General features: G+C 50.5%; 6 protein-coding genes and 1 long non-coding RNA gene across 23 annotated transcripts; 4 read left to right on the forward strand and 3 right to left on the reverse strand.

The window, feature by feature from the left end:
- The first annotated feature begins 1,440 nt into the window (after nucleotides 1-1,440).
- LOC130142049 (uncharacterized) lies at nucleotides 1,441-5,696 on the forward strand. Its single transcript, XR_008819277.1, has 4 exons — nucleotides 1,441-3,037; nucleotides 4,067-4,183; nucleotides 4,490-4,642; nucleotides 5,403-5,696. It is a non-coding gene; the product is annotated as an uncharacterized LOC130142049 (long non-coding RNA).
- Nucleotides 5,697-9,463: 3,767 nt separating this feature from the next.
- Nucleotides 9,464-10,536, reverse strand: LOC130142165 (mitochondrial import receptor subunit TOM5 homolog). Its single transcript, XM_056323641.1, has 2 exons — nucleotides 10,351-10,536; nucleotides 9,464-9,982 (listed from the first exon to the last, which is right to left on the reverse strand). Exons 1-2 carry the CDS (start codon nucleotides 10,469-10,471, stop codon nucleotides 9,948-9,950), a joined length of 156 nt encoding a protein of 51 aa, XP_056179616.1. The 5' UTR covers nucleotides 10,472-10,536; the 3' UTR covers nucleotides 9,464-9,947.
- A 232-nt stretch (nucleotides 10,537-10,768) lies between these two features.
- On the forward strand, nucleotides 10,769-70,816 carry LOC130141956 (FERM and PDZ domain-containing protein 1-like). 16 transcript variants are annotated; one of them, XM_056323262.1, is made up of 19 exons: nucleotides 10,770-11,275; nucleotides 45,153-45,256; nucleotides 45,656-45,766; nucleotides 46,179-46,335; nucleotides 47,600-47,704; nucleotides 48,498-48,655; nucleotides 50,625-50,727; nucleotides 51,060-51,105; nucleotides 53,248-53,355; nucleotides 57,412-57,507; nucleotides 59,938-60,063; nucleotides 61,196-61,315; nucleotides 61,608-61,744; nucleotides 62,988-63,114; nucleotides 63,512-63,607; nucleotides 64,874-65,056; nucleotides 65,488-65,635; nucleotides 66,302-67,108; nucleotides 68,495-70,816. In XM_056323262.1, exons 5-19 carry the CDS (start codon nucleotides 47,604-47,606, stop codon nucleotides 70,558-70,560), a joined length of 4,422 nt encoding a protein of 1,473 aa, XP_056179237.1. In that variant the 5' UTR covers nucleotides 10,770-11,275; nucleotides 45,153-45,256; nucleotides 45,656-45,766; nucleotides 46,179-46,335; nucleotides 47,600-47,603; the 3' UTR covers nucleotides 70,561-70,816. The 16 variants fall into 16 exon arrangements, with proteins under 16 accessions (XP_056179245.1, XP_056179237.1, XP_056179236.1 ...); XM_056323261.1 differs by lacking the exon at nucleotides 45,656-45,766; XM_056323265.1 differs by lacking the exons at nucleotides 45,153-45,256; nucleotides 45,656-45,766 and having other exon boundaries at nucleotides 47,523-47,704.
- A 1,660-nt stretch (nucleotides 70,817-72,476) lies between these two features.
- LOC130141957 (tRNA methyltransferase 10 homolog B-like) lies at nucleotides 72,477-77,612 on the reverse strand. The gene is made up of 8 exons (XM_056323277.1): nucleotides 77,431-77,612; nucleotides 77,242-77,350; nucleotides 77,022-77,146; nucleotides 75,592-75,744; nucleotides 74,925-75,003; nucleotides 74,010-74,077; nucleotides 73,568-73,691; nucleotides 72,477-72,976 (listed from the first exon to the last, which is right to left on the reverse strand). Exons 1-8 carry the CDS (start codon nucleotides 77,587-77,589, stop codon nucleotides 72,870-72,872), a joined length of 924 nt encoding a protein of 307 aa, XP_056179252.1. The 5' UTR covers nucleotides 77,590-77,612; the 3' UTR covers nucleotides 72,477-72,869.
- A 9,936-nt stretch (nucleotides 77,613-87,548) lies between these two features.
- On the forward strand, nucleotides 87,549-102,955 carry LOC130142052 (DDB1- and CUL4-associated factor 10-like). Of its 2 annotated transcripts, none has more exons than XM_056323472.1 (7): nucleotides 87,549-87,878; nucleotides 91,543-91,656; nucleotides 96,613-96,810; nucleotides 97,242-97,444; nucleotides 98,239-98,349; nucleotides 99,590-99,735; nucleotides 101,418-102,955. In XM_056323472.1, exons 1-7 carry the CDS (start codon nucleotides 87,586-87,588, stop codon nucleotides 101,760-101,762), a joined length of 1,410 nt encoding a protein of 469 aa, XP_056179447.1. In that variant the 5' UTR covers nucleotides 87,549-87,585; the 3' UTR covers nucleotides 101,763-102,955. The 2 variants fall into 2 exon arrangements, with proteins under 2 accessions (XP_056179447.1, XP_056179446.1); XM_056323471.1 differs by having other exon boundaries at nucleotides 87,550-87,878; nucleotides 101,394-102,955.
- Nucleotides 102,956-107,867: 4,912 nt separating this feature from the next.
- Nucleotides 107,868-114,083, reverse strand: LOC130142080 (mitochondrial nicotinamide adenine dinucleotide transporter SLC25A51-like). The gene is given in 4 exon segments (XM_056323526.1): nucleotides 107,868-110,320; nucleotides 110,322-110,519; nucleotides 113,415-113,593; nucleotides 113,955-114,083. Coding segments are annotated over 2 exon segments (888 nt in total). The 5' UTR covers nucleotides 110,481-110,519; nucleotides 113,415-113,593; nucleotides 113,955-114,083; the 3' UTR covers nucleotides 107,868-109,591.
- Nucleotides 114,084-116,249: 2,166 nt separating this feature from the next.
- Nucleotides 116,250-136,136, forward strand: LOC130142082 (F-box only protein 10-like). Its single transcript, XM_056323527.1, has 10 exons — nucleotides 116,250-116,970; nucleotides 120,646-121,494; nucleotides 123,677-123,826; nucleotides 124,754-124,890; nucleotides 128,844-128,914; nucleotides 129,508-129,660; nucleotides 130,958-131,233; nucleotides 131,465-131,775; nucleotides 134,334-134,515; nucleotides 135,796-136,136. Exons 1-10 carry the CDS (start codon nucleotides 116,386-116,388, stop codon nucleotides 135,959-135,961), a joined length of 2,880 nt encoding a protein of 959 aa, XP_056179502.1. The 5' UTR covers nucleotides 116,250-116,385; the 3' UTR covers nucleotides 135,962-136,136.
- The last annotated feature ends 2,287 nt before the right edge of the window (nucleotides 136,137-138,423 follow it).

The following is a 138,423-nucleotide window of genomic DNA, read 5'->3' on the forward strand; positions in this document are numbered from 1 at the left end:
GTATTTCTTCAATGCAATTGCTCTTTCTATGGGATCCAAAGCAGTTTATGCTGCATTTGATATGCAAACACCTGAATCAAACATACTTTAATCATCTTTTCCTCTGATAACACTAACACCTTCCCCTTCCCCTGGCGAATGAGGGTGAGAGAAATCAGCGATGCCAGTGCCAGCGTGCTCAGTGTGATACCTCATTGGTACTATATAGTGGAGTTGTCACCAGAATCCTGTTTTACCAAAGCAGGGATGTGTGGACAGGTGTGTGAGCCAGGCAGTGAAAGAACAAGCGCGTGCTTCAAGTTACCATCAGTCTGAAAGTTGCTGATGTCAGGTGCAATTTCCCAGCCTCTACCCCCCTGTCACACTCCTTTCTTCAGTGCAGCCCTTGTGAGGTTTGCTTGCCAACCTCTTACCTGCTCTTCTTTTTCTGCAGTGTTAAATTGCATCTTCTTTCATGTTCCTTTTCCCTGTGCCTGTCTCCCTCTGACAACGGGAGATCATGGAGCGCGAACAAAGCAGAGATTGCTTTATGCGCTTGGAGTGTGGGACTGCAGCATGGATGGAGGAACATCTGGTTGTTCCAGGAGATGGTTACCATGAGACACTCTGTCCCCATGTCTGAAGACAGCAAGGGGTAGGTTCACTGTGTGACTGACTGGACAGGGAGAACCTTTATGTGCATGCATGGGATATAAACTTCAGAGAAGATAGTAGAAAGACCTTTAGACCAAAGATAGGGTCTGGGGGAACAGAACAGCTGAAAATATGAGCTGCAACTAAGCAACCATGAAACGGTGGGAATGGCGTGGCAGAGACTGTCTTCTTTCCGTGCTTGCATTCAGATAATCCAGTTGATGACCCTCGGTCTGTAAGTCAGCAGAGGATCCTCAGTACTGGCTGCTCTCCAGCCAAGGTAATGTAAGAGCAATGGCACTGATACAGAAAGTGGTCTAATAAGGCAGGGGAAGTAAAAACCATGTTACTTTCCAGCTCAAACAGAATGGCAGGGAACTCGACAGATGGAAAATAAGCCAAGCCCAGAACTGCTATTGCCATATTTGGAAAAAAAATAAAAATAATAAAAAAAAAAAGATGTTGCAAACAATGGGGAACATTTAGATACGGTGAGTGTCAGATTCCTTCCTGGTAACGGACTCAATGACTGTGGGAGCAACACAGTTCAGAGGATCAAAGGGCTATACAGAGAAGTAGGTCAGGGTGAGGGTTGTGGGACAAAGTTTTCTTACCTAGAAATGTTGAAATGTTTTAGGGTGTGAAAACATGCCCTTGAACATTATCTTTGCAAAGAACAGGTTTTTAGGTGGATTTGTCGTATCATTTTTGCATTATTGCTGTTGTTTTACCCCAGTGAGCAGCTAAGCCCCATGCAGCCCCTTTCTCACTCCCCCACAGTGGGATGGGGGGGGAGAGAATCAGAAGGGTAAAAGTGGGAAAGCTCATGGGGTGAGGTAAAGACAGTTTCAAGGTAAAGCAAGAGCTGCACACAAGCAAAACAACATAAGGAATTAATTTACCGCTTCCCATTGGCAGGGAGGTGTTAAGGCATCTCCAGAAAAGCAGGGCTCCATCTCATGTAACACCATCACTCTGAACATCCCCCCCTTCCTCCTGCTTCCCCCAGTGTCACCTGCTGAGCGTGATGCCATCGGGCAGGGGATACCCCTCGGGTCAGTTGGGGTCAGCAGCTGTTCCAGCTGTGTCCCCCTGCCCAGGTCCTTGTGCCCCCAGCCTGCTTGCTGGCCTTGATGCTGCTGTGCAAGCCCTGCTCAGGAGCAGCTACAACGTTGGAGAGCTACCAAGCACCTTTTTCATCAAAAAGCCAAAACATAGCACCATCCCACCTTCTACAAAGAAAATTCACTCTCTCCCAGCCAAAACTATAGTTCTGTAGTACAGCAGCATTAACTTGTGTGGTTTTGCCCTTCATAACGGCATGGTGCATATGGCACCAAGAAAAAAAAAAATTACAAATTTCTCTCCTATAAAACTGGAAGTAGGTCATCTTCTCTGAGGGTCAGCAAGGTAAAAGCAAGCACATGTTGCTGATTCTTGTCCAATTTTTCGTCCCCCAGTATCCCCAAACCCTTCTCTGCAGGGGTCTTCTCAGCCCCTTCATCCCCCCAGTATTGATACTGAGGGATGCCCTCTCCCAGGTGCAGGACCTTGCACCTGGCCTTGTTGAACCTCATGAGGTTCATATAGGCCTGTCAAGATCTGTCTGGGATCTTGACTTCACACCTGGAAGTTGCCACCAGTGCTACTCCCTTACACAACACTCCAAACATGAGCTTGATGCCATGCTGATTCTTTGCTCGGGTTGTGTTTTTCAAATGTCCTCGTCCACCAGCTCAGTGGTCTTATGCAAAGGCGTGTGGCGCTGGGGTTAGAGTAATGGGGACAGACAGACAGACACATCAGTCAGCATAGAGTAAGCACCTTTGGTCTAACATAAATCCAGACTGCAACCCAAGAGTCCCAGTCCTCATTCTGCCTGGACAACCTTGTCCTTCATACCCAGCCTTCATCCTTCCACAGCAGCTGCAGCAGGTTCTCATTCTGTGACCTTCTTGGTTGTGGGGGTATTTACACCTTTTCTGGCACAGCAGCCTTGCACTGAGCTGGTGTCACAGCGTGGCCGATGCCCTGTGTCCCCTGAGGTTCACAGCTGCCCTTCTGCAGCAAGGCGCATATGCCAAGTCAGTGCCCTGTCCTGCCTGCCTGCCCTGCCGCCGGTGCTGGGAGCTGCGTGGGGTGGGAGAAATGCCATCCGCAAAGCAGAGCAGCAAAGTGTTACAGGAAAAGCGAGCTTCCCTGACAGGGAAGCAGAAGGCCCAAGCAGTTTCTGGGAATGCTGGCCATGCCAGGTGGCCACATCACCTCCAGGAAAGTGTCTTGTTTTCTTCCAGTTCCCACGATCATTTTGTCACCACAGAAAATTCACAACATCACCAGGGCCCAGGTGTACCCGTCCTGTGACACGAAGGCAGTGTCCACGGCTGTTGGCACCTGGAGAAAGGTATGCTGGGACTCTGGTACAGGAGGCTCACCTTCATTGTCTAGCAGCAGATGTGGTTCTGCATTCCCATGCTCACATTCTGTGTTGCTGCACCACATTTCAGGTAATTCAATTCATCATCCGCATACACGCTGAAAGCAGAGTAGGGACAATTTCTTCCAACGCTTCAGCAGCCGGTAGTGCCCATGTGGTGGGGAGGTCTAGTCCTCATCTCCCCAAAGGTTATCACGAATCCAAGCATCTTCTCATGGTAATGTAATCTAGTGAACAACGTCAGAGTGCCTTGTCAAGCACTACAAATTAGAGAATGGTTTTAGCAGTCAGTACCACAACTGGGATGTACGCCCAGCAGACATCTGCCCACGCATCTAGTAAAACAGAGACTACTTGGTGCTACTGGTTTGCTGGATGGTTTTATCTCCGTGTCTGAAAGTGCCTTGCTCTGTGATGACGTCAGCCTGAGGCGTCTCGAAGCCACACTGCACAAAAAAAATTTTGCCTAAAACCTTAGAGACTTCAAAGCAAGCGCAATTTTCTCAACCCTTCAGATACACAGAGAACCGAGTCTGTAGGGGTCAATGCTGCAGCACAGGAGGATGCTGAGCAATAGGCATATTGAGCAGTGCTTTGAAGTATCCAAAGCCCCAGTACCTGTGACAGAAGGTTTCTGCTCTTTGCTGCTGACACAGGAGCTACACTGAGAGACCAAGTGAGCTCAGGCGTTCTTAGGGGTGAATAGGGCTCAAATTCAGGGCAATGAGGAAGAAGGGGATGAGAGTCTTGGCACAGGCTGGGTGTAGGCAGAAAGAGGTGCATTTCACCAGCATATTTCCCTGGAGCTGCAGAGAGCACCTGTCCAGTGAGCATCACCCTGCTTCTCCCTGCTCCCTGCCCTGCATGCAGCTCCTCTGCCTGCTTGTCCAAGCATGTCAGTGACAGCATGTTCAGAGACAATTATCACGAGTAAATGCTTCTAATGGATTTCATGGATGTCCTCTAACATCTTCACACTCCTATGAAACTCTGCAGGTCTCAGAGTCACACAGAGGAGTCACCCTCCTGGAGGAGCTGCCTGGAGACAGAGCAAACACGGCTGTTCAGGCTTGGGGAGGACCTTTGCAGGATGAAGGCACAGGGTGGGTTTTGGTAAGTTCAGCACAGCAGGTACATGGGACAGGCTTGGACAGGCAGCACCCAAGGTCTTGGTGGTAGTGAGAAGTGACAAAGTTCAAACGGTGAAAGCAGTAAGAGAAGGACCAAAGAGGACCTTCCGGGCAGACACGTCACACAGAGCAGATTGCCCTCGTAACTGTCTAGAGGAGCAGTATTTTGTGCCTGTTTTGAACGAACAGCAAACTTCAAATGTGCTTAGTTGTGAGAGTGGTTCCGGGGTGCTGTTCAGAATGTATGTGCCTGTTGATAATAAACTATTTTCTGTGATGGTTTTGCCAGATTGACCAACTAATGAAGGAAGATGAGGGGGTCTACCGGTGTCACGTTGCCAACACGGCTGGAGAGGCACATGCAGATGGGAGCATCACGGTCCTTGAGCAGAACAGAAACAAGGAGGCATACCTTCTGGCACAGGACAACCCTGCCTAGCAGGTAACGCTAACAATAACAGTGCATGCCATTACCAGGAGCTAGCTGGCTTTGGCACACTCTCCTTCCACTGCACAAATCAGGGTTTGTAGATGAGAAAGCAGCCAGCTGCAGGGAAGGACTTGGTCAGATGTGTTGCGTGTATTTGGATTGTCCTTCTCTAGAGCAACTGACAAGGTCGTCCCGTGCAACAGAGAAGGGTATTTCAATGTACCAGCCTTCCCCTATCCCAACAAGGGCACAAGCAGCTTTGCTGGCATGAAACGTTGCTGGGTGGTTCTTTTAATAAAGCGCAGATGGGAATGCAAGTCATACCCTTGACAAAGTATCAGCTGCTGGCAGGAATGAATCCTTTCCAGAAAGGAGAATGAAGACGAGACAGGTAAATGAATGCTAATATTTTACATTCAGCCATAGGAACAGACTTCTGTGAGGCTCTGTCACTCCTAGTATTTGTACCATGACATTAGTCCCTGCTGTAATGCATTCCAGTGAGACAGCATAGGTTATGCTGGACCAGCAAGTAGTACAATGGTGAATTGTCTGCCGTGTGTAAAGCAAGATTTGAAACTGGGAGGTCAGGGTGTGGGAAAGAAGAGGAAGAGAGGAGTGTGTCACTTCAAAGCTATTCTGGAAATGCAGTATCTTATGCCGAAATTGAATCTTTGGTAGAGTCAGAGCGGGGCTTTTAAGAAAAGTTCAGTTTCCTATGAAAGACTTACTTGGTAATGTTGTCTGAAATCTGCCCTCTCCCTTGTTCCAGGAAGAAGGCATTTGTTCACTCAAGAAGAGCCGAACCGCAAAGCACATGCTAGAAAACAGTCAGTGGCTACCTTTGCTTCCTTTGCCATAGGAGTTTGGAAAATGTTGCATTAATACTCTTACTATAGGCTTACTGTCAGTTTTATACATCTTCCTGCTTGGAAACTATGCAATTAGTTTTGAAAATACCTAGTTGAAAATGCACATTAATACTGAAAATTCATGGAATATCAGTAGGGGAAAAATAGAGCAATAAAAGCATTTGAAAAGCAGTAAAATACCATTTTAAGTGGCATTCTCTCTCTGGCCTGTTTTCTTAGGCATCTCACATGAAGTTAGAGTTTCTAACGCTGCGGAAAAGGTCACCATTTGTTAATTCCCACCCATGTTTGCCCCCAGGAGAAAACCTTGCAGCATAACTAGGAAGACTAGGCAGTTTTAAAGCAAGCCATTTTTGAGCAACCTGAACACGTAAGTAAAGCTTTGCTTACAAATTTCATCTGCTTATGCAGTTGTCACTGGATTTGCACCCCAGCCGGAATTTTCCCCTTTGGGGTCAAACATCTGCAGCCCTTCTGGGACATGTTTGTTCCTGTCTGGCTGCAGAGCAGGGCACGCTGGCTTCTGGGTGGGAGGACCATGCCCTGCGCACCACCCAAGGACAGAACACAGATGATGCGCTCAGAGTGAGGTGGTGTGGGGCATGCAACCTGCACCAGGCTGCTGGTGCACCACATGGCAGGGGTCAGAGGAGAAGTCCCTTGTGCTGCTTTCCTCCTGTTATTACAGGAGGGCTGCACCAACACCAACATCCCTCTCGCCCCCATCCTCAGTGCTCTGGCACTTGTGTGTGGGCAGCACGTGGACCTTGCCACCTGTGTCTGAGCCTTTCTCGCTGCTGCTGCTGCTGCAGGCCAGCGGTTGGTTCTTTCAGAGTCCTGACAGATGCTTGGCTTGGAGCCTGACTTTTTTTTTCCCCCCCGGAGCACCAGCTACTTGAGGGTGCCATGCTGCGTACACAAGAGCTGAACAGCAAAAGAAGGAGCTGCCGCACCTCCACCTGCCCTATCATCAACCTGGCTGCTGATTTTGTACCACCAGGTGTGCTCCGAGGGTGTTTTGCTATAGATGGGTGTCACACCCAAACATGGAGTTGTTTCTGGAAGCTAGTAAATCACAGGCAGTCAGCCACCCAGGAAATTTACTGTCCCTGGAGATGCTCGTTATGTTGCACCCAGGACTGGCAAAAGCAATGCAGCACAGCTGTGGCATTTGCTGGGTTATAAAGGTTTGGCTTCTATAGGGCAGAAATCCAAAGCAGAGTTCTCTCGAAGTAAAAAACGCAAAAAAGGTAAGTTAAGAGTTGTCTCCTAGGAAATAATGCCCTCTGGTTCTACCACTGTGGTGCATCTGGCTCAGAGCGTGCTTCCATGCAAAGCTGAAATTAGAAATGAGGAGAAATCTATGGCACACAAAACAAAGAATAAAAAGTGGATGTGGTCTAGAAGCAAAGAAGCTGGTGCTAATAATTATGCAGAGAGCCAGAGGTGGTAAGTAAAATGAGAAAAGCACAAGTCCTTTATGACTGCTTGCCTGCTGCAATGAAACAGGACAGTGAGTCTGTTCCAGTAAAGTGTGAATACGAAACAACTCCTGAAATCTCTTTTCCACTCTGTAGATTTGCGCTCTTGCACGCTTTTCTCCCACAGAATGGAGGCCTAGCCGATGAAGTCAGTCTCTGCTCACTTGTGTTGCCTATAAAATGTATAGATAAATAAATAAATTGTATAAATAATCTTATACATGTGATATGCCAGGAAATGGCAGAAAGCCAGAGGCACAAAGGTGAAGTGCTGCCACTGTGATCTGTTTCCTGCATCCACATTACAGACTAGGTTACCAAAAAACAAAAAAATAAAAAAAAAGGGGAAGAAACACCAGTCCAGGCAGTTCCTTTAGCTAAAGCGGACATACTGGTTAACCAAGAGACTGGGAGTTCAAATACGTGTGCCTGTATATATATATATATATATATATACATTCCAGCCATATATGAGTGCTTGGCACTATACCTACACCCTTTCCTAATCATGGTAATAGCTTACCCACAGCAGCAAAAGCAACGCAATGCGACCGCGCATAGGAGCAGCAGCGATGTGGTTAATCCTTACAAGCACTTCAGCAACGAAGCCCTGTGCTGCCTTGGACAGAGATCTGGGGCCCGTGTTTTCAACCTGGGGTTTTTCCACTGTGCTTGTACTCTTCTGCGCTATGTTTTATTCAAGGGTCGTAGATAAGAAAATAACTGCTTGCTGTTGGTATGTTAGGCGCTACATGTGCCACATCATACCAAACAGATTGTCACAGCAGCTGTTACCCTAAAGAATTCCATAGACCTAGAGCTCAGGCAGGCTGATCCTGTTATACCATCCACACAGAGAAAGTGGAGCAAGCCACAGATGTTACAATGGGATGAAGCTGTGTCAGGGCAAGTTCAGACTGCATGGTAGGAAAAGGTTCTTCACTGACAGTCACTGGACAAGGTTCCTCAAGGAAGTATCCAGGGCACCAAGCCTGTTAGCATTCAAGGAGCATGTGAAAAACTCCTTTAGTCGTGGTTTGGTTTTGGGTCGTCCAGTAAGGACCAAGGAGTCGGACTTGGTGGTCCTTATGGTTCACTTCCAAGTAGAGATATTCTTTGAGTCTACGATGAAGTCCAGGCACAATCAGATCCAGAAGAGAATAAAGCTCTAGTAGACACCAGTGCACAGTGTAACCCAATGCCATCAAGCCATACCGGGCAGAAGCCCTTTCTATTTCTGGAGTGACAGGGATCCCAACAGCCAACTGTATTGGAGGCTGAAGTAAGATGACTAGGAAGAAGTGGCAAAAGCACCCCGCTGCGACTAGCCCAGAGGCTCTGTGCATCCGTGGCACAGACTCTCAGGAGAGGGTATTTCAAGGGCCCAGAAGGGTACCGGTGGGCTTTGGGTATAGCTGCCTTGGAGACAGAGGAAATTAAGCAGCTGCCTACCTTGCCCAGTCTCTCGAAGACCCTTCTGTTGTGGGATTGCTGAAGGTCAATGAACAACAGGTGCCTGTCCTGCATCTTTCCTGCATTGCAGGACTGTTTTGACAGATGGAGCCCAACATCATGGACTAAATGAACTCAATGGACTTTATTATAGAGATGGTCCATAGACTAAGGGAACGATACCTGTGTGTTTGTATCAAAAGACAGGTAAGGTGATGGTGGTTACCTGGGATCTACTGGAATTTGTGGGACCGGGGTGTGATGCAAACAGTATAGAACGAGGGTGGAGACTGTCCTGGTTTTAGCTGGGATAGAAATTTTCTTCCTAGTAGCTGCTGTTCTGTTTAGATTTAGTACGAGGACAACACACTGATGACAACACACTGATGGTTTAGTTGTAGCCAAGTTGTCCTTACCCTAAGTCAAATCAGTTTCCCATACCGTGCCAGTGAAGAGGTGCACAAGAAGCCGGGAGGGAGCACAGCCAGGACAGCTGACCCCAACGGGCCAAAGGGCTAAACCATACCACAGAACATCATGCTCCGTGTATAAACCGGGGAGAGTTTGCCAGTGGCCGGCCGATCACTGCTTGGGGACTGGCTGGGCAGCGGCCAGTAACTGTATTGTGCATCACTTGTTTTTCACGCCTTTTATTCCTCTCTTTTTGTTATCTGCCTTTTCATTACTTGTCATTATAGTTTCCTTTACTTCAATTATTAATTCTTTCTTACCCCAACCCACGTGTTTTACCTTTTTTCTGATTCTCCTTCCCATCTCACTGGTGCAGGGAGGAGGAAAAGCGAGGGACTGAGCAGCTGCATGGTACTTAGTAGCTGGCTGGGGTTAAACCACCACAAAACCACATTAATGCATCATTGCCATGTCTTTTTCACTCTCCTTTGCTTTTCCTCAATACAAGTTGATTTTAAAGGTGGAGAAGAAAGTAAGCCTAAGACAAGAGCCAGGGAAATAACTCCAGATGACCTCTAGCTTGAGTGACGGTTATTAAAAATAAAGCACTACCAAAGTTAAGTAACACAACTGCTCCTCCATTTATTTAAAATAAAACTGCTTGTGAACTGAACTCATTGAAGACTTCCTTTTTCATACAGAAAAGTTCGGTAAGGTTGATGGCCATAGCATGTGGCAGTTTAGAGGTAGCTGCATAACAGAGCAACTTGCCAGCGCTTAACACTTCAAACAAAATGGAGATGGGCAGCGTTTTGTTTTGTTTTTTTTTTTTTAAACAGTACAAGAAATGTTCCATCACAAGTCATAGCTTGATGCTACTAGGGAGTATTCTGTGACCAGAATTGCCCTGCAGGGGCAACAGACATCTTCCCCATCCTCCAACCTAAGCTGTCACTCTCAGGTCAGATAGGCTTAAGCGAAACATTTTAGAACCATTTAGTACTGGATGTCTGCCTCTGGCACAATGTTTAATTAAAAAAAAAAAACAGGGGAAAGCAGCTCCGGTCCATTTCATGTTTTCATATATTGTGTCTGAAGTGGTCATATGCTGTCCAGCTTCTTCAGGATGAAAGGAGCTGCAAGCAGAAAAGAAAACTGCATGAACCTCGCTGAAGAAGCAGTTATTCCCCAGTAAGTCTGTAACAAAACAGCATCTAAAATATTCAGAGGCTGGGCGAAGGACTACTTTCTGCCTCCCAGGCGGTCCCTTCTCTCTCCGCACGCCTGCTTTAACGAGCGAGGCAGCACGATTCCAGGGGGGAACCAGCAGGAACGGCAGCCGGGAGCGCTGCCGGGCCGCCGGGCCTCATCGCGGCCCCGGGTAAGCACCCAGCCACCGGGCCGCGCCGCCGCGGGCCGAGGCGGTCAGGAGGCTGCCAGGAGCAAGGCCGGCGATACAGGCCGCCATCGCGTCTGCTGCGGTCTCGGCCGCCCCAGCACTTACTGATCCGCAGCAGCGCAACGTAGATGAGGAAGTTGCGGACGGAGGTGAGGACGTCGCGGCGCATCTTCCGCTTCAGCTCCTCCGGGTCCATCTTGGGCCCCAGCCCCTCGATGCGGAACATGCTGCGCCCGGCGCGGTGCGGGCCGCCGGCGGGACGCGCGCGGCGCAGGCGCGAGAGGGGCGGGGGGGGGGCGGGGCGGGCGGCGCGTACGCAGTGAGGCGCGGCCAAGGCCCCGCCCTCCGGGGGCCGCCCGGCCCCGCCCTCCGGGGGCCGCCCGGCCCCGCCCTCCGGGGGCCGCCCGGCCCCGCCCTCCGGGGGCCGCCCGGCCCCGCCCTCCGGGGGCCGCCCGGCCCCGCCCTCCGGGGGCCGCCCGGCCCCGCCCTCCGGGGGCCGCCCGGCCCCGCCCTCCGGGGGCCGCCCGGCCCCGCCGTGAGGCCGCGGGAGCTGCTTCCGCAGCGCGGTACTGGCGGTCTTTGCCCTGGCGGTCCCGGTAACGGGCGCGTTCCGCCGCTGCCGGGGTGGGAGGGCTCAGGCGGCCCGCGGAACAGGCCCGCTCTGTTGGCGGGGCGGGGCGGGGCGGGGCGGTGTCCCGCGGCTGGACGGAGGCCTGCCCCCCAGGGGACGCGGCGGCGGCCTGGCCCGGCGGCTGGGCGGGCCTGCGGCGGGGGCCGGGGCTCGCGGCCGGCCGCTGCCGGGGGTGCTCGTCCTGGCTGTGCCGGCCGGCGGCGGGGCGGGGACCCTCGGGGGCCCTGCGGGCGGAGTTCTTCCGGTCCCGCCTGCAGCAGCGCGGCCTCCCCGCTCCCGCCAGGCCGGGCGGCTGCCTGGTCTACCGGAGCAGGCAGAGCTGGGTCTGCGGTGGGTAGCTGTGCCGCCAGCCTGGAAGCTGCCCGGTCCGTGGGTGTGAACTCGGGGAGCCTTTTGCAGGTGAGTGCACGGAGCAGTTCTGGTTAAGTGTAGCTGTGCTGGAGGAGTCATGCGGGCCACCGGGAGCTTCTCTCCTGTCGTGGTTTAACCCCGGCCAGCAACCAAGCCCCACGCAGCTGCTTGCTCACTGTCCCCACGGTGGGATGGGGAGAGGATCGGAAGAGTAAAAGAGACAAAAACTCGTAGGCTGAGATAAAGACAGTTTAATAGGGAAAGCGAAAGCCGCGCACACAAGCAAAGCAAAACAAAGAATTCATTCACCACTTCCCATGGGCAGGTGGGTGGTCAGCTGTCCCCAGGACAGCAGTGTTCCGTCATGCAATAACGGCTACTTGGGAAGACAAATGCCATAATGCCGAATGTTCCCCCCTGCCTTCTTCTTGCCCCAGTTTATATACACTCTGCATGACATCATATGGTATGGAATATCCCTTTGGCTAGTTCTGATCAGCTGTCCTGGCTGTGTCCCCTCCCAATTTCTTGTGCTCCTCCAGCCTTGTCGCTGGTCGGGCCTGAGAAACGGGAAAGGTCCTTGACTTAGTATAATATTACCCAGCAACGATCAAACACAATGCTGTTAACATTGTTCTCGCAGCAATGCAATACACAGCACTGCAATAGCTACTAAGAAGAAACTTAACTCTGTCCCAGGCAAACCCAGGCCACTCCTCAGCCCAGTGCTTGCCCTTAGAAGGCAGAGGGCAGTGAGCAGACTTAGGACAACCCTACAGAGTAAAGCACAGAGAGACTGTCCAATGCCTGTCAAGTCTGTTGCAGATAATAGCGCTTGGAACATCTGTAAGTGACAACCTCTGTGACTAATGGTGGTCCTGAGAAGCTGCAGTTAATCTAAGTGATGGGTACTAGACACTTGTCTGGGAATGGGGATGCATCATAGGGCTGCTTAGGAGAGACGGACACAGATGAAACAGAGCCCGCTTCTGTGGGTTGCACATCGTGATGGTTCAAAGCATGTCAGCACAGCAGCCTCAAACTCAGCACCTCTGGCCATGCCATCACATCTGCTGCTGCGAACCCCACTGGCTTCCCCATTTGTGTGGTACTACCACGTGAGTTGTGCAGGAGAACACGATCCTGAAGAACAGACTAGTCTCAATGTTCTCAATCGCTGGGAAGAGAGGGTTATAGCTGCACCAAGCAGGAGAAGCAGTTGCCTTGCTGGCCCCTCTGACCTATTCCTGGTGCCTTCTAAGTAACCTGTTTACAGTGCGACTTAATAGATACCTGTTTTTCTCTAACGGAAGTGAAGAATTTATCTGGCTGTGAGTCAACCTGCTTCTAGCTCTGCTAGCTTTCCTGACTCACACACCATCTCCTGAATTACGCACCATTGTCTTTTGTACCGCTGCTGATCTGCAGTAACTGACTTAGCTGTTCTGCTTTGTTTAGAACACAAGACCCTTCACTCCAGCACAGAACCCCACCGTGCAAGATCTTTTTTTGCCTTTTGTAAATGCAACCCCCATTCCCAAACAAGTCCCGGGAGACCGTCGGAGGCCAGTAATACTTAATAACAGGTACAGAAAGACTGAGAAGACCAGGGATCTTGGCTTTGGAGTGGCCTCTGGCCAACCCCAAAGCCCCCGCTCCAGGAGCTGGATGTCACAGGAAGGTGGGCTGTGTATGAATTTCAGTTAAGATACTGGATGACTATGAATGCTAACTGGAATTGTGCCCTTTTTTAGGGGGAGGAGCTGGTTCAGGCCTGAGACCAGGCCCACCCAGATAAGTGTGTACACAGCCGTCAAGTCTCACTCTTGAGCTCCATCCACACATACAGGCTTCAGCCAGCGATTTCCAGCCTGTGGCAGGCAGCAATGCTTTCAGCAGCTCTCCTCAGATGCCGGGAACACCTTCAGAGATGGGCACGGGCACTACTGGTGCCTGGAGTGGACCAAACAAGCAGGCAGAGGCTTGTGGCTCTCCCCATCACCCCCACAAGACATCTGGGTTCCACAGCCCACCCTGCTCTGCCTGCTTGCTTGATAGGCAGTAGGTAGATAATTCAAAAACCCAGATTTGTCTCAGCTAAGCTGCCTATGACCTGAGGCAAAGCCAATTACAGAGCAGCTGCTTTCATTGTGCCAGTGATTAACAGGGGCTAATTGCATCTCCCATTAGCTGGGGGAGCTTTCCTGCTTTTCTGTGGTACCTCAAGGGTCCACCCTGACTTTGCAAAGGATGGCCAAGGGAAAGTGGAAAAGGGAATCACCCTATTCTGAGCACATTTGCAGGACATTCAATACCAATTCCCAGCGCAAATGAAAGGTCAAACTCTTCTGGTCAAAAAAAGTTGTAAAACTGCCCTCCTGAGAGCATTACAGCAAGGTCCAGGAGAAAAACACGACAGAGCTGCCCAGATCTGCAGCTGATATAAACTAGCTTTGTTCTGCTGGCTTCCAGGTAATCTCATTGATTTACTTGTGGTTTCATTCTGGATGTTGGATTTCTCTGGTCTTTGCTAGCAGAAACGGATTGGCAGGTCCCCAGCCCATGTTAGCAGAAGAGCAAGGAGTTTCATCCTACATTTCAAGACTGTTGGTCTTCCCAGTCTTGTTTTGTATTTGAAAAGCAGAAGTGATGCTGCTTTCCCAGACGTTGCTCTGGAGAAGATAAAGGAACTTGGGCAATTCTGGGCATAGCTGAATCAAACATGACACAGTATTGGAGAGACTGGAGCAAGGAAAAGACAAAAAAATGCTGTTAAGGAGCAACGTGAATGAGAACTCTGCCAGGGCATTGACTGGAGAGTTGTTTCACTGGGGCCACCCTATACTCCTTGTCCTTTTGTAAAATAGGGGGATGAGAAACATTTCCTTTGGGAGAAACCCACATTGGATAGGGAGGAGACTTCAGATGTGGAGTGACTGGCAAGGAACAGAAGACATTGGCTTTGGGTTTTGACAGCAGCATGAACAACTTCCCGAGCTGCCCTTGAAATGTTTGTGTCAATTTTCCAGAATTCCCTCAAACCTCCAAACTGCACGATTTTGACAGCTTGTATTATGTTCTTAGTTTTACTCAGCCCTGTAATTGCATGAAAATTTTAGCTTTCATTTACTGGGGCTACAGGCAGACATGACATGCGGAATTGAACTCTAAAACTCGAGGAGAGTTATAAAGCGGGGATGTTTATTGCAGTGCTGGGTGCAAGGGGGGTTGCTCCTCCTCACTTGCACACTGTTTCAACAAGCTGGCTGATATTTATTGTACAAAGTTACGAAAATACATAAGGTTTCCAAAAATTCATTATCATAATCTCCTCCCTCTGGCACCTCTTCAAGATGTACTTTTCACCTTCTTGGGCAGTTGCCTAAAGTTCCTGCTTACCTTTGCATACATTAGCAGCCTGTTGTTTAGTTTCTGTTACCTACTAGAGTTCTTCACGTGTCTTCCATCATCTAACCTTTTGTTCAAGTGTAACGCATCTGCTGGCTAACGATGAGCCCTTCCTTACTGCCCACTCTAAACATGTCAAGCTAATACGTGCCCACGGGGCTGGTTTTAAATCTATATCAGACGACTAGACACTGACCGAACGCTGGCTAGAGGTTAAGGTCTTTGAACAGAACATGGGCAACTGCATGACATGGCTGCGTATCGCAGGTGACAGTATGGAAAGCTGACAAAAGCTGCAGATGATGCCACAAGGGACAGCTGGATCTCCCAAGCGATTAAGGAGTAGTGATGTGAGAGGAAAGGCCAAACTTCACAGATAACTGGGGACAAGCAGTGGGGTCTTTCTGGGGCAAGGCCAGCACACTAGTGAGAACTCAGACTTCTTGCCCCAGGGGTCCTCCCCATCCCATGAAGTGCTGGCACTGGCTCTGGGGTAAGACTGGGCTAGTGCAGAAGGCAGGCAGTAAATAGCACTCAGAAATTAAACCTGTCCCGCCTGCCCTTTTTGAGACTTCAGACAGGTTGGGGCTGGGGCAGATGGGAGAACTCGCCAAGATGGCTTGATCCTCCTTGATGGAGATGTTTTGTGAAGTGGCCTTCTATACACTGTTCTGCAGTGTCTCTCCAGGGCTGCTCCCGCATGGTGGAAACAGCTTATCAGCCAGCTGAAAGGACAGCATTAGCTTGCCCTGGTTCCTTCGGCATCTACCAGTAAGATTCAGAGAAGTGCCAGAAACCTCCACCTCTAGAGCTGTACCAGGACGTTTATTGCTGTTGCATATGTATCAAGGGCGGTTTAGAGGCCCAGGGGAAGCCTTGCAGAAGCACTAAAGGGAGGCAAAGTAGATAGTGCTGGAGCCTTGGTGCTACCTACCAAGTTGACCATTTCACCCCATCAAAAGAATCCATATTGATACATACACTAATGACAGCATTTGCCTTTGTTCAAACAAAAATACTTTCTCTTTTTCTGGCCAATAAATTTCAGCCTGCCATTCCATAGTGTCTCTCTACAGACTCTGCACAGCAATCAGACTGTACATTTTTGGGGCTTCATCAAACCAGGCCGAAAAGCAAATTAATGTGACTGCCAATTGAAGCTGAAGGGACAGTTCCCACCCACCCCACTGATGCCATCCAGCTTCTCAGGCCTGGTGTAGAGGGTAATGCCATCTCTCCTAGTGTGTGAGCACACTAATAGTGTGCGTGGCCCTTGCTGCTGGCGTCTAATGCTCAGTGTCTTGGCTTCCCAGTGCCTTGCAGCTGGAGCATCCATACTTACTGCTTTCAATTCTGCTGGTCTGAAGACCGGATAGTGTGACTAAAGACCATATGTACGCTGAGTCCAGGACCGATGCATCTACTGCAGGCAGTGCTGCACAGGCACACGAGAAGATACCGGTATCTAACCCAGCCTTAACCAGGGCAAAGGGTGAGTTAGACCAGCTTAGGCTGGTTGATGTAATGCAAGGCAGGTCTCCTTCAAACGAGAATGCTCTGGCAGAAGCTCCCAAACAGGACTGCCCATGCAGTATTGCCTGTGAGACTTGGTCTGCCATTTCTGTCCACAGGCTGTTTTCTTTTGGGACAGTCACTAGTGAACAGCTTTCATCTTTATTTCCTGTTTTCCAGCCTGGATCTGCAGCCTCTGGCGTTGGTATAGTGAAAAAAATGTAAAACTCTGCAGCAGGCAGAAGCTGCACAGGTAACAGAAACATCAGCCCCAGAGGAAGAGCGAAGGGCAGGAGCTCAGCGCTTGGCGAAGGGACAGTTAGTACCGATGGAGATGAGCTCCACGAGAATGTCAATAAGGAGCCGTCTGACTAGGGCATGCTAACTGCTAAAAGAAAACAAACCAGGGGAAAAGTTCGTCCTTTTCTCCAACGGCCCCCACCCCAAAGAGGATGGATCCCCCGGCGGGGCATCGTGGTGATACAGATTAAAACCGGCCCCGTGGGCACGTATTAGCTTGAGTGTTCAGAGTGGACAATAAGGAAGGACCAAGCATTAATGTCTGCATAATTAATGTATGCAAAGATAAACAGGAACTTCAGGGAACTGCCCAAGGAGTTGGAAAATACATCTTGAAGAGGCGCCAGAGGGGGATTCTGAATGTTCGGAAACCTTTCTGTATATGCCTGACTTTGTATAATAAATATCGGGCTGCTTGTTGAAACGGTGTGCAAGTGAGGAGGAGCGACCGCCCTTGCACTCAGCGCCGCAATAAACATACCTGCTTTGTAACTCCTTGAGCGGTAGAGTTCGATTCCGCACGTCAGTGTGAAGGTCAGAAGAGATGACAAGGGCTGTTATATAGCGTTCTGCAAGTTTCCAGTAAGTTTGTCTAGTCAGATGGTGCACCGATAAATGCAGCTATCATAGGTGGTGCCTGAGGCAGCTGCACTGCAAGATCAGTGCCCATTGCTCACTCAGTAGGGCTACAGTAACAGACACCCAGAGGTGGCATGGTCTTGTGTCCATTCATCCTCTCTCCTCAGTTCTGAGGCATGTAATATTGTCCGTGTCTCCCCGCAGACAGAAAAAGTCTACCACGGTTAGAGCTCTGCCTCTTGACTTTATCAAATCTGAAGTCTTTTCCTTTCAACTAATTCCAGCCAGAAGCTCTGGCATGTATTGCAGCTAACGGCAGCTACTTAGGGCCAGGAAAGCCAGCAGTGTCAGTCACACCTTTCCAGCAGGACTCTTGGCAACTGTACAAGGGGGAAGACTCTCTGGCACAGGTAACTTTGTTGAATGAGATTCCAAAACGGAATCTACATCTAGTCCTGCTAACACCGTGCTGTGGCAGAGCTGTCAGCTGGATGGCTAATCCAAAGGGAAAGCCAAATTACAAGGAGCTTAAGCAGGGGAAAAATTTTAAAACCACATCGCACTGACCTCTTCGAGGAACAACGTAGGAGGCTGCACAGGTTCTTGTGCAGGGGTACATTTGGTATAGTGCTGCTGGGGAGAGTGACACCCTTAGATGGCAATAGGACTGGGGGAGAGATGTTATTTCTCTGCAGAGCAAGCAGCAAATAATGAGGCAGTGTTCAGGCCTACAGGGTATCCTGGGGGTTGTGTAAACTGGGTGATTAAAAGGAGCAAAACGATACCAGAGCAGACAGTCCAGCAATGTAAATCCACACAGAGCTGCTAAAACACAGCGTAACAGTTCCAGGAGAGGAAGCCTCATGCCCTCCTCTCACCTGTGCATTGCAGTGGGCACAGTGAAAAGGCACAGTGGGGCCCAGAGAGACACAGGGCGAAGAGACGGCGCCAACCACACGAACAGCTGAGTCCTTAGGGCACCTTGAGCTGGAAGCCTCCCACTTCACAGCTGTGTTGTGCTTCTACCCAGCTCCCCAATCCCCTTTGCTCCCTTTTGCTGTGGCTCATATCTCCCCAGCAGCCTCACCAGCTACGTCCTGCTTAGTGGGGACCTGGGGCAGGGGAACAGTTCTTGATGCGTAGCAGGAGGAGAAGGAGTAGCAAGACTGGTCTGGCCTCTCCCCTCAGACCCTTGCATGCTCACCACATGTCTGGACACCTGGGGTTTGGCACCTCAGGGGGCCAGATGGTGACACAGGTTGATTTTCTGTAGCAGTATTCCCTTTACCATCAGAGGTCACCATCGCACCACGCATCTCCGTGTGATGATGTGGCTTTACTCCACGCTGCCTGCATTGGCAGACAGGTTAGTGCTCAGGCAGCAAAGCTTAATTTGCAGTTCCTAGAGGAAGCACGCATCCAACAAGGGGTTCTGCTTTTCCATTCGCCACCTCCACCTGCCGCCTCACCGAGATGTCATACTCAGGCCATCTCTGTCTGTCCTGAGGCTGTACCTGTAGTGGTTGCTGCACAGAGCTGGAAGGAGACCAGCACAGCAGCCTCAAGCTGCAGCATGGAGGGGGCTAGTGCCGATGCTCCAGCCTCCCCTGTCTGCTTCTGCCAGACTGTTGGAACTGGCTCACTCGTGAAAAAGTCATCTTTGCTCCCTGTAGGGAAGGCTGGATCCAGCAGCCCAAGAGAGGTGAGGCTGCTGCACCCAGGCTCAGCCAGCAGTGAGGCTGAGCAGCTATTAACAGAAAGCATGTGCATACACATGCACACCCTTACAGTGCTGCAGTGGATTGACCCTGAGTGGACACCAGGTGCCCCCCAAAGCTGCTCTATCACTTCCCCTCCTCGGCTGGACAGGGGAGAGAAAATATAACAAAAGGTTCGTGAGGCATGTTAAAGACAGGGAGAGATCGCTCACCAATTATAATCATGGGCAAAACAGACTCAGCTTGGGGAAGTTAGCTTAATTTATTACTATTCAAATTAAAATAGGATAATAAGAAATAAAAGCACATCCCAAAAACACCTTCCCCCTACCCCCTTCCCTTCTTCCTGAGCTCAGCTTCACTCCCAATTTCTCTCCCTCCTTCCCACCAGCAGCGCAGGGGGATGGGGAACAGGGGCTGTGGTCAGTTCATCACACGCTGCCTCTGCCACTCCTTCCTCCACAGGGGAAGGGCTCCTCACACCCTGCCCCTGCTCCAGCATGATGTCCCTCCAGTGGGAGACAGTCAGTCATGAATTGCTCCAGCTTGAGTCCTTTCCCACAAAACTGCTCCAGCGTGGGTCCTTTCCGTGGGGTGCAGCCCCTCAGGCACAGCCTGCTCCAGTGTGGGTCCCCACGGTTTCACAAGTCCTGCCAGCAAACCTGCTCCAGCCCGGGTTCCTCTCTCCACGGGACCACAGGTCCTGCCAGGAGCCCACTCCAGCGTGGGCTGCCCATGGGTCACAGCCTCCTTCGAGCATCCCTCTGCTCTGGTGGGGGGCCCTCTCTGGCTGCAGGTGGGGATCTGCTCCACTGTGGGCCTCCACGGCCTGAGGGTGGACAGCCTACCTCACACCGTGGGCTTCACCACAGGCTGCTGGAAAATCTCTGCTCCAGTGCCTGGAGCACCTCATGGCCTCCTGCGCAGACCTGAGTGTCTGCAGAGTTGTTCTTCTCACTTCTCTCTCCAGCTGCTATTGCTGTTGCACAGTTTTCCCCGCCTTCTTAAACATTAACATATCCCATAACGAGGTACCTATGTACGATGTTACGTTATGAGCCATGTTACGATGGCTCAGCCTTGGCCAGTGGTGGATCCATCTCGGAGCCAGCTGGCACTGGCTCCATTTGACACAAGGGAAGCTTCTAGCAGCTTCTCACAGAAGCCACCCCTGTAGCCCCCCTGCTCCCAAAACTGTGCCGTGAAACCCAATACAAGTTCGCAGGTACATGGCTGTGGATATATGTGTCACATATACATGGCTGGCCACACGCATCAGTGCAGACAGGAGCCCTGAGCACTCACGCAAATGCAGACAGCACCAGCAGCCTCGATGTGCTCCCCTTTGTGGCCTGAGACCACCATGAAAACACATGCACACTGTGCAGAGTCCCTCATTCAAGAAGGATGCTAGAAGTGGAGTTGAATTAAGGTGGCAGCAAGACAGGCTATGCTGACCCAGCGTAGGGCATGACCAGACAAGCATCCCGATCAGAAATCAGTTTCTGTGTTGCTGACCCTTTTTATCACCTTACCCCTCTGTTTTCACATGTTCATCCTGCCTGAACTGCGTCAATTCCCATGTTTCCCCACATTTGGTTCCTCCCCTGGGCATCCCGTTAATAAGCTTTGTGCTCTTCCCCTGCCCGCTGTAGCGTGTCCCATACCCCTGGCAGAGACCCCTGGGTCCGTGAGGGGCTGGGGAGAGGGCAGGTGTCCCCCAGCCTGTGGGGCTGAGTTCCCCTGGGACTGGGAGATGCTGAGCAGGGGCTCACCCCTCTGTGTTGGGGTGTGCATTCAACAGTTCTGGGTGCCACCACCCTGGGCCTTGTCCCCAGGCATTGCTCCCACACTGGGCTCCCAGGCCTGGGGACGCTCTGGTGCCTGCCTACAGAAATTCAGGGGAGGCTCAGCAGCCACTGGGCGTGCTGGGGTGCTCCCAGGAGTTTCCATGGGCTGTGGAGGGACCAGCCTCTCCCCAGCAGGCTCTGGGAGGTCCCTCGCAGGCTGCTCTCCTCCAGTGACTTTCCTCCAGAGGTGAAGTGTGCGAGGGATCACACTCACAACCCGGACGATGAAGCAGGGTTGCCTCCTTGGTGCTGACACAGCCAAGAAGGTGGTGGGGAATGTTCGGCACCAGCCTTAGGGCCAGAGAGCAATTTGGCTTCTCAAGGTTCCTGTGGGACGTGGGTGTCACCAGGTGCTCCAGCGACCACTCTATGGGCCAGCGCAGCTCTGTCCCTCCCCTTCTCCAGCGGTGCTCCTCAAAGAGCCCAAGTGGAAGGGCTTCACCATGGCCCCTGGTGCCAGCTCTTGTCATGCCTGTCTTCCTTCACCCCACGTAACCTGTGCATGGTGACCGGTGGTGCCAGCCTGGGCCATATCGGGATGATCACTGGCCAGTGATTTGACGTGGCTTATGTGAAGGATACCAACGGCAAGAGCTTTGCCGCCAGGCTCTCCAGCATCTTCGTTATTGGCAAAGTCAGCTTGCACAGCCCCGATGTGGGTGGCTTCTCTCCCATTGCTGGGGGCTGCTGGCTGACACCAAGAGGCATGCGTGTCTTCCGTGGGCAGCTGCCTTTCCACACGGTGAAGCTCCAGCCCTGGCATCAGCTGTGACTCCACTCCCAGTGGTTCTGCCTGCTCTGGGATGACCGCTCTGGGAAGGGGAAGCATCCATGAGAAGCATCCAGCTGCCTCTGCTGTCTCGCTGTCTGCCATGGGCTCTCCTGTCCAGCTTGGAAGCGGGTGGCGTTTCGATCTTGGCTGAAGTGCGTCCTTGATGGATGTGACTGAAACAGAGACAGATGTAGGCCTGTACGCCTTCGGCGAGTTCCTAAGGAGCTTCTGCTGATCCAGCGCCACAGCTCTGTGTCTGTGGCCCAGCACAGGCAGGGTCTGGCTTCTGCTGCTTTTCCCCCCTGAATGGGAAAGCTCTGCCCCCTCCGGGCTTCCTGGTGGGGAGGTGGCTTCTTCCCCTTTGCTGAAGGGCAACGAGCCGTGGATCTCCTTGCCTTGTGGAAAGGGCATCCACCTGACCAGTGCTGAAAAAGAAAGACCAGAGACTGGCGGCCGAGCGGAGCAGTGTGTGAACTCCACCTCGGGCCCACGGTGGTCCTTTCAGTGTATTCATGAAACCATTTACTGAATGGCTGAAGGTGGGGCTGGGGGGCTGGAGAGCAGCAGTGCCTGTGGGGAAGGCCCAGACACCGAGGTGGCAGGGGCGGGCAGCGTGCCCACACAGCAAGGGCTGTGCTAGCCAGGGCATGGGTGGCACCGTGGGAAGAGGTTCCACCGCGCCGTGGGCCCAGGGAACGCCATGCCCGGGTACCGGCTGCGGGCTGGGGCTGCCGGATCCAGGCAGACACGGGGCCGGTAAGCTCTCGACTCGTTCTGCATCCTCCCCTAGGCAGAGCTCGATACATTCCTATTGCTCCTCACACCAAGAGCAAATCCACCACCTCTCCTTGCTGGCCCTGTCTCTCCTAAGATGTACGCAGCCAACCATGACAGCATTCAGGTCGTGCAAGCTATCCCCTCACGTGTCTGTAATTACAATGAGATCACGGCCCTGCGACCTCACACAGGTCTCTAATTCTTCCTGCTTTTTCTCCATGCTGTGTGTGCTGGGGTACCACTATTTTGGAGAGGTAGGTTGGAGAGGTGCAAGTGGATCCACCATAGCCACACGTGCTCCTTGGGGTGGCTGGCTGCCTGGCGCTCAGCTTGGCAGGCAGCTAAGGAGCATACATCACTGTTCTGGTTGGCCTGGCTTATTCCCCAGTTTGATGCGATGGCGTGAGCATTGCCAATTTGGACCCATGCCCCCGAGCCCTGCAATTTAAAGCCCGCCTCACCAAGCTGGCCAGCCTGCTGCCAAAGAGTCCCTTGTCTCTTCTAGACAGGTGGATCCCATCCCTCCTTAGCAGGCTATAGCCAAAGAAGGTCCCGTTGTCATGAAGGGGCCCAGGGAGGCTGTGGGACCACCAAGTCTGCATTTTCTCAGACTCTGATGGGACACACCCCTGAGTCTGGTCAGAGAGTTTTGTTCAACTCCAAAATACAAAATGGGCAGCATAGATACCTCTTGGCTCTTCCTCCTGACTCAAGATGCCCGTGTGCACAGCCCAGCCCTGCTACTTCTGCTGCAGCAGACCCTGGTGCATCCTTTCCACTCAGGATCCTCTGCCTTTGCAGCCATGGAGCCCAACATAGGAAGCAGCGGGGCTCACAGGGGCAAGGAGGGAAGCCAAGGCTATACATACGATCAGCTTTTCACTCCATTCCTCCACTGCTCGCATTTGCAAGAGGAGCAGGAGAGAATGAGAATCTCTTGCTTGGAATCTTGTGTCCTGCAGCACGGCGCCACACCGGTACCTGAACATACTCCAGGCTGACAGAAAATTGCTGCTGGTTCAGGGATACAAAACCTGTTTCAGTCTCTGTAAGGAAAGCCTTGCCTGGGTATGATTTCGGAATGAGAGGCACAAGGCATGAAAGTGCTCCTGGCAAGTCATAGACATGGCTGTAAAAGAAGAGATGAAGGGCAGCAGGAATGCCCTGATGCTGGGACTAGAAGGAAAGCCTTGATCATGCACTGCTGGGGAGGGACTTGCCCATGGATGGCATGCAGCACTGCTCTCACTGCCATTGATGAGAGCACCAGAGCACTGGAGGAGGGTCTGAAAAACAGAGGGGCCAGTGGCTCATGTAGGTGCTCCTACACCCCCCTGCAATGGGGAGGTTCTTTATGAGACCGTGGTGATGCAGTGCCGTGCAAACATTAGGTACAACAGACCAAGTTTAGGATAGAACTGAAATGTTCAAAGTCCTTGGTTTGAATCACAGAGAGGCGAGTAGAACGGCAGCTTGAGGGGGTCCAGCCAGACTGCTGGGACACCCTGAGGACAGAGGTTGACTCAAAACACAGGTCCCACGGAGCGAGGCCAGCAGAGGCCCCAGCTGGTCCAGAGCTGGAGTGCCAGAGGCACAGGCAACGGCCGAGGGTGCCAGCTCTGCTCAGTGTGGAGAAGAGGGAGCACAGGGGCCCTCCAGCTCTGCCTGCTGACATGGGCCTTGCCTCCACCCATCTTTCTGCCAGGATGGACCAGGCATAGACAGGCACTGAGGGGAAATGGTCAGCTTTTATTGGCCTCAGAAAGTGTCCAGGCCTGATCCCACCAAAACTGTGACATGAGGCTGGCAGCACAATGACCTCTCAGGGCAGCTGAATGTCTGGGGTGCCATCCCTGCACCCATCCCTCATGTGCCTCCCTGTGCCGCACCCTCTGGATGCTGCGCAGGCTCAGGGCCAGCCAGCATCTTCAGGGACCCCTTCACAGAGGGTGTGTGTGACATCCCAGTGTGTGTGACACCCCAATGACCTTCGGGTGTCACTGGGGATCTGCTACGGCTTGGGGCTCATCTTTTGTGCATCACCGAAGTCAGCATTCCCAAGCTGTGATTTTCTTCTGGGAGACACAATACTGAAAGCAGTGTTATTTGACCAGTCATATTGGAATCTGCCTTACTGAGGTCACGTGAGGCCAGATAGTTTGAAATCCCCCATCGGTTCTCAATTCAGGCATCCCAGGGATGTCCCCACCACTCCAGGTCTGTTTTATCTCCATTAAGCCAGTCCTATCAGTCTGCTGTGGTCTGGGAGTACAGCACAAAGGGCTCAGGGTACCCTGGCACTCCTGGCATCCCAAGGGAAGATTTCTCTTCCTGCTCTTTCCCCTTAATTTTGGGAGGAGATGAACAGGTGCCCCTGCTGCTCATGATGCTGCCCAAGCTGCTGCGAGAACCTCTGTGCTGCTTTGTACATGCAGGGGGTGAAACCAGCCCTAAAAGCTTCACTTGGAAGTGAAAAAAAAATAAATGCTAAAAATCAATGCCAGAGCCTCAAGGCAAATACTTCAGACTTACCATCCATTTACCTGTGATCTGGACAGGGAGAGACAGAGCCAATAGGAAATGTGATCCCACCAAAACTGTGACATGTAACCACAGCTTGCTCTGCCCATGCACCAAGTGGTTGAACATGATTCCTGGTGTCTTCAGGTTTAATGCACTGATGTTTATGCTGAAGAGAACCAGAAAGGAGACATCATTTGTCTGTATCGCTTTAAGAAGCAATCGCTACTCTAAGTAGAATCAGAGCCTATAGCATGCTACCTGTCAGTCTGGGAGGGTCTGAATGCGTTTCTACCTTCAGGGTAAATGTTTTCTGGTCGCTTATATCGTTAACAGAAGTGTTTCTCTTGTCACACTGTTTCCTTTTTGCCTTCTACCACAGATGAAAAACTGTGGGTTCCTTTTTGAGCTTCTTGTCTTGAAACACATTGACAAAGAGGTGAGAAGGAAGATGGATGTTTCAAGGGCAAATTGGGGACTGTATAGTTTGGCTCTGGTATATTTGAGCTATTCTGCTTCGTGGGTTAATCTGTCTATTCCTTGCTAAGGGATCTGAAAGGGTTTCCTTAACAACAGATCGGTGAGGGGTGCCTGCACAGCAGGCTTTGGAGCTTCTCGGTGCTGGCTCTTGGCCTGATTTGCTGTCCACGCTTAAGCAGCCAGCTATTAGTCAGAGCATCAGGGTGAGCTGTAAACAGGCAAGGCGGTCCCTTCTTATGGGCACAGAGGCAGGAGAGATCTACAGGAGAGATTCAGAGAGATGCCCTGGTTCAAACTACAGACTGGCCTGCCAAACAGGTCTTCCCACCGGGGAGAGAGAGCACACAGAAGGGCTCGGACCCACACATGCCCTTCTCACAGGTGCCACTTCTCTGGAAGGACTCCAGCGCAACCAGCTCTGCCACACATCTTTCACACCTCTTTTGTCTTCTGAGCTGCTTTGTCTTCCTCTGGTCACAAATGCGATGTTGTTGTATTTTAAGAAGGTATCCTGGGCTGCATAAAAAGCAGCATGGACACCAGGCTGAGAGACGTGCTTCTGCCCCTCTGCTCTGCTCTGCTCTGGTGGGATCCCATGTGCTGTACTGTATCCAGCTCTGGGGCCCCCAGTACAAGAAAGGCCTGGAGCTGTTGGAGCAGGTCCAGAGGAGGGCTACAAAACTGATCAGAGGGCTGGAGCACCTCTCCTATGAGGAAAGGCTGAGGGAGGTGGGGTTCCTCAGCCTGGAGAACAGAAAGCTCCAGGGAGACCTTACTGTGGCCTTTCAGGACTTAAAGGGGGTTTATAAGAAAGATGGGGACAGACTTTTTAGCAGGGTCTGTAGCGATAGTACAAGGGGTAGTGGTTTTCAGCTAAAAGAGGGTCAACCCAGACTTGATATAAGGAAGACATTTGTGACAACGGAGGTGGTGAAACACTGGCACAGGTTTCCCAGGGAGGCGGTAGGTGCCCCGTCCCTGGAAACACTCAAGGCCAGGCTGGATGGGGCTCTGAGCAACTTGATCTAGTTGAAGGTGTCCCTGCTCATTGCAGGGGGGGTGGGCTAGATGGTCTTTAAAGGTCCCTTCCAACGCAAACCAACCTGTGATTTTATGATTCTGAGGTAGTTTGTGTCACTCACATAATGCTCAATGACCTTTGATGGGTCAAACAACTACAAAGTTGTAGTGATTGTGAAAGGTGCCAGACAAACTCAGCTTTTACAGCAGCAGTGAAGAAAAATAACCATCGTTTCTGTGGGTGTGTTGATTTGGGAGAGGGTTTCAAGTCTCTGAAAAAGGAACAGAAAGAGCAGCAAAGGTAAAGGCCCGCAGTGCAGAAGTGTTCTGGCTAATTAGAGAGTATGAAAGAGCAAAACCAGAAAGGCACAAACCAGAAAAAATCAATACCTTTCAGTATATGAGTCTTTGTTTCCTGACCAGCCTTGTGCTAAATAAAGAGCTGCAGACAGTTGCAGGGGAATTTAAACACAGAGCAGGGCATTTTTGCAGCAAAGGCTGGTGTCAGAGATGGGAAAAGAAGAGCTGACACAGTGGTTGTAGGTTCCTGTGTCCCCATTTGTGCAGTGCCAAATGAAAGTCGTGCAGTGCCAGGCGATGTCCAAGCAGCCCTGCACCCCACTTTCTTTGTCCTTAGCACCACTAAGCCCTTTGTGCCTAGAGTACCAGGAGCAAGAGCACTGCACACTGTGTTACGTGATAAAAGTGGCTCTGCACACCCACGGAGGAGTACGGAGGGGCAATAGCAGGGTAGGAAGCCGAAATAATGCCCTGCCCTGTCTACTCCCAGGCCCATACGGTAGTCACTAGCCCACGAGAGGCCCGCTTCCACAAGCCGTAAGGAGCACAGAGGCACAAAGGGAGTTGGAAACACAAATTAGGGACTCAAAGGAACGGCAAATCTGTCCAGGGCCCTCCCAGGGCTGTCCCAGGAAAGCCTCAGCCCCACAGTCCAGGCATGAAACCATCAAAAGGAGTCTGTGTCTGAGCACCCTGGGACTCTGCCATCAACATGCTGTGGGGTGCAGGGGAAGAGCGTTCCGAGATTCTGCAAAGCCTGTTACACAGGATGCCCAGGGGAGGAACCAAATGTGGGGGAAACACAGGAATTGACATGGTTTGGGGAGAACCAACAAGTGAAAACAGAGGGTTAAGACAATAAAAATGGCCGGCAGCATAGAAACTGTCTTCTGGTCAGGATGTTTGTCTGGCCATGCCCTGCAACGGGTCAGAGCAGCCTGTCTTGTTGCCTGATACAGCTCCACCTGAGTGAGGGACTCTGGGGTGTGTGGTGTGGGTGTGCAAGCGAGCGTGCAAGTGCTGGTGATGATCCAGCTGGGTGAGCGGCGAGGAGGTTATGTGGCCATGGACTTGGGGAGTGGGGGTCTCTAGGGGTGAGACCACCGGAGGGGCTGGCTACTGGGGCAACCGGGGCAGTCCTGGGCAGCTCTGTATGTTTGGTGTGCGCGGGAGGGTCTGGTCCAGCAGCTGGAGTGGGGCCACGGCTTCAGGGCGTTGTATGGGCTTGTAGGTGCCAGCGACTGGTGACGCTGGGACCCAAGGGGGAGCTATACTGGGCTGCCAGTATCTGTGGCTGGCTGCTGGAGGGACCCACGCTGTACACGCACGGGCTGATAAACCGGAGAGGGGAACAAGCTGAGGCTGCGGGTGCTGGTGTTGGATGATGTAAGCAACAGCCCCGGGCGTGTGGGTTTCGGCGTGCCTTTGGGGCACCTTCCCAGTCCCGCTGCTGCTCGGACCCGGCGGGCAACGGCGTGCAGCAGCTTCACCTCCATCAGGCACCCCCGGGGACACCCCGCCCCGCCCCCGGCCCCCGCCCCGCCCCCTTCCACCGGCAGGGGCGGGGCAACCCGCCCCCCGGCCCCGCCCCGCTGCCCGGCCCCGCCTTCCCGGGCAGAGGCCGCACCTGCCCCGCCGCCAGCGCCGCCGCGGGCTCCGCGCTCCGCGTCTGGCAGCAGGTAACGGGGCAGCTTCCGCAGCAGCGGCGGCGGCGGGCGGGGGTCCCCTCCCGTGCCGGGAGCTGCGGGAGCCCCCGACGGCGCGGCGGCTGCGGGGCCGCTTTTCCTTGCCGCCGGCTCGGTCCGGCCGGGCTCCGCCCTGCGCCCCTTGCAGCGGCCGCGGCTGCCCCGGGGCCCCTCGGGCGGGCTCCCCGCGTCGGTCGGCGCGGCCCCCGCCGCAGCCTCCGCCGAGGAGCGGGCCGGGAGCCGCGGAGCGTCTGGCGGGGCGGGCCGGGGGCCCGACCGGCGTTGCCTCGGCGGGCGGGTGGGTTGGGCCCCGGTGGATCCCGGTGCCAGCGCAGGTGCGGAGCCGCGCGGGTCCGCCGGGACGCTCCAAAGCGGCTGGAGCGATGAGGTGGTGCAGTAAGTAGTGCCGCCGGTTGCGCTCCGCATCGGCTGTTTCTCCAAAGCCACGTGGAAAATTGCTTTGCTGCTGGAGGCAACGCCAACGGCAGGCGCGTCTGCCCCAAAACTGTCATCAAAGAAACCGGTGCTACCGGGCTGGCTTAGCCGGTCGCCAGGCTGATACGGTGGGAGAAATCCACGAACCCAGGACTCCAGCAGAAAGCCAGCACCTCTGAGTTCTGGTCTAGTGCCCTGCTGTTAGCTGCTATCCAGAAATACCCGTCTTGCTGGGTGGTAGCTGCTTGGACGGTGTCTGTGTGAATGAAATGGTCGTTACTTAGAGTTTCGTGTGCCTGACTTCGTTCAGGGGACTTGTTCAGTGGGTTTTGGGCCTGATCTTGCACCAAACGCCGTGAGGTAATTTTCTTTTTCAGGGGAGGAAGCTATACATGCCTCACTCCCCTCCCCCCCCCTCCCCCGCAACCCCCAAACCGACAACAAAACGAGCAGATAAGTTCCCAACCCCTCACTGTTGTCGAATTCATAGTCAATTATTTTTGCCTTTTAACAATGGGATAATACTGTGAGAGGAATGTCACCTGAGCTGGGGGGAGCGGAAAGTCAGAGTGGCTTTAACATGCAAACATCAGATCCAGCATTCTGGAGAGCATCTTCATTACAAAGGACGGTGGTCTCAATAGGCAAAGGCGGGATCTCTGCAGGGCAGCTGGAGCACAGAGATCAGGCTCTGTGAAGGACAGCAGATAAGGGCGGGGTGGCATTGTGTATTCGGCTGGGCTGGGAGGTGTTACAGATTTGTGTTGCTGGCCAAAGTGATTGGATTTGTTCCGTTTGTATGTGCTCATGATGGCTATCTAACCGCTGACAACATACCTGCCAGCTTCCACCTGGGTATAACCTATTCTGGATTTGCATGCTGGTCTCCACCTCTTGAGCATCACACATTTTTGCTACTACTCTGTGACAGCTTGTCTGTGGCTCCCGTGTTGAAGACGGGTTTACTGCAGTACTGGGAAGCTATCTGAAATTTTTCCTTCCTGGCAGATTTGGCTGAGACAACCTGCTGATGGGATGTGGGAGATAAGGCTGAATGCTCTAAAGGGGCTGTAAGGCAAGAAGTGTTGGGAAACCCATTAGTTATGGGGGCCTTGTCCTGGAGGGGCAGTCCAGCTGGCCCAGAACCTCCAGAACTGGAGATGGAAATGATAGTCATGTTAAATAGGAGGCCCTCAGTGAATCGTTTCCTCTGCTTTGGCTCTTTCTGTGGTCCTGTTCCCGCTCCCATATGGGGTTCTCTGTAGCAAGGCAGAGAGAGAAATGTTCAGAGGGCTATCGTGTAACTGGATAAAAATCCAGGCTGGAAAAGAAAAAAAAAATAAATTCTGGAAGTCTGCAAGGCAGCATTTCATTCTCCCTGCATAAATTCCAACTGACATCAGCTAGAGAGGCACGTGACCCTTGCCCCATCCCTCCATTTGTGAATCTGCCCGTGCAGCTCTAGGAAGACTGATGAGTAAGCTGTGGGACCAAACTGGTGGGAAGGCCAAAAGCAAATAATTGCAAGGATGCAGCACAACTGCAAGGAAGAGGCTGGCCCTCTGTCCAGGTCCATGACGCTACAGGGATAATAGAGATGGAGACAGGTCTTTCTCAGACAAGAGTAGAGGGGTGAGAGGGCTCTGGATGGATAGGGGGCTTGAAAGAAGCCAGTGAAGCCTTCCAGGAGATGGCAGGTGAAGTTCTTCTCCACCCAAGCTTCCCGGTCATGTCCTGTACCAGATGCAGCTGCTTTGGGAAAGAGTGGCTTGGCAGCAGAAGTGGTGGCATTCGTCTGCCTATGGCCTTGCAGCTGAGTGTGGAGCTTGCTGTGGTGGAGACTCCTTTGCTTCTGTAGTTTAGCCGTTGGTAGCAAGGCATATGGCACGCATTTCCAAGTGTAGTGCTATCTGATTTATCCTGCATTTCGCTCGTCTAAGTTTCAGTAAATGACACTCTAAATTCTTGCTGAGCAAGCTGCTAGCAAATAGAGAAGTGTGTTTAATGCTGGTTAGTTACCTGGGATCTAATTCTTGCAAAAAGCCTGGCATTTTTAAAGCTGAAGACAAGCTGTTAGGCTTCCATGAAGTGGCTCTGTGTGCAGCACGAAATTCCCAAATCAGTATTTTTCAAGGGCATGTATTTCCCCCTTTATTCTTCGTTTGTTGGCATTTACCAAAAGGCTATGCAGAAGTGGTTTCCCAGCATAAAGTCTCCATGCTTGGTGAAATCTGAGGCATGGGTAAAGATCATCTTTACCCACAGATGCGGAGGAACCTGGTTTGTTGCCTGCCCTGAACTTGTGTACGCTGAGGTGAGATTTCTTCTGGGTAAACAGTCCCAGGAAGACACTGGAAATACTCCAGAGTGCCAAACTTTACAGGCAGGGGTTTTGGTCCAAGGTCTGCACCAGGACGTCGAGATCAGTGCCAATACGTGGAGTTCTGCACAGAATCTTCCCCGCCCCCGTTGCGCAAATTCTAAGTGGCATGACATTGTTGCAAACTGGGCTAGCTTCTTGGTTTCATGGTATTGTGCACACAGAAGCTGGGGAAGGGGATCTGACGACACACTGAGGGAGACAGTTCTTTTTATCACTGTGAAAGTAAGTTACTCTTGGAAATTAGAGAGGAATATTCTTTCAGGGCTGTCAGTTCTTGTCCAGATAGATATAGCTAAAGGGATGATCTTCACGCACTTCCACACAAGTTTATTTTTAGAAGTGAAAGCTGTTCTGGAGGGGAGGTATCGATTTTTCTCCTTTCCACCTTGAACATTCTGTTTATTGTTTTCCTCAGTTTGTGTGTAATGGACCATACACAAAGCTATTCTTACTTCTCCCCTTTACTCTAAATACATAAGCCTTTGCTAAAACAATTTTTATTTGGTGCCTGAAGTCTTTGCATGCTATGCCCAGAACCTCATATTTTAAAACTGTCATGGTTTAACCCCAGCACGCAACTAAGTACCATGCAGCTGCTTGCTCACTCTTTCTTTTTTTTTCTTTTCCCCCAAGCCGACTCATGGGATGGGGAGGAGTACTGGAAAAAGGTAAAACCCATGGGTTGTGGTAATAACAATTTAATAATTGAAATGAAAAAAATACTACTAATAATTGGAATGAAAAGGGATATAGCAAAAAGAGAAATCAAACTCAGAGGGGGGGGAAAAACCCCCAAAGTGATGCACAATATCATTGCTTATCACTCACTGACCGATGCCCAGCCAGTGCCTGAACAGCCAGCAGCAAGCCTGGCCAGCTCCCCCAGTTTCTATGCTGAGCATGATGTTCTGTGGTATGGAATATCCGTTCAGCCAGTTTGGGTCAGCTGTCCTAGCTGTGCCCCCTCCCAATTTCTTATGCCCCCTCCAGCCCTCTTGCTGGCAGGGCCCAAGAAACTGAAAAGCCTTAGTGCAAACATTACTTAACACAGTAATGTTTTTAGTTATTGCTATCAAGGTACGAAATTTAAACCACAGCAACACAGCACTATACCACCTACTAAGAAGAAAACTAACTCTATGCTAGCCGAAACCAGGACAAAAAGTAATTCAGCTGTGGGATCTTTTATGTCCGCAGGAAAGCGGAGCACAATGAGGGTGTAGACTTGCAAATGACTTCAGAAAGCAAGCTAACAGCTGGCACTGCCCTGCAGATTGGTTGGGAAGAGCACCAGTGAATGGTTAACTTGTGCCTCGTGGTCACTAATAACTTCTGGCCTCCAGCAGTACATCTGGTCAAGCTGAAAGAGACAAAGGGACCATCTTCATGACTATGTGGCAGAAATAGATGTGATCTGGCAGGACCGCTCACCCTGTTCCTTGATGTTTGTGTCTGTTCTCAGGCAAACTACAACATGTGTTCTCCCTGAGTCTGACCAGGTGTTACTTGGCTTTTGTTTAAAGATGCTACATGACAAATTCCTCTGGGCCTCTTGGAAGATGGCTCTACTAGGTGATGCTGTGGAGCTTCAGCTTCACCCTTCAGCCAGCCAGCGGCCACTGGTAACTTCCTCTGTTGTTCTGCTGCAACAAAGCCCTGCTCCAGGGCTTGGCATGGAGCCACCTTGCCAGCAGCGCTGGCACCAGGTCCCAGCAGCACTGAGTCTGTGCCCTCACCAATAAGCCATGTGTCTGCAGGTTGCACGGGGTCCCGTGCCATTCCTCTCCTCCATGGGCACTTCAACCCAAGACCTTGCCGGTCCAGGGGCGCATCCCCAGGGCAGGTTCCCCTGCAGGCTGTGGCTGGGGCTCTGAGAAGCTTTGTCTCAAGTGACATGCATCTGTGAAAATACTGTGGTCTTTCTGAGCCAGACCATGTCTGTGTAAAACCTGACCAGTGCTGTGGGAAAGAGGAAGGTGGGAGGACTCAGGCAGTCAGAACACGCATGTACAGGCAGCGCAGGCGGTGTCTCTGGAGGTGTTCCTCCAGAAGGTCTTCCTGGGAAGCCTTATCTGTGTATAGCAATTGCATCAGGCAGCATTCAGCAGCACCATGGCCTGAAGCAGAACCTCCTCTGTCTTCCCTGGGTTGCCAAGTGCTCGGAATTCTCCTGCTGACTCTTTTTGACTTAATGTCAGGTGGAAAATTTCTTTGTTGTTTTGGCAGGGGGCTTTTTTTTTTTCCTCCTGGCAGCAGCTGTTTGTAGGCGGAAACCTGGGTTTCCAATAACACTAAAAAGCAGCTGTGCTTTTTTTTTTCTTCTTCTTTTTTTTTTTTTTTCCCTTCTGTGGGGGTTGGTAATAGTGGTAATTATTTTCCTGACATGACAAAGAAGTGCTGAACGTAGAAGGTTTTTCTATTTTGGATGAGAAGGAAATAATGCTATGACTTAGCAGCACTTCGTGAGAACTGCAGCATGAGTGCGTGGTATTTCTGACATGGATTATGCCTTCTGAAACACTTCATGGCTTTCTTACCATATGAGGTGCTTCTTTCCTCCTTTAAGACTGGAGGATACAGTGCAGCATGGCAGGAGTCCAGTCAAGGACTGTGACTTCCTCAGTAGCTGCAGAAGGCATCAGAAATGACACTTCCTCAAGCTGCTGTGGTCTGTCTGGTTCACACAGTGTTGGTCTGTTTTTCCCCATTCCAAAGCTGCCTTGGCTCTAAGGATGGATGGATGAGTGGGCGTGGTGGTGGCTGTCCCTTTGCTGTTTGAGCTGTGGTGAGCCACTCAAGTGCAAAGTATGTTCATCCTGTAGAAACAAAACCCTAAAACCCCAAGGTGCGTGGATGGCTTCATGAAAAACTGAATCAGATTGGTGCTTATGCCTAAGGTGGTTGGTGACAGCAGCTGACAAGCCAGAACTTGCTCAGCTGCTCACTGAAAACATGGTAATCCGGGGTGGTGACTGCTTGCTTGAATGGCTGGAGAAGGCTTGTGCACAGTGGCACTGTGATCAGATGGTGGTAGACTTGGCTGGTCTTGCTTGGCAGACAAGGTGATGTATTTGTGGAACAGCACAGGTTCTCCTGGCTGCCAATAGCGGGAGATGGACAGAAGACTGTGTAGGATTCTTCTGGTGTGCTGCCCCCGGACCAACCTGGAGGGACATGGCCGTACATCTGCACAGCACTAGGTCACGAGCTTGCTGACCCACTGGCTGGTGCTGTAGGGCTCCGTCCCCTTTTTAATCAAGTCGAAGCTGGTCATTTTCTGGGTCCAAGCTCTGCTTTCGTAACGTGGAGAGGCCAGGATGAAGAGCTCAGGACTGTCACGCAGTCAGAGGGACATCAGGTCAGCTGTGAAGTCCTTGTTAAGGAGAGCAGGCCACCCTGTGGTACTAAAGCAATTATAACCAGGGACCCAGAGGTGATCAGACAAGCGGCTGACATAAGAGTGTAGAGGATAAACTCTGCTGAACAGACCTCAGTCCTGTTAGTGACATCTGGCAATATCGAGCAGTGTCAAGGGAATGTTTTCCTTCTGAGGAGAAGCAGTGCTGCTGTAATGGGTAAGGGGACTGACATCATGGCGCACAAGGATGTTTGCGGCCATGGGGAGGATCCTGCTCTGGACCTTCTTCCCTGGGCAGCGGGATGAGTCCCAGATGGGCCCATGACTCTCACAGGCAGAAAGTTGTGTGTGGACAATTTGGGCAGGCCTTTGATCTGGGCAAGCCCCATGTGAATCCAACGTGTCTCTGCAAAAACCAGGGAAACATCACAGACTTGCTCAGGGAAAACTTCTCCTGCTTCTCTTGACTTAGGAGACAGGATGACCATAGTGGGGTTTTTTATTTATTTTATTTCCTTTTTGCATGGGTTATGTTATTTAAATGTGTGATTGTGGAAACTATAACAGCAACAGCTCAGTCACAGCCAAATAATGAAAGCAGCGTGGCTCACCCCAGCCCATGTGTTCCTTTTTCCTTAACTGTTCACCTGCCTTGCTGCAGGGGCTGGAGATGGGAGTCATGGCTGGGGCCTGTAAGGATCCTTGATTTCCGTAAAAAACCCCACCAAACATCTTTGTCATTGGAAGAGAAAGGAGACCTACCCTGTCAGTGTCCGCTGTATTTGCATAGAGATGAGCCTGGGGAGACTCCCAGGGGATGTGGAAGCTGGGAGGTAAATGAGTCAGAGCATCTCAGTGGCTTTTCAGGGTTGGTGTCTTGGGTAAAATGTCTCCTAAAAAGAGAAGAGCCCTAGTGGGCCAGGTGCTACACAGGCAGAAACATCCTTGGAGCGGTTTCTAGTGTCATCTTCCCACCTGGGATTTACTTGCATTCTGGTGGGAGCGCAGGTTGCCATGGAAGCTTTAATCTCAGTCCTGTGGCCCAGCTATCTTCCCTGACCATATCTCGGAGAGTATCTTTAGAAGCCATTGTGGAAAAAACTGAAAATTACTGTTCTGTCCTAGTGTCTTGTCAGGGCTGGCTGACCTTCAAAAGCTTTGCTGCAGAGATGCCCAGCCTGCCAAAAGTGTCTTCTGATGCAGCCCAGGCTCACAATGAACTATGTAAAGAATGAGCTCAGTTTTCTGCTGCCTGCCTAGGAGGCAAAGAATGTGCTTACGCCCTGGTGGTACTTGGACAAGAACAGCAGCTGAAGGAGCAGACATCACCAGTTGTGATCGATACCTCCTTACCTGTAGTTGACCCATTACGTGACCCAGATCCTCCTGGCTGGTTGGCAGAGGCGTGCATTCAGCTGTTTGGGAACCTGCCTGTTCTCCTGAACCTGCAGCTGCCTGACTCAAGGAGCTCCACACCCGGTTCTGCTGTTGAGTGTGAAGACTCCTTCCTTGGCTGAGGGACCACAGATGGAATCTCTTGTCTGACAGAAGCCCGTGATTTCTCTGGAGCCAGGGGCATTCATTGGCTCTGGAGGACTTCAAAAGGAACTTGGGCTGAACCTTTCTTTTGCTATCCCTGTGATCTCTGGAAGCAGGTGGAAAAAACATGGGGCTTTCTGGCAGCAGAGAGGCCAAGCATTACCTGAAGGACTTCTTTGTGCTCTTCTCCAAACCAAGGAGACCGGCCATATGGCAAAAGCACATCCTGCTTCTAAAGTTTCTGCTTTACAGACCTTATGAGGGCAGCATGCAGCACATAACTGGTATCCAGAGAAGACCATGCCTGATGAGTTGGGGTAGTCTGGGCAGGGACCAGCACCACTTCATCTCTGAACTGCACAGTGTGAGGATGTGTCACCAGCTACACAGGAGGTAAAATCATAGAATTACAGGTTGGTTTGCGTTGGAAGGGACCTTTAAAGACCATCTAGCCCACCCCCCCTGCAATGAGCAGGGACACCTTCAACTAGATCAAGTTGCTCAGAGCCCCATCCAGCCTGGCCTTGAGTGTTTCCAGGGACGGGGCACCTACCGCCTCCCTGGGAAACCTGTGCCAGTGTTTCACCACCTCCGTTGTCACAAATGTCTTCCTTATATCAAGTCTGGGTTGACCCTCTTTTAGCTGAAAACCACTACCCCTTGTACTATCGCTACAGACCCTGCTAAAAAGTCTGTCCCCATCTTTCTTATAAACCCCCTTTAAGTCCTGAAAGGCCACAGTAAGGTCTCCCTGGAGCTTTCTGTTCTCCAGGCTGAGGAACCCCACCTCCCTCAGCCTTTCCTCATAGGAGAGGTGCTCCAGCCCTCTGATCAGTTTTGTAGCCCTCCTCTGGACCTGCTCCAACAGCTCCAGGCCTTTCTTGTACTGGGGGCCCCAGAGCTGGATACAGTACAGCACATGGGATCCCACCAGAGCAGAGCAGAGGGGCAGAAGCACGTCTCTCAGCCTGGTGTCCATGCCGCTTCTTATGCAGTCCAGGGTGCTGTTGGGTTTCTGGGCTGTGAGCGCATATTGCCAGCTCATGTCCAGCTTTTCATCCACCAGTACCCCCAAGGCCCTCTAGGCAGGGCTGCTCTCAATCCCTTCATCCCCCAGCCTGTGTGGATACCAAGGGTTGCTGTGACACAGGCACAGCAGCTTGCACTTTGCCTTGTTGAACTCATGAGGTTCACATGGGCCCATTTCTCAAATTTATCCACGTCCCCCTAAATGGCGTCCCATCCCTCATGCATGTCAACTGCACCACACAGCTTGGTGTCATTTGTAGACTTGCTGAGGATGCACTTAATCCTGCTGTGTCACTGATGAATATATTAAACAGTACTTGTCCCAGTATAGACCCCCTGAGGGACACCACTGATCTCCATCTGGACACTGAGCCATTGACCACTACCCTTTGGATGCAACCATTCACCCAGTTCCTTATCACCGCCATCAAATCCATCTCTATCCAATTTAGAAATTTGTGGGGGACCCTATCAAAGGCCTTACAAAGTCCAGATAGGTGACATCAGTAGCTCTTCCTTTGTCCTCTGATGTAGTCACTCCATTGTAGAAGACAGCTAGGTTGGTCAGGCAAGAAGTGCCATCGGTGAAGCCAGGCTGGCTGTCTTGAATTACCTCCTTGTCCTCTGTGAGCCTTAACATAGTGTCTAGGAGTATCTGTTCCGTGATCTTCCCAGGCACAGAGGTGAGGCTAGCAGCTTGGTAGTTCCCAGGGTCCTCCTTTCTACCCTTCTAAAAAATGGGTGCAATGTTTCCCTTTTTCCACTCAGTGGAGACTTCACCTGACTACCATGACTTTTCCGATATCATGGAGTGCCTTGGCAACTACATCAGCTGGTTCCCTCAGGGCTCCTCGATGCATCTCATCAGGTCCCATAGACTTACATATGTTCAGGTTCCTCAGGTGGTCTGAAGCTTGATCTCATACAGTGCTCCTCCAGTCCCTGCTTTGAGGTCTAGCGAGATTGCTGGTGAAGACTGAGTCAAAAAAGTTGTTGAGTACCTCAGTCTTTTACTCGTCCATTTTTACCAGCTTGCCAGTTGTGTTCTTCAGGGGTGTGTGCTTTCTTTGACCTTCCTTTTCTGGCTGACATGCCTATAGAAGCCCTTTGTATCCCTTGCCAAGTTCAGCTCCAGCTGTGCCTTGGCCTTCCTGACCCCATCCCTACACAACTGGGCAACATCCCTATGCTCTTCGCAGGATACCTGTCCCTGCTTCCACTGCCTGTGCATTTTCTTCTTCCCTTTAGTTTGTCCAGCACGTGTAGATGCACCGTCATTCACGTTAACAGTTGACTGACCTTCCAAATCCAGACCCACATGCCTGTTGTCTAGAGGCACCTGGGAAGGTGAGGTAGGCAAGGAGGGGGTTCACCTGCTGCCCCAGGCATAGACTTGCCTCCATTCACTCCTTTCCTTCAAGTTTACTGCTTTCTGCCTAGTGATGGGAGGATCACTTTGATCTTGTGTTTTTCTTGTGGATGTTTCTGCCTCAGGGAGGGCAGAGCATGGTTCCGCTAGCACCTTCAGCCTTTTCGGCAAGAATAGCTACAGTCTGGATAGTGGCAGGACTGTGGACTTGCTTATGTTCCTCTACCAAGAAAAGGCAAAGATATGATGAAATGCACAACCCTGTCATGGCTATTTTTCACAGCTTGTTCTGGAAGAGGGCTTTTACAGCTGCAGTGCACAGCATCCTCATAGCACCACATGCCTAGCACGGACACCTCTGCTTTGTCTCCACAGGAACTGCTGAAGTTCAGCATCACTGTGATTACTTTGAATCCCATGAGCTCTGCTCTGGAATTAGCTGTCTGTCAAAGGACAACAGTAAAGATGAGACTCTGAGGCTGCGTTAGCAGCGATGAGTGGTGTTTGTACCAGCAGTCTTGCTGCAGCTCCATAAAGGAGCATTTGGAAGAGGACAGGAGGCCATTTTTGGAGCTGGAAGCCTTTGCTGAGGAGCAGCAGCCTGCTTTTTAAAGACCTAACCCGGTGCACAGGTTTTGACCTTGCATCAAAAGAGAGATACAGCTTCGATGAAAAGCAGAGGGAACCAGCACAAAGCACTGTGTTTACACTTCGGGCCGTAGCCCTCACTGCTGTTGAATTTTGCTGCCTTTATTTTCAACACCACACATTTTGACTGCAAGCCCTAAGGCTTCTCCAGTTAAGAGAAACATTCTGCAGAAGGAATGGCCTCCCCTACGGCAGCTGCTGGGGAGGTTGCTGGTGGTGTTGGGGTCCTTGGCATGTTAGGGTGGCCAGAGGCAGGGCTTGTGTCTTCCATGATCAGACAACCTTGTTGCACATGGTGAGGCTCCCTGTGAAGGCTATGTGGGATTAGCTGGAGCTTAGAGGTTGGAGCTGGCTGCTCTCCTGATTACTATAGGGTGGCCAGGGGACTGACTTGGAGATGGGAGGTGGAAGAAGCCTTAAAAGCCCTTTACTCCCTTAGGGAATTCACATGTGAGTCAGGGAGTACTACATTAATCTTTGAGTAGCTGCACAGGCCCCTGATATGTGCTCCTTATACCCCACAGAGAGCAAGTTACAGTAATTGGGTACCTGCTGCCAAGCCTGGCTTCATCTTCCGCTGGCAGCATCATCAGGGCTGGCAGCAACAGTGTTAAGGCAAATGCTGATCATCTGCTTTTCAAGAAGAAGGGTGCATCTTGTAAAGAAGAAAATGTAGCTGTTCCAGATCTGCTCTAAATACACGTATTATCATAGTAATATTTGTGTCGTAGCTGATGATTCCCAGTATTTAGAACAAATCAGGCCCCAAACTTCAGGAAATTTAACGCAACCAACCACCTTTAATTCCTCTCCGTTTGCCTCATGAGGATGCAGCTGGGATCGTGTATCAAAGGTATTTTTGTTGCTGCTCTAAGGGTCAGATACTTCACTCCCATAGTAAGAATTAAACTGAATCTGAAACTTCCAGCCACCAGTACAACTCTAGAGCAGGGGCTCTAGGAATGTCCATATGAGGGAGGCTGGGCTGTGGTAAGTTAGTGCTGATGTGAAGATCTTTAAGTGCACCCTCTGTGTTGCCTGCAGCTGGATGCCCTGCCCTGCCAAGTGAATCACTGATGTCCACAAGAGGTTTTGAGATATTTTCAGGGAGATGCAGGTGCAAGTTGCCCCTTTAAAGCAAAAGAAAGGGATTTTCTTCAGCTGGCTTGACCCCCTTGGACAATGTCTGTGGGAGAAGGCAGAAGATGGGTCATTTTTCTCACTGTGTCCTAGCACTCGGAGCTCAGCACAGACAGCTGGAGTCAGGCAAAATCACAGACTGGCTGGGGTTGGAAGGGACCTTTGGAGATCATCTAGACCAACCCCCTGCTCAGGCAGGCTCTCCTAAAGCAAGTCACACAGAGTTGTGTCCAGGTGTGTTTCGTACGTCTCCAGAGAAGGAGATGCCACAGCCTCTCTGGGCAGCCTCTTCCAGCACTCCGTCACCCTCAAAGAAAAGAAGTTTTTCCTCGTGTTCAGAAGGAACCTCCTGTGTTGCAGATTGTGCCTGTTGCCTCCGTCCTGGTCCTGTCACTGGGCACCACTGAAAAGAGCCCAGCCCCGTCCTCCTGACACTCGCCCTTAAGGTATTTGCAGATACTGACAAGATCCCCTCTCAGTCTCCTCCAGGCTAAACAGGCCCAGCTCCCTCAGCCTGTCCTGAGAGAGATGCTCCAGCCCCCTCATCAGCTTCGTACCCCTCCACTGGAGCCTTTCCAGTAGCTCCCTGTCCCTCTTGAACTGGGCAGCCCAGCACTGGGCACAGCACTCCAGATGCGGCCTCACCAGGGCGGAGCAGAGGGGGAGGGTCACCTCCCTCCACCTGCTGGCCCCGCTCCTCCTCATGGACCCCAGGATCCCCCTGGCCACCTTGGCCACAAAGTCACACGGCTGGCCCATGGGCATCTTGCTGCCCACCAGCACTCCCAGGTCCCAGTCCGCAGAGCTGCCCCCCAGCAGGTCAGCCCCAGCCCGTACTGGTGTGGGGGGCTGTTCCTCCCCAGGTGCGGGACCCTACACTTGCCTTTGCTGAACTTCATTAGGTTGCCCTCCACCCAGCTCTCCAGCCTGCCCAGGTCTCACTGAATGGCAATGCAGCCATCTGATGTATCAAGCCGCTTCTCCCAGTTTTGTATCATCACCAAACTTTCTGGGGGTGCTCTTGGTGCCTTCATCCAGATCACCGATGAAAAGGTTGAACAGGACTGGACCCAGCACTGACCCCTGGGGAACACCGCTAGCTACAGGCCTCCAGCCAGATTTTGTGCCCCTGGACACAGCCCTCTGAGTGCTGCCGTTCAGCCAGTTCTCGCTCCACCTCACTGTCCGCTCATCTCACCCACATTCCTTAAGTTTGTGCATGAGGATGTTATGAGAGACAGTACCAAAGCCTTGCTGAGGTCAAGACAGACAACATCTGCTGCTCTCCCCTCATCTACCCAAGCCAGTCGTTCCATCAGAGAAGGCTATCAGGTTGGTCAAGCGTGATTTCCCCTTGGTGAATCTATGTTGACTACTTCTGATAACTTTCTTTTCTTCCGCATGCTTAAGAGGTGACATCCAGGATGAGCTGTTGTATCCCCTTTTCAGGGATAGAGGTGAGGCTGACCAACCTGTAGTTCCCTGGGCTTTCCTTCTTGCCCTTTTTGAAGACAGGAGTGACACTGGCTTTCCTCCAGTCCTCAGGCACCTCTCCTGTCCACCATGACCTTTCACAGGTGACGGGGATTGTCTTGGCAATAACATCTGCCAGTTCCCTGAGCGCTTGGTGGTGCATCCCATCGGGGCCCATGGATTTGTGGGTGCCAGGTTTGCTTAAGTGATCTCTAACCTGATCCTCCTCAATCGAGGCAGACTCTTCCTTTCTCCACACTTCCTCTCTTGCCCCTGGGGTCTGGGATTCCTGAGGGCTATCCTTAGCAGTAAAGACTGAAGCAAAGGAAGCATTCAGTGACTCTGCTTTCTGTGTGTCCTTTTTCACCAGGGCACCCACCTCATTCAGCCATGGGCCCACATTTTCCCTAGTCACCCTTCTCCTGCTGCTGTACTTGAAGAAGCCCTTCTTGTTGTCCTTGACCTCCCTCACCAGATTTAATCCCAATGGACCTTAGCCTTCCTCATCACATCCCTGCATACTCTGACAACGTTCCTATATTCCTTTCAAATGGCTTGTCCCTTTTTTTGCATCCCATAAACTTCCTTATTCTGTTTGAGGTTTTTCAGAAGCTTCTTGCTCGTCCATGCAGGTTCTCCTGCCCCCTTTGCTTGATTTCTTACTCATAGGGGTGCACCAATACTGAACTTGAAGAAAGTGATGCTGGAATATTAGACGTTCTCTTGGACCCCCTACCTTCCAGAGCCCTAACCCATGGGATTCCTCCAAGTAGGTCCTTGAAGAGGCCAAAATTAGCTCTCCTGAAGTCCAGGGTTGTAATCCTACTTGTTGTCCTGTGTCTTCCATGCAGGATCCTGAACTCCACCATCTCAGGGTCACTACAGCCAAGGCTGCTCCCAGCCTTCACATCCCCAGCCAGTCCTTCTTACTGAGTATAAGGTCTAGGAGCACACCTCACCTCATTGGCTCCTCCACCACCTGTGTCAAAAAGTTATCAGCAACACTTTGCAGGAACCTCTTGGACTGTATGTGCCTAGCTGTGTTGTTTTTCCAGAAGATAGCATGGTGGTTGAAGTCCCCAAAAGAACCAGGGCCTCTGATTGTGGGGCTACCTCCAACTGTCTGTAGAAGGCCTCATTGATGTCCTATTCCTGATCAGGGGGCCTGACCGACAGCAATGTCCCCCGTGTTGGCCTGCCTCTTAATCTTTACCCATAAGCTCTCAACTGACTCTTTGTCCATGCCCAGGCAGAGCTGAATACATTCCTATTGCTCCCTCACAGAAAGAACAATTCCACCACCTCTCCTGCTGGCCTGTCTCTCCTAAAAAGTACACATCAACCATGGCAGCATCCTGCTCATGCGAGCTATCCCCCCGTGTCTCTGTAACAGCAACGAGGTCACGGCCCTGTGACTGCACACAGATCTCTAATTCTTCCTGCTTATTCCCCATGCTGCATGCATTGGTGTACGGGCATTTCAGAGAGGTAATTGAGCAGGCAGGGTGCAAGGGGATCCACCCTTGAGGTGGCTGGGCTTCTGGCGCTCAGCTTGGCAGGCAGCTAAGGAGCATACATCACTGTTCTGGTTGGCCTGGCTTATTCCCCAGTTTGATGCGATGGCGTGAGCATTGCCAATTTGGACCCATGCCCCCGAGCCCTGCAATTTAAAGCCCACCTCACCAAGCTGGCCAGCCTGCTGCCAAAGAGTCCCTTGTCTCTTCTAGACAGGTCTCATCCCTCCCTAACAAGCTATAGTCATTGAAAAATGACCTGCCTGCCCATGGTGTCCTCTTGTGTGCTCCCCCCCAGGCTGCTTGTTCTGGTTGCTCTCAGGTGGCCTGCCTGATGTCTCTGGCAGAATCAAAAACCTGTATAAGAAAAGCAACCATGCTGAATATCCTGAAGATAACCTCGGTTATCCTTGTTCTGTCTGCTAGTTACTCCGAGGAAGTCTGGATTGCGGCCTAGTGCGGTCTCAGCAATGCGTGCTCTTGCAAGGTGCCGGTGGGGAAAAAATTGCAGCAAAAGAGCAAGGACTGTGTTCCCTCAAACCCCTGTACTCTTTGTAGCCTTGCAGGGCTGCTGGCCACATGCGCTGTGGTTTGTATGTTGAAGGCTTGCTGCATGGGCAGTGAATCACGAGCCACAGTCCTCTGTTCACCCAGAGGAGCACTGAAGTGTCACAGCTTTTTGTCAGTACCCATTATTGTGACTGCACTTTGAGGATCGGGGGGAATGGCACATTATACACTCTTTGGTTTTTATTATTGCCTTTCTTGAGATTGCTCACCACTGTCTGGCATCCTTTACAATAAGTACTTAGAAAGATGTTTCCAAAAGCCCAGATGAGTGAAGATATGGGTGGACCACATCCAGAGGTGTTTTATGACAGCTTATTGCAACCATTTCTACTCCTGCAGTTCTCTGCCATCAGTGAGTGGAGGAAACCGGCTGATTCTCACTACTGCTGTTGCTGCTACATTTTGATGGTAATGAACACTTTAAAACAAAAATGCAGTTTGAAAAGTAGCAGAAAAAAATTTTCCATCAGAAAATTTCAGTTTGATGAGTTAATACTTTCCATGTAACGACATGAGAAAATGTGAAATGTTTTCCTTGAAAGTGGGTTTGGTTTTTGTTTTTTTTCCTGCCAGTCAAATCTGAGCTAGCTGGCTGAGTACTCCTCCATTTGGTGCTTTCTGCCTGATTGCACAGTTGGCACCCATTTATCAATGGCTTCCTCTCCTTGTATGATGGGCTGCCACCGACTTTCTGCTCCACTTTGGAGTGGGCAAGAACTGAGTGAGGTGAGGTCACATCTATGTTATCCTTGTTTGCAGCCTTCTGTGCCACTGCAATGGCTGAAGGGGAGGCTATGGAACAGGAGGCTGGCGGGGAGCAGTGTTCTCGCTGCTGTGGTAGATGTGCATGACGCACAGACAGTGAAGGCTGGTAGTTCTTGTGTCCTTTCCCTCCATGCAGGTGACAATGCACTTACCCACAACTGCTCTCAGTTGCACTGCCCCGTGGCTACCTGCTGTGAGGTTTCCCAAGGTTCTGATCTTCAAGTCAGTGTTGTTCCTGAAGAGCCAGAACCACCCACCCAGGTTTCCTCTGACACACCAAGCAATGGCCACGTGAATGGGTCAGTTAGCCACACAAATGCCTGACAAGTCTTAATTTCCTCTGCCAGAGTTTAGGGATCCTTGTGTATTAGGATCCTAGCCCACTCAGGCTGCTTAGTGATGTGCTCAACAGCTTAAGGGCTTGGCTCAAAAATAGTTGCGAAAGGGCAGGTGGGAGAAGGACTCAGGTTGGAGGGTTCATAGGACGTCTTTGAAGCAAGGAGGTGGTGCGAGCTGCACAACGCATGATGGATCTGTGCAAAAGATTGAGTAGTCCTGTCCTACTCAGTGGATGTGTGGGTGCTGTCTGCCCTGGGGACACCGTGAAAAAGAAGGCTGCTGCCTTGTGTTTTGCTCTGTTATAGGGAAATACCTACCAAAACTGCTTCTTCTAAGACACCTATTGTTTGGCTCAAACATTCTGGTTTATTAAAGGACATTGTGCGTTTTTTTCTCTTAGTATTGCATCTGGGTTTTTTCAGCATTTATGTTTGTTCCTCAGGCTTTTCCTCCTGCGGGTTAAGAGGTTTTGTCCAGAAATTGCGTTTTGTGAAGCACAGCAAAAGCGTAGAAAAGAAAGGCTGACTTTCTGCAAAGAAGTAAAAGGTACGGAGCAGTGTTAGAGTGTGGAGCTGTACATGGAGGTAGTGAGAAAGCACCAGAGAACAACTAATCTCAGCACATCAGTAGCTGAAGCAGGTGACTTGTAGGCACCCAAACAGAGAGCCTCTTGGGATGAAGGACCAGCTGCAAGAAGGACTTTTCCCGTGGCTCAAAGTGAGGTGTTAGAGTGTTGGAAGGAATGTAGGCAAGCCAAAGCCCTTTATGCTACTGAGAAGAGAGATGAAGTCAAAGTCAGAAGGTGATTCCAGCCATACTGTTGCACAAGTGTCTATGGAGCTGACTGTCAGAAGCAGTGAAATGCTGGGGCTGAAAGGGAGCACGCTAAGCATGGACAATGACTGCTCAGGCCTTGGTCTGACATGTTCTATCTGTGTCTTTCAGGCTGCAGAACTTCTATGCTTCTACTTGTTCTGTGGTTACTTCCCAGTCACCTTCTGGAAAGGGAGCAGATTTCACATCCTACAATACAGAAAACACCATTTGATTGCCAGGGTACTCGTTTTTCATTCAGAGATGCAGCTCTGAGGCAGATACAGAAGCACTGCGGCTGAAGGAGCAGTTTTGAATTGTGTTGCATAAGAAAGAGCAGCCAAGAGAATGCACAGAAAGAACTCCCCGAGGGCTGAATTTTGTGGTCCTTTCCCCTCTTTTCTGTCCATTGCTACACCAGTCTGAAATGGGCCAGAATAGCTTCCGGGGAGGGAAAGAGACATCAACAAATGTTGGTCATGTCTTCTCATCCTTGTTGGAAAAGATGAGTCGGGAGGAGTGTTGTGAGCTGGGAGGGTGCTGGGGGGAGAGTTCCAGTTTATGTGCAGACAGAATGTTCTGTGCCTCATTTCTGTCAGCTTCAAACTAACTCTCTTTTATCTGAAGTTAACTTACTAATACTTCTCTAATACAGCTCCTGCTATGGACCAGCAGTCCGCTGTCCTCTGCACTGTCTCAGCATAACGGACAATGTCCCCAATGTGCAGAACTTACTGTCTGAGCAGAAGACACAAGGGAGGACCTCAGGACCTACAAAGCTTGCAAGCTGACCAGAAGACACAGCGTGAAAGGTAGATATAGTAATTCTGTTTCCTTGCTGAAATGCAATTGAAATACAAGAGTTTATATCCTTCGTGGCTTCTTGTAGATGCAGACATATTTTCTGTTTCATTTTGTGTTTGGTTTACTTGCAGCCCACAGCTCTTTCCAGTGTCTGAATAACAGAAATAGTCACCTGTATCAAGGAAGACACAATGTTAAAGTGGCAAATTATCTGTATTAGTAGAGGAATTGTGGACTGGCAGGTTCATTTTGGGGTCTGGAAGCTGACCTAACCATTGTATCTTCAAAAGAAGGAACATTTTTGGGTGCAATTAAAGTCACAATGAATTATCTAGAGAACCAAACCCTTCTAATGCTGCAGTTCTTCAGTTCAGTAGGACTAAAACCATCCTACCAACAGTAAAGGGTACACGCACAAGGAGCAGGTTGGGTGAGCAACCATTTTCATATTGTTGACCTAGGGCTTTTAAGTGGAAGATCCAGGATGAGCCACTCACTTTACTGATTTCTGGAACCATGTATGTTTGCAGAGCTCCAGGACTAGCGGATTTCAGGACACTGGACCAGTTTTATCAGAGAAAAATTTGAGCTTATGACCTGTGTTTAGAGACTGCTGCTGCTAGTGCAAACAGCAGTCTGTAGCAGCTTGCACTGGCCACTCGGTTTCTTGCTTCATTACTGCTCTCTGCAGAATTTCTGTGGCTGTGTTCATCTGAGAGGAAATCTGTCACAGGGAGGGAATACACCAGTTCTCTGCCTCCCCAAGGCAGTTAGGAGTTTGCTGTAGGTGTCACTGCCATGCCCTGAAGTGTCTGGCCCACTGAGGCTGAAGGCTGTGTACTTGCCCCTGAGATGATGGTCAGTGGAAGAAGCATGCCTAGTTTGGATCAGCGTACAGGTGGGTGTTACCAAGCTTACAATTCAGAGATCCCAGATTAAAATAGAGAAGGGCTTTCCCATGACTAGATATATCATCACAGGATCCAGAAACCGGGAAAGAAGAATACAGAGGTTACTGGGTTATTCTCTACCATGAGTAGCTAACGCGCTATAACCACCAACATGGACTAACCAAAAGCACCAGGCAAGGGGAGACTGGATGGGCAAGAAGAATCAGATTAAGTGTTCCACATATTAACATCCTCTGTTAAAGCATGTGGTCTTCCCAAGGTGCCAACGGATGTCTTTATTACAGGAGAGTTGTGAATCGGTGTTGATAACTGAACAGTGTCTAGAAGATTTCTGTTTTCCTGTGGTTTCTGTCCCTTTCAGGTAAATGGAAGATTTGGAGGCTAACTTAATCCAGACACGCAAAGCATGTAGAATAGAGCAAGTGGTAGCAAAATGGCTTCATCGCTCTCGGGACGGTGCATCCAGGTAAACATGTTTTTTGTGAAAGAAATATCTGTTGATCACCTTTGATCAGAGACAGCACAAGCTTGTTCCCAACAAACGGGTGGTCAGGGGTTGCAGATCTTATTCACTGTTTCAGTTGCTCTTGGGAACTATGCATGCAATAATCCCTAGGGAAAACAATGTTTTTAAGCTTCCCCCTTGGTTTCCAGGGTCAGAGGTTCCTGCTTTAACCCATTCTGGTTTTGTGAGCCACAGCTGCAGAAATACAATACTACTCAATGCGAAATACAGTTTTCTTGCAGGTGGGGTTGTACTCCTCTTTGTGTCTTGCTGTTGGCCCTTGTTTTTAGGGCAAGACTGGGCCCAGCTCACAGCTGCTTTACTTTCCTAAGGTCTGTAAATCAAAAGTAAGCTGGACTGGATCCTGGAAGAAGTAGAGAGCTGTAAATTCTCTCACTGCCTTGCTGGAGAAGGGTGTTGCTGTGATCTGTGGAGGTCGGGGCTTGCTGTGGGGCACACCTGGAGTTCTCCCACTATGTGACCACTGGGCTGGGGTAGCTGGAAGAGTTGTGGTTACAACCAGCTAGTGCCATTGTTCTGATGTCTTCAGTTTTCTGTGGAGCCTCGGGGATCACCGCAGGCCTGCACAGTGCAGAGCCACCCATGGGTACCCAGAGAAGTGCTGGCCTCCCTGTGTACTGGTGCAGCCCACTGAAAGTGGGGAGGAGGGGCGTGTATGTGTGTGGATCCATGCCCCTTCAATAAATTATCTTCCGACTGTATATTAATTAATCACTGGCTTCTTGTCTCACAGGGGCAGAGTGTCTGTGACAGACAGCACCAGTGATGGCAGTGGCCAGCCTGCCAGCCGTGTCAAACTTACTGTCACAGTATACAAAGATTTGATCCTCCATCACTATGGCTTTGAAATCTGTCCAAACCTTCCTCTTACGATTGCATCTGTCACTGCAGGTAAGCACCATTTCCTTCTCTCTGCAATCACAGATGTGACAGGCCTGAGTCGTCCCAGATAGCCTTAGTGACAAACTCCTGCAAGATTATGAGTTTCTCAGGTACCTCTGGTTGGCATGTGATCCTTGAATACTGAGGGCAGAAGGCTGTGTGCCTGTGGCGTGCAGAGTGCTTGAACATCTACCTGAATGTGATGACACGAAAGAAGTCTAAGCCAGTGGCAGCTTTACCACAAATCCTTTGCCTGCACTTGGACACAGCTGACCTTCAGGCATGCAAAGAGCTGCTTCAGAGCAAAGTTCTTTCCGGTGTTTCATCTGAAATGCATAGGAAGAATTTCATCTAATCTTAAAGAGTTCTTATTCCGCAGTGGCCCCAGTGATCTGTTGTTGAAAATGCTCTATGGGCTTACAACCCTGTAATGCCAAGAGGATCACTGTGAGTAACAGACAGCCCAGGTGAAATTCTGCTTCAGTCAAGCAGATCAACCCCTCCAGTTATAAAAAGGAGCGTTATAACTCTGCTTTTAAGGTGCCGGGGTGGGGGTTGAATCAAAACCTGTGAATCTGTTTTTTCTTTACCTTTCATTTTTGTAATGGGGACACAAAAATGCCTGATTTTTTTCCTGTTGGTGTGTGACAGCCAGAGGAAGTCTATGCCTGAGCTGGACAGGTAGGTGTTGTGGGGAGGGTGGCTGGACAGCTGGCCTGAGCTCTGCCTCTGGCTGCTCCTGTGGGCTGTGGCATTGTCTGTCTGCCTGGGGGAGCCATCCGAGTGCTTGCTCCTGTGCTTGTGGGCTGTTGAGCGTAAAGGCACTACAGTATGGTCTCTTGTCCTTTCCCACTGCTTTTGAGTGAAATTTTCTCTTTATACCCTTTCCCACTGAAATGCGGCTGAATCAGCTGAGAGTCTTGGGGTCTAGGAAGTAGGGAAGGGGGTTTTCTGTTACACTTTTCTTTCTGCCTAATCAGAAGAATCAACATTTTATTAAAAGTGAGGCACAAAGAAACCTGTCCTTTTAAGTGCTGTCCTGTCCTGCGGGAGCCCACCGCTAAAAGCCCCATGTTTAATTCCAAATGATTGTGTGTTTTGCATTTCATGTACGCTACCTGGCGTTGGGGTCTCCTTGAGGGGCAGGTGACAGGTGCGAGGTGGGTGCATGGGCAAACTCTGTCTGGCAGGGAAGTTCAACAGGGTGCTGCTGTTGCAACTGCTGGTGGAACCGGGGGCTGAATGTGTGCTCCTCACTCTTAGGCTGGAGATACACCTCCTCCTTAGCCCCTTGGATCCTGTGGCTGCTACTTTCCTGGAAAGCAAAGCTCAGAAACCATCTTTTTGCCTTGTTGTGGGTCCTGCCAGCAGACAGCATGGTTAAGGGAGGCCTTCTCCGTGCTCTCCCAGGTTGCAGAGGGGAGTCACCATGCTGGGAATGCAGCCCACATCTCCCGAGGACTGCTGCAGCACTTTGGTCTGGATGGCGGCGTGCTGGCGTATGCAGTCAGCTGCTGGGGTGAGACCCGCAGGGTCAGGCCATGGTGCAGACCTGCAGAGAGGAAGCGCTGGCTGCGGCAGCTCGCAGGTGGGTGAAGGGCAAGGCAGTGCTGCTACCCCGCAGTGCTCCTGCGGCTTCCCAAGAGCCTGTGAGTCCTTCTGCTGCACCCCAGGCAGGCCATCCCTGAAGCGGCTGTGACAAGGGGAAGGACATGGCGCAAGAGGGATTTTCTGTGGTGCAGGGGCAGCTCGTGGGACAGGCGGAGAGCCCAGGTGAGGCAGCATGGGCATGGGCAGTGGTACACCAGCTGGCATAAGGGCCCAGTGTCCTTTGGGTCCTTCGTATTGTGCCACCCAGTACAGCTGCTGAGGCAGGTGCGTGCCAGGCGAGGTGAGGAGCTGACGATGAACGTCCCCGGTGCGAGGAGGCCTGCCGGCGCGGTGCTGCTGTGACTAACAGTGTGCTGGTCACCCGCAGGGAGCACTGCCGAAGGGAAGCTGCAGCCAGGCGACCAGCTCCTCAGGATAAACTCTACCGCAGTGGATGACATGTCTGTCGAACGAGCGGCTGACATCATCAGGTGTGGTCCCTCATGGCCCGTGGGACGAGGCGGCGGAGGGCTGAGAGGGGAGGTGCGGGGACTGGGTCTCATCAAGGGTGGCGAAGGCACATGGCCCTGTGGGCCTGACACATGGAGCTGGGCCTTGCTCAGTGGGGCCTGCCCCGCAGGACCAGCCCCGGGGAGCAGGGTGCCCCCTCTTTCCTCCGCCATGTTGCTGCTTGCTGGCTGGGAGCGGTCCCTCACGGGGCGGGCGGAGGGGCTAAAGGCCTCACAGGCACCATCTGCCACAATGGTGGGGAGAAAGGCACAGGCATCTGCTGACCCTGGCTGACTGCGTGTCTCTGTTGCAGGGAGGCTGGTGACGAGCTCGTCCTAACTGTCCTGCGCTGCACGTCGGTAAATGGCCTTTCTTCAGCACTCTCAGCATGCCCTGCGGCACTGCTCCAAGGTGGCCGTGCCCAGCAGCATGGCCCTCAGGGAAGGTGGGGTGGCTGGGCTAGCACACAGGCTTCGCAGGGGCCAGGAGGCCACAACTGACTAGGATGTAGGCAGATCTCTTCAGCAAGTGGTGGCCGAGCCCACCACGGACAGCCCGGCATGCTCCCTGTGTGCTGGGGCTGTCTGGGCCATGGAGGCACCCTGAGCACGAAAGGCAGGTGCTGGGGCTGCAGGCCCACATGTGCCTTAGGTGCTGCTTGGAAGCTCCTGAGGTTTTCCTTGTTGAGTGCTGGCAAAATTTTCTCCAGCTGTGTCTGGTTAAGGGCCAGGGCCTGGGTGTGGATCGTACTTTGGGAATAGAAGGAAGTTTTAGTACAAAACTTTGGTGCTGATTGCCCATTTCTGTAGCATAAAATTCCCCAGAAAACACGTGCTGCCAACGTGACGTGTATATCCATGTGGTTTTCAATGTGTGCAAAAGCTGAGCTGCAAAGCAAGGACAAAATTGGGTTTGTGTGCTTTTTGGCTTCTCGTGATGTATGAAAGTGGCCTGAGGGGGATTTCCCCCCTGCTTCTCCCTGGAAAGCATTTGGGAAGTGTTTTTCATTTGTTTGGAGGTTTTTTTATTTTTATTTATTCTTAGAAACAAGAATGATGGCTCCTTCAGTTGACTTACTGGAACTCTCAGGTCATGAGATTTCTTGGCCACTTAGTAAAGGTACATTAAACAGAAGATCTCTTAAATATATTTTTCCTGCCCAGAGTTTCCCAGGTGTTGGCATTCAGTGGATGTGCACAAAGCCAAAGTAACCAGAACAATTTTAAGAAGACCCACCGAACAGTGGCTTCCCTGTTTTGTGAATCTGATCTCTCTTGCCTAGTATGTTGGCTGTCGTTCTTGCCAGCACTTGATCCGTCTGTAGAGATCAAGGAAGAAGTGAGTTAGTTATGCAAGACCTGAATGCTTGCCAAAAGGGGGAAAATGAAACGGCTTTTCAGAGAGAAAAGGCTTTGGAAAACTTCATGGGATTTGGAACACCCTTCACAGGCCTTCATGCATTGTGGAGAAGCAAACAGGGCACAAACCCATTTTTGTTTTTTCCTTTGCAGGTCACTTTAAGGACATCTCCAAATACAGCCAAGGCTGATCTTGGGTTTGGGGTTGGCTCTTGCCCCACTGTGAAGGCAGCTGTGCTTAGAGCTGAGAGGTAACACCTCCTGTTGATGGACACCAGCCCCTCTGCCGGGGCTGCTCTGGCCACACTAGAAGGGAAGCGGGAGCCCTTGGCCCTCCTTAGGGCAGCTGTGGGCCGTGATGCTCCCTACAGCCCCGCAGACTCTGGAAGGGATTGCTGGCCGGACACAGACACTCCCGCCTGCCTCCCTTCCTCCATCCTCGCTAAATGGCCTATGGGCAAGATGGGGCTTTGGCAGGTTGGAGGCACCTGCGCTTCTGGCAAGAGTGTAGGGATTGCTCCGCCTCAAAGTTGTCTAGGAGGATACTGAGGTATAGTGCCTCTCTTCTTCTTAGGGAATATCATGCTTTCCCAGAGCAGGACATTTGGGCACAAAACCTCGGTGGTTCCTAGGCTTACATGGAGTTTGGTAGGATCCTGTAATGGTGAAAGCACGTTTATGTGACAACAGTGCAACGAAGACAAGTTGGCATTTTCCCTTTTGGGCAGTTTTCTTAAATATTTGCAATATGAAGAGTATGCTCTAGAAACCCCAGCTGAGCTGGGAAGTTTCTTGCTGTGTTCTTGTGAGGCACTGACAGTGCGTGGGTTGTCCGTCACTGCAAGGCGCTCTGCAGTTTATTGTACTGTTAGCCTCACTGCAAGCCAGCTGTTGGTACATTAACAGTCATTCTGCAGGATCCTGACTTCATTGCAGGAGTTGGGGGGTTGCCTAAACACAGTAGCTGGCTATCATGCCGTGAAATTAGGAGTATGTACATGTGTGTCCACTTGTTGGACAGCCGGAGTTGGGTTCAGAAGGCAGGAACTGCCCGGGTCAAAAAGGCCTTTAGCAAGCCTCCTCTGCCTCTCATATGGAACAGCAACAGACTGAGCTGCCGACTGAGTGCTGTTATTTTTTCAGGGTGGGCCTAAGTCATCGTTTCTTACTGCAGAGAAGAGGGCAAGGCTAAAAACAAACCCTGTGAAAGTACGGTTTGCAGAGGAAGTGCTGGTGAATGGACACACGCAGGTCAGTGGGGCATGGCTGCAGCAGGTGCAGGGGGCACTGCATGCTGGGAAGAAACGGGTCTGTCCTGTGGACAGATGCCAGGTTGGGGTTAGCATGACCAGGACCTACAGAGTGGCTGCACCCTCTCTGTGCTAGTCTGCCCTGGATAAGCATCCAGGCATCCAATCCCAGCTTGTTTGCTAGGCTCACAGGTGATGGCGGGGGCGGGGGGGGGGGGGAAGTGCTGATATCCAGAGGGTTTTATCTTTGATTTGTTTACTCAGAGTAATGGAAAATACTTGCATATACTACTTTTGTCTTTTTACAATCAGGTAAACTTTAAACCAGGATTACACAGCTGTGGGAGGTAGCAAGCATCTTGTGAGGTGCCAATCTCTCCATAGTAAACCTTAGACTGAAGTTTGGGCATGACAAATCCTAACACTGAAGATGAGAGGTGGATCCTACTGTCCATGCCAGGTTTATTTGCAGCCAAAGTAGCTGCGGTGTCTCTTCCTGGCCCTCAGCAGTGTTCAGGCAGCTTTGCGTACAGAGAGTTTGGTACTGGTGGTTTTGCTTTGCTCTTAAATTTTGACATGTTTTCTAGGTGATAGGGTGACAGCTTGTTGTGTTTCATATCCTTGCAGAAGGTTTCAACAGAGCATTCAAGCTACCTCTGTAACAGACCATCTGCAAGCTGAGCCAGCCTGTTCTTATGTGAAACAAGATCCCAGCTCACTGGAGGAGTGCTGCAAATTTAGGGTTTCTACCACTGGGAACAAATAAGCTGGGTAGATATGGATATGCCTGTAGCAGAAAAGGACAAGCAGTGAGAACACTTGCAGCTTCCCTGAAGCGCAAACAGCTCTTAAATGATACCTTTTTATTTCCGTGTAACTTAGTAAGCTCAGTGTCATTGGGATGGACTGGGGTCAGCTGGGGAATCTTTATTGAGTTTTCCTTTTTCCTTTTGGGCTGAAAAATTTCAGTCGTCAAAATCCCCCACTCATGTCCCCTGCTCTTGAGTGCTGTTCAGTTGTTCAGATCTGACCCAATCTTGCTGCTTTGCACTTCGCAGTGATGATGAACCATCCCCTAGGCCCTTTTCTTCTTCCCTTCTGGGCTGTCTCTTGTTTCCCATCTCTGGTGGTAGCGAGCTCTCCTGACCCAGCTCAGGCAGAGCATCCCTGTGGCAGGTGTTTCTTCTTCTCTCCCTGCACCAGGCTAAAGGCGATGTTTTGCGAATGTGAATGCTTTGGTGCTTGTGCCTGACTCCAGGCATGCTGGGACTCCTTCATCTCTGGCTTGCTCTCCAGAACAGGAGAGGGTCAGGCATGACTCCTGACATGTTTACCAGTAAGTCTCTCTAGACTCTGGGATCCTTTCTTTCCTGCTAAGTTGTTGCCAGATGTGCTAGAGCTGCTGCAACTTGCCTGTGCTCTACTAAGGGCTGTGTTCACATCCCTCAGATCTTACTGACAGGTAATCGTGTCCTGCCTGAGCATTATGGGAGGTGGGCCACCCTTCCTGACACACATACTGGACCCCTTACATTGTTGGGAGATGGAACAGAGAAGAGGAGAATGTGCTCTGGAAATGGTCCCAGGCAGACATGACTGAGAGGCCTTGGGCAAGGCTGATCATAGGATACAGCCAGACATGAAAATGTCAGCAGTCTCTTCTTTTTCTTATAGCTGTAGGGTCACAGTAGTATCTGCCTGGGAGCTTCCGTGGAGCTGTTTCAGCCAGAGGTTGGGCGCTCCGTTGTAGTTTATGGAGGTCTCAGATCTGTGCCGTTCGCTTACTGATTGCGAGGTAGATCTTGAGAGGCCTGAAGAAGGTAATTCCAGAGGGAATGCTGTACTCTGCACTTCCTACAAAGCCCCTTCCGATATTCTGCTGAGCAAAGTTAACCATACCTTTGCAAGTGCAGAAAAGGGACAAAGTCATTTAATGAGAACATAAAGGTAAGAGAAATTAATCTGGGTGTTGGGGTACCACAGGTGTTAGCTTCCCTTTTTACCAGTTGGATATGGACCCTGTTTTGACAATAAAATATTAGCAGAAAGGGAGAGTAAATGAATTTGTTGCACATTTTATGACTTCTTTCTGGAAAAGCGCTATTCACCATAGACAGCAGCAACTGTGCTTGAGTGTTTTAGAACTGCTTTCCTTTCAGTGGACTGATGTATTAAGACAGCCAAAATGGGTATTAGGGCCCTGGAAAACTGCAAAGCCTCCTGTTTCAGTAAATATACTGCTCTTGTCATCTTAATGGAGCATTGCTAAATGATCTTTGTGGCAACTGGAAGGAACTCGGAGGCTGCCTTCTGCAGATGAAACCTGAAACTCCAAGCTGGGAACATAAATTGTTAATAAGCCTCAGTGCTATCAAGCCTCCATTTTCTGTTGCGAACTTATTATGTATTTCCATAAAACTGGATGATATGCAAGAGACTGGTCCCTCAGGATCCTCAGGTCAGTGTCATTATTAGAAGCTGGGGGCCTAGCTGTAACATGGAGTTAATCAGCCTTGCACTAGACAAAACAGGAGGGTTACAGCTGCTTACGCCATAGCAACAGCTTTCCAAATTAATTCATAGTAATCTATTAGAGCCTGCACAAAAGGAGAGAAATCCCATCTGGGTGTTCTGGCCAGCTAATTGGATCTAACTAGGAGAGTGGTGAATCTTAATTTCTATACGAATTTTTATATATATATATTTTTGTATAATTTTTATATAGATTTCAAGTTTTGCTGTGTGCTGGCTATACAAGGCCCCATTGATCTGATAGGCAGAAGGTGCGAGAGCTGCCGGAGAAAATGTGCAGTTGGTGTAAACCAGCATCCCTTTTCTGAAAGTGGTGGAGGACCCAAAGCCTGTCAGAGATGTGATGTGTTTGTGCTACTTCGCAGAAAGGAGTTAGAGCTTGGGCTCAGAAATGGTGGCAATGTTCACTCTTTTTCCTCAGTAATGACTGTAGGCAGCTTGAACCCCACAAAAGAGGGAGGGGAGGAACAAGGAACAAGATTCAGAAGCATTCTGTGTTTGTTCTGGTAGTACTTCCAGGACATATGGGCTGTATATCAAGAGGGACCATGGTTATGAGATTGATAAGGTATCGAACAGCAAATGAAACACAGGAGAGGTCACCTTAGAAATTCCATCCTCAGCCTTGAGACTGTCATGACAACTTTTTAAGATAGCAAAAATGTGGTGGTCCAAGAACGTAAGAAAGGTATGCTGAATGGGAAGTCCAGGGGTGGAGGAGTAAATCTTCTTAGCACTGAACAAGAAGAATAAGGCTGAAAACAAGGAACGTGCAAATGAGCTCTACCAAAGGGAGTAACGTGGGAGGCTGAAAGGTGCAGCTCTAGACAGCCCCAAAAGGACAGAGACCAAGAACCCAGACCCTTCTCAGAGCATCCAATGGAGGTGCTTTTGCTATGGAAGTCATTGCCTTGTCTAATGCATTTGAGACCTATCTCAAGAAACCCTGGTGATACCATCTCCTGTTTGGGAAGACCCAGAGTCACAAATCTTAGGGCAATCCTCAACAGAAGTTGGGTTTGCTGAATCCTACAGCCTTCCCATAGCGTGCAAGATCTGTTTGTGGTAGCATGGAGGGTTTGGGTAGCTTTTGAGTTGAAGTCATGGCTGCTGCCAGTGGGACAGTGTCAGTGTCGGGGTTAGTGCTGCTGGTGCCCAGTAACAGGACAATGTCTTTTCTGGCAGACATCTGACCTTTTCTGGTAATGAGCTGGCAAGATGTCTCTCAGCTTTCAGTATCTGCCAGATCTTCCTGCGCCATGTGGGAGCTGAACAGTGGGCATATCTGGGCCATGTGCAGCTATTGCACTGCTTGGAAATTTATGATAAAGGCATTTATAAATGCTTTCTTTCCCTTGTTCCATGCCAGAAGCATAATCAGGAAATAAAGCTTGGTGCCACAGAAGAGTATTGCAAAAGCAGAGAAAGATGTCCATTTATACCGGGATGTGCTGCGTCAGGCAGAGAAGCCTGGTGCCCGGAGGCTTAACATCCAAGGATTAGTGCTGTTGCTTTTGTTCTGCAGGGGAATTCTCTTCTCTGTATGCCCAATGTTCTCAAGGTATACTTGGAAAATGGACAGACGAAGGCTTTCAGGTTTGAGACAAGCACTACAGTGAAGGTAATGATGCTTGGTTGTCTGTCTTTGTTCCCACCACCTGAGTTCAATCCAGTAGCAAAGGTGCATGCAGTGGAACTTGCAACCTCTTGGTTGTATTGACCAGCTAGTGGGAACTGGATTGCTGACTGATGCTGAGCGTGCTGGATTTTCCATGCCCTTCCTGCAGAGGAGGCACTGCTTTGGTTCACCCCTGTTTTCTTCTCAGCAACCAGCTGTCACAGAACTAGCAGGAACTTGGCTATGAGACCACTACAGCTTTGCGAACTGTGATTGAAGTTGGGCCAAGAGGACAGGTTGGTGGGGGACTGGCAGATCAGCAGCTGTCCAGACAAATGTTGCTTTCCTTGGAAACCACACGGAAGAATACAGAGGAGGTTTTTTAATACAGCACTGACAACGTGCATCCCTGAGAGAGAGAACCAGTCTCCTGGCTTGGGACTTCGGCAGTGAAGTCCAGGTTTGGATATCACATGAACTCAGCAAGTGCACTTGTGCCAGTTATTTAAAGTGCCTCATTTCTGCACTGGTGATAATGTTCCCCTGTGCCGACAGGAAGACTGATTAACCCCTCGAGATGAAAAAGCAGTACCGCCTTCCTAGGATCACTTGAGCTTGGAGGCATTATAGACAAGTTACCATAATTTTCTTCACAATACAAGGTGCTCATCTCCAGTGCCATTAATCTAGCACTTTCCTTAATTGCCGTGTTTAGACACAGGCTTACAAATTTAAGTTTTTCTAGCCTGGTCTATAGAGTTGTGCAGTATTTACGCTGGAGTTAATAAGATTTGCCTGTACACAGTAATTGGAGGCCATAATTTTTTTTCAAGGATATATGGTATCCTGCAGCAGTGCAGTTACTGTGGAAAAGATGCATGATGGACAGGCATTGTGGAGTTATCATGCTGAAAGAACATCAAGGGGGAAGCAAGGAGATCTTATTTATAATGCACAGAAAACTTTCCTCAGAAAGGAGTTTATTGTGTGGCGCATCTGGACTTCACAAAACTGTTGTGGTCTCTCATTCAAGTAAGTTTCTGCAGGTCTTGTGACTTGCAAGGCAGAGAAAAAGAAAATAATGAAATAAAGCAAGAAAGTAGTAAGGAAAGGAGTGATGATTTATAAAGAGATACTTATTTTCCAACCTGCAAGGCATTAATTTCAAAACAATGGATTAGCTCTTCATGTTTGACTTGAGTTGCTCATGTCAGACCTGGAACAAATTTTTCCCTACTGGAGTTGAGTGCAACCCTCACCAGAATCATCACAGAAACACTCAAAGGGGTAAAATGCTTCCTAAGTTAGGTGTTTTCAGAAGTTCCTCTGCTGTTTGAGAGATCCTTGCTTAAAGCTGAGATGAGTCAAACATTTATGCTTGCCTCAAGAGGTTTGAGTGAGTCAAAGGAGTTGTCTTTCAATTTGTATTCAGTCAAGCCTTATGTAATGCTTTCTGTTTGGCAAAAATAAACTTAGTCATTTCCATGACACTTAGTATTCCAACACAATTCTACATACAATTGAAACACCACTTTCAGCCAAATTTGTTAAGACTTTTGCAACTATGCTCTCAAGTTGTTGTTTATTGGTGGGGAGAAGTGTTTTTCATAAGTTCGCTATAGTTTCTTCAAAAGGTGTCATAGAGTTCTAGCAAGCTAGACTGGTTAGCAGCAAACTTTTGGATCAAGGGTGAAAGAAGGTGCTCAACAACACCAAACTAAAAACTGCAAGCCCAAAACTTTCTGCGTAAAGCAGCCCAGGACATGCAGCTTTAGGAAACAGATTTGATGCCTGTTATACCCTGAAGTTTGCATCTTACTACACTCTTACCACAGCAAGCTGTAGTTTTCCTACCTTGTCTTCCTGATCTACTGAAATGTGTTGTCCTCCCTTTATCTGTGCTTCCTCTGCAGTTCCCTTGACTCCCTTCCTTACCAGCTGGCTGGCATCAGTGGACATGGGTGGCTCTGACGACCATCCTGCTGACTGCCTGACTGGCATATTCTTTCATTGCCCAGACATCCAGCTGGGATGGCACAGCAGCTACCTGCCAAGCTTCTGCTTGGTGTTCCAAAGAGGCTGCCGTCTCCCATGCCTTCACTTCTGATCAACTTGCAGGCTTTGTATAACCTTGAGACCTCTGTGGTTTGTCTAGGTCGATGGGTCCAGAAGTGGTCAGTGAAGAGGTATAAGCAGTACATCATATAGGCATTAGTTTCCTGTGAAACAGCACTAAAAATGTCATGCTGTGTTGCAGCACCAGGCATGTTCTTGGCTGCAGAGAATTTTGTGTCTGGCCAGTGCCCTTTCAGTGCTGTCCCACACAGCTGCCAGCACAGGCTGGAAATATCCATGTTTGTGTGGTGTGCTAGTGGTGCTCAGCAGCTCTATGTCTGAATTCTGTTTGACCATTTATGTGCCTTCCCTTCTCAGGACATTGTTCTCACCTTGAAGGAGAAGCTCTCCATCCAAAGCATTGTGCACTTTGCCCTTGCTCTGGAGGAGCAGTACAACATGGCAAAGATCCACCTGCTGCATGAGGAGGAGCTCATTGAGCAGGTGAGAAGAGCCCCTTGCATGTCCTTGCAGCCATGCTGGGAGGGGGCACCAGTACGAATGAATTGTGGCCGGTGAGATGCAGAGAGAGCTGAGCTCGTGACAGTGTCACAAGAGGGAATGAGCTCGGCCCCATCTCCAGAGATGCTGTCCTCTCTGCCTGTTGCATGTGTCACCCCTACATTGACCAGAGCCTTTGGAGAAATGGTGCTTTCATAAGCATCACATTGTTTAGAGAGCCCACAGAGCAATACCTGTGGGCTGGTACTGCTTGGACTACATCAGACGACTGAGGATGAACATGCTTTGTGCCACCTATCAGACAGGTCCATCTACAGAGGACTGTTTGAGACCGTCTTAAAATAGCTGCATACCCAGCTATTTACGATTCCGTAGGTAGTCAAGAGAGTTAATCCAGCCAGGTGCCACTTGGATGAAATTCTCAATCTGCAAACATGAGGTTAGCTCTGACAGTAATTCTGTTGCTCTGCTAGTAAATCTGAGCTGATCTAAGGTGTGAGAATGTGCCCACTTGGTAGATTCATCTCCGTGCTGTTGACTGTTGATTGGTGATCCACTGTGATGCAGAGAAGGTTCAGTAGCTGATGCTGTCCAACCGCTGAGCACGCGTGCCTGAGAATTTCTGCTTTGTTTGAGTTGGTGAGCCTGTATAGGATTTGCCCAGAATAAAATATGCTAATTTATAATGCAGGGGTTAATGTATTGACATTATGATGATGAACCAAGTGTCTGTTTAGCACTGCTGTATCTTATGACTGACGTTAAAAGCAGAGAAGCTTGCCCTTTCCTCTGTCATTATATGGCCTTCATGCCTCTGTCCTAGCTTATCTACTGCAGGTATACGAGATCAATGGGTATTTAATGAAGTTTTGCTGTCAAAGGACTTCCAAGCTACCACAGGGAGAAGTAAAAAACCAGAAGAACCAAAGATAAAATTACAAACCCTAGCAGTCTCCTTCTGATTGCGAAGGACAACAGCTAATCTGCAGCCAGCCCAGTTGCCAGTAGCTTTACATGATTTCTATGAGTTCATACAAGCCAGAGGCTTACTGTGCATTTGTGAAGGGAGGGACTACAGCAGTAGTTGTGGCGTAATGCTGTTTGTCTGTTGCAGGTGGTCCAAAAACGAGAATGTCATGACTACCGGTGCCTCTTCAGAGTCTGCTTTGTCCCAAAGGATCCCTTAGACCTCCTGCAGGAAGACCCAATTGCCTTTGAGTATCTCTACCTGCAGGTGAAATCGAGGCATTCCATGCTTCAGGATCTCTTCTCACCCAATTCTCATTTCTGCTTGAAACCAAAGCATACTTCAGGCCAGTTCAGTTATAGGATTGTGAAATGCAAAGCTCTTAAAAACAGAGCATTCGGATTCAGTTTGCCTTAAATTCTTAAATCAACTATTAGTTGGCTTTTTAACAGAAAGAGATTGAAATGAGCCAGGTGGCTTCGTTTATTTGGTTCATGGTAGCCATATCCTGACTTCTTGAGCTCCTGTCATCATGCTAACTCTGCTCTCTTTGTTCCAGAGCTGCAGCGACGTACTTCATGAAAGATTTGCTGTGGAAATGAAATGCAGTGTGGCATTACGTCTAGCTGCTCTACACATACAGGAGAGGATCTATGCTTGTGCTCAGCCACAGAAAGTATCCTTGAAATACATTGAGTAAGTTCCCAGACTTCTGTATCATGTTGTGACTAAGCCTGGCAAAAGAAGGAGCCAACTAAAAGTGGCATCAGCTCTATGTTTGCCCATTCTGGATAGAAAACTGTCTTTGACCCAGAGAGACTGCAGTCTCTTGGTTGTGCCAGTCATTTTAGGGCAAGGTGGCTTCACAAGCCTCCCTGTCTTTAACCGGCTGAGCTGCTTGAACAATCTGGACCTTATAGCGTCTGGGCACATCCCTAAACTGAGGGAGGTTCTGTACTGTAGTTAGAGCGGGGACGTGAAATTGCCAGCCTCTCACATAGTTGTGGTTAGCTGGGCTGCTCCTGCCAGTATACTAAGATTTGCATGCAGTAGTTGAGAGAGAGGATAATCATCAGCTTTGCACAGCCAGTACTTTACATCTCTTCATCCACCAGAGCTACATCAGAAGTATCTAATTTCAACATAGGTGATAGGTCCTGTGAAGTAGTGGGATCTGGGGAAAAAAAAAATAAATGCTTTCACAAGCAGCAGGTGTGCTGTGCTGCACGGCAGTGGTCTTAGACCACGCTTGCCCTAAAGAGCAACCCTGCTTTAAGAACTTGTGATGAGCCAGTAATTAAATAACAGTGTGGTAACTGCACCGTTGAGCTTCTGCCAGCCCATGCAAGCACCACTGATACCTTGCATACAGCCAGACATCTCTAACCACTTAGAGTTACTGGAGAGTGAGAAGCGACTGTAGACAAATGCAGCATTCTTGGTTCCTGAATATTTAATGCGGGGGCTTGAACAAACTGTTCAGCAGAACAGATGGCCCACAGCGTTGGGTCTAGGGAACTGGAGATGTCAAAATGTAATGTCACAATGTCTTGTGACCGAAGGAAAGTGACTGTAAAGGCAGAATCTTCATCCGCTGTGTGGCAAGGACAGGTGAAGACCATTATGCTGACGAAGCTTGTAGGTTGTCTCCTGTATAACCACGTAAAAAGAGGCATTCTACCTGAAAGTGCACGCTGCTCCAACCCCACCTCCGAACCCAGAAGCAGATGCACACAGGAGTGAATGTGCGTGAGGCAGGCAGGTTGCATGAGCCATGCAGACGTGTTACAGCACCCTGAGGCTGGGTGCATCCTGGTCTAGCATGGTGTCTTTGCCTTTCCCTACCTCTGGCCAGCTGCCCTGCTGCACATTTTACTGTGTGGCTGGGGAACAGCACAGCTGGGGGTCCCCTTTGCTTCCTTTCCTGTCTTTCCGGCAGGAGGGACTGGGGAATCGAAAACTTCATCTCACCAACTTTGCTTCGAAACATGAGTGGGAAGGACATCAAGAAAGCCATCAGCTACCACATGAAGCGTAACCAGGTGCTACTGGACCCTCGGCAGAAGGTAGTGTGTGTCCCCTGGGTTCAAGGTGCTGCCCCCCAGGATGGCGGCTGCATCTCTCCAGGCCAAAAAGGCAATGTCTTTCCTCTGTGGGTTGCTTCTCTGTGGCATCACTTGGGGCTTTTCTCGTATCTTTTCCTCTTGTAACTTCCTCTGCTGCACACGTAACGCTAATATCCCTGTGCAGTGTGTTCTGCTGCAGTTTGCTTGCGGGGTTGCCAAACGGCAGCCGTGGTAATGTGGGATGGTCCTGTACATCTGTGGCCTATCCAGACCAAGCTAGATGCGTTGGTCAAATACTAAGTCCTGTATCAAAAGAACATCTTATAGCCTACAGGCTAGCTCGCAAACATCAATCTGTCATGTTCCTAAACAGTATTTCTTCTCTTGCAAAATGAAGCATATGCTCGCAGCAGTTCAAGTGCGCCTGAGCTACCTGCAAATACTGGGAGACCTAAAGATGTACAATGGGAAGATCTTTAATGCCACCCTGATGGTACGAGTGCTGTTTATTTATGTAATCGGGTTTTGGCGTACTGTCCTATTGCCTTGCTTTCTGCACCTGTTATGACAGTGTACTTGGACAATAACTGCAAAGTTAGGGCACAAGAAGCAGTTCTAACCCTTTTTCTTCACCAGTGGGTAAGATCGTGTCTTAACCAAAGCAAACCCTAGGTAAAGCAGAAATATTGAAATATTTTTCTGAATTGATTGTTGATGTGAGACTAGCAACCTCTTACTGAGTCTCCTTCCCTATCTTTGCTTTGATGCTCATAGAAAATGTAACATTAGCCTTGGCGGTGCTGTTTCAGCCAGCCCCAGTCACATCGCTTTTCCTTGTCCTGGGATGTCATAATAAATACTGGTGACAGCCTCTGCTAGGGTAACTCAGCATAGTTCCATTGAAGTGAACAGCATACCAGCCTACACAAAATTATGCATATTTTTTCTAATGGAAAGTTTTCACTCTTGCTCTTCAGGTGAGCTGTCTATATTTGGTATGTTGTAAATTACTGAAGAGATCTTGGGGGTGGTTCATGAACTCTTGGAAATATATTTGTCACGCTTAAACCTTACTGTAAAAAAGAACATTTCCCTTATCACAAGAAGTTTCTTGTTTTGGTTTGGTTGGGTTTTTTTCACCTGTCCCCACTTGGATCTGTACTGAACTGTGAACCACAGCTGTTTAGTACAGAGAGCTGAGCAGCACAGGTAGCTCTGTACCAGTAGAGGACCTTACTGATGGGTTGCAGTAATTCCTAGGTCTGCACTTGTGCGCAAAGAGAATGATTTCTTCCAAATTATACGGGCATTACATAATTTTTTTAAGTGTCTGATGCTAACAGAAAGTGTTGACATTTCTTCCGAAGTCAAAAATGCCTTCGTGAAGTTTCTGGCCAGCTCCAGTAGGTCTCGCTAGGTCTGTCTGGCACAGCCTGGCAGGTGACACTTCCGATAGCAACCTGCTGCTGCCCACCTCTTTGGATCTGCTAGATGGCTGATGCATCTCTGGGGCTACCTGCCTTGGGGGGCACAGGGGAGCTGGCGGTCCCCAAGGCAGAGAAGAGAACGGCCAGGAGCAGGTGACCTGACTGCCTGTAAGTAACGAGGGGCTCCTTTGCTGATGGTTACAGCCCAGTTGTAAAGAGAGTCCAGTGTTCAGGTACCACGCAAGATCAGATGGCTGAGGAGTCCCTGCCTGGCACAGGTGAATGGGTTCCTGCTGAGATTTTTGCTACACATTTAACCTTTCCCCCTACAGCTACAGGACAGAGAATCATATGTTGCCTTGCTGGTGGGTGCCAAGTATGGGGTGAGCCAGATTATCAATAATAAGCTCAACATCATAACAAGTCTGGCGGAGTTTGCAAACATCAGCAGGGTGGAGCTTACAGAGGAGTCTGAAAAAGTGAGCATGGTGAAAATCTACCTGCAGGATCTGAAGGTATGCGGTCCTTTCATGATGGCCAGCATGTGGTTGTGTCGGGGCCAGAGAGGAAGTAGAGGAGTTATTCACACCGTCTATTCTTTTCAAAATCTGACATTTAGGTGATGGTGTCATCAGTACAAAAGGCTTAGAACAGACTCAGAAGGGAAAGCTCATAGGAAGAATACAAAATGACTGAAGGAAAGTGATTCTTCCTGCAGTACTCCATCAGTGAGACATATGAAAGAAACAAAACGAGAAAAAACCAATTGCTCATCTTTCTCTGTGCCTCATGCAGAAACAGAGTGCTCTGCAATGATGGCAGTATGGGAGAGGGAATGGATTTTCAGTGTGCAGCACGTAGTTGCAGATTGTCATACAAGCGGTATTTGTCTATGCTAACATTTTTTACTGTTTCCTCCACCACCACCACCCCCTCACCAAAAAAGCTGCTGACTCTGCTGCTGGAATCAAACAGTGCAAAAGATCTTGTCTGCCTCATCATTGGCTATTACAGACTGTTCGTGGATGCAAATATCTCCATATTTACCTGGGGAGAGAAAAACCAGCAACTGCATCGTGTCTCGGCTGAAGAAGGTTTAAAAAAACCCCAGTCATTTTTTGGCCAAAGGGTGGGGAGAAAGTGGGTGGATCCTCCAGCATTAAAGGTGTTATTTCCTCCTGGGAATAGCATCATACTAGACCAGTAGCCTAGGGGTGTGCAGTGCCAGGTTTCCATCACCCCCAGACACGTTGGGCAGGGGAAGAGCACCAGTAACTGGCAGCTTTTCCCGGGAAGTGAAGGCTGAGTGCCTGTCATCGAAATGGCAAACGCGGCACTGAGCGCTTGTGCTCTTTTCACCAGCCTCCTGAGCAATTTCCCTGCTGCTGGCATCCCTCAGCCAGGAGAGAGAGGATCTGTTTGCCTTGCTGTCCTGTCCCTTGTCAGCGTAACTGCAGCCTCGTAGGTGTTGCAGACTGAGGCTTTAGGTAAGGGTTTAGCTGGCTGCTCTTCTGCAGCTCCCTCCGGTACTGCTCTGCAGTAAAAACAGGCAAAGCAGGCAGGAGGAACCAAGCCTCTGCGGACAGGTTGTGGCCCTGCAGTTCAGATTGCACCTTCTTCACCTTGTTTGCTGAGGAGCAAGTGAGGGCAGAGCTCTGTGGGCTTTGCATCCCTGCTGTGCAGACAAGTTCCTAGCCTTTGTCTGGCTGTTCCTCCTTTCTGCTGCAAAGAACGGGCTGACAGATGTGTTTAAATCCCAGGCTACGAATCTCGAACTTGCAGTGATTCTGAAGACTCCTGGGAGCTGGATTCCTCCTCAGAGCATTGCGTGGATGCTCCTTTAGCATACAGCAGCACCCAGTGGAAGGAGGAGGAGCTGGGAGAGCTCCACAGTCTGGAGAAGGACAGCACAAAGCCCCAAGCTGGAGGAGGTGACCAGTGTGGTGGGGGTGACAATGCAACAGACAGCGCATCCGAGACTTCAGATTCAGCCAACACCGAGAGCCGAGGGTTTAAGACAAGTGGCTCCAGTGACTCTATGGATGCACTGGAGGAAGATGAGTTGGAAGCTTGCTCTTCCTCCAGGCCGGAGTTCTTCCACTTCTACACACCAACAGTGCAGGAGATGAGCAGCTCATACAAGAGCTTCCCCATTCATGCTGCAGGAGGCTCCAGCAGGGCCGAAACCAGAGACTACTTCTGTTTCTTGCAGGTGCCACATGCAGAGGAGCCTGGGTGTGAAGACGGACCCTCTGAGCAGAGAGGGGACGGCACTGGTGCGTCTGTGCTGGAGACCAAGCTGTCTGAGAAAAACGCCGTGGGCTATTACAACCTGTGCTACAGCGTATCCCCTGCAGGCAGCATGGAGAGGAACAACATCGGGGGCAGCCTTCAAAGAAGCCCTTGGGAAGATGGGTTGGCCCAGGAAGAGGCACTGTGTGGAGCAGAAGGGATGGCAGAGGCAAGCGACCTCATTTTGGAGCCACCCCCGGGCTTTGGTGACACCAGCTCTGAGGAGGAGTTCTATGATGCTGCAGACAGGCTCAGCCCTCTGGATGCCCTGGCAGGTAAACCCTCACCCATGTGATGCAGGTCACCTTCCACCCCCTGGGCTGGGGTGTTGCCTGTTTACCCTGTGAAGTTTTCCTGGAGGGATAATCTTTCAGCTCTTCATAGTTTTCCCAAGATTTTTGAAGGGCCTTTCAACGCCCATTCTTCATGAGCCACTCTTCAGCAGAAATACAGTGGGTGTGCACACAGGGGGCAGAGCCGCAGCTTTGCAGGGAGATTTGTCATCACATCTAAGCATTGGATCCTAGAAAAAGGTCAGTTTTGAAATGAGTCTGGCGTTCTGGAAAGTTCTCACGTTTCTGCAGGAGTTCCAGAATACCGATGTATGGCTCTGCTTGATCCTAAAGCCAACACACTCCATGAGTAAGTAAGTTCTGTGCATCCTTCTACGTGAGCTGGATCTTGGCTGATGAAAAGAGTGATGAGTCCCAAAAACAGAACACAGAAAAGATGTGTGTCCCTGCACCGACAGGGTGGTTTGTGGCAAATATTCCCATTGTCAGACAGTACCTTTACTCTGCAATCTTCCTTCAAGCTGAGGAGAGCTAAAAAGTGTAAAATATTATTGTTCCATGCACACCCAAGATCAAAAATAATTTTCGGGTCAGGGGCATATTTCATAACTGGGTCAGGGAGCCTTGTGGCTGAGCAGCTCCCTAGTAGTAGGTACAATTTTGCCTTGCATTGATGCACAGTAACAATACCATGTTCAGGCACTAAATTGTTATGTCTGGAAATGTGGAATAAAGCTACTACTTTTAATGCACCTTTTTTTTAAAAAAAAAAAACCACCTGCCCAGGTGGATGTTCTCTAGAACTTTGAAGATCAGATTTTGACCCATTTTATTAGGGGCTAAAGACTATTACTGTGTTCACTTGAGGAGGTTCACTTGCCAGGACACACACAACCTGTGACGAGCAGAATTTCAGCAGAAATTCGCAACCTGGAATTTCTGGTGTTTCTTGTCAGTGTTAATAGAGGTACAGCTGTAGGCAGTACTCCCTGTAGCTGGAGTTTATCCAAAATTATCACCAAATTTAACTTGAGAATTACAGCTGTACCTGCAGTCAGATCAAGCAGCTCCAGTAAACAAGGGGAGAGACTACGCAGTGCCCTTCTTCGCTGCTCTTGGACTTTAAGTTGTAGCCATGGGCCCAGACTCTGTTTTGCTTGACATAACTGATTCCAAATGGGTGCTTGATCATAACACAGGGACAGTTTTCTTTGGCACTTGGGAGCCAGGCTTTGCTGCCAAACACTGATGCCTGCAATTGCAGGACCTGTGTTAAAGAGCGTTTTGGCCCACTGCATAGACTCCTGGATATTCCGCTGCCTGTGGCTGTTTCCTGACTTGCATGGGTTTTTTTTTTCTTGCCAGCAGGCTACAATATGATGTCCCCATCCCAAGAGGGTACAGACAACTCCTTCTGCACCCTGAAGAAACCAAGATGTTACAGCTTGGAGGAGGACCTGATGACAAGGCAGACAGCAAGGGAGAAGCACAGGAAGGAGAAGGAGCTGACATACACCAAAAGCCTGAGGAAGAGGAGGTCTTTCTTGAAAACTGATTACACCTCGCAGGTCACTTTCCCCTTGGCTTTGCCAGGCTCTCTGCAGAGCTGCTGCTCCTGGCCACCCTCCCCACCACGCCTTGCTCAGCGCCCTGCTCCATGCTCGTCAGAGGACATCAAGAAGGATGCAGCACTGGGGCTTCCTGCAGCCACCCAGGCCCAGAGAGATGCTGCTAGCTCAAATACATCTTCTGACCTGATGGAAATGGAGCCTGACACCCTGGAAACAAAATCACTGACTGACTCTGTGCTTTCTTCCATTTCAGCTGTTCGCCTGCCAGGTGACCTGCACAGGGAGGAGAGTGCAGGTGTCACCACGCATGTGGACGGTGGTCTCCAACCTGCACATGCTGTACATCCACCTTCCCTGTCCCTGGAGGAAGCTGTGCCCCTTCCTGGGGGACAAAGCAGAGCTGCTGAGGGAAGTTCCTCCATGAAGGCATGTACTGGGTGGCTGAGTGAGGAGAGCTGTGTGGCCACCGGCAGTTGGCTGGCCCAAGTGGCACTGGAGGAGGCGGGTGAGGTGGTGGCAGCCCAGCATACAACTGGTGATGTACCCCCATTCCTGGGCCAAGAGGTAACCTGCCCTGCTAACGGACACATGCTGCTGCCATCAGCTCATGGTCCCAGTGTGGCATCTCCCCTTGAGGTTGCCCAGGACCAGGACCTCACATCACCCAGCCCATCTCAGGAAAGGGTAGATAGCCCACGAGAGCTTTTGGCCTCTCAGAAGACCTGTGGGTGCCTGGGGGCTGATGCTGTCAGAAAGGAGATGCAAACAGCTCCAGCTGAATCACCCTTTGAGAAAGAGTTGGTAAGCAGCCAGGATGAAGCAGAGCCCAGAAAAGACATGGGAAATGGGGCTCACAAGCAGCTGCAGCCTGTTCAGACCCCTCTTCCTAAAGAACAGGCTGGTGAGGTGGGGAAGGACTCTCCTCTGACTCCATCTCTAAGGCTTTCCGTCTCCTCAGGCCCAATTCCCTTGGGCTCACTGGGGAAAAGAGCAGGAGATCATGGGGCTTCAAAACTCTGCTTTCTCTGCTTTAACTACAAGAAGGATGAGCAGACCCCTTCTGACCCCATCATGACCAGGTCCTTGGCTTTTTCCACAGTGAAGATGACCTCTCCACCACAGCTTGGGGTGGACAAGTGCAGCTGTCGGCTGTCCTATATCAGCTGCTTCCATAGAGCTGATGACAAGGGGGAACATGAAACCACCATCCCCACGTGCAGCACGTTTGTGGGGCCTCTCACCACACCACCATCCAGCGGCTGCGGTCTTCCTGGGACCTCTCTGAGCCGTTACCCGGTCTCCATTGGGAGGGATGCAGCATGGGAGGACCCTCATGTCCAAGCCCTCAGCCAGCTGAAGGACCAAGCAAGAATGAGCCCTGCAGATTTCTCCTGCTTCCTAGCCTACACCACAGAGCTTCAGGAGGTCGTTGGGAAGCTCTCTGGGAATGAAGCAACCCACCTGCAAGATCAATGTGCAGAGCAGGGTGCTGAAAGTAAGGGTGCCCTTGGATTAGCCTCTCAGGAGCTGCTGTCCAGTTGCCAGGAGTTCCTGAAAACAGAGCAGTCCCTCCAAGAGCTGCAGGGGGCACTCAGGGTGACGTTTGACCACCTGGTCCAGCTAGCAGTGGCCTGCTTCCAGGTGACGCACTGCCAGCTGTGCAGGCAGAGGCAGCAGGAGCTCGGGGCCGCGCTTGTGGATGTGGTGGGCACCTACCACCAGCTTGTGCAGGCCGTTCACCAGCAGCTTCACAGGCAAGGCTGCCCAGATCTGGGTGCCAAGCTCCTCGCCCACCAACATACAGCCTTTACAGCTGCCATGTTTTGTCTCCTGCAGCAGTTCAGGGTACCCCCCTTGTCGTGACGGGGCGGTTCGGTGGCGCGCACACACACGCATCGGGTGGGGAAGAGCCCAGCCGCGTTCCCTTCTCTACCCTAACAGGCTCTCCCCATCAGGATGTGTAGCATCAATAACGGTCACGGGACTTGTCCATGCATGTTGGCTTCGCTGCGCCAAGAGCTGCCCTGGCCGGGGGGTGGGCACAGGGCAGGGCATCCTGCCCTCCAGCCTAGCTTCGTGGAATTCTGCGTACACAATCTGTATGTAAGAGGCAAACTCACAGAGCGCTCTCAACGCTTTATGTATCTTGCCTGGGGCTTGTCCCTCACTTCCCAAAGGCCTGGCAGGTGGCCAGTCTCAAAGGGTTGTCCTAGCCACCTTCTGTCACCTGTGGAGAAAGGTGGGGCTTTTTGGCCTGCCCTTCCTCCCATTCCTTACTCTCCAAGGCAGACCCGGAAGTAGAGCGATGTCAAATAGCAGTGCGAAGGAACGCAGGCTGCTCTGGCCACCTCCTGTGGCTGAGGATGTGCCTGGGCTTGTAAGAGAAACCTCTCTGGCAACAAAACTATATACTAGTATTTAGCTGTGTCGCCTTACAAGAGCAGAAGAGAGAGTTGTCCGGGGTGAGGGAGGCAACACTATATCCTACTCTTCCGATACGGTTTCTGTGTCAGCCAGCTTTTCTATTCCCGTTTTGCTAGCGCTGGAGAAAGTCCCTCATTAACCCTCCACGCTACTTTGGATCCGTGTCTTCCAGAAGGCACAGGTAAGGCCTTCAGACTGAAATGACCTTCACAGCCGTGAGGATGACCCGTTACGCCGGCCTCCCTAGGAGAGGGCAAGCCTCTTTTGCCAGCTTTTTCAGTAGCTCTTCTCCCATCGCGCACGGCACAGCCCTGGCAAGCATGAGCCATCTGCCCTTAGGTACCATCCTGTTGCGCATCCTAGTCAGCACTCCGGTGCTGGAGGCGCGATTTCACCCCCCCACCCCCCAGGATGAAGACAGCAGAGGCAGGTCCCCGATTGCTGGCATCTAACTTTGGGACTTCCTCCTCCGAGGGATGCTGCACACACTTCTGTCCCCAAGCACCAGGGCAGCATGGGGACAGTATTGTCCTGTGGTTCTGTAACATCAGAGGGAGGCCACCTCCACTTTTTTTTGGCTCGTTCCATGGAATGCTTCTGGAGGGCTTTAAGGCAAGTCCTTGCAGTTGAACCCAGGTGTGGAAGAGGAGAGCAGCTGGGGCAGAAAGGAGTGTCACAGCCCCTCGGAGACCTCTCTATCCAGGCAGATTCCCAAGAGCCAGGCAAGCAAACACCCAGCAACCTTTGTTATCCCTGCACCAAACCCCCCAGAACCGCTGCTCTCGCACTGTGCCTGCAGACAGCCAAGCTAGCAAGCCAAGGGCAGTCTGCTCTGCTGACCAGACAGGGACAGGGTGGCCACAGTACCTCCAGCCACTGGGTTAGCATATGCTGCTACCTAGCAAACTCAGGGGCTCAAGTAGCAGGTTAAAGTCTCTTACACAGGAGCCCAAGTGCAGACCTCTAACTACACACAACAGCTGATGGAACAGGGAGACATGAAGAGTAAGAACTGGAAGAGCACGTGGGATGCTGGGTGAACCCGGAGGGCACAGCAAAGCAACGGGCACCAGCAAACACAAATTCAGCTTGTGTGGGGAGCAACAACCACCAGTAACTGTAAAGATGCAATCGGAGTTTAAGAGTAAACATTTTATTTTAGCGTAGATGCACAGAATTAGCTGTAGGCTTCAACAACTCGCCAAGTCTTCAATTGGTTTAAAGTAGTTAGGACATGGTGCACCTAAGAATAGTTTCTCCACTGGGGAGCCACTTCCCATGTGGTGTTCCCCAGCTTTTTCCGTGGGAAGGAATCTTCCTCACCACCGAGCTTTGCAATTCTAACTTCACCTTACTTACTGTTTAATCGAGGTGAAATAGCCTAAAGCTCTCATCCCTGTTCCAGAACAAATGTAGATGCAGGAGTCAGAAACACTCTAAGCAGCATCTGCAATGAAGCAAAACTGAATTCCTGTCAAGTTTTCACTTGATCCCAGGGCTCAATCAGTTGTGGGGGTTTTTTTCTGTTCAAGGGGAAAAGTAATTCCCAGCATTGTACTGCTGAGGTAGAACATGACACTCTCGACAAGGTCCTCAAACAAGATTTAAGCAGAGCTGTTTTCTCTATGCACATTCATGCTGGTTACTCTGCTTGAAATCTGGAGTTTGCCTTTCTTGTATGCACAGCTCCTTACCATCAAAAAATAAAAAGAGTTTTCTTGTGCATTGTCACGCTGAGGTATTTCCACTTATTTCCCCGCATCTGGTAGCACATAACCTTTTCCAGAAGAAACTCCCGCTTTCAAAGCTGCTGGCCAGCATCGCGTCTCGTAGTAAGTTGCTAAGACATCAAAGACTGTTGGGAACAGAGATGTACCACGCTGTGAAACCGGTGTATCAGTAGCAGGCTCTACAATACACCACCACCACCACCCCGATTGCAAAACATCAGGACGTGGTAATAGCTGATGCCAGAGAAGGTTAGCATGGAGTCTGCATTCCCTCCCATGTCAAATCTGGTGAGTGAGTGAGTGAGTGAGTGAGTGAGTGAGTGAGTGAGTGAGTGAGTGAGGCTAATTTGAAGATGGCTTTGGGGAGCTCTGGTTAGGAACAGCAGAGGCTGCGTCAACTAAAGCAAGGTGCCCGCAGTCACCACGCTGACGGACCCGTGCTGTCCTGTCTGTGCCACTGACCATACACCCGGAAGCACATCATACCCGTGTCTCCACATCAGGGCTCCCCTAGAACACGCAGTGGCCTCCAGCAGCTATGCCTGGTGCTCTGCAGTGCCCTCTGCCCCCTCTGCTTGTGCTGATGGAGACGGCAATGGCTTCTCCCCCCATTACTGAGCACTGGGCCCCCGTTTTGCAAACCACTGCTTAGTGCTCGACAGCCTCCCCCCCTCCTCCAGCCCAGGCAACCGACAGGACACAGCGCAGCCTCGCACCTTGATTAATGGCCAGCGTCTCCGAGTGGTAGTTTTTGGTGTTAACTGCTTTCACCATGTACTCACGAATGGGGAGGCGGGCTGTTTGCAAGGACTGCTCTTGTGCCCTCTGCAGGGTCAGCTTCTGCAAGAGAAATAAGAACAAGGTGCCCTGTGCGCACAAACTTGCACATGCAGAGCACAGAGCACGCACATCATTTTGGGTACAAGCAGCTACGAAGGTGAAAACCGTCCCGGGGCTTGTTTCACTGTGACTGCTGCAGTCTCTCAGCCTGGTGCTGGATCCCCACAGAACCTTGAGGAAAGATGGGTGTTGGCACAATAGTGATATGTCGAATTGATGCAGCAGCAGCACCAGGTGCTACTAACGGGGACGTCTCTGCTCTCATGAGAGAATGGGGAAGCCAACAGCCTCAGGTTCTGACAAGTGAATACTACTCACCTTGTGAATACTTTCATCCACCAGGCCTCCAAGGACATACACTTTATTTGGATCAATATCTTCAAGGACTAGAAAAAAAGATTACTTGCTCACCACCACACAACAGTAAAATTCTGCATTACACCCTTCTCTGAGCAAGACTCCACTTCCATGAGAATGCTGTGGACAGAGCTGCCCTTCACCCTGTAGCCTCAGGCTGTGCAGGAGTGTGAAGCTTCAGAGACGGAAGGGTCCGCCTGAACTGCAGGCAGGCTGACTGAAGGGGGAGATCAGACTCAGGCTGAAAGCACAAAGCACCAGAGATATCACACGTTGTTCCCCTTAACCATTGTCAGTTCTGAGATGTGGCTGATGTGTCCGTCTGATCCCAAGCAGCCTGCAGACGCCTCCCACTCACCTCCTAAAACATTTCCCAACCCTTAACAGATTCTTTATCAGAGTAAGGCATTTGCATCAAACAAGAAAGGGATCTACATCCCCAGAAATATATGGGCAGTCAGAAATGGAGGAAGAGGAGAACACACACAGAGCAGCAAATGAAGCAATCACGGGAACGTTGTAGCTGCTGCATTATTTCAGAGAAAGATGTCATTTAGACTGTATCCAAAACTGCCCCAGCATCTCCACTTCGCCCCTTCGTAGCATTACAAACGGCAGTGGGTCTACACACAGGTTTTAAGTTCAGTCTGCTGCAGATCACACACAACCCTGAGTCAAAACCTCATCCCCTGTCACAGCAGATGGAAACAGGAATAGGTTTAGCATCAGATACAAGTACAGGGTACGTCTTGCAATTTGAGACAGCAAATGCTTGGAATCGAATCACCTGAAGTATGAAACAGTCTTAAGAAGAAAAGCTTAAAAATCAACATCTTTCCCCAGTTCCTCTGTGCCTAAAGCATGTAAAATATTTACCATTGTCGGAGTCAGGAGTGAGATAAACAATCGCATCTAAAGGAAATAGGTCCAGGTAACTTTCTTGAGTTGTATCCATCTGAAAAATGCAAGACAGGGAGAAAAGCAGGCCATTTGCCCCAAGTCCATCTCTCAGAGCAAAACCTATTCTCAGACACAAACGTACCAGAACTTGACACTACCGACTTAGGTGTTTGAACTCCTACAGATAAGAGTTTGGGTTTGGTTTTTTATTTTTTTTTTAAATTGGAAAATGTTTCTGTATGAGCACTGAACAATATATCCCTCAAAATCCATTAAATTCTCTTCTCATCAAAATCCCTAAATGTGGTTTGAGGAAGGGAGAGCAGCAGTAATTACCTAACTTTAAATGAGATCTGAATTCTTAAAGAGATTCAGGAATCTCCACTTCAGGTGTTTTTCTCCCCTCACCGTTACCAGGTGCAGGCCCACAAGTGCTGTAGAACACATGGCTCAATGTCGCTGCTGTGACATTGTCTAAGGGCAAGAAGACCTGACCTTAACCCCTGTCACCGAGCTGCATTCCCACGCCACCCCCAGCTCTCGTTCCAGCCCACCGCAGCCTGTCTCGGACCAAAACTGAGGGCAACCACCGTGGCTATGGGGTGCTACAAACCTGGAAACCACTGTGGCCAGAGACCCTTACCAAGTAACTGGAGAAGCCGTCGTTCATGCGAAGACACTCCTTGTAGATCAACGAACCCACCACGAACTCTGTCAGACAGAGCCAAAACGGCTTCTTGGCCCGCCTGTTTGCCCCGTAGAGTCTCCTGATCTGGGATGCGAGGCGGCTTGTTTCCTTCCAACAAATAACAAGCACAATGACTCACAAGTCTAGGAGCAAAGGGGTAACACAACCAACAAAAGTTGCATTCAGGGTCTGCAGATGTCTGCAACGCTTGTGTCACCGGCTGGTTACTAAGATCTGAAAAGGCTGTTTGTGGGGAGCACAGCTTGGGGAAGCCCCCCGAGAGCTGGGTGTGCAGCCAGCCCGTGCTGGAGACCAGGCAGCACGTGGGCAGGCCCGGGGGTCGAGGGACAGGCAGAGGCAGGACAGGCCAGCATCCCCCGCAGGGGCTGCACCCAGAAAAGCTGTTGCATGTTCTCTAACACACCCCGGCTGCAGGCGAGCTGGAGGGATTCTTAGCACAGCTTGAACAAGCCAGCAAGCGGCCCCAGCCACCTCCTCCACCCCCTTAGACACCTTCCATAGAGGGACGGACAGAGGAGAAGCACAGCTGCCAGGCCGTGTCAAGGTTGCGATGGAGCACGTCCCCGGCATCTCCTGAGGACCTGCCAGGCCAGCAGGCAGCACTGGGGCAGGAGGGCACTGCAGGCAGTGTTCCAGATCTGCTAATAAGTTAGAATTAATTGACTTTATTTGATTTTATAAAATCATTTGGAATAAGAAATATATTTTAATGGAACTCGTGCTTGCACAGCAAAAGCTGCTATGAAATCCTCTGTACAGCCCTGCAGCAAGGCCAAAAGCATAGGTCAGAATCACCTAGTAGGAATGATTAGAACGTAGATAACAGACTTAAGATTCAAGACGATTGAAGATAATTGGATACAGTATTTACAGGTAGACTGGGGAGAGGATTTCTTTGCATTTGACTAGTCTTCTGTATGTAGAAAGTGTATTGAAATGTCAGAATACAGAATTAATGGGAAGTGGGGGGAGTCGACTGGAACAGCTTGTAGTTACCTGCCAAGAAACTGTGAACTTTAGTAAAAGGCAATTCTGGCAGGGGGAGATCGCGACCACCGACTCATATACCACCTACCCAAATCGTACCCCAGACCCATTTCTGGACCTTTCTAACCTTTACTGCGCAGAACCAGAGACGGGAGGAGGGTATGTTAATGATTTTCAGGAAATACCATGATTATGCATGAATACTTAATGAATACATTCTCTATATGGTGTCTGATTCTGAAGCTTGGTGTGCGTTGATCGTGAGAGGACTCGCTCACGCACCCGACCGTCAATAAAGAAGTGTCTGCTTATCTACATCACATCGGTGTCGGTAAATTCTTTGTTCCGAGATTTCGGTAACAGCAGGACCCTCGTACCTTCTCCGTCATGCGATCGGCCACGCCGAGGTCCACGCAAAGCCGGGGCCCCGCCACCCGGGCCTGCAGAAGCCGTTCCTTTGCGAGGGTGGCCGGCACCTTCCCACCGTCCCGGAGGGCAGCCCCTGGGAGGCAGAGCACCGAAGGCAGCCCAGGCCCCACGTCGGCCCACGGCCCGGGGCCCCTCGGCGGGGCCGCTCCGTGCCGCCCTGCCGCTCACCTGCCCCCTGGGCCCGCCGGGCCCGGCTCCTCTCCCGCTCCTGCCGCCGCTTCATCCTCTTGGCCGCCAGCACCCGCTCCCAGCGCCTCCGCTTCCGCAGCACGTTCCTCTGAGGGCGTCAGCGGGGCCTCAGGCCTGCGGGCCTACCGCCGCCGAGCCCGCGCCGCGTCCCGTCCCGGGGGCACTTACCGAGCACCGCGCCGCGCCGCCCACCCGCCCCGCGTCGGGCCCGACGGCCGACGGCTCGATACGCAGCAAGCGGAGGGCCTCGCAGGCCGCCTCCGCCTCAAGCCAGCTCCCGCCGCCCGCCATCGGCGCCGCTTCCTCATCGCTCCCGCCGCCCGCCATCGGCGCCGCTTCCGCTTCCGCTTCCGGGGCGGGGGGGAGGAGCTCGCTGGCCACGTCCCCTCGGGGCCACCGCGGCTCGCCTCTCCCGGTGCCGCGGAGGGGAGGGTGGGGACAGTGACAAACGTAGAGCGCTGCAGCAGGCAGAAGCTGCACAGGTAACAGAAACATCAGCCCCAGAGGAAGAGCGAAGGGCAGGAGCTCAGCGCTTGGCGAAGGGACAGTTAGTACCGATGGAGATGAGCTCCACGAGAATGCCAATAAGGAGCCGTCTGACTAGGGCATGCTAACTGCTAAAAGAAAACAAACCAGGGGAAAAGTTCGTCCTTTTCTCCAACGGCCCCCACCCCAAAGAGGATGGATCCCCCGGCGGGGCATCGTGGTGATACAGATTAAAACCGGCCCCGTGGGCACGTATTAGCTTGAGTGTTCAGAGTGGACAATAAGGAAGGACCAAGCATTAATGTCTGCATAATTAATGTATGCAAAGATAAACAGGAACTTCAGGGAACTGCCCAAGGAATTGGAAAATACATCTTGAAGAGGCGCCAGAGGGGGATTCTGAATGCTCGGAAACCTTTCTGTATATGCCTGACTTTGTATAATAAATATCGGGCTGCTTGTTGAAACGGTGTGCAAGTGAGGAGGAGCGACCGCCCTTGCACTCAGCGCCGCAATAAACATACCTGCTTTGTAACTCCTTGAGCGGTAGAGTTCGATTCCGCACGTCAGGAACCCGCGGCGGGCGGAACCCGCGGCGGGCGGAACCCGCGGCGGGCGGAACCCGCGGCGGGCGGAACCCGCGGCGGGCGGAACCCGCGGCGGGCGGAACCCGCGGCGGGCGGAACCCGCGGCGGGCGGAACCCGCGGCGGGCGGAACCCGCGGCGGGCGGAACCCGCGGCGGGCGGAACCCGCGGCGGGCGGAACCCGCGGCGGGCGGAACCCGCGGCGGGCGGAACCCGCGGCGGGCGGAACCCGCGGCGGGCGGAACCCGCGGCGGGCGGAACCCGCGGCGGGCGGAACCCGCGGCGGGCGGAACCCGCGGCGGGCGGAACCCGCGGCGGGCGGAACCCGCGGCGGGCGGAACCCGCGGCGGGCGGAACCCGCGGCGGGCGGAACCCGCGGCGGGCGGAACCCGCGGCGGGCGGAACCCCGTGCACCTGTCCGCGGTGGTGGGTGTTCAGCCATCGCCGGGAACAGGGATTTGGGGGGGGACAAACGCTGTCACTCCGAACGTCCCTTATATACAGAGCGTGGTGTTCTGCGGACTGGCCCTCTGGCCAGCTGGGGTCACCTGTCCTGGCTGTGTGTCCCCCCCCCCCCCCGCTGGCAGGGCCCCAGAAACTGAGAAGTCCTTGACAATAGAAAAAGTTCTCAGCAACAACTAAACGTCAGTGTGTTATCAGCGTTGTTATCCTACTCAATCCAAAACACGGCACTGCAGGGGCTGCTAGGAAGAAAATTAACTTTATTCCAGCCAAAGCCAGGACAGGTGGTTTCTCCTTCTTGCTCAGGGCACTGCATGCCATCACAAACGGAGGGTAAATTTGTTGGGTACCTGTGTGCTATCCCTCTGCGAAGCAGCTCCCCATGTCACGCACCCCGCGTCCTCCAGTCCCGGATTTTTTTCTTCCACTGATGGAAAAAAAAACAACCACCAGGCCCTTCTGGTGTTGAACCAGATGTGTGGCTGACCGTCACACGATGGGAGTCCTTGCTTTCAATGGGCCTAAAGCTACTTGTTGCACCTCAGTGTATTTTTGCATTTATCCTCAGAAAGTTTCATTTCTGAGATGCTTTTAGTGTTTTTCTTATCATTTTCATAGGCAGCACCTGGATATGTTCTGGTACAGTATGTACAGCTGTTTCAGCATCTTCCTTCCTCGTAACAGCAAGCTGAGGTCTCTCTGCCCTGGTTATCGTGGTTAGTCATTTATGTTGCAGTAGTATGTTGGCATTTCAAGCCAGAATCCAAATACATGCCAAGCAAAACCACTCAGAGAATATGCGATCCAACAGGTTTGGTTTTCGCCTCAAAATTGTAGGGGACAGCATGCGGTGGTGGGGTGACTGGTGATCATGCAGTGTTCCTGGGAACATTCAGAACTGCTGCAGCGCATTCCAGGGAGCTGGGAAGATGCTCAAGATGCCTTTCAAACCCTACTGCCATGCCCGCACCAGCTGCACAACCATCTATGAGATGTGGCTGCTTTCGTCAAGCCCTTTACAACACAGCTGAAGAGCTAACAAGGCCTGTAGCCTAGAGACTGCAAGACCACACCTTCTTAACGGTATTACAAAGGGTGATACAGTCCTGCTGGTACCAAACCCTTTCCAGTGGTTCCAGTGTAACCGTGCTGTCTGCTTCAGGCCTCCAGAAGGCCTGATTCTGGTGTCATCGATTGTTCCGCAGGAGGAAAGGCACCTCTGGCTGGAAGAAGGCTGTTTGGCAGAAAACCAAAAAGGCCTTTCATTTATTCTTCATGCCCTTTTGTGGAAGATCTGTTAGGGACACTGCTGGATGTCCTTGTGATGTTGCGGTATGCAGACTAGGGGGAAACACCTTTTAAGATTGAGAGATGCCACGGGTTCAGCATTGGTGGAGACGGGCTGGTTCATGGCCGGTGAGGACAGCAAGGAGCAGCAGCCATGGCCTGCAGCTGAGATGGTGCATAGGAGGGGGGCAAGGCGATGTGATGCTTGCTGCATGCCCACACAGCAGCTTCGGTAGAGTTGATTTTCTTCCTAGTAGCTGCTGCAGTGCGGTGTTTTGGATAGACGATGAGAACAATGTTGATAACACTGTGATGTTTTTAGCTGTTGCTAAGAAATGTTCATATTGAGTCAAGTACTTTTCAGTTTCTAGGGCCCTGCCAGCGAGAAGGCTGGAGGGGCACAAGAAGCCAGGACAGAGCAGGACCAGGACAGCTGCCCTGAACTAGCCAAAAGGGCTATTCCACACCACAGAGCATCATGCTCAGTATATAAACTGGATCTGTGTGTGTGTGTGTTGTGTTGGCCAGGGCCAGCAGATTGCCGCTCAGTGGTTGGCTGGGCATCGGTCAGCGAGTGGTGAGCAATTGTATTCTGCATCACCTGGGGCTTTTTTTCCTTGTCATCATCATCAGCATCATTGTTATTGTATTTCAATTATTAAATTGTCTTATCCCAAACCTCAAATTTTGTAGAGGAGGGAAGCTGGGTTAATTAACATTGATAATATACAACTGTGGGTTGGCTTCAGGGGCGGTGGGTTGGCCGATGTAGGTAAGGTGCAGGTGTGGCTGGTTCTGTTAAGTGGTTGAGAGCAAATGAAGAGAGAGCAGCTGAGGAAGAAGCAGAGAGAACGGGCCCTGGATGAGAGAGACTAGGAGAAGGCAGTAGAGTGAGTAGCATGATGAGTATGTTGGTATGAGATGGTAAAAGACCTTGTTGCAGCTTGATAGTTTGGAGGGTGCTGTGAAAAGAATTTCACCTTTTTTCCCCCCCAATTCTCCTCCTCTTCCCACTGGCAGGAGGTGGGAGAGTGAGTGAGCAGCTGGGTGGTGCTTACTTGCTGGCTAGGATTAAACCACAGCAGGACTACAGCCAGGAATGGGACATGGGTTTCCTTTCCTAGAGCACCCACTGCCCTGCTAATGGAGCAGCAAGTCGCTTACGGTGGTGGAGGTGCCCCCAAGTCTGGTGGACTCAGCAGAAGTGGCTGAGGAAAAGTCCTCCCTTCCCAGGCTGCAGAAATGATATGTGCCCTTCCAAATAACAAACTTTCTTCTGTCCTTTCTCCCCAGCTTCAGCCTCCCCTAGCCTCAGGGGGACCATGGAGGTGGTCCCAGGTGGCATACGGCACCAAGGATGAGAACGCTGCAAGGCTTGTTGCCCAGTACACAGTACCCAATAAGAAGGGCATGCCGTATGAATTGTGGAGCTCATAGAGGAAGCAGAAATTCAGGTGAAAAGATTTCTGCCGCAAGATTCTGTCAGCGGAAAGGGTCGAGAGTTTGAGTAGGTCACACGCCCTAAGAGAGCAGTTTTGGTCCCGTTAGGTCTAACAAAAACCTGACATTGAGGTGAGCAGCCCTCCTTGCAAAGCTCCTTCCAGTCTATGGGATGGGGATTTTACTGGAAATCCTGCAGAGTGTTGACAAGATTGTGACTCTGCCTGGTTCCACGGGACTAGTGGGTTGTTTCAGATGGCATCTTGCGCATGGGCTTTAGCTGGCGCACTGATGTGTATTTGTTTTTCTGAGAGAGCATCTGTATCTCCTTGAGACACTACTAGGAGTACTTTTTAACATTTTTAATGGAGAAAAAAACCGGCAGGAGATGTGTTGATGACAATATTAAAAGGCTTGGGGGTGTTTCTGCTTTTGAGCTTTGATTTTGTTTCTCCAAAGCCAAATGGGCTGCGCAGTGGCAGAACAGTAAAACCTAATGCAGAACTCTGTATAAGGGGAAAAAAGAGAGAACTGGACAAGTCTCTCCTTCCCTGCTGTTGTTGAGAAGGAATACCACACCATCCCTCCTGATTGTGAAAACACTCCACCAGCCACAGCTCCGTAGGGACTTCTCTCTTCCAAGAGCTTCCCGTCAGGGGAGTGCTGGTCCATCCCTCCCTATGCTTTCTGCCAGCCTGTTGAATCTCTGCTCTGCTACAGTTGCAGTGGCACCGGTGAAGCTTGCAGGATAAGGGAAGGAGTCGGCAGACTTGAGGGTAAATGTGATGTACAGGGCAGGAGTCAGCTCAAATGTCACTTGCTGTGGTGCAGAGCCCCGTGTGTCTGTGCACTGGAGGGGTCAGCAAAGACCTCTGTGTAGGATCAAACCAACCTAGCAGACTTAGGTATCCAAACGGTGCTGCCAGTCTAGTTCCTCGGTGCCTGTTTGCCTAGGGAGGTGGTGTAATCACCGTTCCTAGAAGTTGTTCAAAAAAACCCTGCACAGATGCATGGTTTAGTGACGGACTTGGCAGTCCTGGGTTAATGGTTGGACCTGATGATCTTCAAGGTCTTTTCCAACCCAAATGTTTCTACGATTCTATGAAACTTATAGGTTGTGGAGGAAGACAGAAGAGCCTCCCCCTGATTAACTAACAGTAAACAGATGGGTGAGACAGGAGGAAGGCACAGGCAATTGTGTGGCAGTGGAGGGAGGTTGCCAGAAGGGTTTGTGACACCTGGGTTACTCCCCTTTTCCATAAACACCCTGAAGAACAGCAGCAAGTACGCTGATGGAGTCTGTGGGCAGTTACCACAGCCACAGAGAACCTAAACCGTTCAGAACAGCAGTGGGCAGCCAGGCACTGAGGCTGAACCCTGCCAACTGCTGGGATCCAGGCACAGGTGGGCACTGCGTTGGCTGATCCTGCATGTGAGAGGCAGCAAGTGATGCTCAGGAAAAGGCAGCCTCGCATGTCATCACAGAGGTGGCAGTTATCGGGGGCAGAGCAGCCAGAGAGATGTAGAGCAGCATCATTGCGCCAGCATATGCATCCACTTTGCGCTGGCACCTCGAATGGTGTGCTGTTGAGATTGGGTCAGCCTTGTCTTGCCTCCTGTAAGCTTGGAGGGAAGAGGAGAGCTACAGACTGTTTAGGATGGTGAAATGGGCACAGCAGCCTCTGTGCAGGGAGACCAAATGGAGACGGCCTCTCAGTTTGGAAAGGAGCTTGCCAGTGTGACCGCGGTCGTTACTGCTGTGGATGAAGTGAGCAGGGCAATCAGACCTGCTATGGAACTGCAGCAACACCTAATGAGGAACCGCATTATTATGTGTTCAGCTGTGTGTATAAATGGGCTCAAAGGGCAAGAGAATGCGACTGCAGAGAGTCCCCGGCAGTGCTGTGCTAACAGATTGTTCTCTAAGCCTCGTGCATTAATGTTGCCCTCTGTGTTCTGTGTTAAGTTACAAGTCTTGACTTTTTTTTGTCTTTTTCCTTGAACAGACTGGATTTCTGCCCAATGTCTCTGAGCCATGTCTCACTGACCTGCTGAATTCGGGGCTTTTTTTTTTTCCTTATTACAATGCCATTATGAACAGTAACACAGATAAACCATACAACCACCTCAAAACTGCCCTTCCCTTTGTAGATGTGAAAAGTTGCTAGAAGCGACATTTCTGACATCCTCAGATGTATTGCCTCACTGTGGCTTCTCCTAGCCCATAATAACAGCTGGCAGAGGCTGGAACTGCACAGCTGCTTCTGGCTTCGCTTGTATTGCTTTCAGCTTCATGCTTTTTAGCTTGTGGTTAAAAAGCAGCTCTTAAGCCGAGCTCTGCTGCCTCGCTGCACTGTGCTCTGTGTCACAACAAAGAAAGGAAAGGCTGCTGCCTAAGGGAAGATGAGCCAAGAACCGAGTGTGCTGGAAGGGTGCAGACAGAGGCACTGGTTTCATGGGAAAGGCTGTGGCCTCGTATTACTGGAACAGGGCAAATCTGGTGGTGGTGACCAGGGTCAGCCAGATTTCCCAGGCAAGTCCATAGGGACAAGGCAAGATCCAAGATCAAGCCAGAAAATTGGCTTGCGAGGGTGTCAGTCAGGTTCCAGACCCAGCAGGGTTATGCAGCCAGGCACTGCAGCCACAGCGTGGCTCAAGTTGGGTCACAGCCAAGGGCCCAGTGTAAAACAGCTCCCGAGGGAGGGGCAGGTCCTTGCTGAGCCTGCCTGCCTTCCCAACAGTTCTTGGTGATGAGCTGCCTGCAAAGCAGTGTGAAAAATTTGTGTGAGGAAGGCTGTGCCCTCTAGCACGTGATGCGCTGCTGTGGTGGGTTGACCTTGGCTGGATGCCACGTGCTCACCACGCTCTTCTATCGTGCCCCTCCTCAGCAGAACAGGGAAGAGGGGGAGCAAATAAGATAGAAAAATAATTGTGGGTCATGATAAAGGCTGTTTAATGAAGCAATGGCAAAAGTTGCGCATGCAGAAGCGGAAAAATAAAAAACCCAAAAGATGTTATTCTCTACTTCCCCATCAGCAGGTGATGTTCAGGGAAGCAGGGCTTCTGTACCCGTAGCAGTTGCTCTGGAATACAAACAGTGCAAGTAGCAAGGTTTCCCCTCCCCCCCCCGCCCTTTCCTCCTCCTTTCTCTTAGCTTTTATATCTGAGCAGACATCATATGGTATGGAATGTCACTTTGGATCAGCTGTCCTGGCTGTGTCCCTTCCAAGGATCCTGCCCACTCTCAGCCTACCGGTGAGAGGTGTGTGTGGGTGGGTAAGGTTGGAGACACAGCCTTGATGCCGTGCGAATACTGCTCAGCGGCAGCCGAAACACTAGTGTGTTCTCACCACCTTTCTAGCTACCAACACAAGCACAGCACCGAGGGCTGCGAGGGGGGCTCGGCCGGATCTAATACAGCTGCACTGGGGAGCCTGGAGGCAGAGGTGCCTGCACCCTGCAGCAGCAGGGAGAGGAATGAAGTGCTTGCTGTGTGCTGGGATGCCTGTGCAGCAGGCAGGCAGCCTCTGCGTGCCCAGCGTGGAGATGAGGGCGAGCCGGCTGTAGGGAACTCCGCGTGGCTCTCCAGCCTGCGGGGAAAACGCAGCCTGAGGACTGCCTGTTCCTCCTTCATGTTTCCTGCTGGGTAGGTCACCGACGGGGCCTGTTGTCGTTGCTTTTGCTCTGCAGGTACGTTGGTAAAAGCTAGATTTTTGTCAACTAAGCTGGCGCGGGTAGGCTGCTCCTCCGGCTTATGGGAGATGAGAGCTTGGGAGGAGGGTCTCGGCAGGTTCTGGGGGCTCACTAGGAGCACGGCCTTATGCCTCTCCCACATCATACGTGCAGTCTCTGTGTGAAGCTTTCTGCTCCGCTTGTGCTGCTGGCATGAAGCCATGCCCCTAGCTGTATGAAGGTCTGGTTTTCCCTTCTCATTCCCATACCTTTTTTTTTGTTTGACTTGAAGAGTAGGACTGTTTTGGATCCCGCCCTCTTCAGCATCTCTCCTGTACCGTTTGCAGCATTGCTACCTTCTGGCACTGAACCAGAGCAAGAAGATCTCTTCTTGTGACTCCTCTTTAGCCAGGAGGTTTATGCTCTTAAAAGACACTGGTTTTATGAAAATGTTTTCAAAGTCCAGTAAAGCAGTAGCTTTTATGGGGAGCAGGAGGGACCCTGATCTTCCCTGTGAAATGTAGTTTTGAAGAAACCCTGCTGCTACCTATCTTAAAAAAAGGCAAAGAGCATGAGTGCTGATATGCAGCCAGGTAAGTTCCTCAGACCCTCAGCGCTGTTGTGAAGCTGTTTGTGAAAATGGGTTGGGATTGATTCTGAGTATAGCAAGGCACAGCCACCTTTTCCACAGCTTCTTTAGAGCAGTCACTGGGCTAGATGCTCCTGTAGAAGTTACGGTTTGCCTACCTAGTGGTCACTAGAGGTTCGCAAAGCCTCAGTCCTAGGGTCCCTCCCTGTTCTTTTTGGTTGTTTCTTTCTGCCTTCAAAAGCTACCAATAGTTTACTTGCCTGAAACTTGCTTAGCAGCTTTTAAACACTGCGCTTTTCCGTAAAAGTAACAATAAAGCAAGGGGAAGAACAGACGACACCCTTCCTAGCCATCTGCCTCTGAGATGTACACGTACCAACCCAGCTTCCTACTCGGTGAGCAAGCAATTTTGGTCCTCTGAATTTTCCTGTTATGCAGAACTGTTGTCTTCCTGTTGGCCAGATCTCATGTCTCTCATCATAATTAGGTACCTCACAAGCAGCCACCCAGATGAATTGGTTACATGGATGATCATAGAAACACTGGTTTGGGTTGGAAGGGACCTTCAAAAAGTAACTGCACGCCACCTCCTTTGCGTGGTCCTTTGGGAGGTGGGAATGACCCTCTCATGTCTTTTTTTACCTGAAGTTTTGCTCCTTAAAGTCTACGTGGTGCCCAGCAATCCTGACGTGTCTGGAGCCCTACCTCAATACCTGGCTTAGTAGCATTACTGGTGAGCAACCAAACCAGTAGCTGGGGTGGGGGAGGACCTCGAGGTGAGGACCTGTGTATCTTCATCCACCTTCTGAGGAGGATGTGGGGAGGGACTGTTGACCTGCATAGCATTCATCCTGCTGCCTGCGTCCTTTGCCATTTTGATCTGGTCTGTGGAGGAACTTGCTACCAGCATCCCGGAAGGGTTGGGTTGTGTTTCAAAAACTCCTCCATGGCTTGCTCAGCGAAACCGCCAGAGTCCCCAAGATGAGAAGGGCGGTAAAACAGAGGAGTCTTTTGATCGATGATAGCCGGGCCATCTGGTTTGGGTGCCGAGGAAGACGTACTGCCATCTCTTTGGTTTGCGGAGCATAAAAGGTGGTCAGCCAGTTAAGACTTGTTTGCTGGGGCTGTCTGTGCTACCTCTGGGTTGTGTCTTCTCACAGACCATTGTATACTGGGAGCTGGCCAGCGCTGGAGTTCGCTCTTGCAGTCTCTCGAGCTGCCATCACCGAAGAGCATCGCCAGGAGCTGGAGAGACACGGTATCGGCCGTGAGAACGCCGGGGGGGGGGGGGGCGGGGCGCACAGGCACCAGAACTGCCTTTTCTGCCGCGTCCGATCGCATAGCTCGTTGCATCGACTGCGCGCAAAACCCGGAGCCCACGCGATGGGCAGCACGGCACGCCCGGCGGCGCTCCCGGTGCCCGCGCCCCGACGGACGGACCGGGCTCGCACTCCGCACCGGGCTCGCACCGCCGCACCGAGCGCGGCATGTTTCGGACCGCGTAGACGGGTGACAGGGGCAGCGCCAGGCGCCTTCCCTCCCCGCTGCGCCCGGCGAGACTCCCGGGATAACCGGCGGCTCCGCTGCCGTGCTCGGGGAGGCCGCGGTCCGGGCGCTCGGCGGGTGACGCGTGTCTGGGCTCGCGCCGACCCGGTGCCCCGCGTCGCTTCCCCGGCGGAGGGACGGGCGCTCCGGCCGGGCGCGGCGGCGGCGGCTCCCGGAAGACGCGGCCCCGCCGCGGTCACGTGGGGCGGCGCGCAGGCGCGGGGCGGCCGGCAGGGCGGAGGGCGGCGGGCGGCGCGATGAGCGCGGAGGCGAAGGTCCCCCGGGCAGGGGCCAGCGGCCCGGCCGTCCCGGGGCCCGGCTCGCCCGCCGGCATGGAGCCGCCGGCCGCCCCCCCGCGGCCCGCCCCCGGCGGCGGGCTGTTCGGCTGGCTGCGCGGGCGCTGCCTGGGCCGCAGCGCCGCCGTGGACCCGGCGCGGGATACCTTCCGCGCCATGACCGGGCTGTACGGCTCCATCCAGCCCGCCGACTCCGTGTACCTCAGCACCCGCACGCACGGCGCCGTCTTCAACCTGGAGTACTCGCCCGACGGGTACGGGCCGCGCGTGGGGCTGCCCCGGGCCCCGCCGTCCCGGGCAGAGCGAGCGGCGGGGTGCACGCACCCGCCCGGCCGGGCTCCGCGGGAGGCCCCGGGGTGGGGTGGGGGGGCCCGGGGCGGAGGCCGCGGCCTGGGCCCGCTGCCCGGGGGTGCGCCGGCGCCTCCGCGGCCCTGCCCGCAGGAGCGGAGGCCGCGGCCGAGGCGCAGGGCGGAGAGCCGGGCTGGGGCACCGTGGCTTTAGGGCGGCGGGAGCCTGTCGGGCCGCCCCGGGCGCTGCCGGGCGCGGGACGTGGTTACGCACCGAGGGCTCCCGCGTTGCGGTACGCGGCTGTACCGGCGGCAGCGGGCGGCGGCCGGGTTCGGCCGGAGCCGAGCAAGCCCTGGCGCCCCGGCTCGGGGCCCAGCCAGCTGGGCAGGAGATGCTGGCATCCCTTCTGGCGCACGCTGTGCTTGTAGCTGACGTTTTCTTGCAGCCTGGGGTGGTCTCACGGTGTGGATAAGCCAGAATTAAAATCTTTGTCACCCTCGCTGGCTGGTCTGCTTTTTCTATTTTCAGTGAATTTTCATCAAGACAGAGCTCTGGTTTCCAGGAGCACCTGAACTGGTGATGGTTTTGCCATGGTTGTGCTGTAAATCTGAGGTTCAACTCCTTATTTGTTCCTCTCTTTTTCTCAAGAGGATAAAGTTTAAGCTCCGGAAACAATCAAAACCATTCCCAGGTGACTGTTGCTGGAAAACCATTTATTTTGTAGATTCCCCAGCCGTGTGTGTGCTTAAGGTTGGCAGGGCGCCGGGGTCCTGGCCGCTGTACTTGGCGGCACAAAGAAGCTGGGTGGGATTGCTCTGCTGGCTTAGCCACGGTGACTGAATTGCAAGAATACCCCGCAGGCGGATGTTCCGTACTGGTGTGGGAATCGTCAGCTGTAGTAGCAGTACACCTGGGCTGCGCTTTAAGGTTATTTGTGCATGTTTCTGGCAAAAAGGGCGATTTTTGGGTTCTGCCTGCCCCCCCCCCTTGTGCCTGATGCTTGTGAGGCTGTATGGTGAGCTGAAGCAGGGACCTTCCCTGGCCGAAAACGAGCCCAGCAAAAAAGTTCTGCTGCCGAAGGAACGCGTCCGCAGACCTGGCGTTTTGCGTGGCTGCAGGGCTTGGCCCAGGAGGCTGCAAGTGGTGTTGGGCGTAGGTTGGGGCCATGACACTGAACCTGTCGCCTTTAATACCTTTACTTTAATATTTCAATAAGTGAAACAGCCCAAACCATGCTCGCTTCTGCATGAGCCTTTGCTGGTTAGGCTTGGCTTGGAGCAGTCACAAGACCTGGGCAGACCCGTCCTGTGCGATGGAGACTTCTGGTCTCCCTGGAGCCTCTCTCAGGGGAACCAGCTGTGGTTATTGGTGCTGCATCGTTGTTCCTTGCCCCTTCTGTTGGCTGCTGGCTCCTCAAAGCACTGTTCTTGGGCCACGCCGGGAGTCTGGCCTTTCGGCTGGGTGAGTGCTGCCGGTTAGGTCCAGCCTGCCCTTGGGATGCTGCTCCTCAAGCGCTGACTTTGTGGACAGCAGGTGGCTGCCCTCTTGCCTTAACACTGCTGTACTGGTCAGAGGAACTTCTCAGCTTTCCTGGAGGTCAGCTTCACTAGTTTAGCAGGCCACCGTTCACTGTCACCGTACTTGGACTTCTTCAACGTACATGAACCCAGTATGTGTCAACAGCCCGGGAGAGGCTGGTGCAAAGCCAGACAGGCTGCCCATGCTGCGAAGTTGGTGTTTTCTGTGCTTGTTGGGACCCCTGTGAATGCTCTGCAGAGATCTCTCTGGACTCATTCACAAATAACGTGTATTCTGGACAAAGTCCTGGTTTTTTTTCCTCTGAGAAAACCTTTAAATGGATACACAGAGGTCTTCGTGTGGGAAAGAAAAGATGCTGGTGTTTTGTTTGGGTTTTCTTTTTTTTTTTCTTTAAAAGAATTAATGTCCTTGAAGTTGTAGTTCTTGGAATTTGTTCTGGTTTTGGCAAGTGAATTAGGTGATGCACTAAAGTACTAAGTCTTGATCTGGGTTGTTCTGTGTCCTAAGAGTAGTAATGGCAGCGTGGTTGTGAAATCCATCTCAAAAAGCATGGATAACGATGAGCCATGTTCCCAGCCTGACTCTCTACTAACGCCCAATTTAAACTGATGCCAGTGCCCTGCTGTTGCTGCCTTTGACCGGCACACCACCACTACTGCATTTAGAAAACGATACCTTTTGTCAGAAGACTCTTTTTCTTTGTAGTTAATAGCTTGTAATGTCTGATAGCATGACTTCTTGCTCATTCAAAAAACTTTTAAAAACTTTGTTATGTAAGGTTTCAGTGAAAAAATGACTCAGCCGCAGAAAGTCTAGGCATTTGGAAGAAATGTTTGAACCGGTCTTCTGCCTTTAGCATTTACTGGCTTCGTACTGTGATGTAGCAAAATGCACGCTGTCAGCAGAGCTGCTTGAGTTTGGATTATTGGGGAAGGACGCTATGCTTTGCAGTTCACTTTAAAAACGCTTCTTCTGAATACACAGTCTGAATGTCATCTTTATGCTGCTTTTGGGTGGGTGCCAAACTACATTTGCTGTCAAAGGCAGTGTTACGGAAGGAGATAAGGAGACGGTATGTTTTTAACCTCGAGAAGCTGGCTGGTGGACTTCGGCGCTGGCTGCTCGTTACAAAAGTGGTGGTGTGGCTGGGGTGACGTCTGTTAAGGTCTTAGGGGGGGGAAATATTGTCATAGCTGATAAAAGGAGGGAGATGGGAGAGGGTTCTTACCCTATGTTGGGTTAGCGCAGTGACAGAGTGTAAGTTATCCGAAGGTGGCTCGCGGGTTGTTGGCTTATGCACGTGCCCCTCCCCCCCCCCCCCAAAAAAAAAAAAAAAAAAAGTGTTGCCAGGGAACGGACAGAGGATACCATGGCATGGGCACAGTCGTCTGGGAAATCTGCAGTAGAATTCCAGAGTAGATGCTGTTGTCTTTTTTTTTTTTTTTAAATGATTTTTCTTTCCTGCAGCATGAAGCAAATAATCCCCACATGAGTGACACAGCAGGTTTTCATGCCAGCGCTTTGATTCTTCTTTCTTCCCAGGCAGGAACCATGGAGTTCATGCACTCACTGCAGTGTTGGGGCAAATCTCCCTCAAGTAACTTCTGAAAAAAAAAAACAACCAACAACCCCACAACCCCAAAACACACTTAAGTGTGTGATTTAAATAATGCCATCGTTGGATCTGTGAAGTACATAACAAAAAAAACCACCTTTCATGTTAAAAAAAAAAAGTTAATTAAAAGATCATGTGGTCTTTCCAGCAAATGCACCAGCTGTGCCACAGCCAGGTAGGAGAAGAGTCACGGTCTCTCAAAAAGGAGTTAGAGAAGTTAAGTTCTCCGGAATAAAACACCGTGGTATTTTCTGCGTGTTTTGTGTGTTAGGTGCCGGAGAATAGGCATCTGCAAGAAGGCAGTACAAAAATATCAACACTGCTGCAAACTCTCTGCAGCGTAAGCAGAAAGCTAAGCTAATTGACGGTGAAGCTGTGTTTCTGTGAGGACAGGGAAAGGGAGGTAGCTGGATGCGCACAGGTGTCGTGTCTCTTACTGAATACAAATGTTTCTGCTTTGTTCTGCTACCCTGCAGGTCAGTGCTGACTGTTGCTTGTGAACAGACTGAAGTACTGCTTTTTGACCCAATATCTTCAAAGCACATCAAAACTCTCTCCGAAGCTCATGAGGACTGTGTCAATAACATCAGGTAGGTCAGAAGGAATATTTTGTCTCCGCCATAGATGCTTTTCTTACAACAGCGTGGTAAGTTTGTGTTGGGCACTTGCTTGGAGAGCGTGGGTTTTGCGATGCCGTTAGGTTGCAGTGTGCTTTGTGCCATTTTCCTTCTCTTTGGCACTGGAGGTCGGGAAATGCTGGAAGGGGGAAGAGGAGGAGTCTGAAAGTGGCGGTATATAATGCTGACAGGTGGTTTTGTTGGTGGAGGAGCTGCAGTTTTGGGGACGGGAAGAGTGTTAAGTTACTACTACCTGGTTTACCTGCCCTTTGGAATGCCCTGCGTGAACGTAGTAAGTCAACGTAACAGGTAGTGTTTGATTTTGGCAAGTCTGAGACTGTAGCTATTCATGTGAATACAGCTGGTATTTTGAATTGTAAGCGTAACTGCCATAGTTGCATAGAGATTTCCGAAGAAAGATTGGCTGCTTTAGATACAGGTATGCTATAGAAGAGCTGGGAAAGGGGAAAGGCTTCCTCAATTCAACTTAAACTCAGTCTTTATGGTTTAAATCCTTTGTCTGATTCTTAGGATGAAGTGGGAATCAGCAAGCACAGGAACCCAGACCTTCAGTATTTTTGTCATGTAGTGTTTTTCCTTTTAATTTCTATTATTTGTAGCTGCTCTGGGTCTGAGGATAGACTTTGACATGTGAACTTAAGGCACTTCTTAATCTTGTGGACCATGTTGCAGCCTGTCTTCACTCAGATTCTCAAAGCAAAAAACCCAACCCAACCCAACCCAAACCCTAAACCCAAACGAAAAATCCCCCAAGAAAACTTGTGGAAGCAATCTGAGCGTTTCCTCTCAAAAGAGCTGAATGAGGGGTGCCAGTGCCTTTACACATTTGTCAGAGAAACTGATGTTTTCCTGAAACTGCTTGTCCTTTTTCAAGAGGCTGAAGTTTTACATCAGTTGGATTTCTTTCAGAAAAGCTGAAGTAAAAGCTGGGGCTAGCTGGCACAAATAGAAGAAGAGACGTTGAGAACATGCTTTCCTGTAAGGAAATACAGCTTTTCACGTCTTGCATGCCAGTGGTTGTGCTTTAAACGTGCTTAGTTTTTAGATAAAGCTGGGTGCGAAATAAAGCCATGTTACCGAGAGATTGGAAGGCAAAGGCAAACCGGATTTATTGTGATTTTCATACATCCCTGATTCAGTATCTGATCCTTACATCCATACTGCTCTTGCTAGGGTTTGAAGTGAGTGAGCCTGGGTCATGTTTTACAAAGAGAGTTCTGTTGCATGCCCCTTGACTGTTTAGCTCTCTCTGTTGCAGTCAGCTGTGCTGGTCTTGAAAATTTATCTTATTACTTGGTTGAGAACAGCACTGAAACTTCCTGCCACTTTTTTCTCTTATTCATACCTTTCTTTCGACTTTGGCTGTCCGTGAGGCTTTGTACATCCGTTCTTGGTCCTTAAATGTCTTTTCTCTCTGTAGTTTGATAATTATACCGGTACTACCTCCAAGCAGATAACTCTCAGATCTACTGTTAATTACCAGACTGGCAATGTGTAGTAAACTCTTCTGCTTTCCTTTAAAATGCTTCCTAAAGCTTTGTTTTGCCTTTGTAGGATGTTGGCATCTTTTTCTGTTTTCCAGCATGTCCCCGGCATTTGTGTGTTGTTACAAACTTGCCTACAAGGAAGTTAGCTGTATTTGGTAACAGATGATTAGTACAGCATTACCTGGAGTGTTGTTTCCGCTTAGTGAGTAGGACACCAGGCACTGTAGCACTACAGAAATTCCTTGTAATAAGCACCGAAAAACCAAACACCGTTACCACTGTGCCCTGTCGCAGGTGCCTCAGAGGTACTTACCAGCAAGGAAGCATGTGGTGGTCATCTTCCAGCAAATCTGGGTACTTCACACAGTCTGCAAGAGCCAGTCCACACACACAGAGGTACTTGTTTGTTGCGTCTCTGCACAGAGATGGACGCTAGGTCCCAGATCCACGCAGCTAGCACACCTCTTAACACATAGTAAAACTTCTTATATGCTTTGAACAATGGTTTACAGTTGGGTTTAGTTACACCTAATTAGCTTAGGTTCTTACCCAAATTTGTCCAATTCGCTATAGATACTTCCATTTTTCCTCCTCTCTTTTTCTTTTTAAAAGCAAGTAATTGCTCTGCCACAGTCACTGCAGATTTGTGCGTAATCGTCTGAAGCAGACATTGTATTTCCACCTGAATTTGATCAGGTTTTGAGCTTACCTAAAACTCTCCTGTAACAGAGCTCCGGGGCACAGCTGTGTTTCACGGAGTATTTGTTAGTGTTTTTTTAAAAATTGCTAGGTTAGTTTGAGGCCCTCTTAAGTTTTTTTGTTTTCTTAAGGAGGAAGATAATCTCTATTTACTTTCTCCGTGCCAGTCAGTTTTATGTGCCAGCGTCATACGCACCTTAAAGGAGCTGTTTTTCAAGTGAATCCTAGTCTACTTGGCCATCCCCTATATGAAAGCTGTCCAGTATCATTTGTACCTCCCAGTCAATTTCTTCCAAAACCTGTTTGTGGTGGGTGAAGCAGGGTTGCCTGTAGCATCCAAGGTAAAGGCAAACGTTGGATTTTTACAGGCAAGAGGTGTACTGTTTGACTTGCCCTGAAAATCTGAACTGTGGGATTCTTCCCATTGTAGTTGGTTATTTTTCATTGAGGTTGTTGCTATTTTTACATGATGTAGTCTGGTTCCAAGTCTTAAAGAGATAAAATGCTGTTTCTAGGGGTAACAACACGTCTCTGCTAGATTGTTCTTGCCTTAGCATTCATGTGAAGCTGCTTCTGGTGTTACTCAGATAGGTTTTATTTTCCCTTTTACGTCAGGTGGGGCTCTTTTTTTTTTTTTCCCAAGTGCCTTCTTCAGGCATGAATTACAAACCTAAACCAGTATGCTTTGTCCTCCTAAAAGGGCATGCATAAATTGCAGTGGGAATGGAGCATGATAAACATTGATCTGTGAAATAATTCTATCCAGTGATTTTTCTCCCTGAACCAAATAATTTGTCTAGGTGCGCTTTCAAACAAAGGCTTGTCCTCAGTAGCTGTTTTTGAAAAGTCGTGTGTTTGCTTCAGTAACTTCTAAATTCAGTGCTGAATTCTAGCCCTTCTATCCCCTTCTTTCTGATAGAGTGTTTTCACATCAGCTATTCTTTCATTCTGTAATGATTTGAAGGTGGTCAGGCTGCTTCATGTGACTCCAGGCAAGAGTGATACATACATTGACTTTTGGCTGAAGACCAGAAATGATCGTGGTAAAGAATTACCACCTGAACAGGCTAAGTACTTAACCTGATCCGTGTAGGAATGTTGTGATTCCAACTCAAACCACTCAAATCTCACATGTACAACTGTATTAAAGGAGTTGGTAAATTTGGGTAGCTTGTGCCACTTGTGCAGCTGCTACTTCCAAAGATGATCTGAAATTCTCTACCCTCAACAGTGCTGTGCACTTGCACTTTGATACGTGTACCTGGTTTTCGCACATTTGAAAAGCCCAACTTTGTGTGTCTGCTTCAAACACATGAACTGTAGTAGTGTGGGGGAAGAAAAGGCAGAAGGGATGGGTCCCTTGGTTTTTAATGGAGAGCATTGAGGTTGTCCAGGTGGTACCAAACATTCCTTGATGTGGGAGGTCTGCATGGCTCCTCCTGGCTCTGCAGCTGCAGCGAGCCATGCTCCTGGGGCACTGCGGGGGTGGACAGGCTCCAAAGCAAAAGATGAGCAAGGATGGAATGAAGTTACGGTTCTAGGGAAACGTGCAAACAGCGGCCAGTGTTCGGTTTGAAATCTGGTACGTGTTTCCAAGATAGCAATACTGCGTGGAAAACCACAGGGCCAGCTTTGAGGTGTGCTCGGTGCAGACGTGCGGTGAGCCCCGGGCATCTGTGCAGGGCTGTGGCTGTGTCACAAGAGTGGCAGGAGGACTTCTTGGAAAGGGCCTTTGGGAGACCTGTCATCTGTAACAGCCTGCTGGTTAGCCCAGGGCTTTGGGTTGCCTCACCAGCGCCCTGAGAAGCCTGGTGCTGAGCGTTCCCAGGACAGGTGGTTCCACTGCTGCCTGTGCCACTTGGGGACAAGATCCGGTGAGAGCTTTCGTTGGGGGCTGACTACATCGCATGCCAAGGCAACCGTGTGTGGTACGGACCACCTCAGAGGTGGGGGTGTTCAGGCGTTGCTAAGGGAGACGTGGGCACCGTGTGTTTCGGCTGAGCTAGCGGAATGTGTGCCATACAGAGCAGCAAGGTTTAAAAGCGGTAGAGGACTAACAAAAGGTGATCTTTATTTTAAAAGCCTCCTTTGAGTTATGTTTGTGGTGGAGAAGAGAGGAAGATTTACAGTATAGCAGGGGAAGAATACGTAGGTAGAAATGAGAGTTAAGAAGAGCGTGTGCTTAATTACGAGCTGATAGGATCTTGTGTAGTCTGAAGTGATGATGGAATTCCCGTGTCTTCTGGTGCTGCCTGTCTGTAATAGTGAAAGAATCTGGCAGAAATGCAGTGGTGTCAAAGCTGACCAGTCCTTAGGACGTTTGTGTCTTGTAAAGACTTGGTAAGTTTAAACCTGAGTATTTTCCAGATGGGTAACTAATTTGGTTACCACACAGATTCTGTGTGAGCATTTGTTCCACTGGTGGTTTGGTGGTTGTGTGATCTTTACATGAATCATAAAAAAAAAAAACCAAACCCACCCAAAAACCTTCAGCCATGCTTCTGTGGGTTTACTTGTTGGCTACTACAGATGTACTACTGGTTGGTATCCCAACATAACTGGTTATTAATTGAACTGTTTTATTGGCAAATATTTTGCTGTGTGGGTTTTTTTTTTTTTTGTGTGTGTGTGTGATCACTCTTATTTCTGTGATAGCTTAGATTTCTGCGTAGGAATATTTAAAAGGCACTGAGCAGCCACAGTGTTTCTCTCCCGTTTTCAGGTTTCTAGATAATCGACTCTTTGCGACCTGTTCTGATGACACTACAATAGCACTTTGGGATTTGAGAAAGCTGAACACTAAAGTGTGCACTTTACATGGTCACACCAGCTGGGTTAAGAACATCGAGTATGATACCAATACGAGATTACTAGTGACATCCGGGTTTGATGGAAATGTGATCATTTGGGACACAAACAGGTACGTGGCTGTGTTCGTGCCGTTGTGTTTCTAGAATACAAACAAAAGGGTAGGGTTCTTCTGCACAAGACTGAAAGCCTGCTGCTTTGAATGTTGCTCTAACGCGTTCTTAAATACTGAGATTAGTTTATAACCCTTATTGAGAACTTGGATCACCTTTATATGGTAATAGTCCAGTAGCTAAAAGGAGAGCTTTTCTTGCTGATGTGCCAAAACGTAGTCCTTCCTTTTTGAAAAGGTTCTGTCTTCGCTGCTGTGCTAGTATGAAAATGTGACTTGTGTCGTTTCATTAAAATCTGATTTAAGTAGTGTAAAGCAGTACTCAAAGAATGAAGAAGGATGCTTAGTGCATCTTGGACTTTCTGAACATCATTAGGTGCTTGAATCAAAGCTAATTGCAGCCACTTCTTTTGCTTTTGTTCGCTGCCCAGGTGCACGGAAGATGGATGTCCCCACAAGAAGTTTTTTCACACCCGTTTTCTTATGCGAATGAGGCTGACGCCAGACTGTTCCAAAATGCTGATCTCAACCTCCTCTGGATATCTTCTGATTTTGCACGACCTTGACCTAAACAAATCTTTAGAGGTTGGCAGCTACCCAATTTTAAGAGCTAGGAGGACAACCTCAAGTTCAGGTGAATGCTTATGGAAGGCCGTGGTGGCTTCTGTGTTAGAGGTTGTTTTACGGGATACTCTTAGCTAGCAAAAGGCGGCAGAGGTGGAGTTGGAAGGATTCTGCTGAAGAACGCTTTGGCGTGGTAGCTGCTCTTTTGTTCAGGGGTCACACACACCTACTGTTGAGTAAAGTGTCTAGGGTGATTTCTGGTGGCAGGACTTCAGTGCTACAGGCTACAACCTCTATAATTTTGTCACTAGCTTTGTCTCTAGCTTTATTTATCTACTGTCCTTGGTCCTGTAATGAAAAACCCGAAGCCGGTGTTGAGCAGGCTGAGCGGGGTGTGAGCTGCAGCAGCTACTACTGACTGATGTGTAACGGTGTGGTTGCCCTTGACAGCCAGACCTGGAGGAATCGCCTCCTCTGAAGTCTCGCTGCTTGCTTGCTCCTGCTTTCTGGCAGTAACAGAACAAAATCCGGACAGAAACTCTGCCGTTTGGGGTGTCAGGATATAAAGGGAGTGGCCTGGGGAAAAATTCATACCCCAGCCTCTGGTGATGATGGTGCGTAAGAAGGAAGGAAGGAAGGCAGCTCCTCTCTTATCCCCAGTAGAGTTTGTTGTGCTGGCAGTTTTATTTGTAGGAGGCACAAAGACCACGGTCATTTTAGCCTATAAACTGAGCTTTGAAAATTGTTTTCTTTACAAGATGCCTTCCCCTTCCCCTTTACTTAACATTTCTGAGGAGGGTTGAGGGATGCGCACAAGCGCGCTGTGCTTAGCTGTTTTGTTCACGTAGCTGATGCTGTTTGCAGACATAACGTCATCAGGTTCTTCTGGTCCTCGAGCTGTTGGTTCACCGTGTCACCAAAATGATTCAGGTCCAGTGTCTGAGAAACACATGTCACGGTCCTCCCAGCGAGAAGGTAGGAAAAGATTAAAAAAATAAAAAATCATGGATTTTGACTTACATCTAAAAGTGCATAATAGTGAAAAGCGGCTTTTTTGTCTCTGTGACTTTTAAAATAATAGTGTTGCTATGACTTGTGTTAAACCAATGAAATACTGTTGCACACCACAGTCTGGGGATCTAATCAGTTTTTTATCCCAAGAAATCTGATAACAGCAACAGGATCTTTATTTTAATATTCATACATTATTGTTGTTACCTAGAGGTGCTCCCTTTTCCTTGCGTTTTTTCCTCGAACAAAGTTTGTGTGAATGACCTTTAGGGGAAAAAAACCCCCACACCCCACTCCAACCCCTCAAAGATCCCCAACAAGAGCTATGTTTTGCTTTTTGTTTCTCTTAATGATGGGCTTGTGTATCTGCAGTTTCTCCATGAGGAGCCAATAGCGTGGAAAAAGGCCATGCAAACGGATCTTACAACAAAAAAAACGAACAAAAAAATAGCACGCAAACAGATCTTAAATGTGGACAGACTGTTATGTGAAGTTTTAATTACAAATGAAGTCATACCTCACGGCAGACCTATGAAGACTGATGACCCTGTGTTTATCAGGCTTCCTCTGAATCTAGGATAAACCTTCATAGCGTCAATGTGAATTTGGCAAATCGGTAAACACTTTGTGAACCATATGCAATTTAAAATAAGTGTAATGTTAAGTTTTACCTACTCATGGTTGTTAAGTTACTCAGACGTACTTAACAAAAGGAGGAGCCTTATCTGGATGCCAGGCATGATTTATCTGTGAAAAGCTTTCTAGCAGTGAGGGGGGAAAAGGGAGGCAAGCTGCATGCGGTTGAGCAGACTTTGGAAAGGATTTGGAAAGGACATCATACAAGTTTGAGAACCAGCAGTTCTTACAAAAAACCCTCACTCTTGATACTTTTTTTTTTTTTTTTTTTTAATGATAATGAAGAGCATGTGTGTGGAAAGTTAGCTCTGACTTAGCTCACAATAGGAGGTGATTTAATGCAGGTCTTTGAAGGCAGATTTCAAAGTAGAAGCTATTTGAAAGCAAGACTGAGCTCATTGGTATCGGCCTCCCTTGTTCATATCACTGCTCTTTTGATTTATCCTTTTATAAAGGTGCTGTCTTTTCTAGCACTCGGATGCAAGTGTCATCAGTAGGCTGATGAGAGGGGTGACGATCGATGTATGGACTTCATTGAGACTTAACAGTTGCCTTCCCCTTCTGCTAGGTGGATCACCTAGAAATAGTTTGGAGGTCTTAACACCAGAAGTTCCTGGAGAAAGAGATCGAGGCAACTGCATTACATCACTACAGCTACATCCAAAAGGGTGGGCTACGCTTCTTCGGTGCTCAAGTAATACGGATGACCAGGAGGTAAAACAGTGGTGGTTTTTGGTTTGGTTTTTTTTTTTTTTTTTAAGTACTTTGAGTAGATATATCAATCATACGGCTATATTGAAATTTTCTTGTTTTGGGGGGTACGTTTGCATTTGAATAAACTAGTCAGTTATTTCTGCTTACAAGTGCATTAATTTCACATCAAGATGATGAATTATTTTTTTTTTATAACCTCATATGACTTTGTATCCTGTATTCAGTACTCCCGTTGCCCAGCTCCTTCACAGACTATATTATGTAGGTCACAGCTCTCTTAAAAGTTTTCAGGCCGTACCTGTGCTGCCAAATACATGCCTTAAAAATATGTACCTGCCAAAATATAGGACACTTGAACTCGGAAAAGACCGAGTCTGAGAGAGCCGGTTGTGTTTGGGAGCACCTACTTCTGAAGTACCACCTTCCAGGTTAACTCAAGTTCACTTAGAACTTAAAGCCCAACCAGAGCCTTCAGAACACCTGGATTCCGCCAGATGGTCCTTTTGCAAGCACCTTTTTTTTTTTTTTTTTTTTTTTGCCTAGGGTTATTTCAAAGTTAGCGGTGCGTGACAGTTGTGCAGAACACTGACACAGAGGTTTGAGACTTGTTTTCCAAAAGGACAAGTGATTCTTTGAACGCTTGACCAATAATAAAATCAGTTTAGTTAATTTGATAGCTGATGTAAGTTGGGTTTGGTTTGGTTTTGGGTATTTTGGGGGAGTGATTGTTGTTATTTTTTTAATTTGTGGGGTTTTTTTTAGAGGAAAGGCAGTCTTAGTTATGGTGACTTCTTACAGATGTGTAGAGGACTGAATGAAAGCCTAGCAGATTTGTTACAAATCTTAATGCTGGTTCTGTAAACTACTATACAACACCAAATTTTTTGAAAATGCAAGTATTATACTGGGTTATAGTGGTGCTGATGATAGATGTAGGTATAATTTCCCGTAGTCCTAGTGTCTGCCTTACTCCCTTCTGTTAATATTAGTATTGTCCCCTTTGTGTTTATTTCAGTGGAATACATGAAGCAAAACTAAGAACACTTCTTTTGTCTTGTGGCTGAAATTGAGTCTTTCAACATGATTAAACTTTGTCATAGAGCTGGTTTTGCATTTGGTTTGAGATTAGATAATTAGATTACACGTTGAAGTCTCTGGCTGTCTCACAAGTAACAAACTGGTTACAGAGCTGTTCATAACATTCCCTGAAAAGTCCCTTTCTCTCTTGTTTGAAGATTTCTTTCCTTTTGAAGTAAAGGACACAAAGTGTCAATGTTCAGTTGTAAATTTCAGTAGGCTGAGTTCTACTTATTGTAGATTTCATTTAAATGTTTACTAAATTAGAGCAGGTGCCTGGCCAAAGGATTAGGATTTGTTCTTTGCAGATAGAAACTAAATTTAAAAAATATTGTATCTAGCATCCATTTAATTAAAAAAGCAGCTCTGATGCTAGACAGCCGCTTTGCTTAGTTCAAAGCGGAGGAGATGCCAAGGGAAGTGGCCTGTTTTCAGTGTTTCGCATCACGCTTATCAAAGAGTAGATAACCAATACTTACAGGACATTCCTGCATTACTCACTGAACATGCAGTGGGAGGGAACGAGGATTCGCAGTGCTTTACCTTTCTTTCAATGTTCCTCTCTCTGCCTCTCCCTTTAGTGGACTTGTGTCTATGAATTCCAGGAAGGAGCCCCTGTGCGCCCTGTCTCACCTCGTTGTTCCCTGCGATTGACTCATTGCATTGAAGAAGCCAATGTGGGCCGGGGTTACATCAAAGAACTCTGTTTCAGTCCTGATGGCCGAATGATTTCATCCCCGCATGGTTTTGGGATCCGCTTGTTGGGATTTGATGCACACTGCAGCGAACTTGTCGACTGTTTGCCCAAAGAAGCTAGTCCACTGAAAGAAATCCGTTCCCTCTACTCTCACAGTGATGTGGTACTGACAACCAAGTTTTCTCCAACACACTGTCAGATTGCCTCGGGGTGCCTTAGCGGACGTGTTTCTCTGTATCAGCCAAAGTTCTAGGCACGGATTGCATCAACAGGACCTTCAGGTGTTTGTGGTTTTTTACTTCAGTTTAGTTGAAGTGTGGTCTTTCTGAAATCTCTTAAACCCGGATAAGGTCATAGGTACTATGATCTCTCAACACAACAACGGAACGCGTTTCCAGCCCAGCACTGTATGCGTTCTCATACTGCATCCACAAGTCCGTGCACTGTTTTCAGCCTCCCAAGCAGACCTCTGATGCTCTGTCGTCCGGTCATTGTTCTGGTTTGTTTGTATCATAATACTTGCTGGTAGTTTCCTTCAATGCAACTTGAAAGGGGCTCTTTGAAAGAAATGTAGATGGGGCAAGGGTAGCAGTTCAGCAGAAACTCACCCAGGCTCCCTGGGTACGACACCTCCGTGTTCCAAAGGAGCTGAACTTCCTCATGTGTGCTTCCTTGCACTTTTTCTGTTGCTGAAACTACTATATGGCGATTATTCCGTAACGAGCTGCTTTTCTACGTAACTAACACAATTAGCTTCTGTCACAAAAAGAAAAGAAAGTTTTGGTTTCATTTAGATATTAATTCGGTGGTTTGTGATTGGCTAGAAAAATGAGTCGACCTTCTGTAATGCTTTTGCAGCAGTTAAAGAATTCTGTTTTCTGTGATTGCATATATAGTGTTTACTGCCAGAAGGAAGAGGTGGTCTATATGGAGATGTAGCTGCATTTTTTTGTCAGAGAATTTAGTAGGAAAAGACTGGGGCAGGGAAGCAGGAGCTGAATGGGTGAAGACTCTGCCCTGTAACGACCGCAGACGAACTGTTTGGATGTTTCATGTGCCGAGGGTGTCCTTGCTCGGCTTCTCTTGGGCAAGTTTGACTCCTCAACCACCATGGTTTCTGTTGTAGGGAGCTTTCCGCATCAATAATGTAAACCTTTATCCTGCATTTGAAACTTAACCCTGAAGAATTTTCTGGGGGTGTTAAGGCTGGCTCCTACCTGACTGTTCTTCTGCACCTCACCTGCACTGTTGCTGTGAGAGGAATTTGTCTAGGACGTGTCTGTAGTATCACCAGATAAGCCTTTCTTCACATGTACTGTCAATTTGGGACTGGATTAAAAGCACGCCTGTCTACAGTAAGATCTATATGGATTTAACTGGGCTTATGGTAAGATGTGAAAAACATTCATGTTCACCATTAAATCACAAACGAAGTATGAATGCCAAGTTTTAGCCCTGCAGTTCATATGGCTAACCTTGTAAATGCAGTTATTTCAGTCTCGTATGTCCATATCAGTTTATAATATTCTCATCGCTTAGGTGTTCCAAGATTATTATTTTTTTTTTTTTCAGTATTTCACTAAGGTTTTGCTGACCAATCACACACTCAACTCGGCAGGAAACTTTACCTACAAGGGATTGTACTGTTTCAGTGTTCACTGTCTCCAGCTCAACAGAGCTTGCTTTTTTAAAAGCTGATTCTTACAAAACCTTTTGCAACTTTGGGGAAAAGGAAGACACCTATAAAGAGGAGGTGGCTGGAAACACATAAGCCTGACGATCCTCTTGTAACTTTGAATTTGCATAGGTAGCATACTGTGGTTGTTGGTGAAGTCATTGGAAACTTAAGGCTCCTCTGCATGACGAGAAAAAAAAAATAATCTTCTATTCCCTGTTTTGGAGAATTTCTTTAGGAATTCGAAGCCTTCAATATTGGGCATTTGCTAATCTGAGGACTAGTTGGTTACTTCTGCATTGGGTTTCATCATCTATAGCAACGGACTGCTAAAGGATTACATTCGAGTAGTCAAGTATGTGCAGCTGACAAGACTCCTGCTGTTTGGTAGAAGGCCTGAACTTGCTGTTCTCATGGGTTTCTAACAGAATTATTTGGTGATGGTATCATCCAGCTGGAGGAGTAAGTTTTAAAAATTTTTTTCTATTTCTTTTTTTTTTTTTAAGCAAATACACTCAGCTTAAAATGGAAATAAATGCCCACGGTCTTCTCAGGCAGGAACTTGTAGGTTGAAGTGTTCCATGGCGTATCTTGTGAGCAATTCCACTGTTGCTGAACCCATTGTCTTGAACTCGAAAGTAGACAGACGAAGTTGTAAATTAAGAGAGATGCCCCATTTTCTAAAACGCTGACTCTGAGGTTCCCACACTTGTACCTTTTGAATGCTTTTGGAACTTTTGCGTGCAAAGAACGCAATTTATGAAAAGGTATTTTTTCACTTTGTTAATTGGCCAAGCCGTGAAAAATGGGGCCTAGTGACTGAATGAAAAAAATACACAGGTGTATCTGAGACCAGTTAGAAATACATCACTTCCTTTAGCACCCAGCTCCTTTTGTGTACGCGTAAAAGCCTGTGAACCTGAACCTATGTTGGGGGCAGAGCTTCGATGTGTTAGAAACAGTTCGGGGGGGTTTCCCCTTGTCTGTGACTTAAAACAGTGGCAGTGAATTGTGCAGAAAACTTTGAGGGCAGTTGTGGAATACAAGATTTTTATGCAAAAGAGGAGATACGCTACAAGGAGTTTGTAATTGGCCAAGCTGTTTGGGGGGGGGAAAAAACCCACAAACCATCGGAATACTCCTGTAGTAGCATGTTGTAAAACTCGTGGATACTGCGTTCTTGACGTTAGTCCAGTGAAGTGTTTGGTTTCCTGTTCCTGAAGTTCTGAAATTCAGAATTTTCAAACAGAATGCAGTGTGCCTGTGTGAACACTCACATTTCTCTGCATGCCCCTCCGCTAGAAGTTGTTAGGTTCTCCCCCCATCCCTGCGCTGGACGTGATGGTTTTTTCCACGTGCACTCTCTCTCCTCATTTCTAGGCTGCTTTTTTCTCATCTTCGTGTTTTACTAAACATCATTGGAGGGACTACAGGTAACATTTTGAAGAAATCTTCCTGTTTGCACAGGCTTGAACTGTGTTTGTTTTCGAGGCGAAGAAGCACCTGTGAAATCAAAAGCAGTGGTTGGGTGGGTCTGTTAGTTCGTTCTCACGGCTGGTTTTGGTTTTTCCTGTCAGAAGATCCTTGAACTGGTAGGTAGGTTGCTTATGACTTTAATTCGATGCCTGTTAATATGCACTGAGTGTTACTTTTTTAATTCTACCTCATGATACGCTGTTTTTTACCAGAGTATTGTGCTGAAACGTTGGAGACTGAACTTTCCTGTCTAAAGAACTGTTACTCCAAAGCGAGATATGTCACGACATCTAGGCATTACCTGCAGTGCATAGCACCAAGAACGGTGGGTTGACCCAACCCCTGTGAAAGCCGGGGCTGCTGAGCAGGAGTGTAGGACTGCTGGTAAAAGCTGAGCTTGTTAAGGGGGTTGATGATGATGATGATGATGGAGCTTTTGTGGCATGTCCAGCAGATTCCTATTAAGATGAATTCTGTCCCTGTATACTGTAGGAATGTGACTTAGTTCTGATTACATTTGTAATAAGTTTGAGTAAGTAGGGTAATCTTACATTTTGATCATTTGATTGCTCCTTCTCAACGATACTTGGGCATTTTCAAATGAAAGTTCGTCTTATTTTACCTGTGAAGTTCACGGAACGCTTACTGAAACACTGTTCAGTAGTTGACAGCGGATATGCTTTGCAGTTGCATCTTGGTGGAAGGAGTGATTTTCAGTTCTCTCTGAATAATATTACCTTGCCTTACTGAATTCATGAAGTACTGGTTGGTAAGCTTTGGATGATTTCTAGATAGTACGAAAAAAAAAAAAAAAAAGGTTTATCTTACTGTTATGTTTCAAAAGATGAGTTCTTAACCTTCCGCAACTCGATAGAAATGTCTGGAACAAATAGAAGGAAACGTTTCAAATGGTAGACGAAAGCCTGCACTAACAGCAAAATATGGTAGGGGCTTGTAACCAGAGATTTCTTTCAAGCGGTTTATTTTCAACCACTCAAGTGTTAACATCACTTAATAAATGTGACAGTATTTCTGTTGAAGACAGAGCTCTCAGTTGGATTGTAAAGCATGCAGGATGTTTTTTAAATGCATGGGGTTTGTATTCTTTTAACTTCTGTAGTAAAAGAATTCCTCCCTTCGCAGCATGGCAAATCAGCAGAAGCAGATGACCTGCATAATTAAGGTCTGTATAGGAACGTCAGCATATAGCAGCGTCTACAGGAATGGAACAAGTGCTCTTTTTGTAATAATCCAGTGACTGTTGTGGGAGCAAATGCATTTTCGGAGTGTTCATTAGAGGTCAGTCTTTAAATCACTGCAGCACTCTTAAGATACTTGTGGGGAAGGAGACAGAAACTCTTAATAGGACTGTACAATGACATTCACGTGTGTGTACTTTGTGGGTGGGTGGGTGTTTGTGTGTATTTCAGTAAACATCCAGCCACGGGGCATCAGTCCACTTGTCAAACAGGGGTAGTTCAGGGAAAAAAGTGTAACCTCCCAACGGAACTATTTGGGATAGGAAAAAAGCACAGTGATGATGTAGACACACATGCACGTTTGTTTGCACTCTTGGAGGCTTGGCAAGGACAGTTTGATTGCCTACTACCAGAAGTAGAATGTAAACATCGGGTTTTTCTGGGGTTGGTTTTTTTTCCTTTTTTTTTTTTGTTTGGGGGGGGGGGGGGGGGGGGGGCAGGGAACATGACCTTGGTTGATTCTGTGAGGTTTTTTTTTCTGTGGTGCTTTTTTTTTTAATTATTTTTTATTTGGGTAACACTGATGTGGAGAAGGTCCTGATACCGTAAAACATGGGTCTGTTGCTATATGAAATGTGAACTCTTAGAAAAAAAGAAACACACTTGCCAAATGAAAGCTTTCAAAAAATCTAGTTTACAAGATTCTAAGAAGTTGCAGTAAAAGGAGAAAGTCAATGGCCCATAATATTTTTGTCCTGCAGGAAAAAGAAACTTCTCGTTTCCTGATCTTAGTCAAAGGTGCATTTTCTTAAGCACAAAATGTCTTCAGTTAATTAATGTTTTTAATACCAGAACAAATTGTGCACGTAGAATATTTTGAAATACTTGAGATTTCATAGTAAAAATTGTAGCCTTTTAATACAGTATAGACAGTATCAGAACTACTCTGAAAATAATTGTACTTAAAGCCGTACAGTAACTTCCTATTTGTGGACAGTTTGTCTTGCTTGCATAATAAATTAAACATTTAATGATTCAATTCATTAAAATCTATTTTAATGTATTTATCTTACACGGAGCTGTGTTCTGTAATGCTCACCGGTTCTTGCCTCTTCCCCCCAGCAAAGTTAGGAAAAAAAAAAAAAAAAAGATTGCTTCGAGCCAAACAGCCTCTGTAGGAAGGTTTCTCTCCCCCTGCAGGTTTCTTTGCGACTGTCCTTGCCACCCAGCATGCTCGTGAGAAAGAACACTTCACTCACGCAGCCTAGAAGGCAGGACATATGTATGCTTAACTACAAACTCGGCGTAATTACCCATTCTGTCGCCTGAGACAGCACCCGTGGGGTAAGACAGCACCTTTAGACAGCAAACCCTTGAAGGCAGCGTTGCTGTTCTCGTGAAGTTTTGCTGAAGGAATCTTTCTCCAGCCGTCTTTCTCTCAGCAGTATTCCTGTTGACTGTTGTTGATGGAATTCCTCTTCCCCTTCTGTTAGTTGAAGCATTGCAGCTCCTTCTGCCTGGCCTGGCCTGGCCAACACATGCCGTTTGGTACGTGACTTATTCCATCTCACAGTGTGCCAAAACTCACTGGACCCCTCCATCCACTAAGTATGTGTCCTCTTAGGCGTGAAACACCTGTCATTTGTGAAGCACACTCCTCTGAGCGTGCTGGAAAACTGGCGGTGGTTATAAAGAGATGATACTCAAGCACAGTTCTGTCCTGACAGACTTACAGCGCGCTCCATCTAACTGTGCTGCCTAAGCAGAGACAGACCAGGACTACATTTCCCCTCCCCCCCCCCCCTACAGTAACGCCAATCATCAATGAGTAGTGGGTTTGTGTTAAAAACCTTACCCTCAACGCTTCAGATTTCCCAACGTTACAGAAGTATATAGTATCTTTCACAGAAAAGCAGGATGCAAATGTCTTTATTCCATCAAGGAGTGATTACAAAAAAAACCCCCCAACAGTACACTGGTAAAAATCAGAATCTGCCAATAACAAACATTCAGTAAACATTTTATTTAAATGCAAATAATCACAACATTTGGATACAAGAATGCTCACTTGTGCCTGGCCATTTTTGACTGTGAAGCTAGGGACTCTATTATGATTATAGCACACTGATTACCATCGGTATTTGAGGACAGTTTAGCAAATGGAAAATGCAAAGTAATAGCCACTCCAAAACTTACGAGAAGATCAAGTCACACCAGCTTCTGAAAGCTTTCCTGTCCCCCATCATCCAAAATAATTATATATATATGTATAGTTTCACAGGGAGTCCCCCAAGAGAATCAAATGCTTTGTATTAAGACAGTCACCTTGTTCGTGGTCACGCTTGCTCTTCTTTCCCTTTCTCTCAGGCCTCAAGTCTTGCCTGTCTCACCTCCCAAGCCTGTCAGACACTTGACACTTCTTACTTCGGTGAAGTCTTTTTCATGCCTCACCTACAGAAGTCCACAAACACATCTCCAAGCGCTGTATCTTTCCTACCTAGCTGCTTCCAAAGTCATCTTTGGCTACTGTCTCTGCTACACTTACAGACCAAAAACCTCATCTTGTCAGTGCTGCTGTACATCTGTCTTACTGAACTTGTTTTAGAGTACACAACAAGCAGGCTGAACTCCCAAGGTTCAGGTAAAATCCACCTCCTTGTGATCCATTATTCCACAGCCCAAATAAAACAGAAGTAATTTGCAAAAGACAAGAAATCTCAGTACAAAAGAGCTGTGTTTGTGAACTACTGTCACAGCTGCAGGAGGCTGGACTATTTTGTATTACAGAAAGGGCCATTTTCTTCCTGGCCCCACAGAATTAAGCAACAGAAAAAGCAGCAATGCAAAAACAAAAACCAAAAAAAAAACCAAAACCCAAACCCACCACCACCAAAAACCCCAACAAAAAGCAGAATAAATTTGATGTTTACAAGTAGAAGGTTTGTTTTTTTTTTTTTTTAACAAGGAAGGACACTTTAAAGCTTTACTAAATTTGGTGTTTCCTTCCTTCTACTCTTCCCTTTTCACATGAAGGCACACAGACATGTACACACAGAGATCCCACTTTGAACTGGAGTCCGCTTACACTGAAGTTAAACATTCAGTAACTACTCTTAACACTGCTGAATGAAATGTTCATCTCAAAGCCAAGCATCAAAACAGCTGGCAGAAGAGTTTGTGTAGGCTTAGTTTTAAGCTTGAAGTCTAAGCTTCAGTCATCCTCAAACTGGAGCCATCCATTTAGATTTAAACAGTAAGAAGTTCTTAGGACCCAGAAGCATTTGAAAATGCAGTTCTTAAACTGAGATTTTGAAGTCTGTCAGGTTAAGGGAATCAATTTTCATCAGCCCCTCCTTTATTTTTTATATTCTACAATGTGGATGGTGGAGTACATTCCATCACAGAGCGTTAAGAAATTTTGGGAGTGATACAGAACAAGCTGCAGGACTAATATAATACTCTTTTTTTTTTTTTTTTTTTTTCCTTTTTCTCCAAAACTTTGTATTTGTCTATTAGGTCCATTATGGGAAAACTCACTTGCCAGCAAATAAATACTTTCAAACTTTCATCTTAATTGCACCAAGATTTAGATGCATCACCATTCACCCCATAAATACTGAAGGCCAACACTAATTACCTTTCACACTACGCAGGCACTGTTCCCTGGGATTAAGTGACATCACACATGCCAATACCCAAATGAACAGAAGAGCCAAAGGAAGACAGTGGTTTTCACAACATCTTTAGCAAGAATTCGTAGGTTGCATTGATTATGCCCCAGGACAGGACAGAGCGATGGTAATTCAGATGGGCCCCTCTGAAAAGGTGTATCAGCTTTCTATCACGTTCCAGCCATATCTTCACAAAAACGTTTGAGAAGGACTGAAATTCACCACCAATTTGAGCTTGCATGCGAGTTTTTACAACATTCACTGGGAAAAACAAGAATCCCAGCATGGCACCCAACAGCCCTCCACAGATAAAGTCATTGACTAAATGAGTGCTGTAAGAAGTTGCTTCAGGCAGGCACTGCTTGATAGGTCCCCGTAGGCCAAAGAAGAGTGCATTACTGGGCCCATTGCGGAGCAGAATGGGCACCAATCCCCGATAATATTCTCTCATCCCATAGACTTTCAGTACCTTGAAAGCCTGGTAAGTGTTTGTAAATTTATCATGGTGTTTGTAGTCCTGAAGCAAAGTCTGAACTCTCTCAAAAGGTGTAAGAATAGCTTCCGTGGTCCCTGCAAGCACTGCTGCCATGCTGCGAGTGAGTAGTTCAGGAGCGCTCACGTGGCAATGGAGCAGGGAGGAGAAATCTTCGTACAAGCCAAACATCAGAGCCAGCGTTGTCGTTTTCTGCATCAACGGAGGAAGGATGCCACGATAGAGATTTCTAAGTCCGTCCTTCTGCAGCTGATGTACCGCATCCTTTGTTTTCAAACCATACAACTGCTGTCGAAAGCTGCTGTCGAAAGAGAACCTTCTGGATGGGAAAAGTGACTGAGATATTTGTGAAGGCCGCACAGTAGCCACAAAGATAATGTTTACCAGAGGTAGCTGTTACGTCATTGCTTAGGTATTTCTTTGAATTTGTTGGGGCAGAACGTTCTGAATCCATCATACTGTTTTTCTTACCGCAGTATATCTCAGTTCTCCTTCCCTACATCAAAGAAGAAAAGAACAAACATAAGCAGAGCTGCAGGTGACCCCGCAGCTTTTTTCACGGTAGCGGATCATTCAAACAGCACCTGCTACTTGACATCCACGGAAAGCCCATAAAATTTCAAGGAGAAAAGCAACACATGGAATACTGGACAGACGCTGCACCGTTTTCTCAGAGACCTGAAGTTTTTCCCTTCTGTACACTTTCAAATTAAAATAGAAATAAATTGGGAAGGAAATTGAGAGATGAACTTCTCAAGCGCTACATTACAGCTAACAAGAGGAAGCTTACGCATTAGGTCTCCTCATTCACTATGCCGAGGAATTTAAACGTTGAAATGTCTACTCTCACAGTAATAAAATACACTTCACCAGGACGGTGGTGGTAGGGACAGAGCAGATTCAAAAAAAAAAAAAAAAAAAAAGAAAATAAAATAAAAAATAATTTAAAAAATTTTTTTAAAAAAATAGACATGCAGTAGTATTAAAAATTCTCATCATTCCAGATTCCAGTCTGCCTTTTCCTAAGGCAGAAAACAAAAGATAACTTAAATAACAATTTGTTGTGATTTAACCTGGCCAGCAACTAAGCACCACACAGCTGCTCACTCACTCTTCCCCACTTCCCTGGTGGGATGGCAGGGAGAACCGGCAGAGTAAAAGAAAGAAACGTGCGGGTTGTGATAAAAATAATGTAATAACTAAAAAGAAATTAAAAAAATATTTTATAGGGGAGTGGGGGAAAAACCCAACAAAAAGAGAGGAAAATAAAACCCAAGAAAAGCAAGCAATGCAAATGAAAACACTCACTGCCAATCACCCATCACCTGCCACCAACCTCCCCCTCCCTGTTTTATTGCCGTGCAAACATCATATAGTGTAGGAGATCCCCTGGGGTCAGCTGTCCTACTTGTGTCCCCCCCCCCAAACTCCTTCACTGGGCAGGGTGAAGAGCAGAGAAGTCCTTAACACTTGCAAGCCCTGCTCAGCAGTGAGACATCCCAGTGTTTTCAACAGTTTCCAGCATAAAGCCAAAATACAGCCCCATACCAGCTACCATGAAGAAAATTAACTCTATCCTAGTCAAGGCCTGCATGCAATCGTAATCCCAGACTTAAGTTAAAGGACAAGAACTCTTCTAACAAGAGTGTTGAAAATTTCTGAAAGTTCCAGTGAAATCAGCCTGCAGCAGCATCCACAAGGACAGACAGCCTCTTGAAGCCACCCGTAACTTTCACAATCTGTCACAAAGTTTCAATACCTTGCACTTGGCTAGACCCGAGGCCCCGAAGGACACGCAAACACAGACAGTTCTACCAAATAAACCAGAATAGTACTGAAGCAATCATTACCAGGCAACGCTTCTTCCTCATTTAAAATGGGATTACTTATTTCAGCAATTGCAGAAAGCTGGGGGGTTTGCAGCTGATCTGAATCCTAATTTAAGACTACAGCACAGCTTTAGTGAAGTCAGTAACAACCAAGGGAGGCTGGTGGTGGTTTGTGAACTTCAGATACTCCCCACAAGCAACATGCGTGAGATTTCCATGGTTTCAAAGTGGTATTTGGGGCTAATACTCCTGCTGGGCATGAGGAACCGTTTCTCAAGGTGCAGCCACTACAGGCTGTTAGGTGAAGGGCACATGTATAGTGGAAGCTATACAGAAACAAGGTGGATCGCTCAAAGCAAACCTTATGGATTCTTTTGACAAAGTACGCTATTTTTAAACCAAAACTCATATACACCTGGACTGGCTTTTCCCTACAGTTAGACACTATGTAATCCTTTAAGGCCTGGCAACTGCAAGTTCTATCTACATCATTTAAAAAGATGAAGTGTCTTTGTCAATATGAGAAGTAATACCAGAGACTACGATTCACGGCTTACACACCAATTTATATATGCACCTGCTCAGACTCGCATTTGGATTACAGTAGTTCTCCTTGCATATACTAAAAAAAGCCACATCTGCCGACACGTCTTAAAACAGGGCACAGTGGGTCATGCTAAGTCAACTAAACGATGTGGAGTCTCACCAGAGACAACGCCGTTACGGAGATGATTCAAAAGGCCTTTGGCAACTGGTCATTTGTATGGGTGGCAGCTGCAGGCAGCCAAAACATATTTCTCCTCTCAAAAGAAACTCCGAATAAATAAAAAAAAATGTAAAAAAATATATAGACACACCTTTAATTTAGTTTCAGAAGCTGCATGCTCCTTTTGGTGTAACTGCTGGATCTGCCAGTAGGGAAGTGTGTGATGTCTTTAAAAAATGCATAGGTGCGGTGCTTCATGACAGGGTTTACTGATGGACTTGCCAGTCCTGGGTTAACAGTCAGACTTGATCTCAAAGGTCTTTTCCAAGTCAAACAACTCTACGATTCTCTATCTCCCGGGACAGTAACTCCACCATCTGCCTGGGCAGCCTGTTCCAATACCTGGCCACCTTTTCCATGAAGAAATTGTTCCCAAAATCCCATCTAAACCTCCTGTGGTACAACTTGAGGCCGCTTCCTCTTGTCCCGTCACTCGTTATGCGGGAGAAGAGACTGACACGGCCCCTAACCTCCCCCCTGGGCCTACAGCCTCCAGTCAGGCTCTAGGGAGCGATGAGGCCTTCCCTGAACCTCCTTTTCTCCAGTCTAAACATCCCAGTCCCCTCAGATGCTCCTTGCAAGACTTGTGCTCCAGCCCCTTCGGCCTTCTCTGGACACACGCCCGCATCTCGCCGGTCCCTCTTGGACAAGCCGGGGGGGGGGCGGGGAGCCCAAAACTGAACCCACGTATCTGTTCGTTTGCTCCTCCAGCCGATCACCCACCGGTACGGGGTACACCAGGTTACGAAGCCGGGGTTCGCCAGCCCCCCGCTGGCAGCACGCTCCCCCCACTCACCGCATTGTCGGCGCGGGGCTTCCCGCCGCGCAGCCCCGCGGCCAAACCCGCCGCTCCGGTACCGCCGAGGAGGCCTCAGTATCCCTCACGACGCCGGCAGGGCCGCCCGGCGGCGGCACCGGCGTGCGGGGAACGCTCGGGAGCGACGGCAGCCCCTCCGGGGCACGGCATCAGGCGACCTGAAAGGAACAGCCAGGCCCGAGTCAGAGAAGCTGCAAAGGCGCGGGCGGGCGGGGAGGCCGCGGCCGCGCCGGGCCGGCGGCACAAGGCACCCGCCCCTTACGCCCGGCCGGTGGAGACGCTCCCTCCCGGGCCAGGGCCTGCAGCGCTGCCCCGCTCCCAGCGGCCCGCGACCGGGATCGCCCTCAAGGTCAGGCCGGCAGGGCAGCGGAGCGCGGGGCGGCGGCTGCGGCCCACTCCCAACGGAACCGCGCTCGTCCGCCCGCCCCCGTGCGCCTGCGCGGCCGCCGCGCCGCGCCGAGCCGAGCCGAGCCGGGCCGGGCCGGGCCGGACCGGGCCGGGCCCCGCCGCGGGCCGCACCTGCGGCTGTTGCCATGGCAGCAGTAGGACCGGAGCCTCCGCCGGCCCCGCGGCCTTCCGCCGTGCGCGCGCCGCCGTGTCACGCAACCGCGCCGCCTGACGCGACGGCGCCGCCGGCGACGGGCGCGAGGGGGGTGGGGCGTCGGGTCTCTCCGCCCCTCCCCAGCACGTGACCAATCAGCGGCACCGCGCGGGCGCCCCGCCCCCAAGCTCCTCCCCCGGGGCGGGGCGGGGCCGAGGCGAGCGCGGCCGGCGGCGGGCCGGGCAGCTTCGAGCGGGCTGCGCTCTCTGCCGTGTGGCCGGGGCGCCGCCAGCTCCCGGTGGCTCTGTGTCCGCGCCGGGAAGGGCTGCCGCCTGTCGTTGGGGTCCCCGCCCCGATTGTCCGTCCTCCGCCACCCCCCGCCGGTAGGCTCCGGGCCCGTCTCCTCCGCGCAGCCCCGCTGGGCAGAGCGCCGGGCCGCAGCGTGCCCCGGGAGTTCTGAGCACCGGCGGGTCCGGCGGGACAGGGCTTGGTCTGCCAGAGGGCCTGGGTACCGGAGCTCTCTCCGGGAGGGAGCCGCGGAGGAAGCGCCGTGCGCTGCGATCCGAGGGAGAGCGGCTCGGCGGAGCCTCTGCACCGGTTTCGTCTTTCTCCAGCTCCGCAGCCGCCAGCGCCGCCCCGGGTTTGTGCCGCCCCTCGCGCAGAGGCTCCGGGATCAGGTACCGCGGCCGGTGATTAACTTTTAGGAGTAAGTAGCAATGGCTCGGGTTTATTTTTCCCGTTTGTATTGCAAAGTTTAACGGGAAGGCTTATTACAATCCGACCCATAACCGTAAGCCTGCGAAAGGGAGAGCGATGGCAAAGAGAAAGTGCTGAGCTGTGCCCATTGCCATTGCAATGCCGTGGGAACGGACACCGACACGGGAAGAGTTCTGAGCAGAACCGGAGGGTGAAGGCTTCATCTCACACTTAAAGCAGGCACGATGCTCAGCGCTTTCTCTTTGCCGTTGCTCTCCCTTCCACAGGCTTATCGTTACGGGTTGAACTGTAGTCGTTTAAGAGGTTCCAGCTCTCTGGAAGCAGAAGTAAAATTCCCCATGGCTGGTCAAAGAATATTTTTTCAAAGCGCGAAGTGCTCGCCTGCCTTGCTAGCGTGCATCCCTGAGAGAAGAAAGGGAGCCTGGTGCCTGGCTGCTTTTAACAGCATCACATGAGAGGTGAACCCTGGCGTTAGAGCGTAACCACACTCCTTGCCGGAGTGCGTTTCCTGGCACGCGAGTGGGCATGAGCTGGCAGTGGTGGGGTAGGCAGGGGCAAAGCCAAAACTGCCGGGAGTGGGGTCAGAGCTGCTCCTGCCAGCAAAGGCTGTCGTGACCGTTCAGCTGACCTGAAACCAGCTTGTGGACATACGTGCTTTTTTGTGTTGTTCATAGGGCTCCCGCTGCACGGGAGCACTGATCCCTAGCTGCTGTAAAGTGGAGAACGTGCATGAAGCGGGCTGCGTCAGGGGGGAATGCTAATAGATGGTGGAGTTCCCTGTTTTGTATTATTGTCTTTCTGGTCACTGATAATAACGCTTCTACTCTCAAATACCAAGTGATAAATTCTGTGAGGTACCTCCCTGTTCCGTGAAGCTGCTTGTCTGACACTTTCTGGAGAGTGCTGGGAGGTCGCCAAGCACACGGGGCATCAGGAGGCTCCACTGCTGCATGCACCGGGTAGGGGACAGCGTAGGAAGCGGGGGCTCAAATCCTGCAATCAGGAGCAGTATCGTGCCACTGGCAGCCACCGTTTCTCAGGGCAGGGCATGGGGAATGATGCTGGGCAGGTGGTGGCTTGAGTTGGAGCAGAGGGGCACAGTCTTGCATGCCATCAGCAGCAGTGGCCTCATGCCAGGGTGGGATCAGGTGTTGGGGCTCCATTAGGAGCCGTGCCCGCTTTGCTGGTGCTGCAGTCGTGAATGCTTTCTTCTTCTCCATCCCTCCTCTGCTCGGAGGGTGCTGCTGGTGTCCCTGTGTGCTGGGCCACGGCATGAACTCAGCCTCTGGAGAAAGCCTCACACCTTTCCTAACGAGCCCTGCATCCCAGGTAGGGCCATCAGGCTGGGCTTGGGGGGCTCGCAGCGCAGCCCTCTCCCCCGCGGCACGGTCCTGTGAGCCCCACTGCTGAGGGATGTGCACAGCCTTGGAGCCCCAGGGTTAAGCCACAAAGTTTTAAGTGCCCCGAAAAAGGGCAGCTTGTTGGGGTGTTGCGGGGCTGGCAGGAGACGGAGGGAAGGGCCGTGGTGGTGGAGGGAGGTGGGCCTGCCTCTGGCTGGCTGTGTCTCTGGAGAGGCAAGTGCCGTGGGGGCTGCTGTGTCCCCCTGCCCCGACTCCACCTCGCCTCCCACCCCGTGCCCCGGCACTCTGCGGGCTCGCCGCTGACGCTGTGTCCCATCCTTGGCAGGTGCTGATGGAGGCCGATGGCTTGCCCGTGGAGCTGTGGCAGCTCATCTTATCCTACCTGTGCCTCCCTGACCTGGGCCGCTGCAGCTCGGTCTGCAGGGCCTGGAACGAGCTCGTCCTCAGCCTGGACAGGACGCGCTGGCGGCAGCTCTGCCTGAGCTGCCTGGAGCACAGGCACCCGCACTGGCCCGTCCAGCCTGACGTGGAGCCGCAGTCCTGGAGGGACACCTTCAAGCAGCACTACCTGGCCTCCAAAACCTGGACCAAAACCACCCAAGCCCTGGAGTCCTCCAACTGCCTCTCCCTTTTCCAGAGGAGGAAGGGCCGTCGCCGGCTCTGCGTTGGCGCGGTGGCCGAGTTCAGCAGCCTGCGGGCTGCCCTGGCTGTCGCCAGCCCCTACGACCGGCTGGTGCTGCTGCCCGGTGTGCACGAGGAGCACAGCGAGGTGCTGCTGAAGGTGCCTGTGGAGGTTGTGGGGCAGGGCAAGCTGGGGAAGGTGGTGCTGCTGGCAAGCATCAACCAGCACTGCCCCACCGCCCGCCTCTGCAACGTGGTCTTCATGCCGGCCCGCTTCACCTCGGTGCTTTACAAGGTGAGGCTCAGCGGAGCGGGGGCAGCAGGGATGGCGAGGCCGCCGAGGTGGCACGGCCCAGGGGGTTCCCCAGCCTGCAAGCGTTGGGAGGGTGTGACGAGGGGTTTGCGGGGCTCCCTGATGCATGGGGGCTGGGGGCTTCGTCCTCAGAATGTCTCCGCTTGATTGCAGGCTGCCGCAGATGCCGCACAAATCACTACTAGCAAGAATAAGAATGCTTTCGATTAATAAAGCAAACACATATAAATATATACATGCATGTATTTTCATATATTTATATACATGCATATATATATTTGTATGCCCATCTCGGGCTATTAGAAACTACCGTCAGCAATCAATAGTACAGTATCAATGAATAGTATGACAGCAGTCAGTAATAGAAACAATCAGTCATATAGCAACAACCAACGTTACAGCAGCAAGCAAGCAGGTAAATACTAGTAGGTAAATGCCTGCAAACTCACCACCAACACAGCAGCGGACATGCTTATGATAGATTATTTGGATATGCGGTACAGGTATGGATAGAGTCAGATAGATTTCAGAAGGGGCCAAACTGTCACAGGTGAATTATTAAGAGAGGTCATGGTTGTGGGGTAAGCTACAAAGGCTATGCTAATGGTTAAATGATGATCAAATTATAATTAATCAATGATTGAATGGCAGTTAAATGGTAATCGAATAGTAATTAAGCAATAATTGACGGGTAGTGAAGCACTGACTTGACAGTGATTTGACACTGATTAAAATGATGATTTAAATGATAATTTAGACTGTGGTCAAACACTCTACTATTTATTACGACACTTTCTAACAATTAAGCTGCAGCCAGATATATAAATGTTGGTAGCATACAATATACTTTTAGGCCTAATGTAAAAGGTTGCTTGCCTTGTTATAGGTATCAAACACCGGGTAGGGGTCTCTCAGCCTCAAAGAGTAACCTGGAGGTCACTGCTCAAGGAATGTCACCACCGTGCAGCCTGCTGCCATACAGGAGGGCTCGGTGGGCTCATGAGGCTGCATATTTGTACAGTACAAAGTGCTGGACTTGCAGGCAATCCCGTCTTTGGTGTTTGTGCAGGTGCGCAGCTGTAGCAGTTTTAGTTTTGTCTGGTCCCAGCTCAGGCTGGTGCTGTTAGCTCCTGGTAAGACATGGCCTAGACTCCTTAGTCCCTGAGAAGGTCTGGCCTGGCACTGTTCTGGTGGCGTGCACAGCAGGGCTGACTTCAGCAAGGACTACTTGGTGCTGCCTGAACCCAAGTACCGTTCGCTCGGTCAGAGGCACACAGCCATCACAGCATCCCAGGAGGGTACCCAGCCATCCCAGAGGTGGGAGGGCAAACCAACCCAACCCCAAAAGTGGGGCCAGAGGGGTCTGGCGAGGTAACAGAGTCTTGCATCAAAGACACTTCGTGTTACAGTCCGAGATCTCACAGCAGGTTCATGCAGAGAGTTCAGCCGGTTTAGTAAAGGGAAAATACGTGCAGGGTGGGATGTTCTCAGAGAGAGAAGGCTCCGTTTTGGATAAAAATAAGTGTTTAAGAGGCTGTGGAACACCACCACTTTGAGCAACCAATAGATGCTGTTCATTTCCACTTTTCACTTGGAGTAGCCAATGGATGATGATGGTTTTGGGTTTTCAGAGCAATTTTATTTTCCTAGACTGTTCCAGTTTTCCAGATGAAAAGCTGCTATTACAGTCCCTGTTTTTTTGCACTTACTGGTGGTATCCCGGGATGCCTATGGGATCCTGAGATTTTTTTTTTCCAATACCTGGCTGCACTTCAGAGGCACAGCTGTGCTTCTCGAAGATGTTTCTGGCTCCCAGCTCCCAGGCTGGCAGATGTTTTCCTTTGTTCAGTGATCTTCCCCTTCTCCCCAGCTGCTGCTCCAACTGTCCTCGTGGTGAGGTGGCCCAAGAGGCTGGACACGGGAGCCAGCATTGCCCACAATGCATTCCACACCAGCCCTGCTGCCCCAAAACCCAGTTGCTGCTGCTGTGTGCTCTGCCCTTAGCGTGGACTGGATGCCCTTGGCCAGGATGCCCAGGGTCTTCTCCGGAGCTAAGCCAGGGCATGGAATCACAGGCACAGTCCTGCTGCTGTGGTCCACCCTGACAACACCTTGGTCCCCATGGACAGCTGCTGACTGGTCCAGAGTGGGATGTGCCCAGTGTGAGTGCCGCAGCTGTGGGCTGCGCCTCTACAAATGAGCCCTTCCTTGTGATGAGTCAGCCCATCACTGGTTATGATTTATAGTTTCATTTCCTTTCACCGTTTTATTGTTGTGACGTATTGAACTTAATCAGTCTGAAAGTCCAGGGTGATGGTACGGCCCTTCACCTGCTGTTAGTGGAATGAGGGAGTTTTCTCCCAAATCCATCAATGAAAAACTAAAAAGCAAACTTAACGCCAATCCTACTGGCAGTCATTAAAACCCTGTGAGTTGCAATTTCAGAAGGGCTTTCACAAACAGCCTCTCAGAAGCTGAGTGGATTGCATCCCTTCTAATTACCTTTTTTTTTTAATTAAAAAAAAAGGGAAGGTATGATTCAGTCCAGAGCAGGCTAGCGGTCTGAAGGGATTTCTGTATAGTTATCTTTGAGTACAAATAAATGCATTTCAAAACATCTTTGCAGTATGACCACTTCTGAGAGTACTCAAGGCTGAAAACAAATCTTAGGACAGCATTTTGGCTGGAAACTCTGGAAATCTCTGTAAAATTGCCCCAGTCACCTGTCAGAAGTGAAGCTTTTAATGTGGTGCACTAGGCAGTTGCGGGATGACCTGGGGAGAAAAAAGAACAATTTAGGAGATTCCTAACCAAATTAGGAGCACAGCGGAATTCCAAGCACGCTATTCAGCTTTTCTGGCCTGGCTCCTCTGTACCTTGTTCAATTTCTGTTGGCCTTTTCTGTAGATAAGCAGAGACTAGCCCTGCCAGCACCCATAAATTGCCCCGTGCATTGTGTTGCAAAGCAGGAAGGCCATGGTAGGGATGGCTCCATTCTACCAGTTAGGTGGGAAACCACAGCCGGGGAACAAGGTGTTGGTGGTGTTTCTCCTGCTGCAGTGCCACAGCACGATGCCTGCGCAGCAGCATGGCACAAACTTTGACCTGTTGCTTTGCACTTGACGCATCGTGGGTGCAGCATCCTTCCACCAAGTTTGCTAACGGCTCTGGGTTGAATTGTATCTCTGCAGGCCAACCAAGCAATGTTTGATGTCATCTTACCTGCCACTGCACCCAGTAACCCCCTGAGTCCATTAAATGATGCCAGCTGGCAAATACGCATCTCTGAAGGTTGCAAACTCCTCTGTGTAGGGAGCTTTGCTAAGGTTTAGTAATCTTACCACATCTGGTCCCTGTCTGCTCCCATGCGTGACTGCTGGGCCTTGCTGAAACTGCAAAGCTGTGTCTTGTTGGGGAAGTTAAGGAAATATTGCCAGCAGGGAAGAAAGTCAGTGGTTATCGCTTGTTGCAAGACGCTTGCTAACTCGGCTCGCAGCGCTGCATCTGTGCCTCGGTGAACTTGTTGCATTTGTGACACCTGAATGCGTATTGTGTTTGCGACTGTGAGCTTGTTTCCTGTGCAAAGACTTCATGGTACGTCCAGGACTGCTTTTTCTTGCTTTGTGCAGTGGTCTCACCTTGTGCTTACTCTTCCAGACAACTTCAGGCTATGTCCAGTTTGACAATTGCAACTTTGAAAGCGGGCAGCTGCAGATCCATGCACCGGGGACATGCCAGGTGAAGTTCTGCACCTTCGCCCAGTCCAGCATCCACCTCCGCAGTGTGGCCCTCTGTGTCCTGGAGAACTGTGAGTTCATTGGTAGTGAGAACGCCTCCGTAATTGTGGAGGGCTACCCGAGCTCTGACCGTAACTGGGCCTGCAAGCACCTGGCCATGCTGGCCAAGTCCTGCACAGCATCCGTGTGGGAGCCCAGCCCAGCTGGCTGCCCTGTGGCCAAGCAGGATGGCTGGGGAGAATCACTGCTGGAGCCAGTGAGGATGTGCGAGATTGTCATAGGGGAAGAACGAAGCAGCTTCATCTCTACTGTGGGTGCTCAGGCTCTGCTTGGCTCGGCCCAGGAGGTCACTGAATTCAGAGAGAACCTTCAGGCAGCAAAGGAGGAGGAGTACCTGGCCCTTGACTCAAACTCCAGTGACAGTGACTTAAGCAGCGACAATGAAGAGGATGCTCGGGCTGCATACAAACTGCCTTATCAAGCCCACAGCCTCAGTCACACGCTTGCTGATGTCACAGACAGCAGGCTTCAAAGCGACAGGCTGCATGCCCTTCAGACGGACCTTAAGCTCAAGTCTCTGCAGCAGGAGCTGCAACAGGACAAGGAGGCCCAGTCTCTGGCCAGCTCTCTGCAAGGCTGCATCATCCGCCAGTGCCTTTTCAGGGATGGAAAGGGAGGAATATTAATTTATTCTCGAGGGCAAGCAAAACTGGAAGGAAGCATCTTCAGGCATCTGACCTACGCAGTGCGCTGCATACAAAACAGTAAGGTGCTGTGAAGACTACTGTGAGCCTTCTTCCTTCCCCCTCCTGCTCCACCAGCATCATTATTACTACGCGTTGCTCGGGTTATCCAGCCCAAAAGAAAGTCCGGGCATGTGCTGCCGCCCGCTTTCTGCGTGCAGCAGTATTGTTCATTGCAATTGGAGGTGTTAACTTGGTGACATGTTGGGGTCACGTAGTCAGGCCTGCTCTACCTGTAAATTAAACTCTTGCCCTGTACAAGTGCTGCCGACAAAGGTGTTGTTGTCGCCTTTGCTGCTCCCCGCGCAGCCTGTACCACAGATGTAGAAACTTGGAGACTGCCATGGTCAGTCCTGCTTTCTTCAGGAGAGCCTTTGGGGTGGGTGCCTGCTGCAGGTAGAGGCAGAGATTTTGGCCGGGGACACAGTGCTGAACTCAAGTTTTCCCTTCAGCGTAGCAGCGTCTAACCCTGTGCTTGCCCACAGCTCTCCACTTCTGTGCCTGTGCTCCCCTTCAGACAGGACAGTGGTCGTGAGGGCTGGAGGGTGACCCCCCCACTGCCAAAATCCCCATTGCTGGTGGTGTTGGGAGGGCTCGGGAAGCCCCTCTCCAGGTGCCTGCCCAGGGCAACATTATCTCTACCACTTGGCTGAGGCAGCACAGGATTTAGGCCTATTTTTCAGTCTTAACTGCTTTGAAATCCTGCACACAAAAGTTTTGTGCAGTGGGAAGAAGGGGAATGTTTTTCCGCCTGGTTCTGGGAAAGGGCTTTGCCGTGATGGTGCTAGCTCCCCATCTGCAGTCCCCACAGGACTGCAGAGCACTGGTGCCTGTGCAGAAACACTTTGCTGCTTGGCAGCGGAGAATTCTTTCCGGGGGATACCCGTACCAGAGGTATGCACTTTGGACTGCATTCTGGTTTTATTCCCTTCGGTTTGCTTCCAGTTCACTCAGCAGCCTGCTCGTAACTGGGAGCAAATGGCAGGGAGATGAGACCAGCTCAGCTGCTGCTATCAGTGAGCATTTTCTCAACTGGGAATTGGCTCTTGACGGGAGGTGGGTGTCAGAGCATCAGGCAACAGGAGACAGTGAAATGCTTGGCTGTGAGATGGGGGCAAGGCGCAATGTGACGCGGGAGCACTGCAGGTGTCCTTGCACGGTCAGGACCCTAAAGCACAGGACAAGCCTCGGCCAGGGTCTGCTGTGTGGGACTTGGCTGTAGTGGGTGTCTGCACTTCTCGCCTCCTGTAACCCCCTCCCCGCACAGCCAAGCACGACTGATGAAGACAGGCAACTGTCAAGTCCTGCTGAGTTCCACAGGCAGTGGAAAGATTGAAAGAAGCACCTTTCTGGACTGAGCAAATAAAAGGAAATATCATTTCTGATCTGCGTTGCTTGTTGAAGTGGGATATGCAAAAGCAATTTGTAGGTTATCTGTTAGCACTTGTAAGACACGGATTTCAGACGGGATTTTGTTTGGCTAGAAAATACTAAAGGACTGCTGCTGCATAAATATTGAAACTAGTTATTTGCTTAGAGGAAACTAAGTTGTTTCAGTTTGCTGGCTGGGACATTTCCGTCCCCAGACGGCAGAATCTTTGTTCTGAAGGTGCAAGGCGATGGACAGGTCGCGTGCTGAGCACGTGTGCTGTAGTGCACTGGCCCGGTCAGCTTCGTGGGAGCCTCATGGGAGGTTCAGTGGCATTTGACATGTCACCTCCAAGCAGCTCCGTACCGCGAGAGTCAGGAGGCGGTGTGTTGCTGACTGTGTACATGCAGACTGGTCTGTCGCACTAAGAGCGGTGCGGAGATGGGATGGGAACCGGTTGCTCGCTGTTGTCGGGGGTGTGCAAGTGTAAGGCAGCGAAGGAAGCCATCGAGCCTACCTGAACGTAGGCTTTGTCCAGCGGAGGGATGCGTCAAGTCAAGAGTGTATCTTTGCTCTGGCTGCGCAGCACCGACCGCTGCAGGTCCCCAGTCTCTAAAGGGACCAACGCCAGTGGGTAATGCTGAATGGGCTTAACCGTGGCGCTTGCCCACATGCGCTGATCTTCCTTTCAGCTGGTCTGTGTGCCTGGCACACCTCGGGCTGCAGGAGAGGCAGAGAGGTCATAGATGCACAGAAGCTGCAGGAGAGAGAGCTATGCCCTGTGGTCATGTCCTCTTCCTTGTCCGAACTTCAGCTACGGGTGCTTCTCTTGCCTGCAGGTTATCATGCTGAGGAATGACATCCACCATTGCAAAGCCTCGGGAATATTCCTGCGCCTGTTGGCAGGAGGCCTGATTGCGGACAACAACATTCATTCAAACTGTGAGGCTGGAGTGGACATTCGTAAGGGGGCTAACCCCCTTGTTCTGGTACGTACTCCTCCAAGCCGTGCTGGAGGGCACTGCACTCTCTCTCTCTCTCTCTCTCTCACATGCTGTTTCTCTCCAAGGGGCAGCAGGGATCCATCTCCGGGTTATAGAAGACACCTTCTGTTAGTTTTGCCCTTCAGCCTGTTCCTTAGGATTTTGTTGACGAATTAACGAATTCAGCGAGGGCAAGGCACAGTAAAGTGCTGCCTGATGGTACATGCATGGTCTCCTGCTCTGTTTAATGGTCTGTGTCTTAAAATCCCTGCATATAGAGGGGATGCTCCCCTGTCAAATGAGCACCTCTCCGTAACGAATGAACTCACGCAAGCAAGGTAGTAAATGGGCACTGTACCGTGAATTGTTTCTCGCACCATGTTGTCTATCCTGGGACTTGGTTGGAGGGTCTCAGCTCTCTGCTCAGCCTCAGGCAGGATGGGAGCAGCAGCCCCGCTCTCCGGCAGCATAGCTTTTCCTCCAAACTGGTAGCGTTCCCAGCTGGGCAGCAGGTTGACCTTGTCCCTGTTTACCGAACGCTCGTGTTTTTAGCCATCCTCGAAGGAACTAGGGCCTCACCATGCGGGGGGGGGAGGCAGAGATACAGATACAAACTGCCATCCCAGTGACCCTGTGGCTGCACTGAGCTCTCCATGTGAGCTGTGCACAGAAGCTGCTGGTGGAAGAAGAGGCTGCAGACGCGACGGGAAGCGAAATTTTGAGTACTAGAACCCCAAAGCAGGGTAAAAGTGACATGTGCCTTGACCGTTTGAGAGTGCTTTCTTCGAAGGTGGATTAATTACCCTTCTGATCTTTTCCCCAGCCGGGAGCCGTTGCTTTTCTCTGTGGTTGCTGCCTCCTCTTGCTCACTTTTGAGTGACCTTCCTTCCTTTTGCTTTTATTCTCTCTACATGTTCAAAAATAAAACCGTAGTGCAATAAGATACACAGTGGCCTTCGCTCAGGCATTGTCGTCGTTGGCAACGGAAAAGGCATCATCCGTAGCAATCAGATCTATGGGAATAAAGAAGCTGGCATTTATATTCTGTATAATGGAAACCCTGCTGTGAGGTATGTTCGCTAGCACTGACCTCTCTATCTCCTTCATCTGGTCAGAATTATTCCTCCCACTGTGCACACTTTTCTTCTCTCTTTTTTCTTTTTTTTTTTTTTTTTTTTTTTTTTTCCCCCTATCCCCAGCGTAGAGCAGAAATAGGACGATGGTGCACTAGTGCCTTTCTATGACTTCCCTCTATCTGTTTGCTCCACCCAGGTCTTTGCCAAGTGCCAGTCCTGGGTTTTCCCCCTGGATCTGAGGAGGCATAGGCTGTGCTCAAGATGAACAGCTCACACATGCCATGGTGCTCTTTGCAGGAAAAGGGGAAACAGTTCGTGGCACTCCAGTCATTGTTACTCCAATTCACCTTTCTGCTTTAAACACCTGGAGCTACTAACTTCTGTGTGTTTAATACCATTTGATTTAGATGTTAGTATTGGTGTCTGGCAGGCTTTCTTCAGGTTCAATGCTTTGTATCCACTGGTAGCACCGAACCCAGAAATGACATGGCAGGTGTAGCGTGGTATTGCTTGCACATGTGAGGGGCATCTCATCTGTACTGCCACCCCCTCCTACCTCTCGCTGTGCCTGTGAGGGACCTGGAATAGGCATGCGACAACTCACAGTCACGCTACGGAGCAGGGAGAGGCACAAAGGGAAGAGAATGGTTGCCCCTCCTAGCTAGGATGCGAGTATTGATGCTGGAAGTATTGATAATTAACAGCGCCTTAGCCTTGAGTCCTGCAGACCTAATGAAAGCAGCTTCTTGCAGGTTTCATGATCCGCACGCAGAGCTGCTGAGGTTTAGACAGGCTGCCCATACGGACATTTAAGAACAGGTTACCGAGGCATTTAGTCTTGTCTGGGACCTGGAGAAGTCTGCGCCAGACATACGAGCCCTTGAAAGCACAGGGGTCAGCGCTGGGCTTTCCAACACAGGATGCCGAAACTGTGGGAGAGGTATTAATTTCTGAGAAAAGCGGTGGTGTAGTGGCAGGGATAGAGAGATTTACTAGCTATTCTGAACTCTGTACTGCCTCGCAACATCGTTTGCAACACCGGTTTACGCCTTGTGACTAACGTATGAGCGACTGTGCTTAATGGCACGTAGGAGACGATGGGGAGGAGGCAGGGAGGAAGCTCGGTGGGAAGAAAATTTATTTTTTTTTTTTGCCTGACCAGTTACCCGTTTTGGAGGAGCCCCTCTGCTCCGCTTGGGCATGCTGCTGTGTGCTGCCTTTCTTCTGTGCTGACTTGAGGCAGGCTCTGGCGCTGGCTGAGGCTGCGTACGCCGGGGCTGGCCTGGCGGTGCCATGTGCAACTGTGTTGGCCACGGGGCTCAAACAGGGTCTGTCAGCGTGCCTGGGGCTCACTAGCAGGTTGGTGTGTGCGGCTGCAGGCAGGCAGGGCTGGCAGAAGGGGCATGTTCAGGGTGGGAGTAATGTCCTTTGCTGGGTCCCTTTTCTACAGCTGGTAACAGAATGTTTTGCCCATTCCCAAGAGCTGCAAGCCCAGCTCCATCCTGCGTTTCTGCCCGCCTAGAGGACAGGTTTCAGCGGGGCATTGCGAGGCGCTTCTTGCAGAAAGCAGGAAGTGTCCTGAGAAGTGTGACAGCCACCTGGGTGCCAAGTACCATTTTTTTAACCATAATACCGGCCCTTGGGCACGTGTGTCTTAAAATCAGAGGTACTCCCTGGAGCAGCTAAAAAGTTTTTTTGGGTAAGACTGTGTCCCCCACTGTGCTGAGGCCAAGGCTGGGAGGTGCAGAGTGTGACGGTGCCTAGTGGTGCGAGGCTGCCGCCTGCTCCCGGGACTTCAGCAGCTGGGAGCCCCTGCCTTGTGCTGCTGGGGAGTTGCCTCTGGGATGGTTTCACAGCTTCTCATCCTCCATACCCTCACGGCTGCTGGAGCGAGTGTGGATTTCAAGTACAGGCGCCTTGTGCACTTACCTGGTCCGTCTTTCTAGAGGCAGGTGCATGCGAGCCCACAAGCAGCTTTCCATTCTCTGGGTGGCACTGATAGCCTGCGCTGCTCTGCCTGACGGGCTGGGGTGGCCCCTGCTCTGCCTGCACTTGTCCCTGGGGCAGGACAGCAGTGTGAAGGGCTGCGCCCACCCCTGCACCCCCAGCCAGCGCCGGTGACAGCATGGCACAGGCACTGCTTTCCCACCCTGGCACCCTGCTAGGGAATAATAAAATGGTTTGGGTTGGAGGGGACCTTAACAGTAATCTAGTCCCACCCCCCCTGCGTGGGCAGGGCCTGTCCCCCCCCAACCCAGGCTGCTCCCAGCCCCGTCCAGCCTGGCCTCGAGCACCCCCAGGGATGGGGCACCCACAGCTGCTCCGGGCAACATGTTCCAGCACCTCACCACCCTCACAGTACAGAATTCCTTCTTGTAGCTAATCCAAATCTCCCGTCTTTTAGTTTGAAAACATTACCTCTTGCCCCATCGCTACAGGCCCTACTAAAAAGTCTTCTTCTTTCTTCTTTCTTTCTTCTTCTTTCTTTCTTCTTCTTTCTTTCTTCTTCTTTCTTTCTTCTTCTTTCTTTCTTCTTCTTTCTTTCTTCTTCTTTCTTCTTCTTTCTCCTTCTTTCTTTCTTCTTCTTTCTTTCTCCTTCTTTCTTTCTCCTTCTTTCTTTCTCCTTCTTTCTTTCTCCTTCTTTCTTTCTCCTTCTTTCTTTCTCCTTCTTTCTTTCTCCTTCTTTCTTTCTCCTTCTTTCTTTCTCCTTCTTTCTTTCTCCTTCTTTCTTTCTCCTTCTTTCTTTCTCCTTCTTTCTTTCTCCTTCTTTCTTTCTCCTTCTTTCTTTCTCCTTCTTTCTTTCTCCTTCTTTCTTTCTCCTTCTTTCTTTCTCCTTCTTTCTTTCTCCTTCTTTCTTTCTCCTTCTTTCTTTCTCCTTCTTTCTTTCTCCTTCTTTCTTTCTCCTTCTTTCTTTCTCCTTCTTTCTTTCTCCTTCTTTCTTTCTCCTTCTTTCTTTCTCCTTCGCCCCCTTCAAGTTCTGAAAAGCTGCTTTAAGGTCTCCCCAGAGCTTTCTCTTCTCCAGGCTGAACAACCCCAACTCTCTCAGCCTGTCTCCGTAGGAGAGGTGCTTCAGCCCCCTGACCATCTTCGTGGTCCCTCTGCTTCCTTCACAGCCCGGAGGGAATGGAGCCATCTCCAGTGAGCGCTCCTGAGTGGGGGCCGGGGCAGGGTCCATGCTTGGTTGGTTGGTCCTTTTGCTTTGCGATCAACCTGATTGCTCTCTTGCTCTGATCCTCAGCAGCATGCCAGAGATTTGGGGTCACGTTGTGGTGGAGGAGTTGGTGGTGGCCTTGGGGCTCCTGGGCTTTGTTCCTTCTGACAGGTGGTAGGTGGGAGCCCAGGGGACAGCAAGTGACGCCTCCTGTCAGGTGTGACGGGGCTCATGTGCTCTCCAGGCTGTTGTTCACAGCGTGGCGCCGCCTCTGCTCCTGCTGTTGTCCTTAACATTTCCCACCATCAACCAACGATCGCTGGATGCCTGCTGGCTTCAGGGCTTGGAAGCTGTTGGAGCAGCAGTCCCATGGATGATAAAGCCTCTTGGCTCCTCCCATGATGTGGAGTGGGGAGACCTTGGCTGAACAGAGAACTGGGCTGACATGGTGGCCACTTGGATGTTCACGAGCACCTCCTGCTCTTCCCTTACTGATGCATGTTTCTCTGTGCCTCGTTTTGTGCTTTCGCCTCCTTTAAAATGGTTTGGCTGTCAGTCCCTCAGCTCTGCTTCGCATGTACCCCTTCCTCACTGTGCTTCCCTCTTGCTGCACTTCACTGCGTAGCTGCCCCATGCCCACCTCTCACTGCTGGCCACAGGCAACAGGCTGTGACAAGTCGCCAGCCAGGGAGACTGGTGCCTCCGCAGAGACCTGCTGCTGCGCTGGCTGGCATCGGTGCAAACCATGAACAGGCAACACTGCAGCTGGTAACTTTCTTTTCTTCTCCTACCTCAGTGGGAACCATATTTTCCAGGGATTGGCTGCTGGAATAGCAGTGAATGAGAATGGGAGAGGCCAGATCACAGGTATTGGAATGGAAATGACATTGTTATGCCCAGTTTGTTTCTATACAGAGCCTCTGTGTTTGTTTGATTGCAAAATTTATCTTGTGGCTCTTGGGTGACTTCAGGTGCACTAATCCCCTGGTTTGCATTTTCTAGTTGGCCTTTCTGCCATTACGGAGGTAGCACGCCTTTCCGCAGCGTGTCCTCCAAATTCCTGTTTCTTTTGTCTCTGGCCCAGCTGGGACATGAAACTGTGCTCCAGAGCAATCTGCCACGTGGACTGCATTTTTTTTTCCCCTCCCATGCCATCCAGTTGATAAGCTAAAGCTGTGAACGATGTTTCCTGCTGTTGTGGCACCTCTGGGTGGTTTTCCACTCTGCCCTACACCTTGGAGGACAGGGAGGTGGTGGTTACTGGAACTGCTAATGACTGGTGTCCTGTGCGGGAGAGCATTGCCAGGGGAATGGGGGAAAAGGGAAGCTCCTGGGGCTTGGGCTCTGCCACAGGCAATGGGAGCTTTTCAGTGGGGCCAGGTCTCAGCTTGCCAGGTCTCCTTGCTCTTCCGTGGGCAGGAGGCCCGTGTGGTCACCCCATCCTCCCTGCCTGGCCTTAGGGAACATCATCTGCGAGAACCAGTGGGGTGGAGTGGACATCCGCCATGGTGGTGACCCCATCCTCAGGAACAACCTCATCTCCTGCGGCCACTCAGACGGCGTGGTGGTGGGTGAGCGCGGGAAGGGCCTCATCGAAGGAAACGCCATTTACAGTAAGGAAGCTTGGGTGGAGAACGATTCTCACCTTCTCCCTCATCCCCCTGTCCTCTTGGGCTTGCTGGGCTGTCCTCTACCTCCAGTGTGCTCTGGAGCAGTGGTGGGTGCCCAGGAGGCTTGACCGGGAACGGCACCAGACCCAGCCCAGCACAAGCACTGCTCCAGAGGTTGTGCCACCAGCACTGCAGGGCTGTGGCTCTTGAGGGGCTATCTCCTCACTGAGGAGACCACCACTTTGTCTCTAGTGGAAGGCAGGAGCTTCCTCTGAGCCCTGAGAGCGAAACCAGCCTTGCACCATTGGCCTCGTGCAGGGCAGGGTTGCAGGAGGGGATGTGCGGTCCCTACGGGACGTGGGGAGCCACAGCTGCTGCCATCCCACATCCCACTAACCGGGGGCCAGAGGAGTCTGGCAGGACTTAACTGGGCTAAACGTCTGACAAGGTGTAAACCGTCCAGGTGATTTTCTTAGGCAACTGGAAATCACTTTTTTAAAGGGATTTTGAAGTGGCTGCAGAGAGCACGCTGCTGCCAGGGCACAGGTCCGAGTCCTGGAGGGGCTGTGCTCCTCTCTGCCCCTGTTTAGGACAGCGATGGAATGCAGACGGTTACATAGCATGGCCTGGTGCGCGTCCCCCTGTCCCTCTGTCCCACTAGTAACGCTGGAGGCAGTGGTGGCCAGTAGTGCTGGTGGCCACTGTCAGCCTCTCGCAGCAAGTATAGGGCACACAGCTAGGGCGTTGCCAGAAGTTTCTGGAACAGCAGTGGCTGGGGAAGCAGGAGGGTATTCCTAGGGCCCAGCCACCTGGGCATGGAGAATGTGCCTTGGCCCCCAGGCCAAGCCTCAGGGAAAACCAGCTCGGTGCTCCCTGGCCCTGGAGACTCCCAGTCGTGGAGGAGGAGAAACCAGGACACATGGGCTTCCAGCAGTGTGGCTGTCCATCTGCAGCAAAGCCAGCCGTACGTGCAGCCAGCGGACAGCGGTTTACCTCCTGGTTGCATAAGTTAAACCTGGGGACTCGGGCTGGGGTCGGAGCACGGACAGTGCCAGGAGGCAGTAGAGGTGGGGAAACAAAGGCGCTTAGCTCCCAAACTCAAGGTGGCCCAGTGGGACCAAGCCAGGGTCAAAGGATCTCTGTGAGCCTCTGACGTGTAGGGTTAGCCTTCATGTGTACTCAAAGAGGAGGATGGCCTCTGCCGCACCTGCACTGCGTGTGCGCTACCTGCTGCTCTGGGGCAGGGCTGAGGGTCTCCAAGCACTGCTGAGCTGGTGGGCTATGCCGCCCTGCGCTGCAGGCAACAAGGGCTGTGGCGTGTGGATGATGTCCTCCAGCCTTCCACATCTCATCAACAACCAGATCAGCCACAACGGCATCTATGGGGTGGCACTGTTCTGCCGCAAGGATGAGGCTGGTGACTATCCCCCTGGTCAAGGGGGCAACGAGACCTTCCAGGAGGAGAGGGAGGGTGCCGGTGGGGAGAACGGCCCCGACAGCGAGGAGGAGTACCCAGCTGCCCGGCCTCCCATCAGCGTGGCACTGGTGGAGTTGAACAGCATCAACCACAACGGAGGTGAGCTCAGGTCTTTCTCAGCTGCCACTAGGCCAGGAGCACCCTGGAGAAATGGCGTGCTGAGACCTGAGTGTGGGTGGGGTTTTTTTTTTTTCCTTCAGCTCCCAGTCAGAAAGTCACCCTGTGGCAGAAGAGACTGGGTAGCTTCTAGAAGGAGAAGTGCGTTTGTGGGAGTTACGTATGACTGAGGCTGCACGGTCTTAACCAAGAGATCTTCTTTTTGGTTGGCAGCTGCTGGGTTGCACATCAAGAGCAGCGAAGCGCTCAGCGTCATCGCCAATGTAATCCACGCCAACCGCGACGGCGGGGTGGCAGTGCTGCAGAGCAGTCAGCTGACACACATCACAAACAACAGCATTTGCTGCAACAGCCGGGAAGGTGTGCTGGTCGAGGCCGAGTGCCAGGTGGAGCTGCGCGGCAATGGCATCTATGAGAACCGCAGCCATGGCATCATCTCCAAGGGCGAGGGTGTCATTGAAGAGAATGACATCATCGGCAACCACAGGTGTGGCCTTCAGATGCTCCAGGCAGCAGACATGAAGGTGAGTCCTGCAGAGAGCTGAGGGGGCACCTGCTTGTGCAGCCCCAGGGCTGGGGCAGAGGCAAGACAGAGCCGCCTGCTGCTGCCCTCCCTCCCTGGGCGAGGGGAAGCCAGCAGGCCCCCCGGTTCGCAAGCGGGACAGGAGGGACCACCCTGGCATTGCCAGCAGGAGGAGTGTCCTTGACCCTGCGAACCCTGTGATAGAGGGAGTGTAATTTCCAGGCTACGTTAGAAGTGTGTCCAGCTGACACGGGAAAGTTGTCCCCTCTTTCCTTTGCCGTTGGGAGGCTGCGTCTGAAATGTTGCGTCCTGTTTGGGACCTGAAGGTCAAGAGAGAGGTGAAGAAAAGGGAGAGTGTCCACTGCAGAGCTACCAGGATGGGCGAGTGCTGGGATGTGTGACTGCTAAGATGAGGCAGAGGCAGCTGGGCTTGGCTAATCTGGCAAAGAGGAGGCCGAGGAGGATCTAACAGCAGCCCCACCGCTACCTGAAAGGGCAGTCGGAGCCAAAGCCGCCTCAGCAGTGCCAGCAAGGGGTCAACAGCACAAGTGGCAGTGGTCACCCCACCTTGGGAGGCCCAGGTGGGAGGCTGAGCGAACCTTCTTGCCTCAGAGGGTGGTGCGGCCCTGGGACAGCTCACAGAGGTGTAGGGTCACCGTTCTTGGGGGGTTTCCAAGCTTTGGAGGACAAAGCCAGGGTTGCCCTGATCTAGTGCTGGAGACAGTCCTATTCCAGAGGTCCCTTCCATCAGCATGCTGTAACTTTGTGTTTTTCTTGGCCAGTCGTTGGGAATAGGCTGGACGAGGGTCAGCAGAAATTGTTTGAGGGAAGGTGTAGGTGGGAATTAAGTAAATGTTTCTTTTTAATCGGGCCAGCAGTGCAAAACAAGAGCGCACTGCTCACAAGAAACTGATGTTTCTATCCATAGTGTGTTTGAACTGCATCATGTCCTAACATCTGTCAAGAGAGGTTTAGAAGTACTCTGTAGGGCCCAGAAGGATGAGGCAAGTTCTTCCCCTAGCCTCAGCATTGTTGGGTCTGTGCTTACGGTTGCTCAGATACAGCAGGAAAGCACACTTGTACCAGGGGAGCTGGCCGTGTTACCCCAGTGCACTCGGTGACGGAATGCGCAAGGCGGTTTTTTTAGCAGCAGCGGTTTTTCAGATGGGCAGACGCACAGGGGAAGGGCTTGCGTGAGCTCATGACATTGCTTAGTGGCAACAACAACAAAAAAAAGAGTAAATTTTCGAAGTCCTGTGTCAAGGCTGTATCCTCTCTGGTGGTTTGTCACATCTGTCTGATGTTTAAGCCTTGGTGAAGGGCAGCTCAGTAATCATTTCCCACACGTGGATTCACAGAGGGCTTGTAAGAGACACCTCTCTTCCCTCAGAGCAGCAGAGGGATTCCTGTGTGGTTTGGTGCAATGGCATTCAGCAAAGTCCATCTTCTCCAAGGCCTGTCCCCTGTATTTAACCGCACGGCACAGTCAAGTGGGTGATCCCATAGGGCTCTGTCGGAGGTTTTGCAGGCTGCGTGAGCTGTGCTGAAGGTCTGGGGTAGCTGGCATCTGAACTAGATTTTTTGGGAAGTTAGATGCAGCATTTCAAGCATCTAACCAGTTCCCCAGGTTACCTCCTGGAGTACAAGGTTGCCTCCATTCTGGTCTTTGTTGAGGGGAAGCCATCATGCATCAAAATGAGAAATGCAATTTAACTCATCATGAAGGACCCCTAAAAAGAGTTTACAGAAAGCCCTGCCAAGCAAATGCTCTGCATGAGTCCTGCAGGGGCTACACACTCCTTTTGAAAATGATGCCCGTAGAAAAAGATTGTCCTCTGGAGCAGAAGCTAAAAACCACTGCATGTTCCATGGTCCCAGCCATCCAGTCTCCTGGAGCACACAGGCAGGATTCATGTTGCAGGGTTCATTTGGGGAGCAGAGTAGGGGGGCGCAGCTCCTTGCTGAAGTACTGGTGATGTCCTGGCGCTGTCGTTGCTCGTCCACGCACTGCCAGAGCCCAACAGGTGCCTGAGAGCGGGTGAGATGGTGCACGGTGCTGGGTGGGAAGGAGCATCACAGCAGCTGTTGCTGTGGATCCAAGGAGAAAGGACCAAACTGATCTTCTAGATGATGGCATGGTGAGAGCCGTGGCCTTGTCTGTCTTGGGAAGAGGAGAATCCTAAGTGCTCTTTTTTTCCGTATAGAAGGACATGACAGCCTACAAGTATGGCCATTCAAAACCTGGAGGGCAAGGAGCAGCAGCAGGTTCATATTGCACCAGGGAGTTGGGTACCAGCTGAAGGGAAGCTTGTAGCATCTACCACTGACAGAAGCTGAGCTGCCAGGTGGGGCCACCAGTAATGTGTAGAAGGCCTTAGGAAAGCTTGTGTGTGCGTGGCTACAGGACATCCAGTCTGAACCCCTGGTATGCTCCCAGACTGCCAGGGAGTGCTAGTGAGCCTTGCAGAGGAGCTTTGGAGTTTGTTTCTTTGTCGATCAAAGAGCCGTATGAACAATATCCTTCTGCTTGTGCCATCCCATCTAAAGCTTAATTTGCAGGTGACCAAGAACAGGATCCAGGCCTTTCGGGACTATGGGATTGCTCTCTTTGACGAAGCCAAAGGCCTGGTGCAGGAAAACCTCATTTTCCAAGGAAGATCCAAGAAATTCATTTTGCGACCAATGTCAAACGCAGAAGATTGCATTGTCCAAGACAATGTGCTTCTCACCGTCAAGAAAAGGTAAGGGCCCTAGCACCATGGGGTGGAGTTGTGAGCTCGGAGCCGCCGTTGTGCTCCCCTGTTAGGCAAGCACAGGAGGGCTGTGCTATGGAGCGCCTCTTCTCAGCTTCCCATACCTGCTGACCCATGGCACCAGCCCCACATGTGTGGTGAACCACTGCAGGTGACGACTGCAGACCAAGCAGAGCCAGGAGGTTCCTCTTGGGATACCTCTAAAGCCACCAAAGGGGCTTGGATTATTCCTTGTCAGGCTACGTGGGTCTTCATGATGGATGGCCAGATCCGACCCCAGTCTGCACTGGGCTTTTGGTGCTGGTGAGGAGGAGGAGGGTGGCTTCAGGCACCAGATTCCACCTCCAAGCTTTTGCCCGGAGCAATGTGAACAGCCAAGGGGAAAATGGATCTTGGAGTGGTTGTTTCTTCCTGGGCTTGATTTAGCTACCCTGGTCTTTGTGCCAGTAGAGGGAGAATGTGTCTTCTGGTGGTCTTCAGAGGTACTCCTGTAGCTGCAGATCTCCAATGGGTGTTGCAAAGCTTCCCTTAGCTGCTTACCGTCACCCAGATCTCAGTGACTCTCACTACAGGCCTTGTTCAAAAAGGGTCACTCTAGAGCTGGACTCTACAACAGATGCCCGAGGGTGGAATGCTGGAGCCCCGTCACCCATACAAGAGCTGGGTATTCAGTGGGTTGTTCTTTTTAGCTAAAAAGATTTGACCTTGACTCTACTCCCTGGGTCCATGGCGTGAGAGAGGACCCAGTGAAACTGGAAGACTTGCATTACTGGAGGGAGGTCACATGTGTGGGCCCCCAGGCTGGTGATGCTGTCACTTAGTCCTCCAGACTCCCATAGCATCAGTGTCAAGTGCACTAGAGAGGATTCCCACCACCTCCTCCAGAGCCTTTAGCCTCACGATTCCTCCGTTAGGTTTTCAAATCTGGCTCCCTTACAGCAAGTCTCGGGAGGTCCTAGCACTGAATTTCCTCCTGCAGGTTCCTGACCCATCCCCCTAGAACTTGCAGGCACTTGGAGGTGTTGGCTGTAAAATCACGGGAGGTAGTTTTGCAGTAAAGCGAGATGTTCCGTCTCAATTCTCCAACCATTTCTGTCCCGCTTGTGTTTCAGAACAGACGTCGCGTCTGAGCATTGTGCGCCTGCCAGCGCTGCTCTGCCCCTTCCCTCCCTGATGGGGGAACTTCAAGGGAGCGTTTCTGAGGCGGCTCTGGAAGCACCCTTTCACCCTGCTCATGGTCACGCATGGGGTGTCTCTCCTTTTCCCAGGTTTGATATGGAGTGCATGCTGATTAACCCCCCAGCACGGCCTCACGTCAGAGGAGGTGTCCTGGGCTCCTGCATGGCGGCTGGTGGTCCGAGGGTTTCCAGCACAACTACCAGGATGGATGGGGGCTGCCACCACCGCAGGAGCATCTTCTGCACCATTCTTTGACTGGATTAGGAGGTTTCTTCCCTGGTTTCTCTGCCTGTCTTTTCTCCAGAGCGGCCGCTGGGAAGCTCTCACAGCTCAGGGATGGGGACCCCTGTTGGACTGTACTCCCTTTTCACGAAGAGTTTTGCAACTTCAGTGGCACATCACTAAATAAAAAAATAGCTGGGAAAACAGCGTTCATGTCTTAATGTCTTCCTCTTTGTCCACCGAGATTGCTGCTGGGGTAACTTTACAAGGAAGCAGTTCCTGAGATGGGATGCATTCCTTGGCAGAACCAGCCTGGGCCTCCCCAGCCCAAGCTCTGGACAAGCCTCTCCTCCCGTGGGGCCCATGGCGTTATTGATTGGGGAACCAGTTGCTTTGAAGCTCTTTTGGCAGTGACCGTCTGCATCTGTCCTGCATGATCTTGCTCAGTCTCTGTGCTGATTCTGACCCGGAAGGGGCACACAGATCAGCGCAGACAGACGGACGTACACGCAGTGCATGTCCCTCCAGCACCCAGACTCGGCTGCCATCTGCCCAGTACTGCCCCAGGGCCCCAGTCTCTCTGGTTTCTGGCACCAGGACGTATGAGACCCTAGAGCCTGCAGCATCCCCCCTCAGCAGACCAGGTGGACAGACAGAGGGGGCGGTTGGGCTCCCAAACCAATTCACCACCTTGTTAGTAGCAAGCCCATGGAGATAGAGATACTGCATCTGTCCTTTGCTGCAGCGAATGAAGAGACGGGACGCAGCTTGATGCAAGCAAGTTGTCCCTTTATTAGTGATTTTCTTACAATTATAAACGTTTCTACCTTCTACATATTACACACTGATTGGTTAAATCTTAAGCATAAAAAACACTGATTGGTTGATATTTGAGGCACACCGTTAGAACAATAGGAACTTACTAGTTTATCTTGCCCTAGCAATAATTTCTATTCCAAGGTTAGGGAGTTTCTTTCTACGCGGCTTTCTTGATTACATATCGGCGCCATCCGTTCCCTTATCTGGCTACTTGTTTCTCTGTCCGTCTGGTTGCCTCCTCAACTGTGACGGCTCAGGGGTCTGCAGTTAGCTTGTTCCTTTGCTCCCAGGGCTTGTGCCCTACAAGTTCTAACAAGTCTCTATTCATCAGGCTATCAGTACTTGGACTCTTGTCCTTGAGGCCTTGTCCTACACTTTGCCACCAATCACCTCTCTACGCACAGTGAGACGCTTTTATTGCCTCGCTCCTCTGTTTTCACGTGTTCATCCTGCCTGAACTGTGTCAATTCCCAGTTTGGTTCCTCCCCTGGGCATCCCGTTAATAAGCTTTGTGCAATCCTGGGATGCTCTTCCCCTGCCCGCTGTAGCGTGTCCCATACCCCTGGCAGAGACCCCTGGGTCCGTGAGGGGCTGGGGAGAGGGCAGGTGTCCCCCAGCCTGTGAGGCTGAGTTCCCCTGGGACTGGGAGGAACTGAGCAGGGGCTCACCCCTCTGAACGTGTCACCAGGGGTCCCCCAGTGGTCCCTGGGGCTCAGGGCTCTTACCGTGGGCAGGTGGAGGCTTGCGTGCTGTAACCTCGCATGACCTGCTAGCAAGTTCTGCCTTCTCATCCCCCTGCCTGAAACCAGCGGTCAGTTTCCAGCTGGATTTTCTCTGTCTTGTTCATGTAACGAAGTGTCCACATAGGTTTCTCCTCCGGTACACTTTGGTGTAACTGTGTTGCACAATCTGATGTCATCTGCTGTTTCTCCACGAAGCAATTCTGTAAGAAGAGACCATCTCTTCTGTTTAAAAAAAGGGAAACTGCCACAAATGAAATGCTATCCTTTAAAAGGTGTCTCTAATTTAGTAACGGAGCCGCTTTCCAAACTAAGTGACATTTTCCAGAGTGGCTTTTGGGGGGACCCTTTCTGAAGCTCGTCACACTGCAAGGCTATGGGACGTAGTCACAGCCACCTGGCAGGGACAGGCACTGGGCAAGCCCACAGCCTGTGCCAAAGCCTGGAGGGTTTCACAAGCTCAAGAGCAGGTTTAAAACCAGAGGTGAGCAACAGCATTCTAATCTCTGTGGTCAGTGAGATCATCTAAAGGCCCAGTTTGCCACGGGATAACGGCAAAGGCAGCTTAGCACAAGCCTTCGGAGACCAGCACATCCACCAGGAAATGCTGCTCACCATTTCCTGGGCAGACTGGGAGGAGGTGCACACAGCACCAGGAGAGCCGAGTAGCGGGGGTCGCTCGAGATGAAGTAGACGAGCCCCACTGGGGCATTGCAGAGCAGTCCCTGCTGTGGTGGTCCCACGCAGGAGGAGACTTCAGGGAAGGATGTAGCTCCTAGCTGAGACCCTGCAGCTGATAACGGCGTTGCTTCGCTTGACAGATGGTCCTGGGGCAGGGGTAGAGTCAAGCAGTAGAAGCAGCCGGCAACGGTAGCGGGAGACGAGCAGCAGGAGAAGAACGAACGCACAGGTCGGTAGGAGGGACGGCTCTGCGGG

This window comes from Falco biarmicus, chromosome W (genome assembly GCF_023638135.1).
Source record: "Falco biarmicus isolate bFalBia1 chromosome W, bFalBia1.pri, whole genome shotgun sequence".
Taxonomy (NCBI): Eukaryota; Metazoa; Chordata; class Aves; order Falconiformes; family Falconidae; genus Falco; species Falco biarmicus.

Coding starts and splice junctions, on each gene's coding strand:
- LOC130142052 (XM_056323471.1), top strand. CDS start 87,586: ATGAGCGCGGAGGCGAAGGTCCCCCGGGCAGGGGCCAGCGGCCCGGCC. Junction 98,350..99,589: donor ACGGTCCTCCCAGCGAGAAG/GTAGGAAAAGAT, acceptor CCCTTCTGCTAG/GTGGATCACCTAGAAATAGT. Junction 99,736..101,393: donor GTAATACGGATGACCAGGAG/GTAAAACAGTGG, acceptor CTCTCCCTTTAG/TGGACTTGTGTCTATGAATT.
- LOC130141957 (XM_056323277.1), bottom strand. CDS start 77,589: ATGGCGGGCGGCGGGAGCGATGAGGAAGCGGCGCCGATGGCGGGCGGC. Junction 77,147..77,241: donor CCGGCGGGCCCAGGGGGCAG/GTGAGCGGCAGG, acceptor TCTGCCTCCCAG/GGGCTGCCCTCCGGGACGGT. Junction 73,692..74,009: donor TGGATGAAAGTATTCACAAG/GTGAGTAGTATT, acceptor TTTCTCTTGCAG/AAGCTGACCCTGCAGAGGGC.
- LOC130142082 (XM_056323527.1), top strand. CDS start 116,386: ATGGAGGCCGATGGCTTGCCCGTGGAGCTGTGGCAGCTCATCTTATCC. Junction 123,827..124,753: donor GGGCTAACCCCCTTGTTCTG/GTACGTACTCCT, acceptor ATAAAACCGTAG/TGCAATAAGATACACAGTGG. Junction 128,915..129,507: donor TGGGAGAGGCCAGATCACAG/GTATTGGAATGG, acceptor GCCTGGCCTTAG/GGAACATCATCTGCGAGAAC.
- LOC130141956 (XM_056323262.1), top strand. CDS start 47,604: ATGGAAGATTTGGAGGCTAACTTAATCCAGACACGCAAAGCATGTAGA. Junction 47,705..48,497: donor TCTCGGGACGGTGCATCCAG/GTAAACATGTTT, acceptor CTTGTCTCACAG/GGGCAGAGTGTCTGTGACAG. Junction 63,115..63,511: donor TACTGGACCCTCGGCAGAAG/GTAGTGTGTGTC, acceptor TGCAAAATGAAG/CATATGCTCGCAGCAGTTCA.
- LOC130142165 (XM_056323641.1), bottom strand. CDS start 10,471: ATGTTCCGCATCGAGGGGCTGGGGCCCAAGATGGACCCGGAGGAGCTG. Junction 9,983..10,350: donor CGTTGCGCTGCTGCGGATCA/GTAAGTGCTGGG, acceptor TTCTGCTTGCAG/CTCCTTTCATCCTGAAGAAG.